Source organism: Pieris brassicae, chromosome 7 (assembly GCF_905147105.1).
Source record: "Pieris brassicae chromosome 7, ilPieBrab1.1, whole genome shotgun sequence".
Classification (NCBI taxonomy): Eukaryota; Metazoa; Arthropoda; class Insecta; order Lepidoptera; family Pieridae; genus Pieris; species Pieris brassicae.
This window is the reverse complement of record NC_059671.1, coordinates 11,734,959-11,879,137: the sequence shown is the minus strand read 5'-3', so window position 1 is coordinate 11,879,137 and position 144,179 is coordinate 11,734,959. Positions and strand designations below refer to the sequence as shown.

Below are 144,179 nucleotides of genomic sequence, written 5' to 3'. Positions count from 1 at the left end.
TGACAGGCAGGGCTGTCACACAATATATCTTTGGAGATTTGAGAACATCACAAAGCATATTTGTGAATGGCTCAAATTTTTAAGGGTTATTTGTTTTGTTTTACATGTTCTGGAGTCACAGCAGTGTTGGTGGTTAAGTGTGTGACTTAACGCAAATGTTGTGGGTCAGACCTCTCTGGGACGACTTGTTTGTACGGAACGTATGCTAATGAACAATATGTATGTGTTCTTATTTATGTACACGCGTTAGAAGTTATATTCTTATATATTCTTTGGCGTAATAAGATACAATTTTTTTTTAATTTTTTTATATTTCGCCTTATTCTACGTTTGTAGAAAAAACTAATCTAACAAAAGATAAAAGGTATTTAATACACTGACAGAGATTTATTATAACGCATTATCTAGTTAAATATAGTTTATTTAAATATCACAATAAATCTACATAATTAAAGAAATGTACATTTTTTTATTTTAGAATGTTGACTATGCTAACTTCAGGGTGTCGGCTTTTTGTTACGGTGTTCGGGAGTCGGTTTTTTGTGACGCGCGTATTGTAAAAAAATCCTATCGTATATGTATCGATTTTAATGACAGCTTAATTACAAAATTTATTATTTTCTTTGTAGGTATTACTTGCAGGATTACATATAATTAAAATCTATACATTGTCTATATCTAATAAATAATGTATGTTATAATACATACAATTCAATTCCGCTCTTATTTTTGAGAAAACAATGCCAAGCAAATTGAAGTATGCATAAAATATAAACGGGAGAAATAAGAGTAAACAAATTGCATATTTGCTTATTAAGGCTTTTATAACTATTTAATTTCTAAAATTGAAGTAAATATGTAAATATGTAGTAGACAAGTACTTCAGGGGGTAACTAGTTCCACATAGTGGTAGTGCTCGGCAAAAAATGCCTTAAAAAACGCTCAGATGTGGAACGACGTCGAGGTGATACGGATACTAATGACAGTCAACGAAAATCAAAAATCTTTGATTGTTCATCGTGTGTTTGGGACCCCAACATTACATCGATCTGGACCCAACTCCGCATACGGACTCGTCTACCATATGCCGAACGAATAGAAACCATGAGTAAGACTTGAACAACCAGTCACTAAATATGATACGATCGTAACTGAATAAGTCAAATAGCTTAACAATTACAAGTGCATAACTAGCGTTATAACTAACAAAACCTATTAACACAAAACGTAAACGCAATTTTACAGAATGAAACGAACGACTACGTACCTGGGTAAATTGTTAATATAACAGAACAAATTATTTTTTGTGATTGAAACGCATATTTTTATTTAGTGTGTGTGAAAATCTATTTTAAAAATTAAATTTACTGTTTTTATCCATTAAATATAAAGGCGTAAATGTGACCAGGGACACATGACACATACAGCCGTGAGATAAATAACCCAAGTAAATTTATCTCATTTATCCTTTTCTACGCAAAGGCATTACTCATCAGTACCAATCTAGTGAAAATTATGAAAAATATATAAGATATATATTTTTTCGAATTTTAATAAGAATAAGTAAAAAGAACAACTTTCTTATAAAACGCATAATGAATTATAACTCTACAGTGGTTGAGCTTGAGGTACTCCCCTAGAACAATTTTTTCCAGCTGATGACCTCATGTAACACCTAGTTGCGTTTGTTTTTGGCCACCCTGTATAATTGACAGCCCTGACTCGCTATCCTAAGAATCGCTTCTATTCTGAAACAGATTTTTCTGCGTGAATTTTGAAGACAAGCGATTTAGTAAATTGGCATTTGGAGCAAAGGACAGAAGTAATTTCAAAGAGTAAAGGCGTCATGATGTCACTGTTAAGAATAAGCGAGAGTTATATAGAAACCAATGTGACATTATTCATGTAGTAACTTAACAAATTACAAATAAAATATTATGTCAGAGAAACACGTTATGTTAAAATTTATTATTAAACGTATTACACTAATATCTATAGACTTCGATTTTCGGTTTTAATTACTTGAAAACTGTTAAAGTACCTGATGTCTCAGTGGTGGGATTTTATTTATTTTCTTAATTTGTCACTGTCATGGCCAGGCATTGGTCTTTCCCAATGATATTGATTTAAGTTTAAGCAAGAGTTACTTGCAAAATACTTTCGAGCCTTTGTGTTTAAAGAAGCGAAATAATATCTTCATGAATTAAAGATAAGTTAAATCAGTGCTACAACCTTTTTTAGACCTGAGCCTCAGATTGTTGATCTGTTTCATGATCTTATAATTAATCTAATAGGCAAGTAGGTGATCCTGTGCCCACACACCGTCTACTTTTTGTGTCTAAGGTAAGCTGGTTTCCTCACTATGTTTTCCTTCAAAGTCCCAGCCGGAGATCGAACTTACAACCTCAGGTATGTAAGTCGCTGTAAAAAGATATATTTTTTCATACCCTTCGGAATAGATAACTCGAGTATAACATCTTTGAACAGAATCTTTAGCTAAAATAATTTTCTCATCGATATTTTCTGTTCAGCTCTTTGACAGTTTTTCGGAGTTTTTAATTTGTTGCTTTTCTTGAGGCCGCAATTATATTATGATCAATTGCTTAATTTAAAATAATTTCTAAACTTCAGGTCGGGACAAAGAGCATTCTATTTCTGACTATGGGCAGTGGTGTCACAGCGGTGAAACTAAAAATCACTTACTTATAGCTAGAGTACAAACAGTGTTATACTAGAGCTATATTGTATTATATGTACACTAAGGCGTAGCATACAAAACTATAGATGAGAAAGAAAGATATAACGATGTATGATAAGGAAGAAAATAATATTAAAATAATGAATACATCAATAAAAATAAATAAATTTAAGTGTATAGGAGGGGCACATGGCAAGAGGAACTGGAGAAATGAGGTGGATAGACCAGATAAAGAAAACAGCACGTGGTACATGGCACAGCAGAGCAGCTTTAGACAGGAATTGCGGGACAATCACAGATATCTAGAATTGAATGAGATGATAGAAATATAGGATTTAAATGTAAAGTATCTGGATGAAAAGGCTTTTAATATTATGATTAAAGTATAATAATCCAAAACTAAAACAACTAGATCTTATAACAATTGTCCAGGCATAACGTGACTTTCCTTTCTATTCTATATAAAAATCTGCACATAAAAAAAAATTATAATATAATACTCATGTCCATAGTACACAATCTATATGACATTAAGTCCCCCAAAACACACATTTTTATCAATAAAGCAGTAATAAAAGACATCAAAGAGGCAAATATTCGGATATCCGGCCTCAGGGAGTGACTGATAGTTTGCCTTTGTGAATAGCATTTTCAAAGTTAAGTATGCTAATACGCTATGGGGTTGAGAGAAGTTTTAGGATCCTTGGAATGGTTTTGTTAAAACCTAAATTAGGACACAAAAAAGTATGTTCATAAAACTAAACTGTTATATCTGTATTGTAAATCTTTTTGACTTAAGATTTACCAACCTGATATATATTTCTGTCCTTCTTGGTCATAGCGTGTACTAAGTACCAGTAAAAATGTTGTAACACCAAATTTTTGTAAAAGGCATCTGCTTAGTGTACATGTGCTAAATTGTTATGTTAAAATTAAAGAAACCGCAGGATTGGCGGGATTAGGAGGACGCGTTTTCCTTAAAGGCACACAGATACTTATAAAGAATAAGATATAAATATAAATGTATTTAAGTGTTAATGTATATTAAAAAAATATATATAATTATTATATAATTAAATGTACCAAATAATTTGATCGCGACACTGCGTACATAAGTAATGAAATCGTTAGAACAAATAAGTACTTGAATTCGTTATTGGTGAGGAAGACATTGTTTTCTCATTAAATTTTGATATAATCGATAAGTCTATGCATGGCTATGCAAATGAAGGAATGTACTGTTACAAGTTTATTTGTTTATACCTACACGGCTTTTAATAAATAATTTGACTAGTAAGCGAGCTGTGGTGGATGCCTTTCATAAGAACATTTAAAATTATTTATTATCCCTCTAAAGCGGACAACGCACCCAATTACATATACTTCTATCGCCTGCGGATTGGATTTATGGCTAACAAACTTGTTTGCCCCTCGATTCTATTAAGAAAAAGGAAGTATCGCAGTAATTTAGATTAAATTCGGAATTTCAAAATAGTTAAGATTGCAGCCGTCAACCCGCCATATCATGTATCAAAGCATTGTACGCGTATGCATATTCACGCCCATGGCAATTCATTCACAGTATTTTCTTACAATTATCTATCGTGTGAACCATTTTTCTTGGAAATATTCAAAGAGTAAGCTAGCAATGTTTGAGTCTCTATAGACATCCATCAGGATATGGTGAGGAGGAAGAAAGATTGTACTAAGTAGTTACTAGTATAATAAACCAGTAGCGATAAAATCTTTTATGTCTGGATCTCAGAGTTAAGTAGGTGCAAGTAGGCAAATAGGTGATCAGCCTCGTGTGCCTGTCACACACCGTCGATGGTATCCTCACGATGCTTTCCTTAACCGTTCGAGCGATTGTTAAATGCGCCTAGACTTTCTAGTCCATTGGTGCACAGCTGGAAACGAACCTACGACCTCGGTTATGTTGGTCGCATACTGAGGCCACTAGGCGAACACGAGTCATTTATTATTATATACAATAATATCTAAGGGTTCTTACATCTATGTTAGTTCGTTCGTTCGAGGACTTTCTTTATGGACAAATAAGCCATAAGCCAACATTGCCACACTCCGTCAACATTTTGGTTCTAAGCCCGATTTCCTCACGATATTTTCCTTAACCGCAGTGAGTGTTAGTGCGCACATGGACAGATTAATGTGTCCGTTTTGGAATCATTTATATTTCCTAATTCTTCCACGCTGTCAACAATTTGGCAATTTGTTAGGAAACAAACAAACCTAACAAAGTTAACCGTCTGAGCATGAATTAGCTGATACATCGAAAAATCCCTTTGGTCCACGTGGACTAAACGAACACAGACTGTTTACTTGCATAATAATATCTCTTTAACTGATAACTTTTTAAAAACAAATTTCCGGTTTCGATTCGCATCGCATTATTGGCGATTTATCTGGTGGTTGTAAGCATTATTTATAGATCGTAAGACGCAATAGCATCGATCCTGTCTTTATTGGTTTATAAATAAAGTTTATATCGCCAATACGTACATGGGCGTGCTGGCTACAGCCTACGCACACTACAAAGTAATTCAAAATTGAATAAAGCATTTAAAATTCAGACCGGTTTAGCACGTTCTTTTTTTATAGAACAGAGGTCAAATAGCCAGGAGGCTCGCCTGATGTTAATAACCGGCCGTGGACACTCTCAATGCTAGATGACTCTCGCCTGCGTTCTCGGCCTTTTAACTTATGTTTCTTTACATGTAATACTAACCTAAACATAATTCCTTCAGAAAACAAAATCAGCGGCGCTACAACCTAGGTCTGGGCGTCAGACCCTATAATTTGTCAATCTAATAGGCAAGGTGATCAGCCTCCTGTGCCTGACACACGCCGTCGACATGGGTCTAAGGCAAGCCGGTTTCCTCACGATGTTTTCCTTCACCGTTCGAACGAATGCGCACATATAAAGAAACTCCTTTGGCGCACAGCCGGTGATCAAACCTAAGACCTCAGGTATGAGAGTCGCATGCTGAAGCCACTAGGCTGACACTGCTCAATTTAGTTCCTTATTTCTCTCAATTTAACAGGCATTATTGACATAGTATGTACTTGATAAATTATATGTACTGTGGGCTTTCAATGGCTGCTTTTAGTTGGACGTGAAGTTATGGAGCTACTACTCCATACGTTTACTGGATTTAGAGTACTACGATTGTAAAGTACATTTAAGACAAAAAATTGTTATTCAAGTACGGAACAGTGCAAGAAAATAAGACGATATTTTAGGGATATTAAGTGCGAAGTCTAAAAATTAATATAAGAAATGTAATTCATTTTTTTTACTTGGGCAGTGGGGTTCAGATTTAAGTTGGCACCTGGTACCTGGTACCCCAGAGCTGGTGCTTTGGTCGCTCAACGAATAAGTATCGCAATACAGCGAGGAAATGCTGCCAGCGTTTAAGGTACACTGCCACAGGAAACAAACTTTTTAAATTAATATTAATAGTAATAATCAAAAATACATTTCTAATTTTAAAATACCATGCATACCACGTCGACGTCCGTAGCCACCTGAGCGTTTCTTAATGGAGTTTTTGCCGCGAACCAGCTACCCCATGAAGTATTTTCGAACCAATTAAACTTAGGGTCTTTTAAGAAAAAAGAAGCAAATTCATAAATGGCCGGCAGCGGCACCGGCGCTACCACTTAACATTACGATACTTTAGATACGCCTTCAGCCCGTTTGTCTCCTATTACATTTAAAAAAAAAACTTTGTAAATTATTTACCTATACCTCCCTTCCGTGTGATACACGTTTATTTGTTTCAGTGCGACTTGTAATTTTTTTATGAATAAAGTTGGGTGAGCTTCATTCATGAGGTATCAACTTTTGCATGAGCTTTTTAAATGAATGTTTCGTTCGTTAATTAGGCAAAAAAAATCTAACCAACATTTTCTGGATAACACTATTCGTCTTCATAATATGTTATAATTTGGACCAATGTTTATCAATAGATTGGAGTACAATAGATCTAGGTGATAACTACAATTAGACCATATATTAGTAATATCAAGACCTCAAAGGACATTTACATACAAATGACATGCCCCAAGGAAATAAACAACAGAAAATTAATTTCAAACATGTCGTAACCGATAGCAATTTTACGTATTTACACAATAAATTACCATTCCATCTCCACGCTAAGTATATTTCATGAATCTCCATTAAGTAAATAGGATTATTAAATAAACAATAATAAATACGATGACTTAGGCATTTTATACATGATGCAGCAAAATCTTGTATTACACTGCGTCCACTGGTTTTGCGACCCAACATTGATCTTGGCGGCTAAAGATTCCAGTTGATTTATCAAGAGAGAATAATAAACTCTTTTCCAGTAAAACATAGCAGTCTTGGCCTAGTGGCTTCAGCACGCGAGCCTCTTTTCTGAGGTCGAATGTTCGATTGGCTGTGCACCAATGGACTTACAGTCTATGTGCGTAGTTAACATTCGCTCGAACGGTGAAGGAAAACATTGTGAGGAAACCGGCCTTAGACCTAAAAAGTCGGCGTGTGTCAGGCACAGAGGGCTGATCACCTACTTGCCTATTAGATTGACTAATTATCATGAAACAAATATAGAAATCTGAAGCCCACACCTAAATAGTTTGTAGTGCCAATGGTTTATTGGTTTATTTTTGCAGAAAAACGGGATGAAAGATTGCATATTATGGACGACAATGCTCGCCACCCGCCGTCGTTTAGATTGGCCAGCTCGAATACCTGACCTCCAACCAATTGAGCATGTCTGAGATGTTCTAAAGAGACTAGCAGAAGGAGTCAAGCTGTTTTGGGCATGAGGAATTCACGCTCGTTATGAGGTTCAACATATGAAACTTTATTTAATAATAAAAGTAAAAAATCTTCTTATACTGTCGACCACTTCTTATTATTTGGCCGTGTAAATCAGTTTCAAAGAATTCATCAAAAATTACCAGAAATTATCGAAATTCACTTCACGCGTATTAAATTGCATGATGAACAATGATTTTAAGTACACAGACACCATCAGATAATGAAATTAACTGAAATCGACAATAAATCGTAAATATCCTTTGCTGCCGTCGTCAAACTACTTAAAACATTGAAATCACACGTTGATGGGCGTTGTCCAAGCTATGTAACGTCTTTCTATATCTAACTATGTGTAAGGTTTATATATGTATACTGAGCCAGACAATACCAAGATAAATGGAGAGAAGAAGAAGAAAGGTATCAAGCAAAAAAAATATTAAGAAACACAGATATTTTAAAAAGTAGAACATAGATCACTAATGCACGAATCTTCTCACTTCAAAGAAAATGCTGGACTCATAGCCACAAGCACTACAGGTACAACAAGATCGAAAGGGCGCCCTTGTGTCAGATGGGCAGACGAAATTGTGATAACGGCGGGGGAAAGATGGCTGGTGATAGAAAATTGTGGAATGCCTTAGAGGAGGTGGTGTGTGTGTATTTTTATAGAACAAAATACAGCTATATTATGATTTCTACGAAAATACATTAAGCAAGTAGCACTAATTAACCTAAATTATGAGTCAAATTGACAAGAGTAAAAGTAACATTGATAAATGCTTGGTACTCCAAACGTAGTTTAGTATTCGAAACTCTCAGTATGATTATGGGCGGATCGTTAATTTGTGGGACTCTGGGCTATTGCGGGGAAGTACCCCGTAGACGCACACGAGAAAAATACACCAACCGAAAACAAGTGACGGGGAATTCCCCGTGTACAGTGTCAAAATATTCCAATCTATTTAGTATTTCAACAGGTCCAAGATCCGTGCCATTTCGGGTTAATAAAAAATCTATAGCCTTTAGACTTCCTTGTATCCCATGTATTACTTTAAGGTATTTATCATAATCATGATAAAAATATTTGAATTTCTGTTCTTTTGGTATATAGTACACAATTATATACTTTTATAAATAATTTTGCACTTCTTGCGCTCACCTTACCTATTTTTTTTCTTACAGATATTGCATGGGAGAGATTGCTCGATATTGCCAATTGCCCTCATTTTTATTTAATAATTACTTAATTGTACTACATTACTGTATACTTGCACCGAAGGGTTAATAAATAAAATAAATCAAACATCAAAATTCTATATCAAAAACTTATTTTTGTTAGCACATTTAACACTGTCATTCGACATTGCTAGGAACTAGATTCTTGTCATCTCGTTTTATCGCGTATCTTTCGGTATATCATTAAAGCGAAATTTTATATTCCTCTCTGGCGGTAGTTTTGATTTACGTTCCCGTGTCAATCTTATTTTTGAAACTCATAAATCTGAATTATATCAGTCCTCCTTTACTGCGCAAAGTATCCTTCTTTGGAACTTACCTTACCTTACCTCTTGAATCAGACGAGTCTTTAAATTTATTTAAAAATCTTCTTTTGATCATTTATCTTCTGCCTCGTAATTTTGCTTCTTATGTACTATATTAATTGTGTCAAATTAACCATTGGATTAACTTTTAAATTTTTTTGAAATGAAACTTCTTTATCGGCGTTGTAAAAAAAATTACCGCCAATTTTCAGTTACGCGTCACATTTTTCCGTTACGCGCGATCTTTTGTTTGTCCCTAGATTCGAAGCCATTAATAACGAAAATTTATAATAAAGATAACAATAAAAGTGATAATTCTATTACAATTAATGAAATTCTGTAATAATCTAAGTAGTAAAAAGGTAAAATGAAATAATTGTATTATTTGTATTCATGTCTATGATAATAAAAGCCTTTTGTTACACTTTATCTTATTTAACTTTATTTAACCAATTTCTAAAAGTTGCATATAGTATAGATCATTTTTCGAAAAATAACGACATGTGTACACTAGTACACGCACACATTTTATTGTTTAATTATTGATTTACTTCCTGTACTTTATTTACCCTCTGTATGTGTTTCATTTTATTGCATCATACTAGGTTTCCATGGAAGTAATCGTATTAGGAAACGAAGTGTAAATAAATAACATTCTGCTGAGAGCATTAAGAAATCTTTGTAGTATAATGGGATACTAATCTAATAAATATATTTCTATTTATGAAGTTTGAACGATGAAAATTGCCAAGTGTATAAACGCTTATTCGCTCTCAAGCAAATTAAATAACGTGACAATATTTGCTCAATTTCAATAAAACTGTATCCTCAGGGATTTTATATTTTAACCCATTTATAAAACGGATATTAGAATTACTGTATAATAGGATTTTTGTCATCTTTTATTATGATGATTTGTTAAATGGACACTTAAAGATTTATTTTTTGTCATACCTGGTTCTACTGAGCCGTATTCGGCATATTTGTTTACGCTGTGATTGAAAGAGAATTCAGAAAGAAAAATGAAAGTTAATGTAAAATTTATTTCAAACACACAAATCTGTATATTTGTATATTCATAGTAGGTAATAATTAAAAATTGATGAATGGAAAATTATAACAAATTTAAAAAGTTTGGTCCCTTTGGTCCAGCACATTTGACGCTGGCAGCATTTCCCAGTGAGGAAATTTTGCGATACTTATTCGTTGAGCGAGTATAGCACTTGCTCTGGAGTAACCGGTTCCACCTAGGTAAGTGGTAGATACCTAAGATAGGTAGGTACCTAATATTTAATTAGCCTGTGTACTTGAACTCCGCGGCACATTATTATTATTTATTTTTTATCACTATATGCATTAGCAAATTAAAATTTGTTTTATACAAAATTATAGTTTATTAATTGTGTTTTACATAACAAACACGTTTTGTACACTAACATCTTTTAACGTTACAGATAATTAAAGTTACGTCGAAATGTTTTAGACAAAATAAAATAGATTTTTGGACAGATGCGATTGAACTTTGTCAGAGTATTTTCATTTTAAAAACATTTTTTAAACGAAACATGGTTTTAGAGGATCATAAAACCTGTGACAGTAATCAATTCATGTCCTAAGTAAACAGACGTTAATACCAAGTTTCAACCTAAAATAATATTCGTGCGTGTTCCGCGTACAAATTGCATTAATTTTCTTGAAGATGCTTAGAGAGGAGAATTAGAAGAAAATTCAAGAACAAATGACACGTAAAGATTTATTTCGTGATTTCATTATTATTTTTAGTATTAGGATTTCATTTGTAAAAATTATCATCTATAGTAATAATATAAAGAGGAAAAAATTGTGTTTTTCTATGTTTGTTTGTAATATGTTCAAACAAAAACTACAGGACCTATTTCAAAAATTCTTTCACCATTAGAAAGCTGCATATATAACCCAAGTTGTGAAAAAGTTATCCATACAAAATCTAACATCGCGTGCGCTGTGGAATCTATTGATGATAGAACGTATCAATATCTACAAAAAGAATGTTTTACGCATAGGCAATTCTATGTTGGCCTATCTCGAGTCGGAACTCCTAGGCATGAAATTATTTTGCCACCACAAAACAAAGCTACGTCAAATGTTGTGTATAGGGAAGTTCTAAGACGCTGAAGTTCTACAAATAAATCACTCTAATATTATAGAACAAAATTTTGCATTTTGAATTCCAGTTTTTATTTTTAACAATTTATAATAATCAAGTTAAAAATTATTGGACTGATCAAAAAAGTTCTTTCAATATCCAATTTAAAATCAAAAGAATTTCAATACCTGTACAGTGTTTAAAATTGTATTAGATAATTAGATATGTTTGCGTTATAAATGCTATTTGTTTAGTGTAATTGTTTTTTGTTATGTATAAGTTAACTGTAGGAGTACAAAAATAATATATTTTATTATTTGTTTGTTAAGTGTCGTATTTACGAATAAAGTTGGATTTACATTAGTTTCACTTCAAGTCGCGACACGATCGCGCACTGTACTAGAAATCAAGAGTATTTTGTGTCCGTTTGAGTCAAATTCGATTGACTTCCAAGTTGATATTATGTATCGGAGATATTATTATTAGGGAAGACGATGTAATTTATTTTATTAGAATGGTAATGCCACGCAATATCACATACATCTAACAAGTTATAAGTTGTCACTGTCAATATACCATTCTGTCAGTTGTGCGTTAAATTGTAACAATTCTGTTAACATCGGCGCACATGAACATGACGGTCGACAGTGATAACCATGTGGCTAATAAAATATATTCGATTCTGCGACATATATAGAATTATATCAAGAAAATAATATGTTGATGTAAACTTAATCTTCTATCACACCGGAAAGAGATTTGTGAGTGTGTTGCTGGCTATTAAAATCGGGCTGGCTGGCTCTTTCTTGGAGTACTTGAAGTCAAATTGGTTCGGAATTGCTTTAATGGGCCGGTTTGACATATTGATAATATTATTATTTACCTAGGTACCAAGATAGTACATACCCCTTCTAGAAATGCTTGGACATCTTGGGACAGTTCATATTTGATGAAATTTGTTCTATCGCGTATTTATTCGTATCTATACATATTATATCATGAATCTTTTATTCCTTAATAAACATATTTTTTTAAATATTAATTAAAACCGTTTGTATAAATATTAATTTTAGTTAACTGAAATTTGTGAACACATTTACGAAATTAGGATAATTAGCACATCTGCTTGGAATCTTAAATAGATAATCATAATTATTTTATAAATAAAACAATATTACATTCTGATTAAAATAATAACCTTTTTTAAAGTCTGTTAATGTAGGTAATATAAAAACTAAATAATTCATAACACCAAGTAAAAATGTATATAATGTCTATAAAAATAAACACAGGCCCTTTCGGTTAGATATTTTCGATGACTCATAATAAAATAATCCGTGTCTTTATGTATTTAGTTTATGAGCTCATAAAACCGCTGGATTTTGCTTATATATAAGCCGACTACAACCTCAATATAGGGGAATGTGGCACTATCGCTTCGACGCGAGAAAATAAAATTTTATAATAACAGCACGCACTTACAAAACTTGTAAATACCTTCATTACTAATCTTTTTTACGTATAAAAAGTTGGCTTCGCAGTTTGTGCTTCCACCTATACTTTCGCGTCGGGGAATATAAATTCCTATATAACTTCTAATAGCTATAAAACCAATAATGAGCTGAATAATTGGCAGAACTCAACAATTATTGACGTGGGTGGGCTAATTATTTAACCTCATTCCGGAACCAGGAAATGTTTAAATTAAAAAAGCCTTAAAATTTCCTTAACAAAATACCGTATGTCCCAAAGCTTCAAGGGGCTAATATCTTGGGAAAACTGAATTAATAATCATATTAAATCACTCCATAAACTGGCCCAAATCTAATTTAAACTAGCCATATCTCGACATGGATCTGTTATCTGTTTTGGTAAATTATTGCTTCTAGTTTTGCCAAGTTTCGTCGCTTAGTCATAGGATCAAGTGATGGGTAGAAGCGTTTTATGTTTTACTTGTATTGTTTAAATATTTCCATCCTACGAATGCCCTTCGACTTAATTCTACCGGTAGTAAATTGAATATGTTTTAATTTAGCATTTGACAAGAAATGAATGTTAATTGGCGATTGTTTTATGATAACTTTGTTTTTTCGTCTTTGTTTAGTTCACTGATATTATGTCATATGAGTGTACTTCACGTTCTAAAAGATATCTACGGTCAATGGAAACTCACATAAATTTTCAAAAGAGCATCTGCCTTATTGATTTAAATATAGTTTTAGACGCCTCAAATGGTGACTAGATTTTCCTTTACAGTGACGTTATTAATTAAAGTTTTTGCATGCGAATGAAATAATATTTAGAAAATATTTTTTGATTCATCGGACTTACTAAGAATTATTTAATAAATTATCAGTACTCGCGTTTATTTCATAACACGTTCAAAACCGCTCAAGGGCAGTATTAAGGGTCGGATAATTATAGATATGAAGCCATTAGCAAGATTTAAGGGGTCTTAAAACTTTCTTTCTTCGAATAAGTTTTCCTTTAATCATTTTTCGATAATTATAAATATGATTATTAATTATTAAATCTTAATTAATGAATTATGAGTATTAATTATGTTAGTATAAGTTCAAAAAAAATATTTCTAATTCTTTTTTAGTGATCTAGTTTTTGTATGGCCCCTTTTAAGGTAAAAGCCTCCTGCATAATTTTCCATCTCTCTTAGTCTTGAGCAACATTAATCCAGTTTTTCCCTGCTATTTCTATAGCGTCATCTACCCGTCTTTTCTTTTGTCGTACTACACATCTCTTTCCAGTAGTTTGTCCAAGTTTTATATGATAATGTACATTAATTATTTCAACCGACTTCTCCTTGATATTGCAGTGGTTTTTTTTTCTTCATTTTAATATATTTACTTTAAGATGCCATAGGAATATCGGTTGTCTGTAAAGTCGGTTTACTAACGATAGTTGAACATGATAACGTCAGACGAAAATACTGATGGAATGGTTGCTTTTTCACAAGAAAATTTAATTTAATCTGTTTGATGGATATTTTGTATGGATATAGAGAAAGAGGTAAATGGAAATCACAATTGAATTGATCAAGTTACATTTATAGGTACGCAAAAACACAATTATGTCAATTTTTTATTATTAAGAAGTGGAATCTTGAACTGGAAGTGGGAACTTTGGAAAATGAATGATACAAAATGTAGAACGCTGCCGAACGCGGATGCCGATTGTGCCTCTTTGTCGCTCGTTCCGCGCTCTTGCTTGCACTTCAAGCCTTAAATGGAACGCCTAAGAGCCCGGTAACGCCGCATGAGTCATGTTTTTTCGTGCGTGCAGCCGGCTTCATCGAAATATAAGACGTTGTCACGTCAATATATTTTTTTATTTTGATTAACATGTTTATGGACATAGGAACTGTATCAAAAACTAGTTTCAGTTCTTTCGTAAAGTGTCATTATATTCGAAGCTAAACTTTGTCATAAGTAACACTCAACAAGACAATATCTACGTAAAATCAAATCAAAAATGCAGACTTATTAAAATAATACATTTTCATTAATTCGGACACAAAAGTGTTCTGTTGACTCATAATACCTTGTTAAGTAATAACAAAATATCATTGTTTTGTTAACCCCAATATACAGAGAATTGAACAAACCTACAGTGCTATGGAGACGGTTGAATCTCTTTAGAGCAAATTTCAATAATTTCCATTGATATAACCTTAACTCTTTTATTCGAACCATAATACATCGAAATACATGTAGTTAATAAAATGCAACAAAGCTAATACGTGGCTTTATTACATTCACATTCTATAAAAATTAATATATCAGTGGCGCTACAGTCTTTTTAGGTCTAGGCCTCAGTTTTCTGTTCTGTTTTATGTCAATCTAATATTCAAGTATGTGATCAGCCTTGAGTGCCTAACACATGCTGTCAACTTTTTCGCTTTAAGGCAAGTCGAGCGAGTTCAGCTCATATAGCAAGAAAGTCCTTTGATGTACCCGAGGATCGAACCTACGACCTCAGGGATAATAGTCGCACGCCGAAGCCACTAGGCCAACACTGCTCACATTACATCTGTACAAATGTTAAAGTACAGTAACCCTATACAAACCCCTTGTATTTTAGTATATGTCAACTAATTAAATATATTTGAAGATCCATTGCTATCAAAATTAAACGCCAGCAACGCCAAACCATACATTAAGCGATTGGTTTATTTCATATATATTATAAGTTATTAAACTCGCCTGTTTTTGTCATTTTAAAAAAGTGAATTACTCTCCATTTGTTTTATTCATTCGTTCATAATAAATTAATATAAATTTCTAACTATTAAAGATGATCTTAATTAGAATTAACCTAGACGAGCCACTTCAGTACATCATACTAATTAAATACTAAATAATATAAGCTTTTAACAAAAGCTGATAAAGCTTAAAATACATCCGATGTCATGAAAGTTCGACACGGTTTAACTAGGACAGTTTTTAATTAATTAAGAATAAACGAACATCTCCACAGCGTTTATTTACACCTATTTAATTTTAAATCTGCCAGTTTTAATATAAACGCCTATTTAAAATAAATGTTTCTAGGTAAAAGCATTTCACAACTCAGAGACTTATTATTTATTTTGCAGTATTTATAAGGTTTAAGTTTAAAGATATTTATTTCTCATTAAGAATATTGAAACATTCACTTACATGAGGAAATATACTTACTAGTAATAGAATATATCTACATTTGGCTAGCTTATAGTATACACAAGAAACAGAATAATTATTAGGTTGAGACTCATTTACAATTAATCAGCGATGTGACGGTAATTTTATGATGCGTAAACAGAATCGTATAGCCTAGAACGCGAGCATAATGTGCAAAAAAGTAATTTCTCAAAATCACATTCAGGGTCACTTAGACAACCTGGGGACAATTTTTTCAAATACGAGTAAAAATATTGAAAACGCTTTCTTCATAAAGTTTTTAAGCAATTTTTGATGGCTAACCGTGTCGAATGCTCGGCTATATAGATATTCTCCGCTCTTTGATACTTGTCCTAATTTTCGTTACCAAGTCAATCGTCGTTGATAAAGTGTTTGATGGTCTAGAATCGAATTAAGTTCGAGATGTTGAAATAAAACACATTAAAGCTGTAAACACACTAAAAAGTTTTCTATTGAATTTATTTATGACATCTGCTCGATTCGAAGTAAACTTTTAATGAAATATTTTTCCCAGAACAGTATTACCCAATCCTATGAAATTCGTAGATTTCTTCTTTCATTCTATAATACTGCCACAAATTTTTTGGAAGTACATTAAAAATGTGTTTTTTGTCCATACGCGTTTCAGTTGTAGATAGAAGATTTGGTATATCTCGTAATGCAACAAAAACTTAATCTTTCGCTCTATATCAATCGTTTATTCAATTGAATATAAATTTATTTTATATTGACGTCACTTCTTGTTTGATAGTTTTGTAATATTGTATCAAGAGAGATTTAAATGCAATCAACCTGTTTTTCTTGTATCTCGATTCTTAGATTTACATCATTGTTTCTTAGTTTAGCCTGCTTTAGTTTCAGTTTATTTGTTATTTAATACTTTCATTTTGATTCTCAGTAGTAATTGTAAACATAACAAAAGAACGAAATATTGAATATTTGCTTGCGTGCTTTTAGATAAAGAATTTGCATATAAGCAAAACGGTTAGTGGTATCTGGTTCGTGACTATAGTCTTTATGTCGTATTTATAAATAAATAATCATTATTATATACTTAATTATATTATCGACTGCTGGGAGAACGGCCTTTCTCTGTCAGTATTAGATATTCGATTCTATGTATAAAACTCTAGTTAAGAACACACCTTATGCACAGTTGGAGAAGCTGCTGAGACCTTACTTATAGTTGATTCATACACTCACATGCACCCACACACTCACGCATGATACGCACCGCGTATGCTGTTTAAAATTAGAAGAATTGGTAAACAGTTAAAAAAAAGAATCAAAACTGTAATTAAAACATATTTAACATTGTACGTAAGACGTTTTAACATCGTTATGTAAGAGCTGGGCACAGTCCGTTTTTAAAATACAGGATTTACAAATCGAACAGACTGAAAGGATTTTTTTTATTATATTAAGATATAAGAATATATTCTAATACAGTATATTTATTAATGACAGTATTTATATTATACCGGTAAAATTTAATCATAACTTGACTTGACTTCTGCAAATATTACTAATTATGCTTTAAATATAATATTGTATGATTGTAATCCAATTGAATGTTAGACCTATTAAGGTATAGTTCTCTAGATTCTTAATTATCAAAACTAACATCCTCCGGTATGGTAGCACCTCAAATGTTAAAGTTTGTTTTTCAAGTATTTTCTCAGTGTATGTACACTTTACAACATGCATATTATTTAGTTGCCAATGCTGTTGGGACTCTTATCCCTATATCCATATAATTGTTGTATTTGCCGATGGCAGTACTACGGTCGCCCAACACTTATAAACTTAACAAACAAAAATAACTAATAGCAGTGTTAGTTGGTGATTGGTTGCATTGGAGTGTCAACCGCCAAAGTCTTTGGTGTCAGGTATGGAAGTATTATATTGACAATATGATAAATGAAACTAACCCAACAATGTGTTTACTACAATAGGGACGTCTTGAGACGTCAATAACAGACACAGGGAATATTGTACATTGCTAGCCTATCATTATATATTATTATTATCTCGCCCAATAATGTCCTATAGCATTCAGAGAAAAGCTCGGTCAACACTCAACCTATATTATAAGTTTTATTCTAATTCTGAAATACAAAGCTTAAAATAAATAAAACACAAAAGCGTCTCAGATAAAGGCAGTCTTAGCTCTTCTTGACCGCAATCCGATGTGAAGTCGGATTATATATTGGTCCTCATCTAAAAGGCCTGAATATGACCTTGAAGGTGACCTACTTAAAAATATGGTTTCAGCGGAATTTAATGAGGCACCATCGATTGTGTTACAAAGGTGCGCTTTGCAAGATCTGTCTAGTGGGGCAAGAGATATTTTATTAGATAATGTAAAATTAGATGCATTTAATATGTATTTCTTTATTGACGTTCATAAGTGAACCTGTGTTACCTAAATGAATAAATGATTTTCAATCTGAATTTTAAGAAAGTTTTATTTGATCTACTATGTATACGGATTGTCGCTATCATGTGTTCACCTATGTTTATTATCAATGGTAGAAGTTTGTGCCAGGCCGTATTAAGTCCGCAAGCTCTAACATAGATATTAAAACTCTTAAGTATTATTGTATGTAATAATAAGGGATTAGTATTGGCATGGTGGACTCAGCGTAAGACCCTCATCCTTAAGTTGTAGTTTTGAACCTCAGTTTCAGAACATTTGCTCAAGCGGTGCAGGAAAACATCGTGAGGAAACTTGCTTCTTTAGACACAAAAAGTCGACTGCGTGTGTCAGGCACAATCTCCTGTGCCTACTGCCTATTGGATTGATAAATAATCATGAATCTGGGGACCAGACCTAAAAAGGTTGTTGCGCCACTGGTAAGTATGTAATAAGTGATATGTTATCTATATGAATAAATCAAATTTTGATTTACACATACTACTGTTATTCATGCCTTACATTCAGTCACGAATAAAGTGGTTCTTTAGACGGCATCTATTCTCTATAACAGGTCAAGTATAAGGGACATTATTGTCCATGGCTGTCAAAGCTGATACAGGTTTTATAACTACCAATAGTGCTAGCAATAGCGAACCCGTCTTCATAACCTGAAATTCCTTTTTGATTGTTTTAACGTGGAGAAAAATGCGGTAACGCAGGCCCGCGCCAACGATATTTTTTTTAAAGTATTTTGTATACATTGATATGATAATATTAAAATAACATAATACTCCTTAGATAAATTAATATAACAAAAAAACAATAACTAACCTTAAAATATAATAACTAAAATATATTATTAAAAGGACACAGACACAAAGGACTTTAGGCAAGGTTCCGAATATACTGGTAGCGTTCTCTCTCTATCCGCATCACAACTGCACCAGCTCTGTTGTTGGTTCTATGTAGAGCAGCAGCAGAACATGGAAAAGGGCCAGTATGTCTGAACAGATAATTATATTATGAACCAAGGCTATGTAACTTATTCCAAAAAGGCATTTTTTATAAACATTTACTAATAATTACTTAGTTTTGGCTCTGCAACGCGAATACAAAAGCATCATAAAGGAATTTGTTCATAAACACGAAATACCAGATCCAGCCACAGAATTGTAAGTCTTATGAAACTTGCAATAAAGTATACATTTATCTATATTCAATGTCAATTATTGTTGTAGAGGAGTTCTAAGAAGCAGGTATTAGACGCTAAGTGATTTGTACACGAGGAATTTTCAGGATATAACGGTTTAAAGTTTTCATCATTTTTATGAGAGACACATATTTAAATTAATTAAAAATGACAAGAGTTACTTTTATAATAATTATTTACTTGCAAGAATATTGAACAAATGTGTGTGTGTACTAGTAGTACATACGTAAGAAGTGAAACTTCTTTATGAACTTATTATCTATATGCAACTTTACAGAAATTGGTTAAATAAATTTTAATTAGATAAAATTTAACAAAAGGCTTTTATTATCATAGACATGAATACAAAGAATACAATTATTTCATTTTACCTAACTACTACTAAGATTATTGCAGAATTTCATTAATTGTAATAGAATTATTACTATCATTGTTATCGTTACTATATATTTTTCGAATCAACCAATCTAATCTCTTCGAATAAACCGTGGTAAGGACAAGAAAAATATGGCTGGCAACGGAAAAATGTGACGCGTAACCGAAAAATGTGACGGTAAATTTGTTTCAAACCAAGTTTCACTTTAAAAATATTACGGCGGTACAATCTAAATTTCGTATATTTTGCCCCACATAATGGCGGGCAAGAAAATCTTTGAATATTTTTAGTAAACTATTATAACTTGATTGCCATAAAAAAGATGTTTTTCCGATACAATTGATCGATCGGTAATTTCAAAAATATACATACAATGAAGAGATCAACTTTTGAGCTTCTATTAAAAAAGTTTGCTCCACAAATTGCTCTAACACGTTTTTTTGAGCTTACGGCTCAATAAAACCCTATTTACTTCGACTGAATTTCCCCAAACTATAATTCCATATCTAAGTATAGATAAAACACATGATAAGCAGCTAATACAGCTAATGATTAACAGTTTCCCTTAGTCGTTTTAACACATTTTTATAAAAAAGTTCGTTTCTTGCAGAGGCATTCTAGCATGAGCGTTATTTAAGTTCCACAACTGAGCGTTTTCTGCTGCCCACTGAAGTAGTTCCGAACCAATTCTACTTAGGGTCTTTCAAGAAAAGAGCCTACCAATTCTTTAAAGGCTGGCAACGCACTTGCAAGCCTTCTGGCATTGTGAGTGTCCATGATACCGCCATCACTTAACATCAGGTGATCCTCCTGCCCGTTTGCCTCCTAATACATAAAAATAATAAAGGACGAAGACGGAAAAAAATACATAATAACATAAACTTTTCGCGATAACTTGATTATTTATTTTTAATCTATGAAATCTCAGACGATTTACACAGAATTTTAATAGACTTATTATTTGATAATATTAATTGGGATGGGTGTTTAAAATGCAATAAGGGCGGTCCAGTGCACTATTAATCATCCGCGGGTGCACTTGACGCTGTCTGTCACACGCAGCTCGCTGCAGAATACCAAACATTGTATGAAATTTATTTTTGTAAATATTCTCGTTCCATTAAAAATATGAATATAAGAACTTCCAAGAAAACATTTTACTTTATAATAAGTTTTAACGTATACGAATTATTAGCGAACACACACACCTTGCCTTAAGAACTATTAACGTAACACTCCACTGGCTCTGTGACCCAAACAGTGTCTTGCGCTTCGAAACGAGCAACTTCGCGCTCCCTGTCCTATGCCACCTACCGCCAATTGCTGGTATTTTACGTAACAAATGCATAAATATGTCTGGTACAATGCAGTGGTCCTACAGGACAGGCTAAGATAGCATCTAGTTTTTTTAATATAGATAAAAACCAACATTAACAACTTAAATAGATTTTCACACATGATATTCCTCATCATACTTTCAACGTACGAACTTTGTGACAACGAAAAATCCGTTGATTGATAGCCGGGATAAAGTAACACGCTTACTAATTTAACACTGATTTTAAAAACACAATACATTCCCTAAATTAAGGTCTCCAAACACAGTAATTAAACCTTCGAGAGTTTAAAAAATCTTTTCCTTTGGCATTGTAGGAATGCGGTGCGGAGCACGCTCTGTTTGCGAAGCTCTTTGTTGTTTACATACTTAGGTTACTGTGAGGGTACTTTACTTGATTAGTAGATTTTTAGTAGTTTTACTTTTATCCTAATTAATAATTTATTTTATTGTTTTAAATATGACGAATATATAAATGACTTATTGATCATCGCATTAATCACTATGTAAACTATTATAAATATATAATAAACGGACGAAGTGAACACTTTTTATTTCTGTAAAGTATGGCAATATCAGAACTGTCAGCCAACAGATAATATTTTTTATAAGCAAAAACGCAACGATGTTTTTCGGCTCCAAATGAACTGAGACAGATCTAAACCTCTGACGTAGGAACATGTATCAGGGTAGCAAAATTCACGCAAATTTCACCCGCATGTCACTCTCCGCTCGCAATTCTTATTAGTGAAACAAACGTATTCCTGAAGTTTGCGTGAGATGAGACGGACGATTTTGTGTTTCTCGAAACAAAAATGAAGTTAACGCTAAATGCTTTTTATTTAAATAACTCGTAGACTACACAATATTAGAAAAATCTAGTAATAAAAAAACCCGAATTTCAATAGAGAAGACGGCCTAAAATTATCAAACACCTGAGATCCAATAATATCCAAATTAAAACCCCAAGACAATCAATTCGCGAAAATAGAGGACACCGTGAGTCATTTCTGCAAAAACCCGTCATCTAATATATAGATAACACAACTTTCTCTACAGCTGTGATACTTTTGACATTCAACACCTTTTGTCTTCAGTCACCGTGACCACGCACACTGTAAAGCACGCGAAACGTCGGAAAATTTAAAATTATGTAAAATAATTATAAGTTTATTATAATACAAATAGCTTTAATCCGGTTAAAATATTGTTTTCTTTAAATCTAGTAACAGTTCTCGTACAAACGAATGTTTTGAATTCAAATATTTTTGGCTCAATAATATTCGCCATAATTGAACGAAATTAGGCAAAAGTTAGAGGTGTTTTTTATGTATGGAGGAGTTTATATTGTATTATTTTTAATTAGAGTCAACCATTGAAATAATAGTGAATCAATAAAAAAAAAATTAATTCAATCATCACATACCTCCTCACACGAATTTAAGTTAAATTTTATTTTTATAGAACAAGGGGGCAAACGGGCAGGAGGCTCACCTGATGTTAAGTGATACCGACGCCCATGGACACTCTCATTGCCAGAGGGCTCGCGAGTGGGCTAAGGCTATTTTCATTATATAAATAATGCAACACTTATTAAACTTCTAAATATTTTTTTAAATAAATGCGTCATCTTTTCTCAATATTTTATAAATATCGAACGGTAAATTGTTTTCCAAAACTTATTTAAGTAAATATTTAACCTATACACTTAAATTACTACGTAAAGCTTCGAAGTATATATATTTAAATTAATAACACCTAAAAAGCTCATTTAAATTTATCAAAAGATAAAAAGTATAAAATGTTCCATCAGCTTTAAGCGGGTAGTCAACGAAAAGCCACAAGAAATCATAACGAAGGGTACATAATTAACGCCGCTCTCAGTGTTGCCATAAATCAAGCTGAACATTAATAACTGAGCGGGACAGAAATTAGGTGCATTTTTAAATAGTGTTAATATATCATTTCTGGTGAATAATTTTCGATATATTTTGTAAAATATACTTACTATACTACTTTTGAAAAAATGAGTAATAACTCAGTAACTGATTATTTGCGTAAAACATTATATTTCATATTAATTTGACAACGTATAATAATAAGGTATGATACAAATAATTTAAGAATTGACTTATTGATATGACTCATAATGTAAAATGTGAAATTCCTAATAAGACAAATTCGCACGCCATTATGTGTGGCAGAATATTCGAACTTTCGATTGTACCACCATATTATTCTTATACCATATTCTTGCAAATAAATAAATAAAATAATTAATTAAACTGAATGATACAGATATAAGCGATGATTGACAATTTTCTACACTACTGAGGTAAAAGTGATCTTAAAACTGATACCCAACCTAACCTATGACCTAATTCTAAGTCTATCAGTGACATCTATTAATATAATCGTAGGATAAGTAATTTATTCCAAAAGCAAAAAATATTTGTTCTACTGATCACGACATAAACGTTACAATAACATTTGTAAATGTAACTTTATTACATACTCATTTTTCTCGATAAAATAGTATTCATTGACAGCCTTGCGATTATGGGTTTCTTTACGATTTGGGGTTCTGATAAACAATAACCGTGGAACTTAAATTCGACAGATCAATAACGCCCAAAAATTGTAGGCATTTGGTATACTAACACTGACATCACACGTGATTAATAAAACAGTTTGCCATTTTTGAGCGAAGCTAAAGATGTTGTTTTAAAAATACTGTAATAGTCATTTAAATTTATTTCGGGGTAAGTTAGTACATACAGCAGTTTAAGAAAAAATAACATATCTATAAGTATTAGGGTAAGTCAAATAGAAACTTTGTTGTTATTATAGATAGGCATTTTATGAAATTAACCATGTTAAATCTTAAAAAATTAATAAGATGGCGAAGAAAATGTGAACATGAAACGGCCAATTAGTTGTACAACAGCTTTTTTCGAATACAGAAGAAATTAATTGGTATTGGCGAAACCTGGCAAATTTTGAGCCATATAAATGATTCTTATTGATAGGCGAACGTTTTGATTATTTGTAGTAATAAAATTATCATTTGTATCTCAGAACGTATTTTTCGATGCATTATTGATAATGCCTTGTCTCCTGCAGTCAGAACGAGAAAGGATTGTAGTTTCTATTTGTATTTTTATAAGTATGTACACTAGTATTATATATGTAATAATTTCAGACTACAAAACGTTCAATATTCCTGGTTGTATTGTCAATATCCCACATATATCAATAACAAAGCCCCTGGATAAAGAAAGACACAATATTACAGCCATAACTATCCTTCAATTGATAATAAATGATTTGTTATTAAAACCGATTTCCGGAATCTATAATTTGATAAATATTGATATAAAATTAGTGTTTCAGATTAAAACATCCTTCTGATTTACACAAGTACGTTTGTTTGATGTATACGCCTAGTTTAGGTAATTTTTATTTTATCAATCATAACTATTTCTTTTAATCTAATTAAATATATTTGTCTACAAATCAAAAGGAGTTTTTTTTGTTTATATAGAACAGGAGGCAAGCGGGCAGGAGGTTCACCTGATGTTAAGTGATACCGCTTCCCATGGACACACTCAATGCCAGAGGGTTCGCGAGTGCCTTTTACGAATTGGTACGCTGTTTTCTTGAAGTCGAATTGGTTCGGAAATACTTCAGTGGGCAGCTGGTTCCACATAGCAGTGGTGCGCGACAAAAATTGCCTTGAAAAACGCTCAGTCATGGAACGGCGGACGTCGAGGCGGTACGATTTTGTATTATGCCTCGATGTCCGATGATGAAACTCAGCAGGTATTAGAAAGAGTTGTAATTAATTAGCTATTTGTGACGTTGTATTTGAATTGATTTTGAATAAATTTTAGTTATACTACTTTGTTAGGTTAATGTTTTTGTTTGAGTTATTTTAATAGTGTGTAAAAGTTTAAATTTATCAAAGAATTCAATGTGAAATTGATCATATTGTTATCTTATTAAACTGTATAAAATAACTACGCTTATATATTTTTAATTTCTGCTTAGCGGTTGCTAATTTACTCCATAAATTGATATGACAGATAGGTAAGTTAATTAAACATAAAACATTATATGGTTTTTAACCTTGCTTGAAGTCGTTAAATAGATATTAATGTCTAATTAGCAATTTCATTATTGTTAACAATATTTTTAGATGTATAAATAATTTATACTTAATAAATGTAACTCGTTAAAATGGTAATGATATTTTTGATACAATAATGATTGTTGTCCAACTGTATACTAAATAGTAATGTGCTCTTATTAATATGACTTCTTAACAATGATTCTGTTACGCTGGTATAATTCACTGGACGATAAGCAGTGATACTGCCTATTCCTTTCTTTGTTCTTGATGACTACTGCTAATTTTTAAATTGTAGATGTATGAGGTTGCACCTGTGTTAGCACAAATATACTGGGTATAAATTTAACTATGGTAAAGTTCAGAAAAATAATAAATATTGAGGAAACCAAAATTCCTTCGACCCAAAAATCCAAAAACAATTAATGAAAGTCTGCTGCTGTCTGCTAAACTGAAGTTAGCATGCTATAACTACGTCTTAAATATTGATTGCTCCTGAATTTATAAAATAACTTATGACAATGTCACTAATAACATACAAAAGTTAATATTTAATGTATGAAAATTCAATTTCTATAATATACAACCTCCCTCCACTAACAAGAAGTAAAATGAAATTTCTTGATATGTTGCGATTCCAAAAATTATGTTAGTGGCACAAGGAGATTTGTTAGTGTAGTGAGTAGCGATATCAACGAAGAATTGAAATAGCGGATTATCAGTTATTAATTGTATAATGGACGTTGGAACGGGTGCGGCAATGCAAATATTTGGGGACTTGGGATACAAACGAGTGGAATCCTGATCAGGAAATTATCAGGTCTCGAATTGAAATTGCCCGAGGAACTTTAAAGAAAACGAAGAAAGTTTTGTGCTGTCGTCACTTGACCATTAAACTACGAGTTCTGCTTTGTTACAATTGGCCAATTGTTCTTATGGCTGTGAAGCTTGGACAATTAAAGAAGATACCCTCCGGCACTTAGAAGCTTTTAAGCTATCGTCGCATGCTTCGTATAAGCTGGATCTAAAAGGTCTCTAACGAGTAGGTTTAGAAACGGAATGTCGAAAATTTACGCAGAACATTAAACAACGGAAAGTTGCGTACCTGGGCCACGTGTTGCGCCATCACCGCTACCACCTCCTTCAATTAATTAGAAGGAAGAAATCATCGCTTCGCAACGTTAGGGATTTGACGGGCATTGCAACTGCGGAAGACTTGCTGCATCTGGCACAGGACAAGACACGCTTCAAGAGACTGACGGCCCACCTCCAGTAATGGAGAGGCACTAAAAGAATAAGAATTGCATAATGAAACATCATTGGACACACATCCATTCTGTCACAAGGCGATGCTTTGCTGGCCTTTTAAGTGGAAAGTATAATAAGTGTGTGAAACATTCAAGATTAATAATTATTCTTATTATACTAAAAATACACTTTTATGTATTCATTCATTATTATCCTCTAAATCAATGGCTTATAACCTACAGGCTTATAACAGTTTTGCGTTGCTATAGCATGCGTGTTGTTCCCACGAGAATGTAATTACGTCCTCCCATTTCACCATGCCTCCTGCTGAGGCATGATGATGATGAGAACAAATCTTTGTTTTTTTTAATTTATTTTATTATTATTAATTAACTATTCATTACTTAAGATGTCATGTGGAACATGGTGTAATGTTAAACATTGACACAATGTTTACACGCAACCTTGGCGATTATAAATAATGACGGAGAGTTTATTGCCAGTTCTTCTCTTCCGTTTTATGCCCTTAATTTGAGAACTGGCAGTAGTGGCAGGTTAGAAGCATTTAATATATATTTCTTTATTAACGTTCATAAATGTACATTGTTACCTATATGAATAAATGATTTTGACTTTTTTTTTAAATTTCCGGCAAACAGAGCTTAGGAAGAAACCTACATTCGTAACAAAATAATCAATATAACAATATATATACAAGTTACTTATTTTACTATTAAGTGTTGCCATTCATTTGTTTCTATTTGTTTAATCATAGGAGTTGACACAACATCTATGTCTGTTGTGTTACTGTGTGAGTCTCATCAGTAAATTATAATTATTAAAAGAATATAAAAATCTAAACCGATATCAAAAGTTGAAATCCTTAGTAACGAGCTCATCGCGGCCCGGAAATGAATAGCGATTCAACAAACGATCAGACATAAAATAAGTATTTGTGGCCCCTAAGTGCCTCCCAGATTTGCTCTAAGAGATATTGGAGTGTTTTCAAATGGAGTTGAGTAATCAACGCCAGCCGTTCTAGTTAAATGGTCTGTGACGAATGCTGAATATTAATTTTAGTTTTAATAGCGTAGAATCATTGTTAGTTACCGCGACTGTCGAAGGTAGAAGGTATCAATTTTGTCAAAATGTTAGCATTGTTGGAAATAGATAAATGATGGGTTGTTTATGCTTGCAAGGACGTGTATTAAATTTTGTAAATGTTTCAAAACTATTTTAGGAATGGTCGTGTTATTTCATATATTTTTTTCAACTACTATAAAATACCTTTTAAGTGTATCTTTATTAAACGAAATTTCTTACCCGTTAACTATAAATCGCCGTAGACGAGTTGGCCTAGTTTGTAAAAAACTAGCAAATAACCTATTTAGGTCTGGGCATCTGTTCTCATCGTTTGATCATAAAACAGATACTATACAAACTAAAGCAAGTAGGTGGTCAGGCCACTGTGCTTGACTCTCGCCGTCGACTTTTTGGGTCTAAAGCAAGCCGGTTTCCTCACGATGTTTTCCTTCATCCATTATTATTATAAAGACATATTTATAACTAAAGTATGTCTCAAATGATGCGGAAAATAAAAAAATTCAAACCGTAAATATTTTTCGTCAAATATTATCTCAGGCGAGCTGCGAACTGGAGCTGATGTCACGTTTCACAACATATAAAGTATATTATATCTCGTAAACATGGTACTTTATGGACAAACACGAATATGTTTTCGGGGCATAACATGGCACTTCTCATAAAGGATTCTTGTGAAATTACTGATTTCAATTACGGTACTCAACTAGTATTTTTAGCTTTTATTTACTTGCAATGTTTATTTTCAATTCTACTTGAGCTAGAGGCTTTGAAAAAAGAATGCTTATTAATTCTTAAAGTGCCGGCAGTTATCTTTTGGCTTGGGCGTCTGGCATCTCCGGAGGTCTTTGATTCCCCGTAAACTACTAAAATATTGTAATAGAAATAAAATAAATCTATGGCACTACAACCTTTTTACGTCTAGGCCTCAAATTTCTGTATCTGTTTGACCATGGTCATTCAGGATCATTTGTGTCTAAGACAAACCGGTTTCCTTACGATGTTGGATGATGAATTCCATTGAGCACAGCCGGGGATCGAACCTACGACCTCAGGGTTGGGAGCCATACGCTAAAGCCACTAGGCCAACACAATATTGTAATAACTCGAGAGATTTAAAAATAGTCACATAAATGTGCCTGTCTAACATCTATTTGAGGTTTACGCGACATTTCAGTATAATGAAACAAATATCTACACACTTCTATATGACTACTTCGAAAAAAATATGCAAAGATAGAATCTTGTGGCAACCGAAAGAAGCTCTACGCCGTAGCTTGACGTGACAAAACCCTTCAATAGCCGTAGTACCGTAGCGAGATAGCAAAATATACACTATGCTCTATAAAATCTAGTACGACATAGTACGATAATACAATAGTCTTTTATTAACATTTACACATTTAAAGAAAACACCTTTTTAACGGATTGAAGCTATGTATTATTATTATAAACTTATAATTACTACTAATTACCAATTAATCCGTTAAATGTGCGTTAGCAGGAAGGGATTGAAGAAAAAAAATAGCAATGGAGATTTCCGGAAAAGAAATTTAACCGTGAAAGGGCTTTACTACGGCTGTTAGAAGTTAGAAGGAAGTTACAAGAAATTTTTATTTATTGTTATAATTTGATATACTTGTTATATGTGCTATTTAACAATTTGTATAAGTCGCAAAAATACTTAATTAATAATTTCAAACCGGAAAACAGAACGAATTGTTGAATTGTAACAAAAATAAAACAATGTGGAACAAAGGCCAAAATAGGTCGTAATTAAAATATCGACATAGACACGAAAGGTCTTTGTTTAAAATTTTAATATCATCATAAACCTTATCTGGCCCTTAAACAGTTCATAGCTCTGACGAAATCGGAATTTATTACATCTCATCTTGTTCTCTCAACGTGTCAAACACGCTAACAAACCAAACGTCAACTTAATTAAAATATTACAAGGTAATACGATAACTTTAACAGTTTTTTTTAAAACTGTTAAAGTTATCGTATGTTTTTTTTAGTAAAAGACCTAATTTTAAAATGTTCCCATTGTCATCACCTCCGTTGTTTGTATTTTAGTCCCATTTAAGTACATTAAAGAGAATTTGTTTTGACGTTTATAAATGTATTTATTTATTCATAAAAGCTAAGTAATAAAAATTAAACAAAACAATAATATAATTTATATAAAAACTAAACGAATCGACTTTAAAGTGTGCGGAGAGAAAATATGGATATCCAGACGTAGCTCGTTTAACAGATGCTCGTCTATCTTAACATGATAATTATAACATTTTAAGTCTCCTTTGTTTTATCAACCAAAGTTATATTTATTTTCTCATTTAAAATTTGAGAAACGAATTTATCAATAAACAACAATTTTTATTAATAAACAAATGTTTTGTCTCAAGAAGTGAAATGTTATGAGATAACCTTACAAGAATACCAAAAGAAGAACGAATGAATGGGAACTTTTGAACGTCTGAAACCTGAAAGCATTACAAAAACAAAATAGTTTTCACATTAATACTAGTAATCAATAGTTGTTATTCATGGTACAAAAGCTGAGCTAGCTAGGCAAAATTTTACAAGTTTTGTCAAATACCTAGTGTTCACGCCATCCAGTACCTACAGTCCTCTCTGTTCTCATTTTCTGTCCTTAGCACACTCATTCCCTAAACACCATTAGGTTTCTCTTGCCATACCCAAGTAGACCGGTCTACAAGTCATTGCTTGTGGCGGCGTCCATGCGTCGGGTTGTGTCGCTCCCTAAAATATGGCGAGGGGCCGATGGCTGGCCATGCGTGATACTCGTGAATGGGTGCTACTTGTGGTGACTGGTCATACTTGAATTCGTGTATGCGGTGATATTACTTATTTTTGACTATGTATCTGCGTGTTGTTCCCTCGAGGATGTAAGTGCGTGCTCATATTTCACCATGTCTCCTGGTGATGTCATGTGGAACATGGTGTGATGGTTGCAGCTCCTTACAAACGTTGTGTAATACAAAAAAAACTTGGCATTTCTTCTCTTCCGTTCTACGCCCTTGATTTGAGAACTGACAGTAAATGTAAAATTAGAAGCATTTATAGTATGCTTTTTTTTATTGACGTTCATAAGTGTACATTGAGTTACCTGTATGAATAAATGATTTTTGACTATGACTTGACTTTGACTTTACTTTTCTTTGTCTTCGCCGCTACACATACTTTAGTAGATGATTTCTTTAAAATATTCAGAATTTATGTGATTTCATTATCAAGAAACATGAAGCTTCTTAACAAAGTTAATGCAATCCAATTTAACACGTTTGATGAAATATGTATTTACCAAATATTTTAAAATTCTGTCTGTCGAACTTCAGACTTCATCACTATAAAATTCATTCCAAATCTCATATTTGTTTGGACATTTGTTTTGTCCGAACATTGCACCCGTAATTGAAGGTGAGAAGATACGTCAGCGTATGAATAAGAATTTTGTGCTTAGAAATGTATTCTTAGTATATATGTATTTTAATTCAATAGCCTGTTAGCATTGAGTGGCGGATTTATCAGCACACTTAGTAGACTAAAGCCTGGGGCGGAAAATTTGGTAACCGATTCTTTTTAAGCACGTAGAAATCAAAAAGATTTCCGCATGACGGTTTTTTGATCCTTTACAGATCAGTCTGCAGAGAAGTCTGCAACAATTTTTTCCGATGACTTTCCCCTCTAACTTGTCATTGTATATTCTGTGTAGCAAACTTCAATATTACCAGTAGTAGACCTCTGCACCATGAGCTTTCACTTTGTACGAGTGAAAAGAACGAAATTTCAGCAATGGTTGGAGGCTGCGAACTGGATGGCTTGTGTATAATTTTGTGCTCAAAAATCAAATCCCAAAATTATTTTTCATGCAATTAAAACGAAATTGTGGGATTATAAAAATAATCTAGGACATGTCAATTGTAGAGGCAAAGGCGGCTTGTTTCGTTTGTTTAGTCATAATATATCATCTCGTTGTATATTTTCTGGCTAAGGCTGGTAAAGGCACCTAGAACAGATATAATTATAACAATAAATAAAAAATGTTGAATATACAGTTTAGAACTATTTTTTTTCTTTTTATCCTAACTTCCTTCCGTAGGTACAGCCGTAGTAAAGCCCTTTCACGGGTAAATTTCTATTCCGAATATCTCCATTGCTTTCTTTCTTACCTTTTTTGGATGGTCAATAATTTCAGTTTAGAAACCTGTAAAATGCGATGTTGTGTAGAGGCAAAAATGTTTATTCTTATTAGTGTATAACTAGCACCGCGGTTTTTATAATAAACTAAAGATCCGCCCCGGCTTCTCACGGGCAATTATTTACTCAACCCTCTCTCATGAATCATTTTAGATCTTGATGAATCCGCAATAAATTCCGTGCACTTTGCAAATTCACTACGACGTGAAAGCGGAAGTTTTTGGGTTATATTATATAATAAACTTATGATACTCACTAATGACGATTTTTATATGTAAATTAATTAATAATATTAGTTTAGGTTATTATTTTTATTATACCTGTTCACATATAATAATAACAATCCAGAAGGGCTACCACCTCATATGAACCTTTGTCATAATTAGTAAAAAATAGATCACCCTACCTAACACACATACGTAGTTTTACGATAGATGCTCCTAACAAGTGCTTCTTGTGCACATGAACTAAAACTATCGGAGCACAGTAATTCAAATTCACGACATCAGAGTTGACAGTCGCAGGCTGAATCCACTAGACCAACACTGCTCTTGAAAATAATGTAGCTTTTTAAGAATGGGCATAATTGTGGGTTCTACGTGCCCCGATGGAAAATAGTAAAGTATGAACTTAGAGAGGATTAATAGATAGCGAAACGTTGTCTGTGGATTTTGTTAATGTGGCTTCATTATATTATAATGTTTTTGGCCATGTATGGGCTGTAAAGAAAAAATGTGTGCGTGTACTGCACACGTAAGAAGTGAAACGTCTTTATGAGGTTATTTTTCGAAATTGGTTAAATTAGATAAAGTTCAACAAAAGGCTTTTACTATCATAGACATGAATACAAATAATACAATTATTTCATCTTACCTTACTACTACTGAGGTTAGTACAGAGTTTCATTAATTGTAATAGAATTACTACTATCATTGTTATTACATCGTCACATTTTTGTGGTTACGCGCCATCTTTTTCTTGTCCCCACCACGGTTGATTCGAAGCCCTTAATAACAAAAATATATAATAACGATAACAATGATAGTAATCATTCTATTACAATTAATAAAATTCTGTAATAATCTTAGTAGTAAAAAGGTAAAATGAAATAATTGTATTATTTGTATTCATGTCTATGATAATATTAGGTCCTTACATATGAAATTGGCATATTCGTACTGGCCACTTTAATTACCTCTTTGGTAAGGAATTCCAAATTCAAATTTGTACAGCTATTTACTCATGTATTTGTGCTTCAATGACCGTCATTCATTTGTTTTTTTCTTCTGTTTTTTTTCTGTTTGCGTCACTCATTTTACAAAATGGAAAACTTAAAGTATCGCACTATTTACGAGTACGAGTTCCGCCGTGGCACTAGTGCTGCGGAAACGACTCGAAGGGTGAATGGTGTGTATGGCGGTCATGTTGCAAAAGAAAACACAGTTCGTTTTTGGTTCCAACGTTTTCTTTCTGGAAATTTCGACCTGCAGAACAAGCCCCGTGGACGGCCTGAGACCCAAGTTGATAATGAAGTATGTTGCGGTGTTAGTCATAAAACTGTTTTAATTCACTTGAAGCAAATTGGGAAGATTAAAAAGCTTGAAAGGTGGGTACCTCACGAATTGACTGCAGCAAACCGGCAAACGCGCGTCGACTGCTGCGTTACATTACTGAACCGGCACAATAATGAAGGTATTTTAAACCGAATCATTACCTGGGATGAAAAATGGATTCTTTACGATAATCGGAAGCGCTCAGCGCAATGGTTGGATCCTGGCCAGCCAGCCAAATCCTGCCCCAAGCGAAAATTAACTCCAAAAAAGTTACTTGTAAGCGTTTGGTGGACTAGTGCCGGTATTGTTCATTGCAGTTTTCTCAAATCTGGCCAGACTATTACGGCTGATGTCTATTGTCAGCAATTGCAAACCATGATGGAAAAGCTAGCGGCTAAACAACCTAGGCTGGTCAATCGCTCCACGCCACTGCTACTTCACGACAACGCTAGACCACACACTGCACAACAGACTAGAATGGAATGATTGGACAGAACAGATTGGAATGTCTAAGACATCCTCCGTACTTGCTCCTTGCTCCAACAGATTACCATTTTTTTCGAAATTTGGACAACTTCTTGCAAGGGAAAAAATTTAACTCTGATGGAGCAGTCCAAATCGCCTTCACAGATTTTATTGATTCCCGTCCGACTGGTTTTTTTTAGTAAAGGGATCAATGAACTACGTATGAGATGGCACAAGTGCATAGAAAACAATGGTTCATACTTTGATTAATTAAATATATTTTATTTAAAAATATTCGACTTTTTGTTCCTCCCATACAAAACGCCAATTTCATATGTAAGGACCTAATAGAATCCATTTTTGTTAAACTTTACTTTCAGTTTTTACGTGTGTACGACACTAGTGTAGAATATAAAAAAATGGAAACATTTTTTTATTTTTTTTAAATAATCTAGTATATGACAATTGTAGAGGCGAGGGCGGCTTAAACTTCACAGCCTCATCCTTGAAAAATTGTAACTCCGCCACTGGTGTTTTAAGTCACAAGGAGGTCACTTTCTTTCCTTGATCAATTTCCTAGACACTGTACAATTTTGAATAAAGATATGTCAGATAATAATATTGATAGATATAGATGATGACGAACACTGATGTTTCTAATTTGTTAGTTTATGTCCCATTTACGCTATCATACCTCGTATACCCCAACTTGTGCTCGTCAATATTGACTGAGCCTGTCACTAGATAAGCTGTATCGTATAATTTCCGCTCCGAAGACGTTATAACGTGAACATACTGTAAACCCGGTTCCTATATCTAACTTAGTGATGAATTGACTTACGATTATTGTTCAATCTGTGTATTGACTGATTTATTTGATTGCAATGTGATAACATCTAATAAATTCTCCTTAAAAGGCCGGCAGCGCACCCACAAAAATGGGTGCCCATAGACTACCCTTTCCGGGCCTAACGTAGGCTCGTGCCCCTATGCTATAAAAAAATTAACTCCATTTCTTACTTAACTTTGGATATTCTTCGATGATAAAAACATTAATATATTTCTACTGTAAGTGTATAAGTAATGAGCTCCTTTTAAACGCCTGGACCGATTTGAATGAATTTTTTGTATGCGTTTAGGTGGCACCGAGGATGGTTCAGATTAACAAATCAGGTTATTTATCTATACAGCTGCTGCAAATAAACAGCTGGTATATGCATAAATCTTCTGCGAAAGTGTACGTAGTTAAACTCCTAAACGGCTGAACAGACAAAAAATCTATGTCAAATCAAATCAAAATATCTTTATTCATATAGGTAAACATGTACACTTATGAACGTCAAGAAATGATTTACATTATTAGATTTTTTTTTGTATGTTAGACGTGTGAACAGGACAACGTGTATCGGATCCGCTGGTATAATGATATTATTATATTTCTTTGGATAAGACAAATGAAAGCTTCATAAAGATGCATCATGGTTGGATTATGGAGTTTGTGGATTACGTTGGATGAAATTTATTTTAATTTCTATTTATTATTATTAAAAAATGGTAAATAATGTGTATTTAATTATCTTAAGGTTTCAATAACGAGGTATTAGGTAATATATCAATATAAATTTCAGCACTAAAGCTATATCCCGTATGGTCTAGTGGCTAGGATACCTGGCTTTCACCCAGGAGGCTCGGGTTCGATTCCCGGTACGGGAATTTGCTTTGTGCCTGATCGTTTGCTATTTTTATTGCAGTCAGTCGGCGTACTAAAATAAATATAAACACAAATAAACACTGAACAGATTTTACAAGGTACAACTCACCACTATAAACTTTTAATTAAATAAGATTTTATTTTAAGTTAATTTAGTATAAATATTTTAATACTTTAGATCTATTGGTGTGGTTAGTTCCCAATGATAAAAATATTATGCGTCCGGGTTTAAAATACTCTATAAAAGCATATTTGGTGATTATTATAAAATTAAAAGCGCCTGCATGAAAAATCATCGCAAATGATTCGTCGCATCGCATATTACATATTTTGCATGCATTAAAATCCTAACCTGGGATGGAAATCTCCAATTAATAATATAAGTATAAGACCAACTATTACATATTTTGGTCTAAGTCCTCTAACCCTCGCCAATACAACAGAAAGATGGTGGGCTGAACAATTAAAAAAAAGCGCCTATCGAGTATTTACTTTGCATTGTAAAGCCAATCAGTATATTTAAATAGTAAAAACTAAAATTGTAATGTAATATTTTGTTGTAAAAAGTATATTTACCGTACTGTAAATAAATATGTACTAGAATAGAGAGACTGGTGCCTGGAGTATTCTGTCCATAAGCAGTTGTTTTGGGGAGATAGCAGGGATTGAATACCGGAAGACCAGTGGTTACCACCATTTTCTCAATGTCATATTTTGAAACCTTGCTTGTGCAACAGTCCTTACGGTAAATGAAATATATATATCTATATATAAATTAATCCCTATTTCCCTTGGTCACGGCACCACGCGTGAACGGCTGGACCGATTTCGCTTATTTCTTATTTTATTGTGTTTTTAGGGTAGTTTTACTTTATGTTGATTGATCCTTATTTGCTTAAAATAAAACTTCCTAATAATTCGTTGAGAAGAGGTGAAGATGGAATGTGGAATGTGTTTAATTTTTAAAAACTGTAGCTTTATATACAAAAATTATCCTACCTGGCCACTAGTGGTAAACATGTGGTACCAAGATGCGAAGGGTGCGTAGACAATAAAATCGAGGCGCGGCAAAAAGTTGTCCTAACGGTAACGCAATTAACTGTTCTTTTCAGAACAAATTATTGTTTCATGACGACACGTACTAATCACCTACAGGATTCCCCCTCTAGCGAAGCGTACCGGCAGGCGTATAACGCGGCCTCGGCGAGTTGTTCTTGTAGGTATTGAGGTGTTCCCAGTGTCTTGTTGTTTCAGGTTGTTGTCATTTTGATGTTTCAGGCTATTTGATGGTTCATGTAGTTCGCTCGCACTTGATGTGTTTTGCTTGTTGCAGGTACTCGTTGTTGTATCAGTAGGCACATCTTGCTCGGTGATAGTGTAGGCAGGTTTGAGTCTGTCGATAGAGATATTCATTTCACGGTTAGGTAACTGCAGCGTGAATATCTTGCTGTCTCGTTTCAGCACGCGATAGGGTCCGTCGTAAGGTGCTTGTAATGGCTTCTTTACGGCGTCTATGCGTACGAATACGTATTCACATGATTGCAGGTCGCGGTGAACGAATATGGGTTTTGTGTTGCTGTGTGGTTGACTCGGCATTGGTTGCAGGTTACGTATTGCGTCGCGCAGCTGATCGATGTAGCCAGAGTCCATGATGACGTCATTGCGGGTCGTTGATAAGAAATCACCGGGTAAGCGTATGTTGCAACCGTAAGTAAGCTGAGCGGCGCTTACGCCGGTGTCACTTCGCATAGCGGCGCGTAATCCGAGTAGGACGGTTGGGAGCTCGTTGATCCAGCTTCTTGCGGTCTGTAGTCTTGCTTTTAATGCGGCTTTAAGGACACGGTGCCATCGTTCGATGATACCGTTACACTGTGCGTGGTATGAAGTTGTACGCGTTTTTTCGATTCCTAGTAAGCGAGAAAGAGATGCAAATACTCTGCTTTCAAATTGGCGTCCTTGGTCCGTTGTTATTGTTACAGGACAACCGAAACGGGAAATCCAACCTTCGTATACCGCTTTGGCGACGTCTTCAGCTGATATTTCGCATAATGGGTATGCTTCGGGCCATCTTGTTGCTCTGTCGATCATTGTCACGAGGTATCGATGACCGCTGGCCGCGGTAGGTAGCGGACCAACGATATCAATGTGAACGTGTTCGAATCGTTCGGATGGTGAAAAAATTGATAATTGACTTGATGTGTGGCGTTGTATTTTGGCGCGCTGACACTGTAGGCATACTTTTGCCCACTTGCCGACGTCTGCGTTCATTGAGGGCCAGAAGTAACGTTGCGTAATTAATTTTCTCGTAGTCTTGATTCCAGGGTGGCTAACGTTATGTACTGCGTTGAATGCGGTACGTCGGTATTCTTCTGGTAGGTACGGACGTAACTGTGAGGTTGAAGTTTCGCAGTGTAATTTGATATTTGAGACGGGCAGGTTGACTTGCTTGAAACATAAGTTGCTCTGTAGACTGAGTGCTTTAATGGTATCGCTATCGCGCTCTTGAGCTTCTGCAAGTAGATTGTAGTCGATCGGTGACGGACAGGTGATTGCTTCGACACGTGATAATGCATCTGCGGCTGCATTTTGAGATCCACTGACGTGTCGTATATCAGTGGTAAATTCGCTGATATAAAGTAGCTGTCGGGTGCGTCTCGGTGATTCGCTGTTTGTATTTGTTTTTGTGTAAGCGAAAGTTAGCGGCTTGTGGTCGGTGAATATTATTATTTCTCGTCCCTCGAACATTTTGCGGAAATGTTTGACAGCCATGTAGATGGCGAGTAGCTCTCGATCGTAGGTACTGTAGCGAGTCTGTGCGTCGGTGAATTTCTTCGAGAAATAGCCGAGTGGTTGCCATGAGTTGTTGATAAATTGGTTGAGTGCGGCACCAGCTGTTTTGTCGCTAGCGTCGCTGAATATAGCAAGTGTCGCCTGGTGAGACGGATGAGCAAGTAAAGCGGCGTTTTTTATGCTCTCTTTACATGCTTCATAAGCTTGCGTTGATTCAGTGGTCCAGTCGATCTTAGTTTTGTCACGCTTCTTGACGTTGTGCAGGTAGGTATTTAACGGCGCTTGTATGGTGGCGGCATCTTTGATATTTTCACGGTAAAAGTTTATCATACCGAGAAAACGTCGTAGTTCTTCTACGGTTTGTGGTTTTGGAAAGTCTGTAATAGCTTGTACCTTCTCTTGGGGTGGCTGTATTCCTTCCGCTGTGACTTGGTGACCGAGGAATTTCACAGTTGGCTGGCCGAAAACACATTTTGATGGGTTGATGGTGATGCCGTATTCTTCTAGTCGCTGTAATACGATGCGTAGATGTTTTCGGTGCTCTTCCTCGTCGATTGATGCTATGAGTAGATCATCAACGAAAGGGAATACGAAGTCGAGTTCGCGCAGTACTTCGTGAATAAAGCGTTGGAAAGTCTGTCCGGCGTTCTTTAGACCAGGACACATGCGCGGAAACTCGAAAAGACCAAAAGGTGTGATGATGGCGGTTTTCTCCACATCTTGCTCGCTGACTGGCAGTTGTTGGTACGCGCGATTGAGGTCGAGTGTGGAGAAAATTTTCTTCCCTGCGAGTTGGTATGTGAAGTCACGTATACGTGGTATGGGATACCGATCGGGCTTGGTTATGGCGTTGAGCCTTCGGTAATCGCCACACACGCGTAGGTCTCCATTCTTCTTTGGCACGACGTGAAGAGGTGATGCCCAAGGGCTTTTGCTTGGTCTGCATAACCCTTGATCGATCATGTTTTGGAATTCTTTCCTGACCATTTCGTAACGATGCGGTGCAATGGGGCGTGGCTTGCAGTGAAGGGGCGGTCCATTTGTTTCAATGAAGTGTTCAACGGAATGTTTGGGACTAAGCTTCATTGAAGTGATTCTGGTTGTGCCTGGGAAATCTGCTAGTATGCTGTGGTAATTTTGCTCAATGTCAATACTACGAACTGTAGGTATGTCTGCAGTACTGAGTTGAGCGTTTGTTACCAGTTTTGTTTTCCCGTCGATCAATCTTCGGTTTTTGACATCGACAATGAGGTGGTGGTGCTGCAAGAAATCTGCTCCCAGGATTGCCTTAGACACATCTGCTACGACGAATTTCCATGTGTATGGTCTTCGGAGGTTAAGATCGAGTTGGAGTGACTTCTCTCCGTATGTTGGAATGACCGTGTTGTTGGCGGCGTAGAGTTGAAATGGCAGTGGTTTTTCACGTGAGCCTTTTGTCTTTGGTAGCACGGAGATATTGGCTCCTGTGTCGACCAAAAAGGTAAGTTTCGTTACCCTGTCGGTAACGAAAAGGCGGTGTGATGATTCGGTAACGCCGGTTCCCGCCGCGGCCAGCGTTACTTTTAGTTTTCCGACTGGTTTATGGGCTTGAAACATGGGCATGGTGGTGCGCATTTCTTCGCGTCCATACCATAGCGATGATGGTAATAGCAGTACGGCATTGGAGATTTTTTCCGGCTTCGATCTTCCATCTGTGACTCTCGTCGGTTTTCGTTGCGCTTTGTTGATGCGTTCCGCGAGCGTGATTGTGAATGTGAATGGTAGCGAGAACGACTGTTGCGGTAGTTGTCGCGCGGTTGTACTCGTAGCTCGGCAACTTCCGAAGACAACCTTCTTATTTCACCGATGAGGGTGTCGATGGTTGGTTGTTGTTCTGGAGTTGGTGGCGATGCTACAGGTGTGAAAGGCGTCGCGACGGCAGCGATGTATTGCGACGGCGTGTGGACTTCCATCATTTTGTCCGCGAGCAAGGTCAGGTCGTCAAGCGTCGTTTTGATTTTAAACGCTTCGCTGACGGCTAGCACAGAACGAATGTGTGGCGGCAGATGCTCGAGCCACATCATTTTGATGGTGCTCTCGGGAAATTTGTCCTTGTTAAGCTGCTTCATTTGCCTCATCAGCTGGCTGGGTTTCTGGTCTCCAAGCTCAACTTGCGACAGTAGCTTCTTCGTTTGTGCGCTGTTAGATTCTTCGTATAGCGATATTAAACGGTCTTTAATGGCGTTGTAGTAATCTGCTTCCGGCGGCGAGCAAATGAGATCAGCGATGTTTTGGATATCTTGCTTTTCAAGCTGTGCGATGACCATCTGGGCGAGCTGGGCCTGGCTTCGTTTCAGATCGGCGGTTGCTGCTTCGAAACTGCAGAACCAGAGGAGCGGCTGGTCGCGCCAGAATGGTGGGACACGGAGCGACAGTGAGATACCGGAGACTTCTTGGCTCGACGGATGTGATGAAACTTGACGCTCTGCACCGGAATTTTCTGTGTTCGTCATCTTCAATTTTCTTGGTGTTCTTCTCGGGGTCACCACTTTAGGTTGTTTTGGTCCTTATTTGGTTAAAATAAAACTTCCTAATAATTCGTTGAGAAGAGGTGAAGATGGAATGTGGAATGTGTTTAATTCTTTGCTTTCTTCCGTGCTTGCACCCGCGGGTGGCGCCGGGAGCCCCGTTACGCCCAAGAGCTTGCGGGGGGTATCTGTTCGCGCCCCGCTCAACGACGGGGCGGTCTTTGTGTTGGGCCTGGAGCGGCACTAGGTCTCGTAGGTGCTGCGGAGCGTCCTCGCTCACGCAGCACTCGCTGGTGTAGATGTTTGTCAGTGGGGCTGGGAAGCCCCCGCGGCGGTGGTAATGGGGGGTGCGGCGCGCGCCGGACTCGCGGTCAGACCACACCGGGTGAGACCCCCGGTAAACCCGAGGGAAGCCCAGCGAGGGACCTGCGGACGAAGTCCATTGAGCGCGCCGATTTGCCGGCAGGAGGTTCCCAGCCCATTTGTTTTTAGATGTACTCGGGTCGAAAACTGGACCTTCAAGCGGTATCAATATCCTCCGCGCGCACTAACTCGCGCGGGAAGGCTCGGCGGTGGTCGGGTGGCCTGGTGTGATGCGGGGCGAGATGCTGGAGGTGCTGGAAGCCGGAGGCGTCCGCACGCTCAAACACTCGCCTCGCCAGCGCTTTGATGAAGCTGTCCAGGCTCTCCTGTTTTAGGTCTCGATGGATTGTGGAGTTCCTTACGTAGCGCGGCGCGTCGACGATACGCCGTAGTGTGGTGCTCTGCACGGCCCGCAACCGACGTCGATGCGTCTCGGCCGCAAGCGCATACCACGCGGGCGCCGCGTACGTAAGGTGAGGACGAACATAGAGTTTGTACAGCGCCAGTTTCCGCTTTATTGGTAGTGATGACTGAAGTACGGGGCGCAATCTGGCGGCAGCCGCCTTTGCGCGGCCCGTAGCTGCAGCGATATGATGCCGCATTGTGAGGCCTCTATCCAGTGTAACGCCTAGGTAGGTCGCTTTGGGGCGCCACTGGACCTCGACCCCTTGTAGATGGAGTGGCGGCGGGAGTTGTCGCCAGCCGAAGACTATGGCCTGTGTCTTGGCGGCATTGGCGGTTAAGCGCCGCTCTGCCAGCCACGCGGGAAGGGCGTCCAGCGACCTCTGCAGTTTGACGGCTGCGTGGCGCGCGTTGAGAGACGTTGCGACGTAGGCAGTGTCGTCCGCAAACAGTGACACCGCACACCCCGCTGCTACTGGAACATCATTAGTGTAAATTGAGTACAAGCTCGGCGACAAGCAACTGCCCTGGGGGACACCCGCGGCGATCGGACGACAACTCGATTTCGCCCCCTCGACTGAGACGTGGAAACGCCGGTTGAGGAGGAAGGAGCGAATAATTGCCACCACGCGCCGCGGTATGTCAGAGTCGAGGAGCCTGCACACTAGTCCCGCGTGCCAGACCCGGTCAAAGGCTTTCTCCATGTCGAGGAATACCGCAGCCGCCACCTCTTTTTTGTTAAGGGCGGCGGTGATATCGTGTAGTACTCTCGACAGCTGGAGGGTGGTGGAGTGTTCACTACGGAATCCAAACTGTTCGGGCCGGGGTGTAAAGTGCCGCCTGATTGTCGGCAGCAGCATGGCCTCGAACAGCTTGGACTGCGTGGCGAGTAGCGAAATTGGGCGATAGCTAGCCGGGTCGAAGACGCTCTTGCCCTTCTTGGGCAACATGATGACTTGAGCCTCTTTCCAGGGATCGGGAAAGTGTGCGGTCCGGAGGATCGCATTATAAAGACGCATAAGCGTCACCACCGCACGATGGGGCAGGTGACGCAGAGCTGCGTTGGTGATACCGTCCGGGCCGGGAGCCTTCCTGAGCTTGAGCCTCGCTGCGTGTTTCTTTACGGCGCTCGGCGAGAAGAACAGCACCTCTTCGTCTGCCGGAGGAGGGGCGCCAAGCTGCTCAGCGACGGCAGTCTCGACCTCTAATGCGCGTGCTGGGTCCTCCGCGGGATTAGGGGAGAACTGCCGTTGTAGGTGGTCCGCGAACAGCTCGGCGCGGCCCTCGGCGTCGTAGCGCAGTGTGCCGTCTGGGTGTCGTAACGGGCGAATGGGGTCGGCTGCACCATTGAGGCGCCTGCAAAGGCGGTGCAGGCGTACCCAATCTGTGGAGGCCTCGTCTAGGCCACGCTCCCATGACTCGGTGGCGTGATCGTTGAGCGCGGTTTTGACCCGTTCGGCTACGGCGCGCAATTCTGCGCGCATGCGCGGACAGCGGGTCAGTTGCCAGCGTCTTCGTAGTGCGCGTTTGCGGCGGATGAGCGCCAGCAAACGAGGCGGCAGCTGTGTGTACGTCGTCGGTAGAGGGCGCTCGGTGGTAGCAGCTGCGAGTGCGCTCTGTAACAATACAGTGAAAGAGGTAGCGGATTCGTTTATGGACGCTGGGGTGTCAGGTGGGCGCGGCTGTGGTGCTTCGTCGAGGGCCCGCTCGAAGACCCTCCAGTCGATGCACCTCCGACGAGGCGGCGTTCGTGGCGCCATTTTTGGCGCGGCGTCCAGTAGGGTGACCACCACGGGGAGGTGATCGGACAGGAACTCGTCAACGATCACGTCCTGTGTCATCTGGCACGTCAGTCCCTGGTGTACCACGATATCCAAGGTGTCCTCTCGGTGGTTGGCCTGGTCAGGGTAGTGCGTCGGCATGTCCGGGCCGGACACTGAAAAATCCAGCGTCTCGGCATCGTGTAGCAGGCGTCTACCCCGTGGGTTTTCTACGCGCGAATTCCATGCCGGGTGCTTCGCATTCCAGTCACCGGCCATGACGCAGGGATGGGCGGCGGTGAGGAGCGCGCGGATATCGGCGGAATTGTATCGGTTGTTTGGCGGGGCGTAGACCGCGAAGAAGCCCGTGGGCCGACCTGCGAGCTGCAGCTCCACACCCAGGGCCGCACATTCGGTGACAGCCACCTCAGGTAACAGCCGATGCGGGATGCGGCGCCTCACCATGACTGCTAGGTCACGGTAGGCTCGGCCGCTGGAGTCGACATGATGTTGGCGATATACTTCGTATCCCGGGAGGCGCAATCTTGTTGTTTCAGCGAGGAACGTCTCGCTCACGAGGGCGACGTCGATATCCTGGGAGTGGAGAAGGTGTTTTAGGTAGTTGGCCTTACCAGCGAGGCCACGCACGTTCCAATGTACGAGCCGTAGGCCCCCCATTATCTGCGACTGCGACCTCGGGTTGGGCCTTTGAAGGCCGATGCCGCTCTCCTGAAGAGCGGGGCTGGATTTTCCCCGGCTTGCATGGCCTGGAGAATGTTGGCGACCGCAGACAGCGCCTCCTCCATTTGAGGCCAACGCGCACGGGACCTGGTGCGTGAACGCGGAGGCGGTGCCGTGCGGGGTGGTGGTGGTGCGGTGGCGGCACATTCAGGCGCTGGTGTAGTCGGTTGTGCAGCATGAGTGGCCTGAGCGGCTTGACTGGGATGAGTGGCTCCGGCGGCGCGGGTGGCGACGTCGGTGGTGACAGCGTGAATTGCGGCAGCGCGGCTTGCTTCCTGAGCGGCCAGCGAGGGTGGAGCGCGACGTTTGCGGCCACCACGTCTCGTGCGACGTCGCACAGTGGTAAAAACGTCCTCGTCGCCTTTAGGAGCGACGCCGGACGTCGGGGGCGCGACCGCAGGCGTCGCGGCCATAGTCGCCTGCGGAACAGAGTCTTGTTGCTTGATGCGCCCGCGCAAAGGGCGAGACGGCGCGGTTCTGGCAAATGTGCCTGCACGCCTGTTTTGTTCCTCCTCCCTACGGACCGGGCAAGACGAGTGACAGGCGGGGTGGGAGCCCCCGCAGTTAGCGCAAGTCGCCGGCACGTCCCTAGGCCGCGTGCAGTCTGCCGCGCGATGCTCTCCCGCGCAGCGAACGCACGCCATCCGACGGTGGCAGTTAACAGACGAGTGCCTGAACGACTGGCAGCGGTGACACTGCGCGGGGACCTGCTTCCCGCGCCAGGCTTCGATCGTAACCCCCGTCATGTACAGCAGCTCGGTTATGCCGTAGATGGCAGGGGTGATGTCTGGTGTGCGCCGCAGTACGGCGAGGAAGATGCACCCGGGTCGGCCCTTCCTGGCACGAATGGGGCGTATGTAGTCGGGCTCATACCCGAGGGCTCGTAGTGCCTGGGCCAGTTCTTCGGGGTCAGTGGTGACCGGGATTCCCCGGATCGCCACCTTCAGGTCTTTCTCTGCTGGTATGGAGTACGAAAACCAGGAGACCCGGCGGTCCTCCTTCTCCAGGTCCGAGAGGTAACGCTGGATCACCCGGTACTCGTCAGCTGACTCGGGAGAAATACGGTAACCCTTACCGTATGCCCTGGTATTAGCGGGGCGTCCCAAAATTTGCCTAATCCTCCCCAGATGATGCACATAATTGGGGAGGCATTCAATGACAATGGGTGGGTATGCAGGTTTCTTCGGGGCCTCAGGGGCTCTGGGGGGCTGCGCGTGAACTGTAGGAGCGGCCACCATCACTGCGTATGATGGTGCCACCGGCATCCTAGGGGCGGCGCCGTCACCAACCGGAGCAACGGGGTCATCAGGTCCAAAAGATGTGGCGTCGGTAGCACCGGAGGGTGCGATGGCGCTCGCTGCCCTGCCAGCCAAGGGGGCGGCGGGTGGCGGAGCGGTTACAGACGGCGGAGAGGTGTCAGACGGCGGATCGGTTTCCGACGGCGGCAGGACTGAGGGCCCCATGTCGAGGCGGCGACCTGGCGCCAGTCGGGGTTCGCCAGGTAAGCCCGGTGCGTACGACGGTGCACATGGGCGCTTTGCTGCAGACTCACCCTCCGAGCCGGGGTCCACCGCTGAGAACGGCCGGCGCACAGGGGTAGCCGGGGTGCGCGCTGGGAAGCGACACTCGTCGCGGACCAGCGCCAACTCCCGCTGTTCAGCCTCGGTGAGCGGCGACTCCAGCATGCCGCTATTGCGCAGTGTCTCTTCCCGCGATTTAGCGTACCGGGCCATAGCGCGCAGCATCCCGCGCGACGCAAACGAGCATGCGGCCGACTGAGCGAGAAAGATCAGGTCGGACTCGAATGCCGTCCGCGGCGAGGACGCGGCACTGAAACCCGGATCGCGGTCGAGCATACGCAATATGTCGTCGATACCGGAGCACTCACTGGGTGGAGGCAGCGTAGAGTGTAGGTGTGTACCTGTGCACATGGCCCGCACGTCTGTGCCAAGTCGCGATGTCTCGGGCCTGAGAAGCGTAGTCGCGGGTGGTGCAGTTTCAGACGCGCGTTGCGGGGGGGGCAGGGGGATCTCGGGATTTAGTAATGAGGTCACGACAGGTGCGTATTGCGGGGTAGCGGGGGGGGGGGCGCCTCTAGATGAATGACGGCGCCAGTACGGCTACGCGATGACTCAGCGTTAATGAATGGGGTCTCGATCGGCGTAGTAGTAGACGCTCGTTGCGGGGCAGGGGGGAGAGAGGGGCACGTGGCTCAGGGTGATCGCCGGTGCCACGGCGCGATATCTCGGCGCTCAGGAATGCGGTTGCGCCCGGTGCAGTGATAGACGACGCACGTTGCGGGGGTAGCGGGGGCAAGCCAAGGTGAATGCCGGAGATGGGGCGCGATGTCGCGGCCGACATAGTAACAGACGCTTCTTGAGCGGGGTGGCGCGGGAGGGGTGCTGCTATGCGCACCGTTTTCTTGCTTCGAGCTGCTGGTGTAAGGTCACGTCGTTGATGGGACGGGTGACGGTCCCTGGGGACTTCCATAGAGCGGCTGCGGCTCTGCTGCTGCGAAGCTGGCTCCGCAAAGCTGTAACAGCTTGGCGCAGCTTGCTGCTTGGCTGCGGCTGAGCTGTGCGCTGTGACGCACTCTGGGGGTGATGGTCCGGTGGAGGCGGTGTCCTCAGTTCCCGCAGGTGGCTTCGCTCGACCTGAATGGGAGCGTGGGGGCTGCGGGCGGGGGGTCCGCTTTTCCTCACCGATCTGCGGAATGCGCTTCATGTTAAAAATGTTATAAACACTAAAAATACTTTTAACAGAAGCCGGGAGGCTGTCACGCACGACCCGAAACTACCGGTACATGGCGCGCTCCACCGCTTCTCCCGAATCCCGAAGGCTACAGGATAGGCGGTGAACGGCGTCACCTAGTAGTAACTTCAGCTGGTTTGCGACTGCACCTCTTGGCAACTATTACGTGCTTTTCAATAAAAGCCGGGATAGTTAGATAAAAATAATGAACTCGGGTCCGAGTGCGCGTAATCGATACTTGTATTACGCTAGACAGCCGGACAGTCCGGAATGTGTTTAATTTTTAAAAACTGTAGCTTTATATACAAAAATTATCCTACCTGGCCACTAGTGGTAAACATGTGGTACCAAGATGCGAAGGGTGCGTAGACAATAAAATCGAGGCGCGGCAAAAAGTTGTCCTAACGGTAACGCAATTAACTGTTCTTTTCAGAACAAATTATTGTTTCATGACGACACGTACTAATCACCTACATGTTTGATATTGTCAGGAGAAGGTTCTTATGAAAGAAAAAAATAAGAAAATTGCGCGGAATTTTAAGAATACTTTTGGTCTTATAGCAAATAAAAAATAATTACAGTAGCTAATTGTTTGTGGCATTAATCTTGAAAATCCATGTTTTTCACGTTACCATTTATTGGTTTTATTGATTTCATGGTTATTTATTAAGAAAACTATTTCTATAGGCGCCAAAAACAAACAAAGAATGTTGTTTATCATAAAGCATTAGAATAATAAACACTTTGTTTCTGAAATATTTTTACTATACCAATTCGAATTTAATATTCATGGGACAGAACAACTTCTGTCGGGTCCGCTAGTTGTATATATATGTGGATCATGGCCTAATTAATGCAGATGAAACTGCGAGAATATCTAGTCAATAGTCAACATCGTTATTAATAGCAATTCTATTTTATATATTCAGTAAAGCGTAAAGTGAATCGCAGTTAAAATGACATCAACAGTTCATAACTCAAACTATTCAGCGTGTAATTCCCATGATTTGGGACAAGTACGACTGCGCTGGGCAAACATCAAACACAGTTGGCTAGCGAAGATGTAATTAATTCTGCAAGGCCGTTGCATTGGCTATGCTGTGCTTAAATGAGTTTGATACTTTTAACTTTACAATAGTTAAATACAGCTTGGGTTATTCCAGTAAGGATTTCATGTTTATTTCGTTGCATTGACACGAGAGTGATAAGGACAAAACATGTACTTCTTTTTGGTTTATAGTATGAATACGATTGAGGAAACTAATGAAGCCATGACTCAATAAAATTATATTTTCTTGAAAAAACTGTGGGTTAAATTTAATATTCATTAGGTTCAGCAATATTGTAGTATGTTTCTCTGTTGGATCAATCACAAGCAGTCGAAATTGGCCAATGCAACGTTTTCGTTTTTCATTCTGACCTTACGGATTTGGTTTACCTGTTTTGATTTGCTATTTTTCATATACTTATATTTTATAGCCCATAAATAACACCGGAGCACAAAACAGAAACATAGTCTAGACGCCATTCAGTATTACTTTTTCTTATATTAAGCAATTTTTCAAACAAAGGTCGCTTCTGAAGTCAAAGTATCTTCTTGGCTTTTTAAATTTTTTGAATAGAATTTATTATTAGCAATCCGTTTAATTGCGTGTATTTTGTAAATAATATAATAATGAAGCCTTTTCCATATGTTTAATTTCCATTATAAATATTGTTTTTTATTATTATTAAACCTTTATTAATGAATCCATATTGGTTAGTTCATATTTCTGAATATAAGTATTAGTGGTTAGTACTAAAAAATCTAGTTAGATTGCCCCCGCTAGTTCTATAACTTCATCTGTCCATCTTTCCTTTTGTCGCCGTCGATCTCATTCCAATAGGTCCAATCCATTTTTTTTATTTCAAGCGTGTATCTTTTATCCCGCGCTCTAGTAATGTGACCTGCCCATGGCCATTTCCATTGAAGCCTTAGAGCGTGTACAAGTGCATCTGTTAGTTTTGTTACAAATGTGAACATTCATTGTTTTATTTATTCTCCTCAACTTTATGATTATTCTTTCCATTGCATACTGGTAAGATAGGATTTTTCTTGTTGTTTTGTTTTCGTCAAATACTGTTAGTAGTAATGTGTTAGTCGTCCAACCCTTTCCTAATGTCTCAATCTTTGCCAATAGTCTACCAGTATTTTCCTGCTATTTCTAACAAGTCAGCAGCCCACCTTCTTTTTGGTCGGCTCACTCTTATTTTCCGCGAGGTACCTTTCATTGTATGGTCTTTAATATCCATCTGTTGTCTTGTGATCGGTTACTTTGGTTTTATTATCTTATTCATTTTCAACTGTGTGTATCTCCTTTATATTTAGTATACTTATTTTCATAGCTCTTTCTATAGTGTTATTGAAACCTTTAACAGTTTCTGCGATTTTATAAATAGTTGATCAAATTTCAAATATTAAATGATTTTTGAATTTGTGTTTAATAAAAAAATTTTCGTGTTGCGCTTTTCCGTAGACGCCTTATTATTTTTCCTTATTACGCTTGTCACGAAGATCCTTTGTAAATAATCAGACGACTTTGTTGAAATAATGTTTGACAAGAGGGCGTTGTGAGCGCGGAAATAGATTAAATAGATAAAAAAAAGTTATGTTCATGATTAAATGCAATTCCTGTTATAAAAATACAGCTGATAGGTAGGACGCAGTAATACCTATCTAATATTGAGTATCATTTTAAATTTAGCATTATGATATAGCAAATATGTCATTTCAAGTTAGCTCTACCACTGATTAAATATCGCTCAACATTTTTTGGCTCTTCTTCCTCTTCTTCATTAGGACCTTGTTAAATTGGGGAAAATAATATGGCTATTTGTCTTTAAACCAATTACTCACACTATGTAGGTTGTCCTCATTTTGTGTAATCAATATTGACAGTGACAAAACTCCATGACCCGAACTAGTGGTGACAGCAAATATTTACTTTCCCATGCAGTATCCTTGGTTAATTATAACGTTATAACGCTTTTAGCAAGTTCAGCTAAATTAAAAACACTATAATTATAAAGAAATTAATGCTTATGTGCAATTCACATGTGGTCTACCACTTCTATGTGAAACCTTCATAAATTTTGAAGGTAAGATAATGAGACGAATGAAAATTAAATTTTTAAGTTTACTATCAATCTTTAATTTGGATAAAACTAAAAAAAATAATTTGAAAGTCGATGAAACGCGTAACTCCGATAGAAGCATTTATTTTAAACGAAATTAGGAAAAATTGAAAATTTAAGAATACGATACTTTTGTTACGATAGCAAAATGTTTTTCAGTGCATATAAAACCATTCACACCTTATGGCGTTTGACATAACATTGACAGAACGTGTTGCAAATATCGTCAAAGAGTATATCAGAGAAATCAATATCGTTTAAAATAAATGCTTCTATCGGAGTTAATATATTGATAAAATACATATAAAATAATTACAGTCGCTAATTGTTTGAGACATTAATCTTGAAAACCATGCTTTCACATGGCTAGTTATATGTCACCTGTTCCCATGTCGGAATACCAACAAAACTATTCATATACGCGACAGAAATATTTTATATTTGTTTCTGAAATATTTTATAGTTATTATACCAATTCGAAATTAATATTCATAGTAAATACAGGATAACGTCTGTCGAGTCCTCTAGTATTTAAATAAAATTGATAAATTCTATAATTGAATTAAAGTATTACATTTTTTTGCACACCTGTTTTTTTTATTTCAGAAAATGAATAAATACTTATTTAAAATAATAACACTTCCTATCTCATTTTCTCCCACGTTAAATCTTACGAATTTATGTGTCCGTCTCTTTTTACCGTCGCTTGTTCGTTTCATTGACTTTCAAATCACAACGACACTAAAGAAGTTTTCACGTCAAAATTTCCTAATTTGAGTAAAGTATCAAAACTATTAATTTAACTGCGAGCCAACACACTGTCCATAAGCATAATCGCTTCATTTGCCTGACATCTCATAAACCTTTCAAATCAATCTAGAAGTGACAAAATGAACCTAATAATTTAATATATGCCGACTGTGCCGATTAGATAACAGTGCAAATAATTCGTCATAGTTTTGATAAATACAGTGTAAATATAAAAGTAGTTAAATCAGAGAGTTAATTGAATCTCTAGACAATTAATTAAATGTCGATATTCAATCAAGTCGCTAGCATTTTGATTTAAATAAAGCAGCGCCGAAAACGTTATTATCTGTCTGACCGAAAGCCAGCGTGTTAATTAACAATGTAAAACAAGATGGTAAAACAACAAACAACAAAACTATACTCCGCCATGATTATTTCATTTATTATTGTTATTTAGGTGTTATCGGGATGAACTGTTTGAAATTCCGTGTTTTGCTTTATTGTAAATGGTTAGGTTAGGTTAGTCTTGTTTCCTAGGAACGTTTAGGAAACTCGTTAAACGTTTCGTTCACTCACTTGTCCGACGGAACTTTAGCGACTTGATTGAATATCGATCTTTAATTAACTCTCTGATTTAAGTACTTTACGGCGACGTAAACAGGAGCTACGAGAAAGGAACTCTTTTAATGTATATAACAGATTGATGATGTCATTATAAGCGACAAGCATTCTTTATATAAATATGTTGGTGTTCAAGATAAATATTAATATAACATAGTCCGTCGCTGACCATCATCGTGATAGCCCCCGTAACGTTGAATTGTCACGTATATCAAAGATAACATTGAATGAAACTCAAAAAATAATAGATGTCCATTTTTCTTGACGAGCTTACTTCTGAAATTATTAACAGATGCTCCATTCCTTAGTGGTTTGGGTGGCTCTTAAGCAAGGAGTGGAAGTGCCGATGTAAATATTATATAACAATCGAACGGAAAATGTTCTATTGGAATTTGGACCCAACTTAGATTCAAAAGCCTGTCCTAAAATACCCTGAAGGCTTACTTTAGTACGGTTACACCGTTGATGGATACCCAGTAGCTAGTAATGTCCGTAACTAATCTGCATGCAATCGGGAAATGTTTACGTTGTGAGTAAAAGCGTGTGTGATATATTTTAGTAAATTTATTGAGGTGTGTGTGTTTTCTGACATTATAATACTTGTACATTTAAAAAACTCTATAAATTTTACACGACCGTCGATATACAATTATTCTTATAATTTAATAAAATCTTAATACATTTTCCTGCGAGACACATGTATCATAAACTTTCCTGTGTAAGTACACACGTATGTAATTCCCGTGACATACATTTTACTGTCGTAATTGTATAAAAATCAGTGGCGCGCTACAGGTACTAGGTATGGGCCTCAGATTTCTGTATCGGTTTCATGATCATTTGTCAATCTAAGAGGCAAGTAGGTGTACATCCTCCTGTACCTGACACACACCACCGACTTTTCAAGCCGTTATTCTCAAAATATTGCGAATACTGAATGCGTACATAGACGGACACCAAGATGGAGAGTCGCACGCTGTAGTCACTGGGCCAACACTAGAACTAGTAATTGTAAAAATTTGATTATTTATTCTTACAAAAATCATTCATGTTAAAATAAGGATAATCAAACTCATGAAAATATTTTTATAAAATATATACACGTGTAAAAACTACATTAAGAGGGTGCAGCGGTACCTCATATACCAAACTACGTATTTATTTATTATAGAAATTTCTTGTAACTTGGACCAATGGATAAGCTAGACTCAGTATTCAAAGCTCACCCCGCGGGAGTGCGACTCAGAATGCGGAATGTTAACTCAGCGAAAATATTTACTTAAAAAGGAAATCATATTTTTGTTAACGTCTTGTCGATTTCAATATTTCCCGAGCGCACGATTTGTATTCGCGTTATTTAAACGCGAAACAGTTTCAAGCGTTACATATCTTTCCTTTTATATATTAGGTTTGGCAAGTCCCACGAGAACGTCAGTTTAGTTATATATAATATTGTAAATAAGGACACAATTAAGAGAAGTGGAGTCATTTGGAACGCTAATTCATTTGGAGAGTGCAGATGGATATCCTGGTAAGATCCTGCTATCACCAGGCCACGTCAATACTAAAGACATTCGTGATTGTCATCTGTTTTTTTCTTATCACAGACTAGCCAACTGAGAGCTGAAATCTCACCACTTTGCATTCGTAAATCGGACGAGACGATGGCGCGTTTCATTTCATTCTGTTTGGTTACAGTAAGGGGATATGTCTCGTGATATTATGGATTTTTGTCCAATCATGTGTTTTTGTTAGACCACAATCATTGATCACAAAACAAAATTCGTCTTCCCCTTCGTTTCCAACCCTGTCCTTTTAACTACACAACTCTTACCAAAATTAAATAAATTTTAATTACCTATTTTGTCGATTTCACAGTAGATAATATATTACTTTTAACGTAAATCAAAAACCCGATAAGCCTTAAAAATTATAGCACGTATGAAACGCGTAAACACACAGCTTAAAAATACAGTAAATTATAATTTTTATCCTTTTTGGCGTCATCTGTTTGGTGTTAAATCTTTATTAGGGAGAGTTTGTACATAACGTAGGATATGCCATTTATTATGCTAATCCGGTGTTGAGTTAGGACCTACACACGGCCAGAAGGAATCTTTTTACCTGCCATTTAACACTTATTTTTGGATAGGCTAGCAGCCTGCTGATTTATCTGTGTTAATTCGTTCATTGTATAGGATTCTCCGCGAAACTGTTGAAACAAAATTAGATCTTGTTTTTAAAAATTAAATGAAATATATAAAAGAGCGCTAGTACCTTTTTAGATCTGGACCTCAGATTTTTGAATCTGGTTCATGATCATTAGTCAATATAATAGGCATCAGGTGTTCAGGCTCCTGTGCCTGACACACGCCGTCGGCTTGGGTCTAAGGCAAGCCAGTTACCTCACCATGTTTTCCTTTACCGTTCGAGCAAGTGTTAAATGCGCACATTGAAAGAAAATCCGTTGGTGCACAGCCATCAGCCATTACAAGCTGAAGCCACCTGTCAACTACTTAAAATATTACACACATATTAATTCTTTTTCGTAAGAAATATTCTTGTTTTTCAGTAATATGTTCTGTAATGACGGAATTTTTTTTTAATTATCTGTATACGCTATTTAGTATTTCCCGAATGAGTTGGTATTTTATACTGATAATTATTTTTTTATGAGCCGTAACTGTCCAAAAAATTTTATGTTATCAAAACTTGTTATAATGGAAACGTGTAGCTGGAAAGGTTCAAGGTTAGCCCGATAAAGGCTGTGTTCATATCAAAACACCTTTTAACAACGGGAAACAATATCTGACTCATTAGATGCATACCTACTTGCTTGTTTATTTATTATTTAGTTGCAGAAACATAATACAATTGACATATATTGAATGAAAAGGAGGACAACTGGCGGTCTTATCGCTTAGGAGCGATCACTCCCAGTCATTCATTGTCACTGAACAGTTTATAACTTTTTTTAATTTTAAAAATATCCGCTAAAACTGTATGTACACAGGTAGTTGGTGCAGTTATCAGGAGTCGAACACACGTACCGTAAAACCTAAACCCGCATTACTGTGATCCGTAATGAGCAGTTAACTGATTTTGATGTGCTTTCAACTTGAACAGATTATTCTAGGGCTACACACATGTTTGCATATTTTAGTTAGGGAATTATGGTCGATTTTAGTTTGTGACAACTTGTTGCAAAAACATTATTTCAGTAAGCGCTCAGTACCCTTATTTTTAATAAATTCAACAATACAAGGACGTGTCATCTTAAATCTAATAGTACTATTACAGGTCTTAAAAACACTACATTAAATTATTAGATAAAGCTATTACAAGTACCAAAACTCTTAACGAAAAGAAAATATGATTTTTAAGAGAAAGTTTTGAAATCTTAGTAAGAAATTACATTTGAAACAGACTGGGAAATCTTTACGATTGATTGAATAATAGAAATCCATATTTCATGGTTATATTTTACACTAAAACACACATATATAAATTTGCTAAGTTTGAACTAGTCTAAATAAACATTTTGTTTAAATATTTAAAAAATTATTGTATTCATAATAATAATCAATAGTTACAACACTGATAACAACATCCGTGGTTTCCATGTTGTAACTCCCTGTTTGATTTATCCTGAACACAGGATCCATCTCGAGATTCATGCCTCGATCTTCCCCTGGAACTACCCCTTGATTTTCCTCTGGACCTGTCCCTAGATCTTCCTCTAGATTTTCCTCTGAACCTGCCTCGCGATCTTCCCCTGGGTCTGCCTTTTGATTTTCCTCTGGACCTGTCCCTAGATCTTCCTCTTGATTTTCCTCTGGACCTGCCCCTAGATCTTCCTCTTGATTTTCCTCTGGACCTGTCCCTAGATCTTCCCCTGGATCTTCCACTTGATTTTCCTCTGGATCTGTCTCTCGATCTTCCCCTGGATCTTCCTCTGGATCTTTTACGTGAGCATATCCGAGACCTGGACTGTTCCATCTTATTACATCTAGTCCTCATTCGGTTCTCTTCACAAGGTATGTACGTTTCTCCTAGACCTTGTCTGATCCACGGAAAGGGTCCAAAAGGGCCGCAGCGCGGGTGTGGTCCTTGATTCCCATAGGGTCCGGGTAGTCCAAAATATCCCGAGGACCCATGGCGTCCTAAAGCTCCATGACAGGAAGGTTCTGTAAAACGTAAATCACAATGCATGCTTTCATCAGTCGCAATTGATCCTCACGTCTAATGTTGGTGCATTATATATACAAAGAGTTACATAATGTCCTGCAATAATTATGAAATATTGCGAAATATTAAATGAAGAAATTGATTTTGCATTATTGTTTGGTCACACCAAATGCTGTGAAAACAAGTTAATTTTGTATAACAATTTGTTGTAAATACCATCTTTTTAACAGAATTTAGTATTTGGTTTTTGTTATTTTAAAGTTTAGTATTATAACTATTGCATAATATTGTGCAAGATCTATTTCACTTTTTTTCAGCAATAAAGAAATATTGTGCAACTATACTTTTTCCCAAATCTTATCGACATATTTTGGTTTGGACATCTTTGTAATATTATATTATCTGTATAATAATTTTCTGTACGTACAAACACGAGTGTGCTACCTATTCTGCTAGTGATAGATTGACTTACAATGTCCTAAAACCCCTAGATGGGGAAGATGTCGTCCACAATGAGTGTCCATCGCGTTCGGTCTAGAGCCTCGTATTTCACCTCGCTCTAAGTGTTTCCGTCTCTCGTTTCTTCTTCTGCAACAGTACCAGGTTTGCCTGGGACGGCCACGCGTCCGCTTTACTTGCAGGTTCCAATCAAGCACCTGGCTTAAGGTACACTGCCACAGGGATCAAACCTTTTGTAGTTGTCTTGATTTTCTTTTAATTATTTTACAGCTATAAAATTATATTTGAAAACGTTGCAGGAATTGGAGAGGTATAACCTTGCTCTCGGCCTCTTCCAAGGTCTTTTGCTGAATTATCTTGGACAGGTTGTCTGCAGCAGTCGAGCCTCTCCTTTGCATATAACAAGCTGGCTTCCGGCCTGATCGCTCGTGTACCGACCAAATTAACTCTTCGTATCATTCTCGAACAGGCATCAGAATGGCAGATGGAGATTTATCTTACCTTATTGACTTCGAAAAAGCTTTCGATACGCTGAGATAGGGGGTAGGGGATAGATATAGGGTAGCATATGGTCGCGACTATCTAACATTGGTGTACCGTGAAAGATTATTAACCTACTAAAGGCAAGCTATAAGAACTATTCTCGTAGAGTGTGTTACGATGGCCTCGTCTCAGATGATCAAGTGCACGCGGGCGGCCGACGAGGTTACTTACTCGGGCCATTACTTTTCCTGGTTGTTCTCGAAGGGATTATACATCGCACACATCAGAACAAGCGCCGCGGAATAGAGTGGGGATTAACCAACACCTTGGAAGATTTGAATTATGCCGATGCCCTATGTCTGCTAAGTCATACGCACCGCGACATGGAATCTCAGCTGGACGACCTGTAACGCGTCATTATTGTTATTTGTCGCATAGTTATTCGTTTATTTTATTGAAACACAAACAAATATATATATTATATACTTTATATTTTAATTTATTTATCTTGATATTATTGTATTGGTGTAGTCTGTAAGGATAATGTATATATATTTCTGAATAAATAATTATTCATAACATACTACTTCAATATTCATAACATTAGGTCACCTTGATATGGCAGTCTCTTGTTAACCACGGATAAAAAGCGCAACTAACGAGTTATGTAAATAATGTAATAAATTCGCATTTATATTCTTAATCATCAAAAACAATTTGCGTAAATAAATCCCCGTCATTTCTTCAACTGGGACTGCTCTAATTAACCAGAAGAGTGAAAAGTTTGCGTATACGTTTAGATTAAAATTAAATAGAAATTTCTTGTTTTGACTTTTCTATTTGGACTGCAGCTACAAGAATTAGATGCAAAGTAGAATAATTACTACAATCATCCTAGTGCTTAGAAGCGTGTAATAGGATATGACGTGATATCTGATGTCTTTGAACATATTATCTATTACTATATTATACATAAAACATGTGTTGCGACAGTCATTTGTTTTTGAGAGTCGTTTTTTTTTAATCCTGACATAAATTATAACAAATATATAAAATATAACAAAAAACAAGTATGTTAAAGGTATAGCCAAAGATAAAATACATCTATATAATTAATAATGAATCGCAAAATATATTGCTAAGCGCAAAACTCAAAGACGACTGGAGAAATTAAAGTCATTTTTATTTTATTTATTCCTTAATCTCTGTGGAAGGTTGTTATGAAGGAAAAAAATGGAAACACAAAAAAATGATTTGAGTTGAGGTCTCATAGCAAAATGTTCCATATTATGTTGGTTCGTAGCTACTGAAAGGTTAAGTACACATACCGGCAAACTTCTTGAGCATTAAACAAGGGAGTGGGGGAAAGTTTGCGCATCATACACAGCGCGGGACACAAACGTCAACTGATTTACCAATTACGCGATCGACGAAATCATATTAAGGCGAAACGAAATTCGCGAGCGCAGCGCAGTAATCAATACAAAAAGGTAAACATTTACGAAAGGAAAAAAAATCATTAATAATTATTATATCCATTTAACTAAGTAATACCTAATTTGGCTGTGTTGTGTGATGGTGTAAAAGTGAGGGTATGTATGTAGGGTGTGCTCATGATGTAGATAATTTAGCGCTAGGGATATTGATAATACTACTACGTCGTACGGTGAAATTAATATTCATATCATGAGAAAACCCAAAAGTCGAAATGTGTCAGAAACAGACTCCTCCACTCTCATTAAAAATAACTACTATAAAAACAGATGACAATAGACAGATTGATATACGGTTTTGATGCTACCTCATTTATTTAAACAATCGGGCAGCAAGCTAATGTGTTGTTAAGTGATACCGCCATGGACATTGCCAAAAGGCCCACAAGTGCGTTGCCGGCCTTTTAGTGCGGGAGACCTTTTTGCGTGTTGTTCCCGAGTACTATAAGTGCGTGATGTCTTTGAACTTACACCATGCCTATTGCTAATAGAGGACAATTCTTGGTTTTTTATTTTTATTAATAAGCTGTTAATTACTTAAATATGTCATGTGAAACATGGTGTAATGGTAGCAGCTTCTTACAAACAATTTGTAAAACAAAAAATTTCGTGATTAAAAAGAGTGGCGGTGAGTTTATTGCCAGTCTTCTCGTCCGTTCTACGCCCTTGATTTGAGAACAGGCCGTAAATGCATTATATATGCGTAATTAAAAGCATTATATATGTATTTCTTTATAGACGTTAACATAAGTTAAGTACATTAAATGTACATTGTGTTACCTAAATTAATAAATGATTTTGAATTTGCATTATTAATTGGTACGCTCTTATTATAATTCTTTCATAAATATAAGTTAGTGCAGGCAAAAAAATACAAATAATTTTTCAATACATTTATTGTTCAATATAAATATGCGGTTAGCTTCCGAAAATATATTTTCATAAATTTAAGCCTCGTTTTATACTCGGGGTTAATCCATCCTAATACGGGAATTATATTTTGTAAATGTTTTTCTTTCTTCATTATTTTTTTACGAAATAATTTATAAATATAACATTGTGAATATTTTTTGTCTTATACAGTTCTAGGACGTTCATCGGCATCGCTTATCAAAACTGTATCATTTCGATTCTTTTGGCAGCCAGAGCCAGCCTTTCCTGCGTATGGCTTATGACCAAAATGCTTGCCAAGGCATGGTGGTCCATGACGTGAGAATGGATGCCAATTGTGTGTATGGGGTCCATGACCCTGATGTCCAAGGCTATGTGAACCATGGCCATGAGACCCGTGTCCATTGCAGCCGTGACGATGTGGTCCGCGTCCATGAGGTCCATGCCCAAGTTGTCCATGACTAGGAGGTCCGTGTATACGAGGCCCGTGTCCATGGCAGCCGTGACGATGTGGTCCGCGCCCATGAGGTCCATGCCCACGAGGTCCATGCCCATGTGGTCCATGACCATGAGGCCCTTGCCCATGAGGCCCGTGCCCATGAGGACTGTGTCTATGCCACCCGTGTCCATGACTAAGACCACTAGGTCCATGAGAATACAAAAAATCACACCGCATATTGAGAATTGTCGTTCGACTGACGTAAGGCCATTGAATCGCCGGCTTATATACGTGTTATCTTTACGTCATGTTGTGAAATGGCTTCTAATCGGAATACTGGTTTTTTCGCAAGCGTTATGATTCACATATTATTTACCTTTAAAATTTTAAATGTATCGAGAATAACTACCATTACAGTTTATAGGTATAGGTACAATCAGTTTCTATTTGTATATTATTTCTAAACTATACTAAAGGGTATTTGACGGTTTAAGTAGGGCTGCGAGCCCCGCCCCGGCTCCGGCAGAGCCTGTGTGTGAAACCTATAAAGCGCCTCTTTTTTTACGAATCTTCACCATTTTGTTTCAACGTATATTTTTTATTGTTGATTTTGAACGAATGGAGTGTTCTCCAGTTAATATACAAAGATATATAATATATATAATAGGTATATAATACCGCCGAAGCTCGCTTCCGCTTGCTTACTTAGGGAGAGGAATGGACGTAGCTTCGACGGCATCATCTTCATCAGACAAACAAAGTAAAATTAAATCACAAACGTAAATATTATCATGGGAGACGTATACAATGAGCGAAACATATGATTTGTTATTTAAATTTGCGTCTATTGTACACAGTTACTTTTGCGTTTGCGCTTGAAGATATCTTTGCGAATTGTGTCAATCTGAAATTAATACTACTAATCCAATTAACGCATGAAAACAAGTGCTTCGTCGCGTCTGTTATTGTAGGAAGACGGGAGTTATGTAGCTTTATATATGGCGTATGTTTAGTAAATAATTTGAAGCGCAAACAAAATGTTAGCCATCGTCAAACACATTCCATGCACTACATGGAGCCGCACCAAATTTTCTATATTGCAATACAATATTCTCGTTTCCGATAATGTAGAAACTGTTCAACTTTCATTAATTGTCACTTAAATTTATTACCATGAGCCAAATTAGTTTTTATTAGAGTCGAAACCCCATTACCCTTAATTTTATGTTATATATAAGCTCATGCTTTAAAGCATTAACCAGTTTCTCAGCTTCAAACAAAGAGTTTTATCTAAACATCTCCATACAACAACCGCCACTGAACTTAACCCGGGCTTAAAATTCAAAAAACGGGAAGTTAATTAACTAATTTAATTTATTTAATTATTAATAATCTATTAATAACAGCTAACATACACATTATTAAACAAAACACAGAAAACCAAAACAAATTACATAGATAAACAATATATATATATATATATATATATATATATATATATATATACAGAAAACAAGTAAGTACATTTATAGACAATCACATTTTTTTTAAGCTAAAGAATATTTTAAATTACTGCTTAAACAAAATCAGAGTCATCAGTTCAGAGATCAGTTATTCGTTTCATAACGATTAACTAAATCATGGGAGTTACAATCCGAGAGCATAGCCAGACGCAGGCACTCTCTTCTACATACAGTTATTCGTTTCATAACGATTAACTAAATCATGGGAGTTACACTCCGAGAGCATAGCCAGACGCAGGCACTCTCTTCTACATACAGTTATTCGTTTCATAACGATTAACTAAATCATGGGAGTTACACTCCGAGAGCATAGCCAGACGCAGGCACTCTCTTCTACATACAGTTATTCCGCCTCTTCTAATACTTCCTAACATATTCTATGGTGAAATGGAAAATAACAATATCCTCATAGTTGGTATAATAATTAGATAAAACCCGAAACATTGGCGAATTATGCAAGTAATTCGATTTCGTTCGAGGCACATGGAACAATTTTGTGAATCTTGTCGCATAAGGAGGGATTTTAAGAGAAATTAACGACAGCAAATATCTATCCACCTATTAATTATAGCATCTTATTGAGTCATTCTAATAAGTCTAAATTAAAATAATTGCAAGAACCTGCATAACTATCGAAACATTGATATTTTTTAAAACTTTTTTTGTATATTTTATACAGCTTTTTATATTTTATATAATATGGAGACCAGATAATACTCGCATCCACCAGGACGCTTCTGATATATGCAAAATAAATACTTATGGGACGGGACTTATGGTCTATTATCTACTTAAAGTCTGGCGGGGCGTGTTCGCAGCAAGTGTTCTCAAAGAACAAGGGTTCTTTGCGATATCGAGGCCCAGAACACTGGTTCTGCAACAGACTGCTGTTGCACAGATACCCGTTAACAAAGTCGTTGCGCTTACTGAATGCTGCCTACGACATTATTGATGTATTTATATGTTCGCAGAGTGATTTAACAGCAGCGATTTTGCGTATCTTATGTTATTAATACATGTACAATGAATTTAAAAAAAACATAGGAGAACTCGAATTTTGCGACTTAATAAACAGGTCTGAAACAATGAAGCTCTAATCGAAAAGTTTTAGTGCATTCGATTTTCTTGGTGTAAGGGCCAAACGATAAGGCGATCACCGCCTATGCCTGCAATACGGAGTGGCAACCTTTAAGCTTTACAGCTTGCTTGCTAGTGGACTGTGAAACGTGTGTTTAATCTTTATATGTATTAGATGTCAAGACTATATGTATATTCTATGTATTGTATGTATGAGCAAGCTGCACTATATAACTAAATATAGGGCCATTAAAAAAAAATATATATATAAGAGGGTGAGATGTAAGAACCTAATAACCCTACGGGATCCCTAAGAGACGTACCCTAATATATAAACAGTGAATATAGATTTAAGTACGGGATGTCTGCACCAAAAGACCTAAGGTAACAGACGGAGTCAACGGGTAGGATCAAAGATTCGAGGTGGTGGGATTATCTCATAGCTATCGGGCAGGCTCACCACAATTAAGGGCTTCGCTACTTTAAGAGGAAGCGAGAAATGAATATGACAGAGCAATATTCACATCTGATTTTTTGTTCAAGACAATATCTTAAATACTACTTAGACCTATTGACACATACATGATATTATTTTATGAGCTGTTGGTGTATTGCGCTCCTTCAGCTATTAACATTTTGGGACACACGTGAGTCGTGTCAGCATTTGGTCGATTTTCAAATGAAATCTGAACAAAGTGGTATGCTCTTGTTACGTGTTAAGTTAATTACTTATCATGTAATTAAATGTTTATATCTATCTAACAAAACTATTATCCCTTTCGTAATCCACATGTGTAGAGAAGGGTTTAATCAAATCAGTCCTTTAACATGCAGGACCCTTGTGTAGTTATCAACGTAAGCATTGCAGACCGCGAATCTTACGAGCGAGATTACACTACATACAATAAACTACAGTGCACTGTTACTGAACATCATTTTATTATTCAATAGTTTTATGGATAGTAAATAGATAATCCAGTTGTGTTACAACTCTGTACGGGCTGATTGGATTTACTGATTCTCATTTTTCTGACTTATATGGCGTAGATGTTTGGTTTGAAATGCTGCTTCCTCGCTATGTTTACCTTCACCGTATAAAAGAAATAAAAACTTACTATAAACAATATACAGGATATTTAGGTAAAGTAAAGTGCACTGTGTGGGGGCTCCACACTAGGATAGGTCTCTACGTCTTAACATATAAACTGTATTTACCTTTATGATTTCTACATAACACAAATTTATATTTCACCTATTTTAGCACAATAAGAATATTGTCTGTATCAATCAGCATAGGACAGGTTGATAAGATATTCTTCGAGATTTTTAGTAGGTTAGTGATAATTTTGTTTTTTAAGGAAGTGGTTAAAGATGAGAGGTTCTCATCATCCAGGGGTGAAGGAGTAAAAGCGTTTGGCGAAGAAAGTGCTGTTTGGGTTGCTTATATTATATAGGTCTGCGTTATGTTTGATGTGGTGTCCCGTTTGTTTGTTTCCAAGAAAGTCGGCATGAGTAAGTTCTGATTGCGCATGTAAGCTAAAAATTGGTGACCAGCCGTGATTCAAAAACAGGACATCAATGTTAAGAGAGCCAATTAAGTTTTGAACGCAACACTTATAATATAGAAATATAAGAAGTTGTAATAGCTATCTATTTTTAATCGTTTAGATACACTTTAAAACTCAAATTTCACTTTCAATTATTTATTTATTTATTTATTGATCATTAAAATTACAGCATTCATGCTAATTTTACATATACATCAGTTACGAAATGAAAATGACATACGTATTAAAAATCATAATCACTAAGAAAAAAAGTAAGTCAAAAATAATATTTACGTTGCTATATATTTTTTTATAAATCATTGCAGCCATCTTAGTCGCAAGGGGTGTAGATAAACGAGTGTTCCCAGCGAGTTGATCCACCAGCTGTCTCTCAAGATTGTGAAACCGCCTCGAAATGCACTTTAACATAGGATTGAACCTATCACAGCCTTTCAGCCTCTCTGCTCCCGAATTAAGCGCCACCAGCAGACGAATAAAATTGTGGTTTTATAGAGTATTTATAAATATTGTATAACTATTTGAATAATTTAATTTGTATTATAACCTTCTTCATAATGTCTTCTTTTGTTCTTCAAGGAGTAAACTATACAGCAATAAGGCTGTGTTTTTATTTTAAATGAGATTTTAAGCCTCTGTTACTTTTGAACATCTAGAAGTTAGGTACAGTTGTGATTTTACTTTTAAATAAGCGCGCTTAGTCACGACTAAACTTTTTTACTGTGTATGTGTGTGTTTTATAAATATTTTTTAATTTTATGATTAATAACCATATTGGACGTTTGTCTGTTTTAATACATACAGTTTTATTATTTAAATCTTACCCTAAGTTTCGCGACGCTGCACTGGAGCTAATCATAGATAATTTTTAGAGGAGTCAACCCATGTCAAAACTTAATAAGGTTTTGTCACGAGCAGTCATCGTAGTTATAAAGTCTCAGTTCTGGATAAATGCTGTAAAGTGTAGGCGTTGAACTAAATAAAAACTACTCGGGTTTACAATTACACAATGTTGTGAAGTTAATATATTTATGAAAATGGAAAATCTAATCGTAATGTGAATATGATGTGGGCGTCATTGTGTAAAAATATAAATACGTATTTCTTAAAATAAGAAATATAAATTAAAATAAAAAAATATATATTATTAAATAATAAGCAATATATATTATTGAAATAATAATAATGTATTTCACTTGGACGACTCAAAATCATAAAATGTGAGGGTGCATGTGATGGTCCATGGTGTTGTTGACCAAGGTGGAACTGATGGTCCAAAACCGGACAGTATGCTCCATGAGGTTGTTGGGGCGCTACAGGGCCAGGCCCTGCAATGTTGGTTTTACAAAACATTACGATATCTTAGATATGACATTTATGTTTACAGGATGTTTGCTATTGTAATAACATTAATTTATTTGTCTTTAATATCATGTCAATTAATAAAAAACCATTATACATTTCTTAATACAGCATATTCGTAAAGTTCCTATCTAGTTTCGTTATTTGGTAATTGCGACAAAAATATTAATTTCTCAATTAAAATGGTCAATCAGTTATCAACTACAATTACTGTTTATAAACATAGATTTCATTGTTATTAGACATTATGCGTATTTAATCTTTTACTGTTACTAACGTGACATCTATAATAAAACACATAATGTTATCTAATAATATCGGTATTTCCCATACAGAAACATCAAACATAGTTTCGTTTATTATATATTAAATTGATGAATTACATATTAAAACAGCTCCAATTTTTTTCAATAGTTCTTTACGATTTGTAGGTACCTAGTAATATTAAAAATGCGCATGGCTATGGACACCTTAGCCAAAAGACTGATAATATTACACGCATGACGTTAATGATATTGTCTCTTCTAACGCCTGTTTTTTTTTAAATATATAGAAATTTACTTGCGCTCTGACCTGGTATTAAACACAGCTAGGATATGAGACCTTTACCTAACCTAACCTAACGTAATTTACGGGACCCTTAATATTACTTGGGGTACTACTTACAAGTCGTAAAGAACGATAAAGGAAAGGTTAGGTTAAAGCCGAACATTTGTACCTTCTTTAATTTTTTTCACAAATCATGATGTTATTATTCTATGGAGTGAAAGAGCATGCGCCACTACATTATTGCACCGCCATTGATGAAGATAAGCAGAAAAAAAATTGGAACAATTTTAAGGAGCTGAATTGTCGTATGTATATTTGAAAAAACAAACGCCTGAATGCAACATTTGACTGTAACTGTGACGCTGTTGAACTATCACAATTAGGCGATACGAGTGGTCGATTCGTTTTATTATAACTTTTCATGGTAAGGAAGCAGTTTCATATAAATATTTACTTAATAATAATAATAGCTTTCTATATCAAATACATTTACACTTAACCATGTTTATTTAATTACACCATTCCTGTCTGTACTGTGCCACTCTCTGCCATGTACCACCTGACATTTCCTTAATTTGGTCTATCCAGTTTCTAATTTGTCGTTCTCTGTTTTGTTCGTATATGGGAACCAGTTTAGTACTTTCTTGCTCCACTTTTCTGTACCTCTTGTCATGTACTCCGCCCATTTCCACTAAAGTTTTTTAATATAATTGTAAAATAAATACTGAAAATGTTCGTTCTCTTACTCTTCTCTAAGCGCCCAAAAACTCTACGTATATTTTACATAATATTTTATGTGATATGATTTTTTTTTTGCTTTGAATGGAGGTAAAATGTAATCGTTGAAATCTCTTAGTTTATCAACGTAAATAATATAAAAATCAGGGGCCCTCCAACTTTTTTTAGACCAGGGCCTCAGATTTCTGTAGCTGTTTCAGGATCATTTGTCAATCTAATAGGCAAGTAGGTGATCAGCTTCCTGTACCAGACACAAGTCGTTGACTTTTAGGTCTAGGGTAAGCCGGTTTCCTCACGATGTTTTACATCGCCGTTCGAGTGAATGTTGACTGCGCACATAAAAAGAAAGTCCATTGGTGTATAGCCGGGGATCGCACCAACTACCTCAGGATGAAAGATAATACCTGTTTTAGTATGTTAGGACGAGTAGACATTGTGTTGTATGCGAAAGTATTATATGTAATTTATGTATGACACGAGGGAAATTACCTAAAAGTCACGTAAGAAAATTTGTAGCTTAAATTCTGTAGAATATTTCCTTCCAGTGATTACTCGGTTGATGGCATAGCAAACCTATTTCTAAATCCACTCCAGGAAAGCATTCAAGTAAACATCTAGCGCTAAAAATGTTCTCATTATCATGATACACCTCAAGATGTCTCAAATACAGTTTTTGTAATATAAACCTTAGTTTACGGTTAAAAGGTACAATTTTCTAAAGCAAAAATGTAAGTAAGAATGTCATGATCGTGTCACGTAGTTTGTTCAAAAGTTCACTCAAAGCTGGCGGTGGTTGATGGTGACCAAACATTTTGAAAATATTTTAAATTATTAAAAAAACTAGCAATATGTATGTAATGTGTCAGAATTACGCCCCGATTAACCACTCGCGTACAACAATAGAATAATAGCGTAATAATGAAATGTTTATTGCTATGTATAGAATGAATGTTACAATTGCAGAGAGTACCAACGTCTGGCTATAGTCTCGGGGTATAACTCCTACGATTTAGGAAATCGCCACGCTTATAAAACTTAGAAAGACTGTGTGAGCAAAATGTACAGGCTTGACTCGTACATTATCCTTTAAAAGTCAAGGTAATTTCTCCTTAAATGTTTTTATTTGCTGTTAATGATTCAATACAATTAATAACGAAGTCCCAAAAGTTCAGACAGACATAATATGAATTCATTTAGTTTTTTTCTATATCTTTAATGAATCTTAAGATTATTTTTATTAATATTTAGTTCGTATACACAAAAAAGTATTACAGCGTCGGTATCACGTACCATAAGATGAGCCACCTGCCCGTATGGCCCCTGTTTGATAAAAAAAAATATTCATTTATTCTGGACTGTTGTCCAACAAACTAATAATTAGTTACATCGAGTTAAATAATAAAGATAAATGATCTAAAATAAATATAAGTAAGAACATAAATAATATAAGAAACATTCGTAATCTCTCATTACACGGAAAACGACAGTCATCCTATGCAGCATGCGTTTCTACTCGACATCTTTCCGCAGTTGAATCCGTAACGACATGAAAATTTTCCTTCATGTTTGTTAAACACAATATTATACTATTTTTTATTTTAGATTAGACATAAATCAATTTGTTCATAAAAATACGCTGCTAAATGCTCACGCCCACAGAGCAGCACAGATTTGATGTTGAAAATGAGTGTGAAAACTGGAAGGTCACTGACAACATCTCACACCGACTTCAAGTCTTCGTCTAACCCTGTCGTCGCCGTATTCTAGGTATCTACTGGTAAGAGGAGATCTCTCACCAGCAACTTTGGGAGCGCTGCCGAAAAACCGCGACTAGCCAGCAGATCAGGCGACGCAAGTGGAAATGGATAGGCCATACACTACGAAGAGATTCCAATCGTAACCCCAAGCAGGGACTTGATCGTGCGTGGCCGTTTCAAGCAAACCTGGCGTCGTACAGTTGCAGATGAGGCGAAGATAGCAGTAAAACTTCGAGCAAGGTGAAATACGAGGCTCAAAACCGAAGGCAATGTAGACTCACTGTGGATGCCCTCTGCTTCATCTAGATTGCATTGTGACACTAAATACTCAATTTAGCGTATGTTTATTAAAGAAAGAAAAAAAAGGAAAATCTAAATGCCTTCCAAACGGCTGACATCAGGTGCGCTGCCTGATGTCAATGGTCTCAAAACTATAACACATAAAAAAACTAAACTTTCTATATAATAATAGACTAAGTATTAATTGAATACCTAATCTGAACTCCTCTGAAACAGCTGGACGATTTGAATGTTTTTTTTTGTATGCGTTTGGGTGGCGTCCTGGATAGTTTAGATTCACAAATCAGCCCGCAAGATGGCGCTGCACTCGGTATCTAGGTTATTTATCTATACTGCAACTATACAGGTGGTTTTTCAGGTACGAATCTCGGATAACTTCTGATCGATGAACCGATGATCTGGGTTCGATTCGATTTTTCGTTTGCCGAAGAAGATTTCCACTGAGTAAAGTCCTCTTTCCCCTTTATCCTTAATCCTTAATTGATGAATTTGTTAAAAAATATGGCAATATATAAATGTTTATTTTTTTTACAAAGTTTATCTTAAATATTTATAATATTAGTATTTATCTGCTAAATCATGATCCAAATATATGAAGAAAGCTTAAATATTAATCGCGTCCAAGAGTCTGTACTTCTAACGGAATGATTGTAACATGTAACGGTTTCCATAATAGTACGCAGCGAATTTTATCCCTAGATAGCAGATTTTGCTTCCAGAAAATAAATTATATTCCCGGTTATGGCTATAGATTTTTTTATTAAATTTATTAACTTAAATACAAGTGACTGAGATCGGTATATCCGGGTAGCAATTTAATTTCCTATTGCGGGCAACACTGACAGATTTATAGCGCGAGAGATTTACACTTTGATCCATTATGGCAACTATTAACATCACGGGTTAGGTAAATGTTTTAAATTTTTGTTTTAATTTAATTGTTCGTGAATAAGAAGTTGTTTTATAATTGTATTTAAACCAACATAGATGAGCTTTAGCACTTTATTAGCTGATTTTACATGCAATGTTTTTTTTAAGATTTACTCATATAGCCAAGTGCAAAAATATGACAACTATATACATAAAAATGAATCCCTATTTCCCTTGGTCACGGCATCACGCGTGAACGGCTGGACCGGTTTCGTTAATTCTTTTTTTGTTGTGTTTTTTATTGTCAGGAGATGGTTCTTAAAATTAGAAAATTAAAGAATACATTACCACCATATTAATTAATCATTGATAGTACTGCTTCTATCGGAGTTATTACATTGATAAAATAATGACAGTCGCTAATTGTTTGTGGCATTAATGAGAAAAATCCATGTTTTTCACCTGGCCAGTTATATGTCGCCTGTTCCCTTGTCGGAATACCAACAAAACTATTTATATAGGTGCCAAAAAAACAAACAAAGAATTTTGTATATCATAAAGCATTTTTAGTTAGTAGTATAGTTCAGACATGACAACGCCTGTCGGGTCCGCTAGTAACCTAAATACTATTGACAAGCGCGTTTTTATGCCTTGCATTTCTAAAAGCTCCTTCACTTTTTCGCTTCAGGTCTTTCCAACATCCTTCGCCTACAATGAAGGCGTTGCGAGGTCCGTATGGTTTTCTTTCAGCTTTGGGTTGTGAGTCGAGAACTTGCTTTGAAATTCGATTGGGTCATGTCGACTATTTTCGAATTTAAGATATCCTGGTTTCGTCACGATCTTTTCTCTAGGGTCACGTTTAGATAGGTACCGAGCATATATAGATCTCTCTAGCTCTTAATTTTACTTAACTTTTGAAAAAAATATGTCTAACGAAATTTTCATTTATTCATTACGGAAATACAGTACATATTTTAACAAAATGAAGCGCAAATGGCGGCCTTAACGCTTCCAGGCAATCAATGTAAGAAAAAACTTAAATAAGACAAGGTGCGCAAGAAGTGCAAAACTACATAAGGCATATATGTAGTTACTTAGACAAAACTAATGGAACAAAGCAAAGTAATTTAATCATCTTAACAGTGAAATGGTCAACAGTGAAAACAGGAACATGAAAATGAAAACGGGCACATGAATCACTATAATTTCAGATACATGTAATTTTTTAATGTAAGCCTTAACCTAACCTTCTTTAAATGACTTTCGTTTCTCTCTTATTATTTCTTGAAAAAATGGAGTGGGAGTAAAAAACGATTTAAACAAATTTGATATCCAATAAAGTCTTTTTTCTTCTTAATTTTGATTAAACAATAATTTTGTGGAATCAAAGGTACAACAACCTCGCTTGCTTGACGTCTTGCCTGACAGTGACTGGCGAATATGGAGCGCAGAGTTCAAACAGTATCATGCTCGATGCGAATGTTACATTACACCCAGAGAGTCAGAACCCAGCTTAAGACAACTTAAATACTCGGTTGAAAACGTTAAAAGTAACCCGAGTTTTCCAATACAAGTGGAAAATTCCAGTTTCATAATATCCCAGCGAGACGAGAAAAACTTAATAACGTTTCAAGAAATCTTTTACTTTTAGCGCTTTCATATATTGCTACCGGATAATGTAAGTTAGATAAATAAAATTAAACTTGTCTTTATAATGTTAGGAGTAATGCACATTTGGACATACAAATCAATGTTATTATGGGTCCACCTTCATCTCAAAGCAAACTTGAGCGATGTTTATTGGAGGAAGGCAGAAGCGAGTGTGCCAACCATAATGGTAACTCATTTCTTGAAGCAAGGTGCCTCTGTGAATTGCTGGTGGCACCGTAGGGTTAGAGACGGTATGCACAGCAGAGATTCCAACTTACCCATATAAAAAACGGTAATGTTGGTCTTGTGGCCTCAGTGGGCGACTGCAACCCTGAGGTCATTCGGATCATAGCGACCAATGGACATTTCGATATATGTATTTGAAACTCGGACGTAGGGTAAAATAACACATTGTGAGGAAATCTACTCAAAAATACGACTCAAAAATAAGGTGAATGTAAAAAAATGATCAAGTAATAGAAACAAAACAAAAGGTCCTTTTTATAACTGTGATAACAAATGACCGACTGTGAGAGCGTATCGGGTTACATCGGAAATTTAAACAACGCTTACTTTCTAAAAACAATCAATGAAAAAGCTCACGACTTGGCAAAGGTACAAGGCGATTTAGTTTTGAAGTCTTTTAATTTAATGATTAAAATATAAATAAGCTTTATAGACATCAAACAACACGCTGTTTAACCTCAGTGTCCAAATATAATACGTATAATATACTATTAAGAACCCTTTTATGGTACTTTTTATATGTTTTAAATATAAAGAACTTCTAAAGTCACGTCATATTATAGGCTCGAGAAAAGACAAGTAGACTGAGGGGAAAATGGAATGCGGCGTAAAAGCAGAAGACGCCACTTACCGATAGTCCTCCGTCTCTTCACTCTTGTCCATGGGAAAACACCACAAATAAATGTGTAAGCACAAAAAGCGTGACCTCGCGTCGGTGTTTGCAGGTATTCTCTGCAGCTCGGGAGCTTCAAGAATAGTCCCCTCCTCCTACACTTGAATATAGCAAGAGGTACCGAGTTGTGTTTAGGCAGGCATCAGACGTCCAGGCAGAATACAAAATACCATCCATATCACCTTGACGTGCGTCGTTCCACAACAGTGCGTTTCTTAAAGCAGTTTATGTCGCGCGCCACCACTATGGGGATGCTCGCTTCAGTATTTCCACCAATTCGACTTAGGGTCCTTCAAGAAAAGAGCATGCCAATTCTTAAAAGGCTGGCAGCGCGCTTGCGAGCCTTTTGGCAGTGCGAATGTCCATGGGATTATGCACTTAACATCAGGTGAGCTTCCTGCCTGAGTGTAACATAAAAAAAAGGTGTCATAGATTTGTAGGAAAATTATAAAATATTTTATAAAGCCCAAATGTGGGGCAAAATACACCCCTGAAAGACAATTATTGATGTACAAATTCTTTAATACTTAACTCTTTGATAAGTTATATCGCAGTCATGGATACTTCAGAAACTTTAGTGGCGAAGTTTAATTGAAATTGATTCGATAATCAGAGTTCTTTTAGCGTTTTCTTACTTAATACTGTAAAAAAAATAAAAAATAAATGTTGACATTTCCTACAAGTAGTTATTTGTTAAGACATTTAGAATTCATATGTAAATTAGAGTTTAAACTCCGGATATGGTTTAGCTGTTATACCTCTAGATAAGCCTGTCATCAAAAGTTAAATAAGATCGATACTACTCTGTTTGGTAGCTGGCAATCTGCTTTGAGATCTTATCGAGAACGTTTGTTTTATTCAATCCTAATTACGATTATTTAAATCATGTAATTGTACCTTTCAAGTTATAAATATGATTAATTAATATAAGTTTTTATTTTATTAAATCCACGTACTTGTATAACAGAAAACACGGTAAAATGCTTCTATAAAATGTATCTCGAATTATAAGGTAGGTTACGTGGTAAGTCTAAAATTAGAATGTTTATAAAAGATGTTTTCATAACAAAAGCTCTAAAAGAGGCACTTCCATTATATTGAAAAGGGCTTGCAATAAATTCCTTCCATCTTCCCATTACGACAAATGAGGCAATATTCTCACCTTTCATTCAGGATTTGAGGGATTCCGCCCCAATTTGATTTGCTTCCCGGCGTCATTTCAATTCTTTAATAATTTTTCGTTTTTGGTACAAATTATAAGCGATTATAAAGTCCAACCTTTAACGTAGTTAAATGCCGTGTAATAACCTAATGGATTCAAAAGCCAGAAAACAATTTCAAATTGGTACGGTTTAAACATAATTAAGTCACTTGTCAGTGATATGTAAATGTAAGAAACGGAATATTAAAAAAAAGTATAGTTTTTGTGAGTTTTGAAAGAATGATACTCTGGAAATATTTTTGACAGATTTATTTATTTATTAGAGTTCACCACATCATATATAATGTTATATACAGTATATGTTACAAGATTTACTCCAAAATACATAATAGTAAACATAAACTGTTACAAAAAAATGTGTGCGTGTACTTACGTACTACACACGTAAGTAGTGAAAATTATTTATTTTTCGAAAAATGATCTACTATATAAAGTTAAATTAGATAAAGTTTCACAAAAGGCTTTTATTATCATGAATACAAATAATACAATTATTTAATTTTACCTTATTATAACTAAGATTATTACAGAATTTCATTAATTGTAATAGAATTATTACTATAATTGTAGTCGTTATTATATATTTTTGTTATTAATGGCTTCGAATCTCTTCGATTAAACCGTGGTAGGGACAAGAAAAAGGTGGCGCGTAAATGAAAAATGTGACGCGTAACTTAAAAACGTGATGGTACATATTTTTACAACGACGATAAAGAAGTTCCACTTTAATAATTAAAATACAATGGAAAAATCCAATTTTACATTTAATATATCGGATTATCTACTTTACTGCTTTACCACTCTGCCAGTTACTATGAGTTTTTCTAAACTTTCTGGATCTCTTCGTCTCACAAAAACTCATGATGTCCATCCATCTATGAACCCATCAAAGTTCAGCAATATCTTCATAAGTCTAAAGTCGAATAAATTGACGTAAAAATACCTCTATTCTTCTAGGCAAGAGTTAAAACAAGTGATCCCCTATGTATGCATAAGAAGGTAAGTGATGATTGGCACAGAGCTGTTAAGAGGATAATCACTTAAAGTTTCCTCGTCAAAAGAGCAGCGATCGAAACGTAAAAACCTAACAAATTATTCTTGCGCCAAGCTCAGGAGTTGAAAGTATTCCTTCATGAGAAAGATGATTGAACGCCTTATTGATTTGCTATCAAGCCCCGAATTGATTAAGGTTTTGTGATTTTAGCTTCATACGTTTGTGTAAAGAAAATTGTTATTCATATTTTAGTGTCGTATATGGGGTAGTAGGAACGGTTAAAGTCAACGCTTTTATAAGAAAAGAAAAAATATTACACAATAAAAAAGAATGTATGGTTCCCACTAGGAATCCCTGTGTCGTGGGCAGAGTCTCTTCTATTGGACGTATTAATGATTTTACGTCCTTGACATTGAATTCTTATGTTTAAAATGTTTAAAGAACTTTATTTCTCATTGCAATTTATTTTTTTATTTACATCAGTAACTTCATATATATATATGAACGACATACACGTCCTAAATTTAGTTTACAAGGCTCATTCTGATATGTATCAATGTAATGCCCTTTTGACTTGGTTAAATTCTACAAACCACTTACAATTTTGTATTTTAACTACTGTTACACAAGAAAGTTTCCATTTCAGCATAGGAGGAGGTGTTCCAGAAGAGTTGTTCGCACTAATATCTGCAGCTGAGTTTCATCATTGTCGACATCTAGGCAAAACACAAAATACCATCCGTATCACCGCGACGTCCGTCGTTTCACAACTAAGCGTTTCTTAAGGCCCAGCTGTAAGTACCAGCTGCCCACTGAACAATTTCTGGACTAATTTGACTTAGGGTCCTACAAGAAAAGAGCGTACCATTTTTTAAAAGGTCGGTAACGCACTTGCGAGTACGCTGGCAATGTAGGTGTCTACGAGTAAATCTATCTATCATTTAACATCCCACCCGTTCGCTTCCTGTTATATAAAAAATAGGACAGGTTGAGATGTTGCTTATTATTCTTAGAGAATGTATAAAGTATTGAATCCATTGTGAAAATTTAGTTTTTACGAAACAATATTATAATTAAAGTACCCCCTAGATGTAAACTTACTTAAAAGAATTATTACTTCTTTGTTAAAATTACGAATTATGCTAATGTTTTAAAATATAAATTTGATATTTATTAATTAAAATAACTTTAAATTTGATTGCAAATCGTAATTTTAGTGCAGTAGATAGAACTATATTAAAAATATTTATTAATTTCTGTCGTTGTTATAAATATGTGAGGATATATATATAAGTCAGTAATTATCTTATACCTTATAAATATAATAATTACTATTATTTACTACACCATGTTAAATGCTGCTTTGGGATTGTACAAGTTAGAAACATTATTATTTTGGCGGATTTGGAGAAATTGTCCAAAGTGTTTTTAAAACAGTATCATTAGTGCATAATTCCAATCAGCCACTACTCGGTTTTGGGAAAAGTTCTTAAGGGAATTTGTATTATATTCAGTTTAAAAGAACTACAAAACTGTGTTTTCACTTAAAATTAAGAGCTTTTATCCTGGAACATTATAGAGGCCAGTAGGGATTTAATAAGGTTCAAATTAATTTTAACTTCTTAATGTTGTTAATAACACACATCAAAAGAGAGAATAATCTTAAAGGCATCAGGCGCTTATAATCTAAAAATATCGGCTGAAATGAAAGCACCATTTACAAAGAAATATCAAAATGGCGTCGTCTTCATGGAACGGAAATTAAGGTGATTTCTGTATTTTCGATACACGTATCGGGACAAAATGTGGCCAATTTCGAGATAAAGGCTTGAGTTACGCTATTTTAGGGAAAGGTTGAACGAGTTCACTTCGAATATTTTTGAAATCTTATTTAATGATATTTTCTTTGGTCAGGTATAAATTGTTTATGAAAGCTTCCAATACACTGAGAACATACATTGCCTTTATAAAGTCAGGGCTTTTTAACAGTGTATTGGAATATTAAAACGACTCTTGGCTGGTTCTCGAACATAGGGAAAATTATACAATTTCATATGTTTTTAAAAATACGGAAAACTGAGCTGATGTTAAGTGATTCTTATAAACACATACACGTTCATTGGTAAGCTCTTAAAGGACCCAACACTGGCTGTATAGCATATGAAACCTTTTTTTTGATTCACAGGTTTCTCCTTTTAAAGTAGCTCCTATTTGTTTTTATCATTCCAACTATATGTTTTAGCCAACACATAGAATGTGATTGTTTGACTCAATAAATTTATAATAGTTATAATATTAGTTATAAATTAGTTTTTTTGGTTTTTATGTTTTCATTTCATTTTTTGTATTAGATGTATTTTTTTAAATTTGTAGGCCTTCAGGCACCATGGTTAAACCTCTTAATGTATTTTTGGTTTTAATAAAAGCAATTACACGACAAGAGCAACCGTTGCACCAGATCTATTCCAGGCAACCAAAGGCTTTATTTAATTCAAAGTGGCGTTTGTGTTTTGGATGAGCTAATACGCTAAATAATGTTACTCAAAAGGATAAAGACGCAAGGAAGAAGTGGATATTTGATACCTTCTTCGTTCCTTAAATCATTGTAGCAACATAGGCCAACTCTAGGTTAAGATAAGTAGCAATAATGAACTTTTTATAAAAATTGATAGAACAAGCAAAGATGTCAAACAATGGCGAACCTTATCGGGGCAAACATTAGCGCACCAATAATAATTTTCATTAAAATCTTCCTCTCTGTTAATTACCTGTACCTAGAATGAACTACGATGATTTGGAAAAACTAGATGTGTTGTTGAAACAATTAAATTGTCCTTTCGTATGGCCTTCGATTTGATTAGTAATACAATGTTTTTATGACTTATTAATACGTGTATGTATTGTAAGAAGATTTTTGAATGAATTTTTGTTGTGTTTTTATTATGTTTGCTTGCTGTATAAAAAGAACTATAAGTATCAGGAATTATTAGTAATAAATAAATTTAAATTAAGAGCTTTTTACATATACACCGCAATATCAATATGGAACGAGCGACATATCGTTGCTTAAACACACATATTTTATAATGAGCACGAACTGAAAACCGCGATAAACGGCCAGTTGTTAGTAGTAGAATGTTTATGTTTAACTGCCAGTGATGGAGGTGAAGTCACCCAAATAAAAATGACTGTTTAATTTATGTGATTTTTTGCCAAAAGCAAAGATATATTCCCCAATATTTCCCAACGACTGCCAAAATCTTTACATACATGAATCTAATTATTAATCTACCACTACATTATTGACTGTTATACTTTGTAAGAAAACATATTAAATGAAACGTATCCTGGACTTTTAGTTCAATGACAAACCGAAGATGGCAAGAATTCATTAAAATTTCTCATTTAAAGACGTCGTCTAAATGGCACAGATGTACTTTACCATTTCACTTCACTTCTATAACCCGAAATGTCTTCCAATTTCATTTTGCAGCTCATCTTAGAGACTAATCTAGGCTAAATATCGTTAAGGAAAATGCTTATTAAATACTAATTGGAGACGAGAACTTATGTGTAGAATATTATAAAATAATTGATAGGCCAGAATTTATATTTAATTTGTAGTAATATCATTTTTAGTTCTACTCATTTAACTTGCGGCCTTATAGTATAGTCCTACTAAACAAAATGGCTAGACTGTGCAATCGGCCGCAGGGACCGAACTATCTTGATACTTTTAGGATCACCAATCCGACAGCAAGGGCATTCTGTTATAACTTACTTAGAGATTTCCTCTTTGATTAATAATTTAACGTTCTTTGTTTTGTAATTCTTTATTAATATTTTTCTTTGTCAAGTTATTAATTGCAAGCATTATTATATTAAGAGCAGTGTTGGCCTAGTGGCTTCAGCGTGGGACTCTCATCTCTGAGGTCGTAGGTTCGATCCCCGGTTGTGCACCAATGGATTTTCTTTCTATGTGTGCATTTAACATTCACTCGAACGGTGAAGTAAAACATCGTGAGTGATCCGGCTTGACCTAGAACAAAAATGTCGACAGCGTGTGTCAGTCATAGGAGGCTGATCACCTACTTGCCTATTAGATTAACAAATAATCATGAAACAGATACAGAAATCTGAGTCCTAGACCTAAAGAGGTTGTAGCTCCACTGGTTTTTTTGTCATTATTATATTAAAGTTCACATTGGTTCTAAGTTATACTCGTTTCTTGCTTCTATACGCCTATAAATAAATAAAACAGTGGTCTGTCATATACGATGTCTAGAATAAGTGATCATAATCACTGCAGTTATTCAACCACGTACTTTAAATGTGAATTTATGAATGTTGTTTTGCAACGCAATATACGAGATAGGTTTGAAATTGTCTTGCTTGAAAAATATTATAATTTATACTGCGAGTTTAAAATTCAAATGCAATAAACAAGTTAGATACGACGAGAAGACGTCGATACGATTAGGGTCAAATCAATCTATTCATATGCAATATTCTGAATGAATGAAATAGTCTTATCCTACAAATAGATACCACTCAATGTATAGCATTGGTGACAGGAATTTTATGACAAGACAACGTATTACTTAAGAATATTTAACAACATTAACTTTGTACTGCGTTCTTCCCCTAGCATCAATTTGCATATTATTTACGGGCGGATTCATCATTCAAGTCAAAAGGCCTGCCTTATCGCTTTATCAAAAATTTTAATTTATTTTTGCTTATTGTCAAGTTTATAGCATTTTTTTTATATATGTAACATTTATATTATACCAAAATCGTCATATTCAAATGCCAGTCACTTTCATTTTAGAGAGTGTTCAGAGGAGTTGTTCGGACTAATACCTGCAGCTGTTTTCATCATCGGATCAAGGCAGAATACTAAATACCATCCGTATCACCTACACGTCGGTCGTTTCACAATTGAGCGATTTTTAAGGTAGGTTTTGCTGAGTATCACCACTATGTGGAACAGCCCACTAAAGAATTTCCGAACTGATTCGACTTAGGGTCCTTCATGAAAAGAGCGTACCAATCGTTTAAAGACCGTCAACGAGCCTTCAGGAAATGTGAGTGTCCATGGGCGGCGGTGTCACTTAACTTCAATTGTATAAAAAAAAGAAATAATAGCGTTTAATATAGAAATTTGGTTAAATCAGGGCAATTAATTTTAGTTCTACTGTGGTATTTAACTGCACGACTTTCATATAATTTCTATAACAATTATGGTAATGGTGAAAATTATAAACTCGATTCTACAATATGACGAGGTGTGAATTAATTAAGAACAACAGGATAACTTCGTGAATAGGTAAGATTCGCATTTCCATAATAATACTATGCATGTGGATCTCGGTAATTGAAATTTTCCTTTCGGAAAGTTGAAGAGAACTTGGCCTGATTTTCTATTAACGTAATAAAGGTATTTCTGTATTGACTTTGCGTTAGGCTATGATAATATTCTGAAGGCAGCTCGATATTTCCAATACTTGGATTGGAATAACTTAAGATTATACAATTAAAATGAATATAGTAATTTTATCATCATAACTCTAATTCTATGTATACAAATTATCTTATTGGTTACATAAATATAATAATATTTATTAATAATAAGCTTGGATCTGCGAGACAGCCGATGTGACTTCGCTTAAGTAAAGACATTTTTTATTAAAACCTACTTTTTTTATAGAACAGAAACATTTAATGCCTGCTCATGCTTTTCTTGAAAGACCCTTCGCGGAAGAAAAATACTTCGGAGAGATTCAAAATAGTGGTGGTGCGCGGAAAAGCTGCCTAAAATAACGCTTAGTTATGGAACGACAGACGAGTCGATACGGTAGGAATGTCGTATTCTGCCTCGAGCTGCTGGTATTCATTCGAAAAAGTCCTCTGAACACTCGGCATGGTTAATGTAATAGAAGATGCCGAGAGACCCCACATCTCTACGCAATGAATATAATTAATTGTGTTGAAAAACTCACCGAGTCATTCCTTTTACTTTTTAATTTGTTCCCGCCCAGAAGTAAGAACAGCCCTCCACGTGGGGGCGAAATTGCGCTTTACGAAGTCGAAAGTGATGGCCCGGAATGAAATTGCGTTTGCCGACCACATCAAGACCCTTGGAGGCTAATTTAGACTTTCCTTCCTAATAACTAGTGTCTTCAAAGAGACTTCGACAATGAGTGTTTTTAGCGTAAATTATGCAAGGAAGAGTAGTAGAGTTAACAAAACTCAATAAATCTTTATAAACATTATTTAATTTTTGTATTATCTGCAATGCGAGAAGTAAATGGACCCTGCTCACTTGTAATTAATAAATTTTACTAGTTCTGGTATGACTGTTAACATTTCTATTAATACTTAAACGGATTGGGTCCATACAGCTGTCTTGCGCGTCTTGCACCAACTACAATGCCATCCCAAGTTTCGTCCACTACATGACTAATGTACCTTGCACTGAGAGAGAAACCCAAAAGTCCTCTACCGAGACCAGGCAATTCATATGTAAATGCCAGTGGAATACCTATATAGTGCGCGTAATCTTGAGAGGACCCAGAAATAGCATATCCAACCACTAACTTAGAATTTCCAGCTGTGTAATTTGGAAACTCCGGTAATTTTTTAACCTGAATGGCCGTAATCATATTAACAGCTGTTGTCTGCTGAGCAAAAGCGTAGTTTGATAGACTTCCATCGTGGCCCCACGAGTACAAAACCATGCTGCCGTAACTATGCATGCTAAGGTACATGACCATTCTATTCAGATTCTCATGAAGGATGTCCCGGATGACCCTTGTTTCTACCTCTGAGAAAACTTTGCGGCCAGGATAGGTGTTCGCACAAGGATCGGAACTGACACCAACAGTATTCCATAAGAAATCAAAATTGCGGTTTCCATCAACGCCAGGGCAGCGTTCACCTTCCTCATGGTCAGTTGAGCGGGTTTTGCGCCAGAAACGAGTCTGTTAATTGAAAATTTAGTGAAATAATGATACCGGATTGAACAATATAAAAATTATTACAATTTAATTTAAAGAATGCCTCTGTATCTTTTTTTTGCTACAATTTGCAAATGAAGTAAGATTTGTTTTCTTATTTGTTTCATAAAATGCAAACTTACACCATTATGAGTAATAGCATATCCATCCGGATTGGCAACAGGCAAAATGATCCAATCAAATTCTTCAATCATATCAGCATTTGTCACGTTCTCTACAAGTTTGTGGATAGCATATGTCGCCACTGGCGGAGTTATCCATTCCCTCGCATGAATTGCTGCCTCAATGAAAACTATTGACTTAGATTCGTCCTCGAAGTTAGTGGAAGATATTTTCAGGTATTTAATGGGACGACCCTCAAATGAATGCGCGGGCGTCTCTAGCTTAACTAGATTGGGATACTGCTCCGCAATTCGGTCCAGGTAAGCGTATATCTGAAACGTGTCAAACAATACTAAATATAGGTGTATTACAAGTCAATCAACGAAGAGGTGCTTTAATGTCGGTATGCTAGAAGTATCCAAAGGATATTCGAACACACCAATCAAGATCCACATTTCTGCCGGCACATAACATAACAGTTTTAAACTGTCTCTGTGACCCAGTCTGATGCCATTGTCAAATCCGCTCATGTTCATAACTGTGAGCTATTATTCTGATAATATTTTAGATTTAACACTAACCACTTCCAAGCGCTGGTATCTATCATACGCCATTTCTCCCTTGGGAGGAGTGTTTTTGCTGTTGGTTTCCATGTCCTCATCATCCAAATCTAGTTGACTATAGAAATAAAATTAATAATTATTTATCAATGTGTATGATATTTATCTTTTTAGAAATATTTTATTTAAAACATGTGAGACGTGTTCGAATAATAAGACGCGCCTTTAGTACTTACGAGAAAATTGGGTGAGTCTTGGTTGTTTTATTTTTCACACCTATTAAATTTGGTGGAAGCATTAAAAAATATATACTCATTAATCAATTAATGCGATTATTATAGATAATTTAAACTTTCTATTATCTCTGTGCATATTATAAAAATTGTCCTAACCTAAAAAAGCGGACTTTGACCATTTATGTCAATAAATGTTATCTTATAAAAATCGGCTTAGTATATAATACACTACCTTATGCTGTTAATCTAAGTAAAATAAATGTCTTAATTTATCATTTGTCGTCAGATTGCCATTATCGACAATTTAAAAAAAATATGTTGGTTTTATCTGTGTTTTAAATTGTACATAAATAATATTAAAACAAAAGGTTTTTAATGTCGTATAAGGTCACGACAAAATTGTAATTGTAATAGCCGGTCCCAGCGTCTGATATATTTACAATATATATTTTTTTTAATTGTTAGAAATAAATTCACACTGAAACATTTATTTAAACAGTCAAACAAATGTATCTCCCTTAATTAAGTGGTAACTATCGGTACAAGAATTATGATATTTATATCAATATATACTTACGCCTTTACATCATCCTTATGTAACCAGTACTGTATACCTTCACTTTCCAATGCATTTATAAAGTGAACTTGGTGTTCAGGTTTCACAAGAACTAGGCCTTCACGGTCTGTGGTAGCTTGGCTCAGAAAGTCCAGATCAAAGCTGGGAATCATTGACCCGAGGGACTCCAGCTGGTCCATGGTTGACGGAGCTACGTAGTAGGACTTCCATCTATAATATCATACGTATAATTGAAACGTAAGCCATAAATATTGATAGTTATAATGCCCGCAATCCACTAAACTAAATTGGTTAAGTAAAGATTGAAAATTTGCTATTTGAAGCAGAATAAGGTTGTACAGCTAAGTTCATCTGTAATTAATAAAAAATATTATCCTTCTTGTCAGTCATTAACAAATAATTAGAAAATTTTATAGAATTTTCGATAGTATGAAGTAGTAAAAAATTGGAATTTCATTGTATAATAAAATTGTGTATGGAACTTCGTCGGACATAAAAGAAATCTACGAGCAAATATATTTTTTTGCACATTATATTCATTAATCCATATAATTGTCTGCAGTTGAATCCAGATTAACTTCATACAATTTACCAACAAATCTAAATTAACTATATTTTTCCACAGACGATAAATTAAATACATACCCTATATATTCTTCGTGCTTGGCAAAGATACTCGACACTAAACATAAAAGTACTAAAGTCTTCATTGTTCACAATATACAACAATTTTTTATTCGTAAATTTGTAATTATATTCAAGAGATGATAAGAACCGATCAATTTTTTTTAATCTATAACATTTTTAAATACGTTTAAATTACCAATCACTTTTATTTATGATTAACACCTCAATCATCAATATTATCAATTGCGATAAGTTTGAGATTCCATCCAACTTTTGAATATAAATGTGCTGCGTGAAAAAGTACAGTTAAAATTATGATTACATGTCATATAAACTGACTTAGAAAAGCCTGAGCCATTCCTTAGCCTTAGGTTAAAATAATTGAAGCTGTCACAAACCTCGGAATAGCGGAGCAAATTTAAATCTCCGATTTCTGTTCCTCAAATAAAAGGGGAGTGCGGAAAGACTGCACATTATCCCCATAATGTTTATTATATATGGGGAACATATAACGTAAGCAGCCGTAGATGGATGAGACAATTGATGGAATAAAAATCAGCAGTATACCGACGACACCACGCTATTGGCATCAATTGAATACGACATAGTCGAAGTAATTCAGAGAGTGTAAACAGTATATGAAAAGTTTGTTCTAATCAAAAATAAACCTAAAGTGATGATAATCGAAAACTAAGAAGGACTGGTAAACTGAAAGATATAAAGATCTAAATAATGGACAAGTTTAAATACCTTTATACATTAGTTTTCTGATAAGCAGTCAAGGAGGAAGCGAAAATTGGTAATTGTTTTGTCTTATGATTGTTTTGTTTAATATTTGTATGATCTCTATATATATATGTATGTAATATGATATATATGTATGTAATTTTCCCTTCAAGTGCTTGTCACATTAAAAATTATATTTTTTAGTTACATACAACCAATGTATCAGTGTGCAGAGCGTTGGCAAACTTTTCAGTAAAATAAAATAAAAATAAAAACAAAATCCGAAGAAGAACCCAGATGACCAAAGATGCAACTGTTGTGTTTATTGGAAGTACCGAAATATTTCTTTAAAAGAAAAAGAAGAAGTTGGTTGAAACTCTGGTTCCCATTTTCCTTTATAGCGCTGAATTCTGGACAACGCGGACATCTTAAAGGAGAATCAATACTCTGGAAATGTGGTGTTGGAGGCGGTTACTAAGGACTCTCTGGACTCGGAAGGTTATTTAATGTCTTTAGGTTTAATGAACCGTACTGTATTTTTTTTTTAATATCTATGTGTGTGATAAACTCAAAATCAAAATAACTTTATTCATATAGTAACTACGTACACTTATGAACGTCAACAGAAAAGATTAAATCTAAAAGGTTAAATTAATTCTAAATTAACATTTACTACCAGTTCGTAAGTCAAGGGCGTATAGCGGATGAGAAGAAGTGGCAAGAAACTCGCCGCTACTCTTCTTAATCGCCAAGTTTGAAGTCAATACTTTCCTAAAAGCTTGATCACTAGAAATAAGTTTGGTGGTGGTTTTTTGTATGGACATCAAATAAAACACTTTGTTTGAAGTAATAACTGGCTTTAGTAGTTTAAAACATGATGAGTTACGATGGTAACAACAAGTAATTTGGCTCATCGCAGGGTAATAACTCTAAGTCTCAATTCAATACAATTGAAGTCGACAATTTTTCGGATCGGAATCAAGAATGTTGTATTACAATTTATGAGGCTCCATGTTGTGTATGGTTTTTAGTGACATATGTGCGCCGATAGCTTACATGTGGTTGGTGCTTCTAATTATTTACTAAAACATATATATGTAACTTAACTTTTTTTTATTTTTTTTTTATGAAGGAGGTAAAAATGCACAACTGCAGGCCCGCGAGCGCATGCAGTCGCTATCGCGGGGACTGTGGGGATGGTTAACTCTTATCCCTCTGCTAATCAGAGGGGAGAAACCCGACCCACTAAAATTTCCTCCTGAGCCCTCCATATCGCCTGCTATGCCGGACACATTCATTCTGAAAGAATGACGTCTGGCACCGCATTGAGTCCCCCGGGGGTCGCACTAGGCATTCAACCCAGGGAACTCAGGCGAATATGACTGCATACGGGCTCAGCGACGGCGCAGGGGGATACTGTTGGGCAAACGCTCCTAGCGTCTTGCCCCCGCACCCCCGCCATCGCCACGCTCCTCCCGCTGACGTTTGGCAGCCTCCTTCTGCAGCAGGACATGCTCACAGAAGAAGGCCACCGCACGCCATGCCTCTTGGCTACCAAGCATTGCTGCAACAACGCTCGGTAGCGAGAGGTCCGTCCCGACGACCGACACTAGGTCATGGCGTTGCCCCGACCAAGTGGCACAATCGGCCAGGGTGTGCTCCGCCGTGTCCTCTGGGGCACCACAATGGTGGCAGATGGGAAGGGTTTCCCGCCTCGCCACCTTGTACAGATACCGCCCAAAGCACCCATGCCCAGACAGTATCTGCGCCATCCGAAAGGACACGGCTTCACTCGGGCGATTCACCCATTCCCGTAGGCATGGGTGAATCGCCTCCATGGTGCAGACTCCCGCCCTAGGCATAGCCAGATCATGGGCCCATCTATTAAAGGTGGCCTCCCTGGCTTGCCTCCGGTGCCGGTGCGACCAGTTCAGCCCATCGGCCACCTGCCCTAGTCTCACACTTGAGACGATACAGGTCGCCTAGGGCCAACGCCTCTAACTCCCAGGGGGGAGTCCCCGCCAACAGGCACGCCGCCTCGAACGAGACGGTCCGGTAGCATCGAGCCGCCCGAACTGCCATCACTCGCTGTGGCCTCCTGAGTAGGGTGCGGTTCCTCGCCCTCAGCCTATCATCCCATACAGGGGCCCCATACAATGCCATACTGCGTATGATTCCGCAGTACAGCCTCCGCACACTCTGCTTAGGGCCCCCAATATTCGGCGATAGCCTTGCAAGCGCCCCCGCCGCCCCCAACAACCTTCCCCCCGAGAGCTTCAAAGTGGGCCTCGAAGTTCCAGCGGCCATCCAAGACGAGACCAAGATACTTCATCTTGGACGCCACTGGAACCCCCACTCCTTCCACCATCAAGACCGCCCCAGGAGGTGGACCATTCCTAGGGCCATGGAACAATAGGGCGTCCGTTTTTTCAAGAGACACCCTAAGGCCCAGGGCCCTTATCCGTCTCACAACAAGGGAGGTGCCGACCGTTGCGAGTCGAGCCACCTCCCCATAACTTGCCCCGTTGGGTGGGCCGAGGGTGTCGTCTGCATAGCAGAAGACGCGCAATCCCGGAAGAAGCGCGCCCCTCAACACCCAATCGTAGGCCATGTCCCACAGAAGCGGCCCAAGGACTGAGTTTTGAGGAACCCCACACCGCACAGGGTGGTAGGAGATCGTGCCCTCCATGTAGGAGTACACGATCCATCTTTCCGCAAAATAGTCCCCCACTATTTGGCGCAGATACAGTGGGACCTCGAAAAACTCAAGTGCCTCTCTGATCACACCAAAAGGGAGACTATTGAAGGTATTCGCAATATCTAACGATACTGCCAATTCCCTCCCCCCCCCCGTCCACTACCCCACTTGTGTGGGACCTCAGGTCCCAAACAGCATCAAGCGTCGACCGTCCCGCTCGGAAGCCGTACTGCGCCTCGATCAGATCTGGCCCCTCAACAGAGAGGTGCCGGCACAATCGAGACGCCACAACCCACTCCAGCGCCTTGCCCGCCTCATCCAAGAGGACGATAGGGCGGTAAGCCGCCGAACTGTCTGCCGAGCGCCCCTCCTTGCGCACGAGACACAGTCGTCCCGTCTTCCAAGTCACCGGGGACCGTCCACTGCGTAAACATGCAGTGTACAGCTCCCGGACGGAGACCTCCATATGAGGGAAGACTACTGCCAGGACACGCGCATGTACACCATCCGGGCCAGGAGCTTTCATGCGGGCCTTGAGACGGGTCAAGATAGCCTCCATCTCTATGTCAGAAACTTCCGGAGCCATCTCACCCTCTCCTCCAGTACAGCTTCCACTACAGTCGCCGCCATACACGGAGGGACAATGTCGGGAGGCAAAGGAAACAGGTCCGCCACCACTCTGTCCAGAAAGGCCGGCTCCAGACTCTCAACAAGAGGCATTCCCGCACCTTTCAGCCTTTTACGAGCTGATCGGTAGGGGTGCCCCCACGGATCATCATCCAGTCCCCGGAGCACCTCCTGATGGGCCCTTTCCTTTGCCTCACAAATAGCGCCCCGGAGAGCCCTCTTGCGATCATTATAGATAGAGCGAAGGCCCTCCGTGACATCGGGACCATCTCTCCTCCTCCTCTGACTCCTGTAGTAGGCCCTTCTGGCCTCGCTACATACGCCACGGAGATTGCCAATCTCCGACGTCCACCAGTAGACCGCTCTCCTCCCCTTCGGCGGCTTCCATTTGGGCATTGCCGCATTCGACACCCTTCGGAGACTCAGACCCAGTTCGCCAGCTCCTTCATCCACATCCACAACACTAGTGGGCGCACACCACCCCTCTATAATGGCCATCTCCTCCGCAATCTGGCGGTCCAGTCGACGTACCGACCAGCGGGGGAAGCTCTTCCGACTCTGGGGAGTCTGGCCCCGCACTCCCCACAAGTAGAGACCCACAACCGGAATATCGGTGATCCGATAGGGTCTCCACTTCGTCCAGAACGCTCCACGCCGTCATAACTCGGGCCGCCGCCGCAGAAGCAAGGGTCACATCGACCCTTGAACTGCGGGCGGACGCAGGCGGGCTCCGTTCCCTCATTTAGGAAAACGAGGCCCAACTCCGCCGCCCACTCCTCCAGAACCGGGCCCCTCCGACACGACACCCTGTCACCCCAAGTGGGAGACCTCGCATTTAGGTCTCCCATGAGGATAAGGGGGCGCGAAAGTGCCCTCTGTACGGCCAAGCCCATGGCGTCAAGGAAATCCTCGAAATGGCTTTGACGCTGATTGGGGGAAAACGCTCCAACAAGCGTCCAGTCCCCCCAATCAGCAAGAACAAACCCGGAACCTCTCTCTCTTAGAGAGAGAGGAGGTCCATGCGGCACTCCGCCATCGACTGCAGGAACAAGTCCTGAGCCGCAGCGGAGCGTCTTAAATTCCCTTGTAAGAGGCTAGTGTCGCTGTGAACCATTTTATTTGTTTGACAGCTCCAGACCAACCTCCATGGGAGTGTTCCTTACCACCGTGCTGGACGCTTTAAGGGCATACGGGGCCCTTCTGAGCCTTGGAGGGTTGCAGGCCCTACCTGCCATTTTGTGGTCCGCCGGCTTCCCGGCCTCTGAACAAACCACACAATGTAACTCTTTTGAGCTGCATTCATTGGCCTTATGGCCCGCAGCCCCACATCGGTGGCAAACCTCCACCAGGTCCACCACTGAGTCACATGTCGCCCGTACGTGACCCAGCTTTTGGCACTTATATCACCTCAATGGACGGTTCTCCCGGATTTCCACCCGGCAGGAACTCCACCCAATGAGGAGCCTCCCGTTCTTTACCTTATTGGCGAAAGCAACAAGCTCCCAGGTTTAATGGCGGTCACTGGGCACCCCCCCATGGCAGCCACCGCCTCTATCACGTCCCTCTCAGTGACACTGTCATCAAGGTCTCTGATGCGGAGATCCGTACACTTGACGGTCCTCCCCACCAAGGCCTTCTCCGACAGCACCACTCTCAATCTTTCCGCTAGGCGGTTGGCTTTCTCCTCCCTGCCTTCTCCAGGCACCTCCAGCATCCGAGCTCCGGTCGCTGTCACCCGGATACCAACACGCTCTATGCCCAAGTCAGACTGATAGCCTTCCTGGCCTTGGATAAAGCAGCAGCGTAGGTGACTCCCCGCTCCACCGCCCCCTGCAGCAGTGTGATAACCACTGCAGCAGTTGTGCGGAAGACCGCACCCCAACAGACTTCTGCGCAACCACCGACTGCCCCGCCAGAGGACCTATACCACCCTGAGCAGTAAGAGCGGGTACAGCGGGAAGACTTTCCGGCTTCTTCCCCTTACTCTTCTTTTTCTTTTTCCCGGCCACTGTCGCCCAGCTTCCACCCACTGGAGGCTTCTCTAAAGAGACCCCTCCAGCCGATTTCTCCATAGCCGGAATATTTCTTCCGGGGCCCTTGGGCCCCGAGACGTTTGAGACCCCGTGGGCCTCGACCCCTGCGAGACCCTCAGGGGCTCTCTTGCCCCGGGGCCCCGACTGATCTGAAGCCACCTGAGCCCCCTGGGGGCCGCGGGCTGATGCCGCCAGCGGGGGACGCATCACAGGCTCAGGGAGGAGCCTGTCCCCGATCCCCGCTATCTTGGCATCGAGCATGCCACCCACAGCCCTCATCAGCTCCCCCATCAGGCTCTCCCTCACCCCGTCTAAAAGGCCCTCCGTCAATGGACGGAGGGCATCCGGTGTGAAGGAGCTCTCCACCGGGTTGGGAACAGGGTTTTCCTTCGACTGCGCAAAGTGCGCAGTGCGCTCATTGAATTCTCTTCTGAGAGCCGCCAGCTCAAGGCCTAGGTCTTTAACTTGGGCCCTCAGGAGATTATTGTCCCTCTGGAGGCTCCTACCCTCTTCCCCTTTCAGGCATCTATCGGCGAGATCCTCCACCATCTCGCCGATTTCCCTAGCCGCAACCTTCAGGTCGCGGATGAAGGTGCCCTTGAGGTTACCCGACTTCGTCGCAATCTCTATGATGCGGCGAACCCGAGCAACCGATCTCTCCTTGATTTGCGGCACCCCCAGGAGGATCACATCATCCTCATAGTCTTCCCACGAAGACGGGGCCCCATTCGGGGCCACAGCTGCACTTGAGGAGGCCCCACCTTGCGGATGGCCCCCACCAACACTTTTTTTCTCACCAGGGAGAGAGCTCGCCTCAAGAGCACGCAACTCTCCCTCTGCCTCCTCTAGTCCTTCCTTGTGGGAAGCCGCTTTCTTCGGCGGCTTACCCTTAGGAGGAGGAGACACGTCCTCGTCTCCACCTCTAACTGGGTTTTTTAAAAAGGCCCGCTTCCTTAAATTCTAGCGGACCCTGACCTCATCTTCGCCCTCGCTGTCCGAGGACAGCAAAGGCTTTTCCCTCCTTTTTTTCATGACAGCCAGTCTCTACTAACTGACTCTACCTCCAACTCTACGGTAGATTCGATGACTCTAGCACCATTTCTACATCCAACTCTACCTCCGACTCTACCAAAAACTCTACGGTAGAGTCGAAAAACTACCGTAGACTCTACCCCCAACTCTGCCTGAACATATAAATAAATATATATATATGAATGACTAGACAAATACACAAAACACAATCTTAATTCTAACTTAAATTCAAATTATCAAATAAATTAAAACTAAGACTATTGTCCCAATCCACTTCACACCAGATGTCGACCGACGCTTCACGGCGATATCCCGCATTTGGCACCAAACTTGTCAACAACAAGATGACGTAAATATTGTATATTATACACTGATCATAAAAGATGCTAACATCAATATCTCCTCTCTTCTTGATCCGATCACAGATATCTTCCCACCACTCAAACCGCCTAATGCAGACGAAGACAGTGGTTCTATTCTCCAGGTTCTCAGACCTCCCTCCGAAACAAATTGGTTGATATGTAACTTAACTATTGTAAGGTTACATAACTCTCGCGTAAATAAAACAACTGTTTAAATATATTCAATTTAATAAAAATGACACAATTTTCATTATTTACTTCTCACAATTTCTCTTGCTCTCTTCGCGCCTACAGAAATGCCCTCCCAAGTCTCCTCGGCAACTGGTCTGACGTATTTAGGGTCAAGATGGAACCCTTGCAGACCTCTTCTAAGACCGGGTAACTCATAAGTATAAGTCAGAGGAACTCCGATAGAATGGGCATAGTCTTCAGCAGCCCCAGACGCGCCATAACCAATTACGAGCAAGGAATTCCCGACCCTGTATCTTGAAAAGACTGGGAGGGTCTTTCCGTAAATTGCATCAGCCATTGCAACTCCTACCGTGTGTAAACCTAAAGCATTGTTTGAGAGACTTCCGTCATGACCCCAAGGGTACAGAATCATGCTTCCGTAACTATGAATCGTGATATACAGAATCATTCTGCTCAAGTTCTCCTCAAGAACGTCCCGTACGAGTCTGGTCTCGATTTCTGAGAATGGTTTAGAACCTCCGTAGGTATCTGAGCAGGCGTTATTGCTAGTCCCTACGGTAGCCCAGTGGATATCAAAGTTCCGGTTTCCATCGACTCCGGGACACATAATGCTTAGTGGAGATTGATCAGTGGAACGTGTTTTGCGCCAGAATCGTTCCTGAAATTGATGATTTCATTATTCGTCCATAACCAAATGTGTAATGAACACATTTTTACCCCGTTATCTACATTATTGGAGCCAGTAATACTTATTGTACTGGCTCCAATAACTCTGATTTATGAATTTTTACGGCCAATTTTTTTTTATTTAAATTCCGTGGCTTCCGAATTATCAATAGGGCAAAGTCAATTAGGGCTCGTTTATAGTAAGGATATGTTTATGGATCTTAAATTAATTAACATAACTCGCATATTTAAGTAAATATAGGAAAGCCAGAGTTTATAAATAGTGGTGATTTTGGTGAACATATTACTAGTAGATATTGGATAACTACAAAAATGTAAAACATTAGTGTAACAAATTTGTTATCATCAATTAATAATGTAGCATACGTATTAATCCGATAAGATTAATTTAAACTAGCATCAATCATTTCCTAAATAATCATAGTAGTCAATTACATATATTTTATCAATATTTTAACATTGTTATCGTTCCATTTAATTAATGTTGGATTAATTTATTACTATACAAAATAGTATAGACAGGTAGCAAACTGGCACGACGCTCGCCTGATTTTAAGCGATACCGCCGCGCATGGATTCTCAATGCTAGGGCTCGTGAGTGCTTTAGTGGCCTTCTTAGAATTGGTAAGCTCTTTTCTCGAAGAAACCTAAGTCGAATTGGTCTGGAAATACTTCAGTGTGCAGGTGGTTCACACAAAGTGAAACACAGTGTTTCTAAAACGCTTAGTTGTGGAACGAAGAGTTTTTTTCTTGTACATAATAATCGTATGAAAACAAACAGTTTAAAAATCTAAAATAAAAATCAATAAAATAAGTACTGTTAGGTTTATCTGTCTTTTATAAAGTTACAACTTACATTTGTATGAGAATATTCGTATCCATCTGGGTTAGCCACGGGCATGATTATCCAGTCAAAGTTCTCCAAAAGTTCTGGATCAGTTCTGTCTTCAACCAGCTTGTGGATTGCATAAACAGCAGCTGGTGTGGTTATCCATTCCCTGGCGTGCAAAGTTGCATCGACAAATATGACGGATTTTGACCTATCTTCGAAGTTGGTGGAAGAAATTTTCATGTACTTGATAGGACGGCCCTCGAAGGATCTTCCAGCTGTTACTTGCTTGACAATGTTGGGGTAGTATGCGGCTACCTCGTCCATGTAATTGTATATCTGTAAAGTTATTATCAGGACTGCAGCCCTCGTGGTTATGTGATATTAAAAATAAGTGTACCTGCCGCTAGCTTACATTAGCCTTAGACTTCGACCTTTTAAATATAAGACTTATGTTTATATGAGGTACGCACGCACACTTACGTGTTTTGATTGCATTTTACTAATAAAATTCCTATCATTTTCTCAAGACATTTTTTTTTTAAATTTGTCTATCTATAGATATTGTGCTGATATGGCACGGTTCATCGGGGTGCTTTAAATAATTAAATGTTAATTTCTATGAAACGAATGAATACATTGTAACTGTTGAAGAGAGTGCCTACGACTGGCTATACTATCGGGGCGTAAATCCAACGATTTAGGATACCACGCTTATAAAACTAAGAATGAGTAAGCTAAATGTACAATTTTGGCTCGTATAGATATTTTTTATCTATATATAGGTAGACAACTCGAAAAAAGAATGGTGGTTTACTCTAGAACTCTTCCGTTTCAATGAGTTGCTATAGAAATAACAATAATAACAAATTTATTTGGAAATAAATCAGTACATTTAGATTTGTTAATTATGAAAATCCGCACAAATCAGCCATATAAAAAAAGGCAAGCCAATGTCATATAATGATTCAAATTATTTAAGAATTGTTGTCAAACTTATGGACTCTAAATACTATCTGCTACAAAGGCAGCTTGCAATTAAAAATTTAATCAACTTTCCATTGAAAGCGTTGCACGACAAATATCTATAACTTCTAGGATGATTAAATAGTTTGATAGGCATTACAATTTGTTGAATACATCGGGGTGCAACATGCAGGTACCCACAACCGTGTTGGATACATATGCCATTCACCATTAAATTATTTCTAATGTTAATACTATGCTAATACGGCTCTATTAGCTTAAGACAATAAGGTGCTTTAAAAATTAAGAACTATTACTCAAATGGATCGAAAGAGATTTGAATCTTTCCTAAGTCCATTAAGTAACCGTCAAATAAAAGTTTGGCTTGATTTTGAGCTCGTTGTTGAAAAAGTAATCAAATCGTGGTAATAATTAACTACAACCTGACTGTATATAATGTGTAATAGGTCATCTTTGTCCTATTTAAATGTATTTTCAAAATACAGAGCTTAAATTATATCTTACTGCGTCCAATCGGAGATAATTATCGTAAGGTTTCTCCTGTGTGCTTCTAGCGCGGAACTCTGCATGCCTCGCTTCAATAAGCTCATCTTCAATATCGAGCTGGCTGTGTCAAAAAACAATAATATATAACTTTAATGCTCCTGTGGGCTTATCACTACATTTGTATTAGCACTATTGATAAACACCGGGATTGGTTTTTTCGTCATATGGCGATCCCAATAATTTCGCCATATGACGAGAAATTCCATTCGTTTTGGAAAAAAATATACTAATCTAATTAAAAAATCTTACGATTTGATATCTTCACTGTGAACTCTATGAGATATGTTTTTATTCGCCAGAACATTAAGGAATTCTTCTTGGTATCGAGGTTTCACCAACGCTACACCTTCACGGTCTACTCTTGGTTGGACGAAGTAGTCTACGTCTAATTTGCTCTCCAGAGACCCCAAGATTGACAGCTGTTCTTGAGAAGCTGGAGCCACGTAGTATGACTTCCACCTATAATGTGATATTAAAAAAAACTTGTTTATAATCAAGGAAATAGACGCGGACTGTAATGCCCCATAATGGAAATGTAGCGTTGTAAATTATATTTATTAAACACCAGGCAGTCCTGTGCTAGTAAAGCTTGGGGAAAAACCATTTGTGTGTAATTATACTATTTTTTGACAAATGAGTGATGACAAAAATCACCACTTAAAAAACACAAAGTTACGTACCCAGAGTATATCTCATGTTTGGCAAATGCCACTGCGCACAAAGACACAAGTATCCATACCTTCATTTTTTCAAGAACTGAGTACTTCGTTTAATAAGTATTAATTACGAAGGATTAGCTTAATCCATAATTACGATTTAATCTTTTTATCTAAATTAAATAGAACTACTTCATATATTTTATATTTACTGTATACCTCGTGATGAGCCTTTACATTTGGCTCGCTTATGCTTTCTCAGTTTTATAAGCGTGACGATTTCCTAAATCGTCGTAGTTACGTTCCGAGACTTTAGCCAGACGTATCTTCAACTGTTACATTACATTCATTAATTTCATAGCAATTTACTAAAGGATGGGAGTTACGCCCCGAGCGAGCTTTGTCTCTCTTTCTGAGAAGGGTTTAGATCCTCCGTAGTTGTCTGCGCAATTGTGTTCGCTGGTTCCTACGATACCCCGTATAAAATATAAATGTTTTATTTATTTAGTTCAATGGCGAAAAGGATTAAAGGCAGTGAATTTTTAAAATCTTCTCTGCCATGTCGGCAGGGGTAATGTGGACATATGAAGAAAATATTTTGTATTTAAGTAGGTCTAGGTAGTTTAAAAATAATTAAAGGGTATGCACCCTAATATTATGTATGCCCCGCGAACTTCGTTTCTCCTTACTATGATTTTACTTAGCCTACCTCTTAGTATATACCAAAATGTAATATTTTACTATGCTACCCCAGAGACTGTTCTGTGTCTGTGACTCATTGTGATAGTATAATGTCTTCGATAATTTATTTTGTATAATTTGTATTTTATGACGATTGGTAGGCGCTGAAGTGCCCTATAGTTCGTTTAAGTAGTCTATATGTGGCTATACCATAATAATATATATGATGAGTCGGACTGATTTTGGGAAGCAACGCACTCTACCACGCAGCACTCCAAGTATAGAAGATAGTTTAGACTTAGTAATGTCAATGTGCAGCTTCTACGTTAAACGACTATCCCATATAACACCAAGATTTAAAGAAAACACTTTTGAAGCTATGTATTATAAACTTATAATTATTTTACATAATTTTTAATTTTTTCGACGTTTCGCGTGCTTTACAGCGTGCGTGGTCATGGTGACTGAAGACAAAACGTGTTGAATGTGAAAAAGTATCACATCTGTAGAGAAAGTTGCATTATTTATATTTATTTCCCCGGAGTTGGTATCGACTAAATGACGGGTTTTTGCAGAAATTACGGTGTCCTCTATTTTTGCGGATTGTTTGTACATAGCTTCAATCCGGTAAAAAAGTGTTTTCTTTAAATGTGTAAAAGCTATGTTAACAAAAGACAATACTACAACACCAAGATATTTGTTATAATGATATTGCATCCATAATACTACTGCTTATTAAATTAAATATACTTTCTTATTTTTTGCTGCATAAATTATATATTAGGTCCTTACATATGAAATTGGCGTTTTGTATGGGAGGAACAAAAAGTCGAATATTTTTAAATATAATATATTTAATTAATCAAAGTATGAGCCATTGTTTTCTATGCACTTTTGCCATCTCATAGGTAGTTCATTGATCCCTTTACTAAAAAAATAGTCGGATGGGTATCAATAAAATCTGTGAAGGTGATTTGGACTGCCCCATCAGATTTAATATTTTTCCCTTGCAAGAAGTTGTCCAAATTTCGAAAAAAATGGTAATCTGTTGGAGCAAGGTCCGGGGAGTACGGAGGATGTCTTAGACATTCCAATTGAAGCTCTTCTATTTTGGTAGCCGTCTGTTGTGCAGTGTGTGGTCTAGCGTTTTTCGTGAAGTAGCAGTGGCGTGGAGCGATTGACCAGCCTAGGTTGTTTAGCCGCTAGCTTTTCCATCATGGTTTGCAATTGCTGACAATAGACATCAGCCGTAATAGTCTGGCCAGATTTGAGAAAACTGCAATGAACAATACCGGCACTAGTCCACCAAAACGCTTACAAGTAACTTTTTTGGGGTTAATTTTCGCTTGGGGCAGGATTTGGCTGGCTGGCCAGGACCCAACCATTGCGCTGAGCGCTTCTGATTATCGTAAAGAATCCATTTTTCATCACAGGTTTCATCGGTTTCAAATACCTTCATTATTGTGCCGGTTCAGTACTGTAACGCAGCAGTCGACGCGGGTTTGCCGGTTTGCTTCAGTCAATTCGTGAGGTAGCCACCTTTGAAGCTTTATAATCTTCCCAATTTGCTTCAAGTGAATTAAAACAGTTTTATCACTAACACCGCAGCCTGCAGCTAACTCGGACGTGGTTTGCGATGGATCCGCTTCCACAATAGCCTTCAATACTTCATTATCAACTTGGGTCTCAGGCCGTCCACGGGGCTTGTTCTGCAGGTCGAAATTTCCAGAACGAAAACGTTGGAACCAAAAACGAACTATGTTTTCTTTTGCAACATGACCGCCATACACATCATTCACCCTTCGAGTCGTTTCCGCAGCACTAGTGCCACGGTGGAACTCGTACTCGTAAATAATGCGATACTTTAAGTTTTCCATTTTGTAAAATGAGTGACGCAAACAGAAAAAAACAGAAGAAAAAAACAAATGAATGACGGTCATCGAAGCACAAATACATGAGTAAATAGCTGTACAAATTTGAATTTGGAATTCCTTACCAAAGAGGAGAACATCGTGATTAAAGTGGCCAGTACGAAATACGCCAATTTCATATATAAGGACCTAATAATAAGTTTTTTCTGTATTAATGGTGAGTAAATTAATTTTTAACCGGTTACTTAAGCAGTTTAAATCAATGTGTGCATCATTCACGATGGTATCTAAATTACTACTATAGTAAAACAAACTTCTGTCATCTGCATACAGCGTAACATCACCGTTTAGCCCTGAGTTGCTAATATCATTGATGTAAATCAAAAACCAAAGTATTTTAATATAAGTAAGACATTTGAATTGGTATTTAAAGTTATTAATTGTATTTTGGTACAGATTTAAAGAACCATATTTCTAATTAGGACTCCAATTTATCTCTATACTATTTTAACATTTTGATGTTTGTATATGATGAAATTGTTATTTTGTTTTGCCAATGAACAGTCTGATGCAACAGCAGGAGGCAGGAGCCGGGCGAGCGTGTGATGTGCTAATGTCTCGTCCATTCGCCTGAGGTCACTGATACTGCTGTCACTGCTTCCGTAGCTACACACTTTTACGAAACATTATTTTATTTCTTCGCTTCGTCACCAACAATGTTAGAAAAAACTATACTTTGATTTATTACTCACGTAAATAAAAAGCTGTTGAAATATCATTTATTTAATAAAAATTACACAATTCTCATTTTGTACTTCTCACAATTGCTCTTGCTCTCTTCGCGCCTACAGAAATGCCCTCCCAAGTCTCCTCAGCAACTGGCCTGACGTATTTAGGGTCAAGATGGAACCCTTTCAGATGATCATTATCAGCATAATCGTCATCATCAGCATCATCATCATCATAATCATGTTCGATACCGGGTAACTCATAAGTATAAGTCAGAGGCACTCCAATAGAATGAGCATAGTCTTCAGCAGCTCCAGATGTACCATAACCAACTACGAGCAGGGAATTGCCGACTGTGTATCTTGAAAAGACTGGGAGGGTCTTTGCGTAAATTGCGTCAGCCATTGCAACTCCTACTGTATGTAAGCCTATAGCTATTGTTTGAGAGACTTCCATCATGACCCCAAGGGTACAGAATCATGCTTCCGTAACTATGAATTGTGATATACAAAATCATCCTGCTCAAGTTCTCGTTAAGCACATCCCGAACGATCCTTGTCTCGTTTTCTGAGAAGGGTTTAGATCCTCCGTAGATGTCTGCGCAGTTGTGGTCGCTGGTTCCTACGATACCCCAGTGGATATCAAAGTTCCGGTTTCCATCGACTCCACGACATAGAAAGCTTATTAGGTTTTGATCAATGGAACGTGTTTTGCGCCAGAATCGTTCCTAAAAAATTTAATTTCATTATTGAACGGGGTGGAAATGTGTTCACCTCGTTTCCTATCTCTGACTATAGATAGTAAAGGGGCAGGAGGCTCATCTAATGTTAAGCGATATCGCCGACTCTCTCACTCTTATTTCAAGAGCTTGCTGTTGCCGACCTCGTGCTGTATTTCGAATACGCACCCTAAATTGGTAGGACCCTAAGCCGAATTAGTTCGCCGAGATGGTACTTCAAGTGGCAGCGGGTTCAAAGTGGTGGTGCGTGGCAAAACCGCTTTAAGCAAACTCAGTAGTAGAACGAATTAATGTTTCATAATATTTATTATTAGTGGGAAGGTAATTCACCTTCTGTACCTTACACGTACTATCTGCAAGGAACTTAGCTAGATTTATAAAATCATTAGTGCAAAGTAAAATTATAACTTACATTTGTATGAGAATATTCGTATCCATCTGGGTTAGACACAGGCATGATAATCCAGTCAAAGTTGTCCAAAAGTTCTGTATCAGTTCTGTTTTCGACCAGCTTGTGGATTGCATAAACAGCAGCTGCTGTGGTGATCCATTCCCTGGCGTGCATAGTCGCATCGACAAATATGACGGATTTTGACCTATCTTCGAAGTTGGAGGAAGAAATTTTCAAGTACTTGATAGGACGGCCCTCGAAGGATCTTCCAGCTGTTACTTGCTTGACAATATTGGAGAAGTTCGCGGCTACCTCGTCCATGTAATTGTAAATCTGTAAAAGAATTATCAGGACTACAGCACTTGCTCGTACCTTTGTGATATTTGAAATAAGTGTAGCACTATCGTTTCTTAGCTTTCATTAGTTCCCCTTCCGATACCCTTTAGGCTCGCAGCCTTATGTTTGCGTGATATTTGGTTTTAAAACGCTTCATTTTTTAAGTAATTCAGCCTAGCCTTTATCTTTATATCGCCTACAATAATTTCTTGTAATAAACATTCCACAATATATAGATACCTCTTAAAATTCAATCAAAACATGTAACTACCTATATTAAAGAAGAAGGGCATCTCCGTTTCAATTAGTTGTTATAAAAATATGAAATACTTCCGGCCGTTTACCGTGATTCCATAAGATTACCTCTAGAGTTAAGAATGTGCTAAAGCGATATAGGTTACTAACAACAGGAAGAAAACGTTGAGAATTAAACCTTACTCGGAAGAGATTCGAATCTTTACTGAGCCCATTGAGTAAGTAACCTTTGAATTAAAAATTTGGCTTGATTTTGAGCTCGTTGTTGATAAATATGATCAAATAGTGGTAACAATTAACTAGAACAATTAACTGCATAAAATATGTAATAGATAATATCTGTCCTGTTTAAATTTCTATTTAAAATACCGAAGTTAATTTAAAAGTGTTAGATAACTTACGGCGTCCAATCGGAGATAATTGTCGTAAGGTTTTTCCGGTGTGCTTCTGGCGCGGAACTCTGCATGCCTAGATTCTATAAGCTCATCTTCAATATCGAGCTGGCTGTTTACAAAAAACCATTAATTCTAATAAAATCACATATTCATACTTGTATCATCACTATTGATAAAACATCGGGATTGGTTTTCCTAGCGTTATGGCGTTATTATTGAAAACGCCACCTTTTTAATGCCAAAATGGCTTTGGGAAAAAAATATAAAAATATACATTAAAAAATCTTACTATTTTATATCTTTACTGTGAACTCTATGAGATATTTCTTCTTTCGCCAGAACATTAAGGAATTCTTCTTGGTAACGAGGTTTCACCAACGCTACGCCTTCACGGTCTACTCTTGGACGGACGAAGTAGTCTACGTCTAATTTGCTCTCCAGAGACCCCAAGATCGACAGCTGTACTTGAGAAACCGGAGCCACATAGTATGACTTCCATCTATAATGTGATATTAATTAAAACTTAAAATTTTGTATATGATTGCAATATTCCGATTAAGAAGCATACGTGGCGAACACCTGGTGGGGTGTCAAAAAGATTACATTAAAAAATATCAATGAAATAGACGTGGACGGGAATGACGCATAATGACAATGTAGCGATGTAAATACAATTATATTTATTAAATATTAGGCAGTCCTGTCCTCGTAAGGCATGGGACTGATCCATTTATGTGAAATTATACTACTTCTTGAACAAGTAGTTACAACTCATAAATTACAAAAATCACCTCTTAACCTCCAAAAACACATAAGTCGAACTGTTTCTTTTAATAGTTACGTACCCAGAGTATATCTCATGTTTGGCAAATGCCACTGCGCACAAAGACACTAGTATCCAAACCTTCATTTTGGAAAGAACTGCTAAATCGATTAATAAGTATTACTTAGGAAGGATAGGACTTAATCGATAATCACTATAATTAAATTAATCTTCTTATCTAAATTAAACAGAACTGCTTCAATTTTATATTTACTGTATATCTAAAATAGCTCTTCGAAGAATTTGATGATTTTATCTGTATTTCCAAGTATATCAGAGATTTTTATTGCACTTTAGTATAGATTATATAGATTGATTTATATATAATAATAGTTCACTTTACTACATATATATTAATTATATATATTTCGATTTTGTTTGCTTAATTAAAAATATGGTGAAAAGGTATAATCAACATATAAAATACTGAAATGGCAATAGGCAGGACACATTTATTTATTTATTTACACTTCGTTACCATAATATACAAATTTATACATGACGGCGCCACTATCAATGTTTTGTAAAACAACGTGCAACGGGCAATTAGTCGAACGATCGTACGATGTGTCACTCGATTCCCACTACAGAACCAATATAAAGCAGCGCGCGCGCACAACTCGGGCAGTCGTTCATCGACCATTGCCCGGTGCACACGTAACGTAATTACCGAGTAGCCTTCGAAATATTTACCTATTGAATTTGTTTATTGAAATCGTATTGAATTAAGAGACTGAAATTAGAATTGGAATAAATCAAATGATTGGGAGAAAACTTTGTGTTTGTTATCTTAACAATGTCGGGGCCTGACGCTACATACACATAAAAAAGCAGATTACATAGGTCATTAGGCAACAGGCGGCTTATCGCTAACAAGCGATTTCTTCCAGGCAACCCTATTATGGAACAATAAAGAAAAAGTAACACCTACAGAGGGTAAAGTACAAGTGTATTATTAATTGACAAAAAAACGAACTATAAATAATAATATGTATAAAAAAATGTATAAGCTAATCCAGAGGTTAATTGAATAACAATTAATATATTTAAGTAGTAGCTAATTACGAGCAGATTTTTAAATAAATTTAAAGATATCATTGGTATTGAATTCCAAAGCAGGAGAACTTTGCACAGTAATGGAGGAGTAAAAGAAATCAGTTTTATGAGTAGGTTTCAAGAATAATATTGTCTAAGGAACGCAAGTCAAAACTACTGCCAGAGAGGAACATAAAATTTTGCTTTAAGTAATCATATTCTGAAGAGGAGTAAAACAAGGAGATCTATTATCACCCAAGATATTCATAGCCGTCCTTCAAAATATTATGAAAGAACTGCGATGGGAAATTTGAGCAACCTACGTTTTGCAGACGATATAGTTTTGTTTTCAGGAACGCCAAATCAATTACAAGAAATGATAGAAGACCTAAATACTGCCAGCAAAAAAATAGGAATACAAATAAATACTTCGAAAACAAAAGTTGCAACAAATAACAACATTTATCCGATTATGCTTAACGGAACAGACATCGAGTATGTAGACAGCTATACTTATCTTGGTAAACAAGTTTCATTTAAGAAACAAAGACATGACAAAGAACTGGAGCGCCGCGTCACCACAACTTGGAAGAAGTTTTGGAGCTTAAAAGAAATCCTCAAAGGTAAGCTCCCAATTAAGTTAAAGAAAAAGGTAGTGCATTCTTGCCTGCTGCCTTGCCTTACATATGGAGCACGAACTTGGATTTTCAAAAACAAAACAAAAGCCAAAATACGTTCGTGCCAACGTGCGATAGAAAGGAGTATTCTCGGAATTAAATTACGCGACAAACATAGAAGTGAAAATATTCGCAGAAAAACCAATATTATTGATGCTGAGCAATATGCCCTTAAACTTAAATGGAGATGGGCAGGCCACGTAGCCCGTTGTACAGATGACAGATGGTCTAGAGCAGTAACAGAATGGACGGGTCCGAAAGGAAACAGGAAGAAAGGAAGACCAATAGAGCGATGGGCCGACGGGATAGAGAGGGTAGCTGGCAGAAATTGGATGACGATGGCAAAAAATAAGTAGGGTGGAAAAAGTTGGAGGAGGCCTTCTCAGGGGACAGGGGCCGCATCTTAGTAAAACTATAAATTTATCTTTTTATTTTAATCAAATGTATGTCAAAGATGTGGAATAAAGGCTTATTATTATTTATCATTATAAACATATTGTCACATTGTAAGAGAAGAAAGGAAGAATATTACAATAAAGGTAAAGAGTGGTTCCTGGGATGGAATGAGAAGCAAGGAAAGGCAGGCGAGGCTCTGGAAAGACGACAGAAGAAGGGGTAGAAAATGGTGCAGAATAGCGAATGGCCGTTGAATAAAGGGAAATTAAGATAAAGTGGTATGTGCATGTCGAAGTCTATTAATTTTTATTAATTAATTAATTTACTTTATGTTGACTAATTCCTTGGCTTTATTAACACCAGCAACAATACCTGCTCTGATATTGACATATTTAGGAGCAAGATCGAACCGATGGAAGGGTCCAGGTAAAAGATATGTAAAAGCTATCAAAAACCCCGATTAGATAGGCGTCTTCAGCACCTCCAGATGCACCATACCACAGAACCATTCTAGATTATTGGACCATTATATCTCGGAAAATGAGGTTACTCCTTTTCGGCTTTCAGATCAAGATGAGTGGATCTCTGTATTAACGGTGTTCACACAGGTAAGGAGCATAAAACATAAGCACTAACAATTTATGGTGATTACATTAGTGATTACATGATTAGATTCAATCTATCTAAGATTGAATCTTAATCACTTTGATGATGATCATTTGATGCAGAAATGATAGAAGGTTGTTATCACCTTCTGGAAATAATCGAGGATCTTATATATTTTTATTGGCCAGGATATAGGGATCTAGTTGCATCATTAATGAAATTAGGTGGGGTATTGTACGGGCCTATTAAGGGTTCTGGGAAAATTAGTGTTTAATACACTGGTAAATCACAATAAAGAAGATGGAAATAATGAAAATAAATTAGAAGATTTATTGAAGCCGTTTTTAAGTATATCGGTATCTAGAAATCGAACGAAAACGTCCAAAAAATTATCCAGAGGAACGCGTGTTGTCATTAATAAAGAGCTACAGCCACCGTCTATCTGATGGTCGTTTTGAATCAAGGCAAAGAAAGAAGAAGAGCTGTGGTTGATCCATCAAAACCGAAACCGCGAATAGTTTTGGACACTGCTCCTAAAACGAAAGGGATATTTTTGACATGTTATCTACTGGACTAGATCTGTTACAATAACTACCTGGAGTTTTGATGCACTTTCGATTGAAATGTTTCTTCGAAACAAAATACGACTGCGAATGATTACACGAAGTATTGTGAATAGTTGTGTCCAGTGCAGAATATTGCGAACAAAACTGGCACTGGTGGTGGTACCCCGGCACGAGGTATCCCTATCATCTACCGCCATTTAGTGGGGTAGACTATTTTGGCCCTTATAGCGTAGCGTAGGCCGCCATGTAAGGCTGGAGGAACCATTCGGAGGCTGGTCGGTTAAGCGCGGACGGTGCAGTCGGGGAAGAGCGCTAGCAAGCAGCGATGCTTAAAGAACGACATTCGCCGGAGGAGATGTTGCTCACTTGGCTATTAGAAGCTGGTCAACAATCGACTATTTGCTCCAGTATGGCCTTCACAAGAGGACACCGAAGCTAACCCTAATACTTTATTCTTGGAGGTCCAGCAAAAGTTCTCCAACCTGAAAGTTTTGCAAGCGCTGATTTAGATCAAGGGTGAAGGTGGTACGCCGATACAACGACCTTGCAGATATATTTTGGTCTCGCTGGACTAAATAATATTTATTTAACGTTTTTCAGTCTCGACGGGATCCAACAGGTCGAAGTGCAGACTAAGTAGCTATACTTTGTTTTATTACTCGCTTAAATAAAAGGCTGTTAAAATATCATTTATTTAATAAAAATACACAATTTTCATTATTTACTTCACACAATTGCTCTTGCTCTCTTCGCGCCTGTAGAAATTGCCTCCCAAGTTTCCTCAGCAACTGGCCTAATGTATATAGGGTCAAGATGGAACCCTTTCAGATGATCATCATTAGCAAAATCATCATCATCGTCATCATTATCATCATTATCATCATGTTCAATACCAGGTAACTCAAAAGTATAAGTCAGAGGAACTCCGATAGAATGGGCATAGTCTGCAGCAGCTCCAGATGCGCCATAACCAACTACGTGCAGGGAATTGCCGACCTTGTATCTTGGAAAGACTGGGAGGGTCTTTGCGTAAATCGCATCAGCCATTGCGATTCCTACCATATGTAAACCTAAAGCATTGTTTGAAAGACTTCCATCATGACCCCAAGGGTACATAATCATGCTTCCGTAACTATGTAGTGTGATATATAAAATCAGTCTGCTCAAGTTCTCGTTAAGCACATCCCGAACGATCCTTGTCTCGTTTTCTGAGAAGGGTTTAGATCCTCCGTAGATGTCTGCGCAGTTGTGGTCGCTGGTTCCTACGATACCCCAGTGGATATCAAAGTTCCGGTTTCCATCGACTCCGCGACATAGAAAGCTTATTAGGTTTTGATCAATGGAACGTGTTTTGCGCCAGAATCGCTCCTAAAAATGTTAATTTAATTTTTCGTCTATAACCAATGTTTAATAAACACATTTTTACCGCGTTATCTACATAGTACTGAAGTATATTGCTGACTGCATAATTAACATAATTTATAGATTTTTGTGACAGAAATATGTTTTTTATTAATATAGACCAGGTAGTAAACAGGCAGGAGCCTCACCTGATGTTAAGCGATACCACCGACCCTCTTAATGCCGGGGCTCACGATTGCGTTGACGGTATTGTGCTTAATTAAGAATTGGTACACACTTTTCTTGAAATAACTACGAATTGGTTCGGAAATCGTTCAGTCGGCAGCTGGTTGCACATAATGGCATTATTAATGAGAAGGTCATTCACCTTCTGTACCTAGATTTAAAAGTTATTGGCGCTCTGTTAGGTTCACCTGTCTTACTTATGTTTTATCTTACATTTGTATGAGAATATTCATATCCATCTGGGTTAGACACAGGCATGATAATCCAGTCAAAGTTGTCCAAAAGATCTGTATCAGTTCTGTTTTCGACCAGCTTGTGGATTGCATAAACAGCAGCTGGTGGGGTGATCCATTCCCTGGCGTGAATAGTCGCATCGACAAAAATGACGGATTTTGACCTATCTTCGAAGTTGGTGGAAGAAATTTTCAAGTACTTGATAGGACGGCCCTCGAAGGATCTTCCAGCTGTTACTAGCTTGACAATATTGGGGTAGTTTGCGGCTACCTCATCCATGTAATTGTAGATCTGAAAACGAATTTTCAGGATTGCAGTCCTTGCTCCTGTCTATGTCATATTTAAAATAAGTGTGCCATTAGCTTTCGTTAACCTTTGACTACCGTTTGGATGCAAGACTGTTTGCGTAATACTTAGTTTTAAAACGCTTCCTTTTTTAAGTAATTCAGCCAAGTCTTTGCTTTTGTATCGCCTATAATATTTTTTGGTTATAAACATCACACATACAGATACGTGATTTTGATTAAATTTTAGTTAATAGGTATCTTTAAATAGGCATCTCCGTTTCAATGAGTTGCTATAGAAATATCAAAAACCTACGGCATTTCACCATTATTCCATAAGATTACTTCAAAAGTTAATACTGTGCTAATGCGATACAATTTTAGAATGTGTCTACAACGTTAGAATGAAGAAAAAGTTGAGAATTCATTTCTTACTCAAATGGATCGGAATAGATTTCAATAGATAATCACTGTCCTATTTAAACGTCTGTTCAAAATGCCTAGGTTAACTTAAAACTAATATATAACTTACGGCGTCCAATCGTAGATAATTTTCGTAAGGTTTTTCTGGTGTGCTTCTAGCTCGGACCTCTGCATGCCTTGCTTCAATAAGCTCATCTTCAATATCGAGCTGGCTGTGTACAAAAAATAATAAAGTCTAATAATATATAACTTAAATACTCCTGTGGGTGTATCCCTTCATTTGTATCAGCACTATTGATAAAACATCGGTATTGGTTTTCCTCGTCATGTGGTGTGATTAAAAAAATATTAAAATTTTTAATAATATTACTAATTTAAAAATCTTACGATTTGATATCTTCACTATGAACTCTATGAGATATTTCTTCATTCGCCAGAACATTAAGGAATTCTTCTTGGTATCGAGGTTTCACCAACGCTACACCTTCACGGTCTACTCTTGGTCTGACGAAGTAATCTACGTCTAACTTGCTCTCCAGAGAACCCAAGATCGACAGCTGTTCTTGCGAAGCTGGAGCCACGTAGTATGACTTCCATCTATAATGTGATATTAGTAAAATACTTAAAAACTTGGATATGATTGCAATTTTCCGTTTGAGAAGCGTACATGGCGGACACCATGTGGATTCCCGGCAAAACGATATTGCTTAAGATACTATCAACGAAATAAACTCGAACGGAAATGCCCCATAATGGAAATGTAGAGATGTTAATACACTTATATTTATTAAACATCAGGCAGTCCTGTCCTAGTAAGACATGGGGCAAAACCATTTGTATGAAATTATACTATTTCTTGATAAAATTAACCGACTCCAAAAACACAAAAGTCCAACTGTTTATTTTAATAGTTACGTACCCAGAGTATATTTCATGTTTGGCAAATGCCACTGCGCACAAAGAGACTACTATCCATTCCCTCATTTTGGAAAGAACTGCTAAATCGATTATTAAGTATTACTTACGAAGGATAGGCCTTAATCTATAATTACTTTAATTAAATTAATCTTCTTATCTAAATTAAAGAGAACTGCTTCAGTTTTATATTTATTGTATACCTAGAATAACACTTCCAAGAATTTAAGGATTTTATCTTTATTTCCAAGGATATCAGAGACTTGATTGCACTTTATTATATATATATATATATATATATATATATATTAGAAACCATTGATTCATTTTGTTTGCGTAATTTAAAAATGTGGTGAAATGGAACAAACAGGCAGAACACATTGTAAGGAAAAAATGGACAATGAAAGAACAGAGTGGTTCCAGGGATGGAATGAAAAGCAAGGAAAGGCAGATGAAGCGCAGGGAAGACGACATAAGAATGGTAGTGACGGACAGATCAACATGGCTACATCTGGAGGAGGCCTTTGTCGAGTGACAAGCTCGACGGCTATAATAGTAATGCATACAAAATACCCTAGACTAAATACAACATTAGGCTTATTTTATTTTATAACCCTCACAAATAAGTCTGCCTATAAATGAAAAACGCATTAAAGGTCTAAAACATATTAGGGTAAGATTTAAAGTCGACACTTAATTGTAGATATGACTCGCATTTACAAATCGTATCTAGAAATAATTAAATAATCGTTTTTTTAAGTTAAGTATGTTTTAAATACGTACTTGCACGTGCATGTCAGTCTATTAAATACTTACCTAATAAATTGTATAAGCTTTCTTTAATTAAACAATTTTATTTAGTGGTGACTATTTTCCCTGGTTTTCTTAGCATCAGCAAATTTTGAATCGAGATCGACCCCTTGGTAGAGTCCAGGTAAATCATATGTAAAAGTTAAAGAAACTCCGATTGAATGAGCGTAGTCTTCAGCACCTGCAGATGCACCATACCACAGGACCATTCTAGATTGGTGCCTACGACATATCTCGGAAAATGAGGCAACTTATTTTGGTATATTATGACATCAACCATGGACTCCCTTCAGTAGAAGTTGTCATGCATTTTTTGATAAGCTGCCATCATGACCCCAATAATATAAGATCATACTGCCGAAAGATACATTGTAATTCTATCCAGGTACGCATATAGGATGTCTTTCATAATTCTGGTTCCAATTGCAGAATATACTTTCGAGCCTCCATAATTAATGGCGCAGGGATTGGTACTTGGCGCGTATATGATCACTCTTTGTATTTGTATATTCACACTTTTTACACACTATATACGTGCTAATGATGATATAAATAAATAAAAAATCTGCGTTTACTTCACAAGATGTTAACGACATGATCGATGATGACAGAATTGCCATCTAAAGTTCTAATATGTTAATACTAAACGAATACATCGACCAATAGCGTGTATATTTTCTCGGTCTCTCTTTATCGGTCTCAATCGCTCTCTCCCTTTTCTTCGATAAAAGCGCACATCGTGACGTTTCCGTCAAAATTTTACCCTCATGCTCCTAAAGAAGTTTCACTTCAATAAATCTTAATATATATAAATCTCCTGTCACGATGTTCTTCTGACAAACATCGTGACATCTACTTAACCGATTTTAAATTAAATTGGCACACCGTGAGCAGTCTGGTCCAACTTAAGAGATAGGATAGCTTAGATCTTCAATTATAATCGCAATTTTATTTTATTGCAAATTATTTGTCTATAATTAATTGACAGTCACAATTATCTGTTAAGTCCAAAAGATTCTAACAGATGTCGATACTTTTTGACTGGATTGAGTAAGTAATCAATAGATGGCACTACTATGGTAAACCGACAAACGTGCCATATAAGCTACAATTCAATATCATGATTACCACGTGTTATCGAGGCTAAAGTATAAATTAAATGTATTTTGTAGTAAACGAAATACCGTGAAATTCAATTATTTCTACTTTTTCAATTTTTGGTGTTAGCATAGCCAACCACGTGTTACTTAGACCGAAGTGTAAATAAAATTTAAATTATAGTGACGATAATACAGTTAAATTATTCTTTCATGTCGCGGTATTAATGGTAACTAAAACCACATTAAGGAGAAACGAAGTTTAATAAAGTTTAAAGAAGTTTAATGAGCAAATGATGATTTATTTTTGGGCAAGTACATACTTCCTACACCTACACCTACACGCTACCTCACGATGGTTCCTTCATCGCAAATTTTATGTAGGTATAACCCCTAGATGGGCAGAGGGTGTCCACACGGAGTCTCTATCGCGTTCTGTCTTAAGCCTCGTGTTTCAACTCGTTCCCAGTCTTTCCGGCTCTCTTTGCCTCGTCTGCAACTGTACAGTTTATACTGTAGGGATAAGTGAAGTAAGTTACATATTTCAAGTATTTATACAATCAGCACAGAACAACACAGAACTTGTGAACGGTTATATGAACCTAGTCCAGCCATAACCCACACAAATTCTTTCCGAAATGGCCACCTTTGGTTTTTATACAGGCCTTTAATCTGTTTGGCCACGAATCTACGGATTTACAGACTGTCTCCAAGTGTAATTTCGCCACTGCTTGTTCGAAAGATTTTTAAGAGACTCAATGTTGCCGTTTCATTTAAAGCAGGCAACGTTCTCTAAAACTACGTCTTGTATATCGACGATAAGCACCGAGTTTCAGGCCTTGTTTCATACGACGCGTCCTAGCGGGAATTTTCATTACTTGCGATAAGATTGTAAGATGACCGACCGCTCCATACCCACTTTGTGCAAGGCACTGCAATCCTATTTCTTTAACACCCCATGCAATATTGTAATTTGATAAGGAACACAAAAAACGAAATGGCGCAAAATCGAAGAAGTTTTTAAAATATTATACGTAGTCGGTCCCAAAGTTCTGTCATAAATCGAAATAATGAGAAAAACCAAAGTACAGATCAGTTTTGAATTGAGTGATATATCAATTTATAGCACATTAATTAAGGAATAGAAATAGCATGAAATGTCCTCCCCTATTTTTAATACAGGGCCTTAAGCGCCTTGGCCAGTCGTCTATCGCAGCACGCACCACATTCATATCGATTTCAGTGACTGCTTTTTTTAAAGATGACCTACCAAATTTTATAGTCCAAAGGATTAAGGTCCGGTCTGGAGGAAGGCCAATCCTCATGTCTAATTAAGTGTGCAGGCGCAGAGTCCTGCTGGAACACGAAGTGATGTCCCGCAAATTGCGTGCTGGGCAGGTCTTTGACAAGCCGATCCAAAACCGTCCTTGGTACACTTTTGCACCGGTTTTGACCCCCTTTTCGCAAATGAGGTTCATTTGTCCAGTTGGTCCGTAATAGGACACTCCCAACCAGACCATTACTAATGGTGGATGATGTCTATGTTGCACCCACGTAATTTTTTTTTTCGATAATGAGAATTTTTTTTCACGTACCGCTTTCACAACACCCGCGATCTCTTAAGCCTGATTGCTTTTAGATGAGCATTAAGTAAGTGCCCACTCTTTATTTTGTATGCTCGTAGACCAAGATCTACATTTAAAACCTTTTTTACTATTTTCCTACTGACACCCATCTACAATGCCATCAACTTCTATTTTCTTCTATATTCGAAATTCAAAATAATTAAAGTTTTTTTGTAACAGTTTTTAGTCCTGGACCAGTTATATATTAGATATATATTAGTAGGTTATTTAAAATTACTTTCCCAGCAAGTTCATCATTAAAAACTTACCTTACTAATCAGTAATAATGTACTGTCCATTAATTTATTTAGATTATGAGATCGAATGAAATTAAACATGAATATATAGTGATGAACACTTTTATTTAATTGGTTTATCATAAGTGTTCGAATAGCAGTAGTGACTGTTATTCCTCTCTTTACCTTCAACTTCTTGTATAGTAAAGAGGGGACAAACGAGCCAAAAAATGGAATCATCGTTATAGGGTTGTGATTTATGTGAACACAAGTTATACCTAGAACTAATTTAATATTGTATATTTGGAAATGTATTTGTATGTAGTTATTTCTATCCGGTACTATAGAACTATTGTGTGTTGAACTACAATTTTATTTGCGCTGCGGCTAACTTCACAGACACAGCGTTACCGGCCTTTTAAAAATTGGTACATTCAGTTCTTGAAATCGAATTGGTTTGAAAATATTTTATAGCTCTACATAGGTGTGGAGCGCAGTAAAAATTGCTATAAGATAGCCATTGTGGTGTCAAAATCTAACTATTCGATACCCCACACTAAGCGTAGAAGAAATAGTTGTTTAAACTTTTAGGTTCCAAAAATATACACTGCATATACGCCCTTACGTATAAAAATATGTTATAATCAGCATTAATTTATACACCTTCTATTAATTGTCAATTTTGTCTTCAAACACACTGAGTTGTCTGATAATATAAACGACTCTCTAACACTCGTTGCTTACGTACAAAAACACTATAGTTAATTTACTCATTCCTTAAAAAATCACCTTTATTCCAAGCATTTAAATAGTACTGATTTATACAAATTTAAATATAAATTTAAATTGATATGATAGTTTATTTATATAAATACCTACAGTATTTTTGCCTTTTAAGGGATCAATCGCCCACTTACGAATTTTGTTAAAAATGTGATTAAATTAATGGTAAATTGTATGGACATTGGAGAATTATTTATTTTATTTTTTTCTTCTTTTACAATCGATCGCTATGTCAAACACAAGTTGTAAAGGAATAAACAAATAAACAGAATTAAATTATCGAGCCATAGCTGCGTAACGCCTTTCGATCAGATAACGGGCTCCAGCTTTAATACCTTCCCAAGTCTCCATACCAGCTTGGTGAATGAAGGCAGGGTCTACCAGGAAACCGTTCAATGTATTTTGGTTCCTATAAGCAGGCATTTCATAGGTGTATGAAAGCAGGTTTCCTAGAGACTGGACGTAGTCGCTGGAACCACCTGATGCACCATAGTTGAGTAGGTCAACTATATTTCCTACTCTGTAGTTTCTATTATCTCTCCATTTAACAGCGTCAATTTGCTGAGCCATTCTGACTCCAACCATGTTAAGGGTGAGAGCGTTTGGAGGGAGCTGTCTGTTTCCAAATCCATAGAGGATCATGCTGCCGAAACTGTGTAGGTCAATAAAAAGCTCTAAGCGGTTTCTGACTTCATTTAGGACGTTCCTAACAGCCGCTGTTTCTGGTTCGGAGAAGGGTCCAGTACCGTGGAATGTGTCACTGCAGGGAGAAGAGCTGGAAGATGTTCCCCACTGGTGGTCGAAGTTCCTGTTCAAGTCGACACCAGGACAGAAGGACCATCCGGAATTTTGGCGACGGTTCTTACGCCACATGCGGGTCTGAAAGAATACAAAATTAACATACAAATAAAATAAATTGTGGTAAATACACAAATCACGTTTCTTAAACTAAGGAAAGTTTATTTTAATAGTTACAGATAATTTGGTAAATAAAAAGGAACCATAACTTGAGAGTTCCATAACTTATGTCGTCTAAAGGTTCGATTTCTAGAAAATGAAGTGGCTTTCAATTAACCTAGATGACCTAGTAATAATGTATAGTTAACCTATGAATAATCTTTAATTAAATACGACTGCTTGTGTTACTTACATTTGTGTGAGTGAATTCATAGCCATCAGGATTGGCAATAGGCATGATAATCCAGTCAATGTTGTTCACCAGGCTTCGGTCTTGCACGTCTATGACAAGTTTCTCAATGGCGTACAGAGTACCGGGAAGGGTGACCCACTCACGAGCATGCAGCAAAGACATCAAGAACACGACGGGCTTGTTTCTGGACTGAATTAAAAAAAAAACTTGTGTTTACACTATCCAATGGATAAATGTCATGATATTGTTATTATAATATTCAACATGGTATTAAAATAGTTTGTATTGTTTAGTTCTGTCTTAATTAAAGAATACATTTTACGTTTTGTTTATGAGTATTAAAATCATTAATTGTTTTACACTGTAGTCATTAAATGTTATCAATGTCTATTTTTCCACAATACAGGGTTGTGTCTAGTTAAGTGTCCCACTACTAGCGTCTGTATGATTGGTTTCCCATATAATTGCGTCGTTTTTTAATAAATAAAACTATGTCAAAACCTGTTTTCATACTCTGTTCTACCTACAAAATGTTCTTACGTAATTTAGTATGAAATGTATTTATAAGATATTGTAACGATTGGCTCAGTGTATTGTTTTTCAAAACTATTAACAATCTAGACTATTGAATAAAGGAGTGATGATATTGTCATTAGTTACATATTAGACATTTACCGATATATAATTTAAAATTTTATTTTATTTATGATTTAACGATTTACTGCACAATAGTACGCGGTAGCTTTACAAAATATGTATTCAAAATGTAGTGCCAGAACTTTACATTTATAAAGTAACGATTATAACGCATATAATTTATTTATCCAAGCTTAATCATTAGCGATTTAAATTAATCCCATCGCATGTTATCGTATTAAAATTATCACCTGTAACATAGAAACGTTTTCTTTGATAGCGAAGTCGTAATTACTTTTTTTGTATGTATTATATGTAGGTATTCTAAATGTGTTTATCAAAAGAAATAAAATGTATTATATTGAATTTCAAAAAGTTTTGTGGACTTCTGTATTGAAATATGTTACGATTTTTTTAAACATTTAATTATATGCAAATTGTAAAAAGCATAGTTGTTTATTGACACACCTGAGTTGACTATCAATATAATTGATAGCGTCTAACCACGGGATAGATTCAGGTAAAACGGATAATCGTTCCTGTATAGAAGGCATATAATGGTAATATAAGTTGGTTTGCTTGGTTTCTATAACCATAACAATTATCCAAAGTTATATGGTACAAGGTTTACAATGATTTACACGGACTTTACTTGACTTCTGTATTTCCAACATTATTATTATACGTTTATATAAACTTGGTAATACCACCAACTTACCTCTTAACTTCGCTTTGAGTTTCTAAATACATATTTATTTTTTTATATGGAACATATTCGATTGTTTAAAATTAACATAGCATTGTTTTAACTTGTCTGTGGGATATTATTTTTAATTACCTGGAAGTTGTCTGACGATATTCTCAAGTAGGTGATGTCACGGCCCTCCACAGTTTTTCCTGCGCTAGCGATTTGGACATTTGGGTAGGAGTTTGCAACTGTTTGTAGGTAGTTGTTTACCTGTAAATTATATACATTTATGATTAATCGCAATCGAGATCTAGAAAACCCCGATTTTGTGAATTACACAGACATCAGAAATATGTTATGCAATAAAAGGAAAATGCATTTAAAGACGTAGTTACTCGTAAATAGTGTTTAAAACAATTATTAGAGGGCAGATATACGAAATTCCCTTTTTTGTCGTCATCAACACTGTTACATCATTATAGTTCCATCCTGATACTTAACATAATAAATGAAATAATAACTAATAAGTTTTAGTTCACATAACCGCCACGCCGCCGGTTCTTCTTTCCGCACAGACTAGCTCTGTCTTAGTGTCCGATGTCATGTGTTTGTATTAATTACGTTAATATACATTACATTCCAAAGGTTTCAATGATGTTCATGCCCTTTCATTCATTGAATAAACTTGTGTTGTATTATGTTATTGGCTATCGGGCAATCAATTGACCGTCACAGCAGGTTGTCTTCATAATATGACTTATAAGTAATTATTTAATTATTCAAACTCTGAAGTTGACTTTAAAAACTCTTTAATTCGGATACCTACAACATCGTATCTGTGAATAACATCATACGGTAGAGCTGGACTTGATCTGTTGCTTCTCGCAGCTGCTGCGGACAGCAGTTGATCTTCAAGGTCTAATTGTCTGGGAGAAAATTGTTTTAGCTTTAGTGTGACATTTAGTTTATTACTCAAATAATTATAATTAAAAATATACGTATGAGCAACAAATTTTAGTTGATTATAATTTGGGACCATTATTTTATCAAGGATTAGTTTAATACATCATTTAAAATAAAACTTATTGAAAGCCTCTTCGGGCCATTTATTTTGATTTCTTTTGTAAGTCTAATGACAAATACTTCAATTTAAAATCTATATACTGTTGTATATTATATAATAAAATATAAATAAATCCTAAATTCTTCCCACACTTAGATTGCATCCGTTTCTGCAATCTTTTTATTTTATAGACAAGTAGGTTATAAACCTACTGTGTATTAATTACAAGTTTTGCGTTTGAGACATGGTGGTTTCTTACGATGTTTGCCTTCCCCGTACAAGCAAGTGCTTTTAGAAGGTACACAATAACGCACGACCGTGGAAAAGGGTTGCACGCCCAAGGCACTTGAAAAACACTGTTTTTTTTTGTTTTTCCATCGTAAGTGAATTTTATTCTTAACAAAAAATATAACGGAATCCATAAGTTGACTTACTCCTTAATGTTGTCACACTTGACTTCATAAGCGATGTTCGCTCTGATCATCTCCTTCTGGAAATCCTCTTTCAGGTCTCCTGGGACTAGAATCAAGCTATCCTGTCCAGTAATTGTGGGGTGCCACTTGTCCAAGAAGAAACGCTGTACCACTTCATTTAAGAATGATCCTTGGTTTTCGTTTGAAACTCTAACTTCATACAGAGCGTGCCTGTAACACAATATTGTTAGTAAAAAATAACTCAAATTCCAATTCAAAATCATTTATTCAATCAGGTAACACAGTATACGCTTATGAACGTCATAAAGAAATACATATTCTAATGCTTTTAATTTTACATTTACTACCAGTTTTCAAATCAAGGGCGTAGAACAGACGAGACGAACTGGCAATAATCTCTCTGCCACTCTTTTTAAACGCAAAGTTTTTTGTTTTACAAAATGTTACAAAAAGCTGCATCATTACATGATCTTCCACATGACATCTTTAAGTAATTCATAATAAGAAATAAAAATCAAAGATTTGTCCTCTATCAGCGGTCGGCATGGTGAAATAGGAGCACGCATTTATATTATCGTGGAAACAACAAGCATATACTAATAACTAACATCACTGCATGCACAAATTCAAGTCCGACCAGTCACTACAAATATAACCCGTTGACGAGTATTCTCTGATTATTTTTAGTATTTATTGGTAATATTAATTTTCAACAGATACATGGCTTACCATTATTTAAATTATTAACTGGATAAAGGTACTCACCCCAAGTATTCCTCATGTTTAGAAAGAACTAAACAAGGGGACAGTAGGAAAAGAAGAAATATCTTATACATTTTGACCAATTTGATTTTGGTCTGTGAACTGTGATACTATCACTAAACCTGCAAATATATCAACATTATTATCTATATTCCCTTACGATTAAATTATTTAATCTGCACCGAATTAATGAAATGATAACGGGTTTTTAGATAGCTTTAGTAGAAGATTAGTTAATGAAGTAATTAAACTAAATTACTAAGTACAGACTTCAGCAATACTCAACTTATTGGATATCCAGATATCATTTCTTCACTCCTGATACCAAAAAAAAAATCAACTTTATTGCAACTGAATTCTGTCATTGAATTTTTTGCCACATATTATATTATAAAACACTGACTGCTGTGTACTTGTTTGTCGTATATCTTATAGGAGTTATAGTAATAAAATAAATCAATAGCGCTACAACCTTTTCAGGCCTGGGCCTCAGATTTTTGTATCTGTTTCATGATCATTTGTAAATCTAATAGGCAAGCAGGTGATCAGCCTTGTGTGCCTGATGCACGCTGTTGACTTTTTGGGTCTAAGGCAAGCCGGTTTAATCACGATATTTTCCTTCACCGTTCATGCTAATGTTAAAGGCACACATAGAAAGAAAATCCATTGGTGCACAGCCGGGGATCGAACGTACGACCTCAGGGATGAGAGTCGCAAGCTGAAGCCACTAGGGCAACAGTGCTTCGCTAGGAATTATAGTAGTACCGAATAATCTAATAGATGAAGAGATGAGAAATGTGCTCGACTCATATAAAAGAAAAAAAGATAAATTTTTAAACACTGCAAATATCAGAAAAATTAAATAAACGTCTTCTAGTCGAGCGCTTTTTTCAAGATGACATAAAAAAACGAGTTGAGCATGACTTACACACCCGAGCGGTAATGTAAGTTAGGCTCTGTACATGGAGAGTAACAATGAGATTACGTTAAGGAATTTGCTACCACGGCTAATAAATGGACTGTTATTAGTTCAGTTATTAGATAGCCTAACGTTAACCAATATAAAAAGTAAGTTGAAAAACTACTTTTATATGTATTTGAATGTCTTGAACAAGACACCGAGATGAAATTTTGGGCCTCATTATCAGCGCCCCGGATATAGAAAAGATATATACAAGAATCTTGGGTTCGTTATTGGAAATTACAGTATCGCAGGAACGCATTGTAAAATAAAAAATTCTGACAGCATTGTGGTATCTAGTTTATATCGATTAAGACGCTATAAAAATCCTTATTCGTTATGTAATTTCATTTGTGATTGCATATTATTAACGGTCGACCTGTAACATCGTTTATCATCCATTTTAGGGAAGCCAGAGGCCATTTGGTGAAGTCGTTTTAGGTTTAAAATGCCGGTTACATGGTTTTGCGATCACGAAAAACGGATCGGCGCTGTCACCACAAAGACAAAATGGTTGCGAGAATGTATACAATATTTAAATATCAAATAAAAGTAATCAGTATTATTATCATATCTTTCGATCCATGTTATAATTCCAACACATCAGCTCATCTACCATATCGTATTATCTAATCACACGATCACCATATATATACATAAAATAAATTGTGTGCGTGTACTAGTGTACACACGTAAGAAGTGAAACTTCTTTATGACCTTATTTTTCGAAAAATTATCTACTATGCAACTTTACAGAAATTGGTTAAATAAAGTTAAATGAGATAAAGTTTAACAAAAGGCTTTTATTATCATAGACATGAATACAAATAACACAATTATTTCATTTTAGCTTATTACTACTAAGATTATTACAGAATTTCATTAATTGTAATATAATTATTACTATCACTGTTATCGTTATTATGTTTTTGTTCTTAATGGCTCCGAAACTCTTCGAATCAACCGTGGTAGGGACAAGAAAAAGATGGCGCGTGACCGAAAAATGTGACGGTAATTTTTTTAGACATAGATAAAGAAGTTTCACTTCAATTATTTGGTGTCAATTGATTAAAGTCGTACATAATTTAATATTGAATATTACTTGGAAAGAAATATATTTTTAAAGAGAAACTACTTTAGGCGCATGAGTGTAAAATTCTTACGTATGTGCAGCGTTTTTATTGTAAGAAAAGGGAGAGAGCGATTGAGACCAGTTGAGAGAGAGTGAGAAAGGGAGAACGAGAAAAAATACAGACTATTGGTTGATGTATCCGTTTAGTAGTTATATATTAGAACTTTAGATGGCAATTCTGTTGAATAATGTCTTGTGCAGTAAACACAGAATTTTATTGATTTATATTAGCATAAACAGGAATACAGTGTGAATATAGATAGATATACAAATACAGTAGAACCCGTTTAAGACGATCACGCTTAATAAGATTTCTCGCATAATACGATTTCTCCCATACTACGCCACTGTACGCCAGTTTCTGCAAATTGAGACATATTTTCATACATTTCTTAACGCTTAATACGATTCGTCATCCCGTTTAATACGCCCTGAATCTTTGGTAGTTGATTGTTGCCTAGCAGTAATAATGAAGCTGTCAATGTCATCTATGACCAGGGTTAGCCTAGTGGTTTAAGCGTGCGCCTTTCGACCCATTCTTGGGTTTTAATGGCAGCTGTGCATCAATATGTGTGTAGGAGAACATCGTAAGAAAACCGGCATGATATAGACACTTGCCTGTTAAGCAATATCAATGATTACGAAATCTAAAGCCCAGACCTAAAAGGTTTTAGCAACGCTATATTATTATTTTAAATAAAGTATAGTGTGTCAAATCCAATGTAATGTAGAAGCAGAATTTTATCAATATTTATAGTTACAACATGATAGCGTTAAAACTATAAAAGGCTTAAATTTATTGTCTTATATTTGCATTTGTCTGCAGTTTAACTTTAAATGTATAATCATGAGGGCGGTAATAGTTTTGTGTCTCTTTAGTGTGATCTTTGCGAAAGAAGAAGAAATTGGGTATGTGTTATCCAGATTCATTCGTAAATTATATGTTATCATTATAATAACGAAAAAGTACAGACACGAATAAAGTATTAGAATGATTAAATACATTTCAATCATTCAATTATGTTTTATAAATTACTTGCAATATGGGGCTTGTAACTTACAAGCTAGAAGTAAGTTTTTCTAGCGTAATTCCAGAGCCTAATGTCGCTCCAGTAAATGCATTTATATAATTAGTGACATCGCGGATTAATCAATATGGAACCTAACAATATATATGAATACCTTTAATCAAAGACAAAAGCCACCAAATAGAGGCAAAAGGGACTCGTAAAAGGCCGGCAACGCACTCGTGAGCCCTCTGGCATTGAGAGTGTCCATGGGCGGCGGTATCAATTAACATCAGGTGAGCCTCCTGCCTGTTTGCTCCCTGTTCTTTAAAAAAAAATACTGGGTTCGATTCCCAAAAGAAAAATATTTAAAGCCACGTTAATTTTACAAAATTTTAATCATGTTTAATCAATATAATTTATTCCAGACTATGGACTAATTCAAATAAAATTAACAGCCGTTTATCCTATGATGTATATCACACAACGGAAGAGGTAAATATATGCTGCAATAACTACGCCAGGATTCTGTAACTCGCAATACCTAGGTAACACTGAAAATGTTTAGAAAATAAAAAAACAGCTAAATGTACAAAGTTGCCAATACTTTTATTGTTTTTCGTAGTAATCTCCGTTCCTCTCTACACATTGTCGCATTCGATGAACCACTGATGATGATGGAACCACTGAGAAAAGCAGTGGGCTTATTCTTCCTTAGGGGTCTCTTCTATGGCATTTTCGTACGCTTTCACCGCATCTCCAGGGCTCGTAAAGCGAATACCTCGAATTTTATCTTTAGTTCTTGGGAATAAATGAAGGTTGCAGGGCCCCACGTCAAGACTGTATGGTGGATGCCTCATTATCTGGACACCTGCGATAGTCAAATATTCACCAGTCCATGCGAAGGTGTTCCTGGTGGTCGGTTTAAGTATCATCCATCCGGTACAGAGCTTCCTGACGCCTAAATGTTCGTGTAATATTTTTTGAACTTGACTCATACCAATGCTTAGGCTTGCCCGTATCTGCTGATAGGTCATATCATGCGGATGATCATTGAGATCTACGTCGACTTAAACTCGTTAAACAAATTGTAAATAATGGCACGAGATGGGTCTTCATTACGAAATGCTAATCGCAGCCTATCATAGCTTTGTTGTTGAGTAAGCCCACGACGAAAGTCCTAATAAATCATTGACCGACAATTTTCTCGCGTTATATTTTGACGTATAACAAGAGTTTTAGATTTGCCGCCAATTCTCAAAAATCAAAAATCTTCTAAAAAATATATTTTAATATAATAAAGTTTACAAGAGCGATTCTACTGTGAAATAAACTTCCTTGAAAATAAAATATTGTTTCCATTATTGTAAAAATAAACGATTCGTACGGTAAATACATCTTGAGTACCAAATGGACATGGTTGGAACTAAAAATCGACGTTGTTTGATAGGTAAAGTTGAACACTGACTTGCCTACATATACAATCAAGTCAGCGCTGGACCCAAGATCTATAGAATTGTAATATAATGTTTCATAGAACAGCCTCTACACAAGTCATTGAATTTCAGATTGACAACTATTTGAAAGAAATAGCTGAAACTTACCCAAATGTCGCGAAACTGGAAACTCCCTCAAACTCATTCAACGGTCGTCCGATTAATTTACTCAAAGTATCCACAACAAATTTTGAAGACAAATCAAAACCTATAATTTTGATTGACGGAGGTATGCATGGAAGGGAATGGCTGACTATACCTCCAGTAACATACGCAATTCACAAACTCGTCGAAAATGTTACGGAGCCTGATTTGCTTGATAAGTTTGACTGGATCTTTTTGCCAATTGCAAATCCTGACAGTTATAACTTTTCTATTGTTTCGGTGAGTAATTTTTCTAATTACATTAAATAAAATTTGGTAGTTCTGACTACTCTCACTAGGTTCAAGCAAAGAAGACATCTATCTAAGACACATTATTTCTGTTATAAGTTTTTAGATAGAAACTGAATTATTGACTTCCAATTTTGTTCCCTTTGGAGTAGAGACTCTTGGGCCGTAGGGTTCAAGTGCACACACACTATAAATTCTCTAAAAAATATTAACATGGCCAAACAATGTTTGCCGGGTCAGCTAGTATTATATATACATTGGATTTCAGTACAGACACAAATAGTTATACTGTGTATTGCGTCACAACACGCATGAAAGATTTTGTTATTATTTAGGGGTCAAATCTGATCACACCTGAAGAAGAAACAGTTTCCCAGAATCCCCCTTCACTATTCCCTATAAGAGACGAGGTTCCTATCAGACTCTGATGATTCTAATGTAATTTTTCATCTGCAACGTGTTCAGCCATTACGCACAGGCAGCGATGAAGACGTCTTGATTATACAACCTTAGCTGGTTAAATAACATTTTTCAATCACTGCGACAGCGAAGATGATGAACTTCTCATCAACGATCTAGCGGACTTACTACAAGCATACGTTTTTAACACGCTAGAGTATAGTTTCGTCATCTATTGTTCTTATGATCTCTTATTTTATTCATTAATTAAGAGCTGAGGTTACTTTGAACTACTTACGCTAGTAATAATTAATTAAGAGTCCACCGAAAAGAAATCTCTTCTGTGGACATAAAATAATATATTTTTTTTAAACAAGAGGGTTTATTTTTTAAGTCGTTTTAATGTGAAGAATAATACAACCAGATTGATTGATTCTAATACATACATCATTTTTTAGTTTATTTTTATTTAGCCAAAATACACATTTTCTATGGACAGTTAATAATTAAAATATCTAGTTATCAGTACAAATTAAGGCTTTGATCTCTGATACTATTTTTGCCATGATTATTTTATCTTTTTTCTTAATAAATGCTGATTTTTTTTCATACTGGATTTGTTTATGACCCATATACCTTTACAACCAAATAACAATCCACAAATCCTGTCATATACTTGTTATATATACATAGAACTCAAAGCTGTTTGGATGTATATAAGTTATCACGAGGCAAGTATGATTAACGGTATTATCACACAATTTTATATTACAATTTTTTATATTTTTTTTCTATAAAGGACGTAAAACCCATAATAATATTTCTTGGAATGATTCCTTTATATCTCCTTCGCTTTTCAGAGTGTCGTGTGGCGGAAGACACGTTCGACTGATAATCATCCTTTGAGTGTAGTATGTCTTGGTGCAGATATGGACCGAAATTTCGAGTTCGCTTGGAGGCCCATTGGCCCCGAGGGTACACCTTGCACTCCGCTTTACCCAGGCAACAGACCATTCTCAGAAATTGAAACGAGAAACCTCAGAGACATCATCCAAGAAAACCTTAACAGACTGCGGATGTATATCTCGTTTGACAGCTTTGGTTCCAAAGTCCTCTATCCTTGGGGACATGAACCAACCTTGTCAACCCAAGCTCTTGGTCTACATACTGTTGGGGTCGCTATGGCAGAAGCAATGAATAAATATGCTGAAGACAATGACCATCCATTTCCTCTTGGTTACTCAGTTGGAAGTGAAGCTATCATGAGAGGGTATTCTGTAGGAGGAATGTCCACTGACTATGCCCATTCTGTAGGAGTGTTTCTAACATTTAAGATTGAAGTACACGGCTTCTTCGGTGGATACTTTCAAGCGCCCAGGTATATCATCCCAACAGTTCTTGAGAACTGGGAGGGTATAGTTGCAGGAGCTCGCCGGGCATTCACATTGTTTTAGTTCCTTGAAAATAAAATTAATATTGACGTTATTATCTTTATCGTAATCATTTAAAAAATACCTATTAAAACTAACGGGTGGTAATCATCATGGTCAACCGGAATGTAATCAACGATTGTTATTGAAGTTCATTTATGAATACATATAATACAGTTGTGGTAAAAATTAAAATTAAACAAACTGTGCAAAAATTATTTACAAATTTTTATTCAATGAGTAGCTAATGTTACTCATTGACTGAAGTGTAATGTTGCCTGCACTTATGATACACTTTTGGTATCATTTTTAACTATTCGAACTTATAAATATACGATACGCTTCGACAGTTTTTGGCACAAATAACAAGACTCAGAAATGGATACCCTTTTAAAACCAAACTTTCACTTGACAACGCGCTTTGCGAGTAGTCATTAATTACGGTATAAATGGCTACGGTAGAACTTATCCAACGTATCTCAACCTTATATATTCCAATTGCGAGTCCTCAAACACATTATCTCGAGAAATGTCCTCGACTCATATAATAATGAAGAAAGAGGAATTTTTAAACACTGCAAAACACTCCCCTAAATAATAACAGAAAAGGTTAATAAATGCCTTCTAGTCGAGCACTTTTTTCGAGATGACATAAAAAAAGGAGTGGAGTATGACGTATAGACTCGTGCGGTAACAAGTTCGGCTCTGTTCATCGAGAGCAAACAACGTATATGGCGAGAGAACGTTCAGGTATTTGCTACCGCGGCTAATAAATGATCTTCCCAGGCAAATATTAGATAGCCTAACGCTAACCAATGTAAGCAGTAAATTTAAAAAACTACTTTTATATGCATTTGTTGCGCTCCAAGACAAGACTGCTATGGTTACATTAATACAAACTACAGCAGTTTTCTAATGTAACATATTGTCATTATATATACATATATTATTTTGGAAAATAAAGAAGAGAAATATATATATATATATACGCTTACTGCAAATCGATAATTGAAGTTTACTGGTAATTTGTCTTGTAACGAAGTCTCAACAAGGGGTTCTTTTTAACATTAGATGGTTAGCTTATAATCAACTCTATATTAGACGTCAAGGTAAACATGTTATATATCTCGTCTAGCCTTAAAATTTATATAATTATAAACCTTTTGCGTAGGTAAGGCAGTTCTTGACGCGCACCACCACTATGTGGCACCAGCTGCTAGAGTATTTCCGAACCAATTTGACTTAGGGTCCTTCAAGAAAAGAGCGTACCAATTCTTTAAAGGCCGGCAACTTGCGAGCCTTCTGGCAATGTGAGTGTTCATGGGAGTTTGTATCACTTAACATCAGGTGATCCTCCTGCCCGTTTCCCTCCTATTACATTGGATACTAACCATTTGTTTATCATAGAGAATGATAAAAACTATATAATAGATTTTGAAGTCACAAATATGTGTTATAGGTTGTATATAATTTATTTCAAATCTTTTAAACCTGCTCAACATATACCAAATAATAAAATATTGCTTTTCATACGTAAGAAAAATACTTGATTCTCAAAAGCACGAAACCAAACGTAACGCACCTTTCGTTGTCTCATCCTGTTGAAACATAAACCACGTATTATCATATACCATATAGTAGAGCTATAGGTTCTGTTACAAATGAAAATGCATGTTTTTTAAACGAAGAATGCCTGTTTGACATTTAATATAATTCATTTTATACCTTCATATTAATTATAGTCAGAGAAAAGATAAAAAAAATATTCAATTCAAAATGGCCACCTTTCGCTTTTATACGGGCTAGATACAAGACAACTAGTACTCTAAGTCGGCAGCTGTGTTGATCAGTAGAGCGTAATTTGCTATTGGCTTATGCGGCGCAGGCTTCCAACTTGCCTGATTTATCCGACGTCTTCAATCGTCGTTTGTTGAGTGCACTAAGAAGATTGTTAATTTATTTATTGAGTTTATTGTACATATTTTAAAATAAAGGAATGTTTATAGAAGTGTGGTGGAAACACATACTGGACACAGTTTTTCGGTACACCAGGACATCGAACAAATTTAAATAATTATCTTATATACTAAGGCCAATAACATAAACATCAAAAATATATATTTCATGAGAATTAATAAGAATATGACCCTAATGATAACTAATGTTGATGAAAGCGCAAATACTTTTGAACGTAAATTCATTTAAATCCAGTAGAAATACTTTAAAAATAATATTGTTTTATGAACTATGCTCTGTGGTTTCTTGTGCGTTCAATAACGTCATGTTACAAGTTTTCTGAAACCTTTAGATGTTAGTGCGTAATATCAAACATACCTCTTCAATCGTTCTTAATAAATGTTTCTTAACAAAAGTACATCCACTGTCCTTATAGTACGCCAATGCGATAACGTCGAAATATAATAAAATATATAATATTAAACACATCATATACACAATATCGCTACTGAAAACTCACTCTGCGAACGTATAAAGATGTCGATAGTGTCGGAGACAGCATTCAGTAAGCGCAACTTCTTTGTTAACGGGGATCTGCACCAGACTGGTTCTAGCCCTTGGTATCGCAAACAACCTTGGCCTTCGCCGTCGCACATACGCTAGGCACTAAGAAGCCGAGTTCTTGGAGAACATTAGGGTTAGTCACCACCCTCTATATTTATCACTCAGTAAACTAATAGATAATTCCAAACAGCCGCAGTTGTATTCACATCGAAAGTTAAAAACAGTAACATTATTGATTCGCTGCGAGAATACTAATCGAGGAAAGAATTTTCAATGAATTTGGAATTACCACTGCACACAGAAACAATAGCTAATGTTTTTCTTTGCGTCCCATCTCCTAATTGAATTTCGTGCTGTGCTTCGAGAAAATTTAAATACGATAATGTACTTCAAAAATTTCTAAAACTTAATACCAAATACGTAATCGCCAACAACAAATTATTAAAATATATGCATTTTGAATTGGGCTGTCATTGAACAACAATTTTAGTTTTTAAGAGTAGATAAACACTGAGGTCCAATATATCATAAAAGGCACAGGACTGTTTCCAGGTCTTAATTCATTATTATCGTAATATACCTTGTAAAAAATTCAATTTATACTGCTCCCAGTAAGCTTTCAGAAAATATAACTAACATAGATATTTCAACCACAAATCTGATAGCAAGAGTTCTGAAATATTGTGTACGCTCGTTGTAATTTAATACATTTGAATTAATGACATTACCTTAGAAAATTTAAGTTTTTCTTATAAATCTTTAGTCTAAATATGACCTGACAAGACCCTAAGATGTGATATTATTTAAATATAACATTAACGGATATAAACGGAAAATTACATTATTTACATAAGGTTGTAGTGATCAGCGAATATATAGAATAAGAATAAAAACGATTGTTATATGTAGGTTGAATCCAGTTTTAATATACTACACTGCTTATATAAATAATAATAATAAAAGCCCATTTATTTACCAATCATGGCAAAAAAATAAGCAGCTAAGATTTTTTTTACATTTGAAACATAGTTATCTACAAAGTATAATTAAAAAGAAAATCAAAACAAATTTAAAAAGTTTGTTCCCTATGGCAGTGTACTTTTATTTTTTAGGTTATAAAGATAATACAAAAAAATATATTAAATACCGTAAAATCTCATAACAATCCCATTAGGTTCACCGAACAAAGGTGATATTATAAGCGATTTTACAATACCTGATTCTTTCAATAACCACAGAAGCTTACAAGATTGATAGTCCAATATTGAATTTTATTCTGACCTTTGTCGGTGAATCTCATTTTGATGCGATCTCTTTAAACCAATGTTTGGATTATTTGAATTCACGGTTTGATACATTTCTTTTCTTAATTTATTTTATTGAAGCATGATTTGTGATGAATATTTAGAAAAGTATTAAAACCATATTAGACAGTCTTCGAATGACTGATAACAGATAAACAGGTCAATGTTCATTTTTGTGAGGAGTACTGCAGTCATCTCTGGTCGGTGCTACGAAAATCAACTTGGATGCTATTGAGGTCTAAACGAATTTTAGAGTTTTACCTCCTCGTTCTATACAATTTGTATCTTCGTTTCTAGTAAAAATAGCAAAGCAGTGGAACTCCTTGATTCAATCTTTATTCTTATTCTTATTATTATTATGACTCATAATATGTTCATATAGCGGCGGCTAAATAGGCATCTTATTCATTCATAGGCTGCATTTCACTTAATATCTGGAGGGATCGTGGCTAAACGTCTGTCAGTACTGTATAAAAAAGTTATCTCCAGAAATCTAAAGATAATTCCTGTCTTTCATTTCAATTGGATGAACTTGAAACTTGGACTGCTGCCTAAGTTGGAATTTTCTATCTTGTAATGACTTTTAGTTTCCGAGTAAATATGTGGACCAACATATGAACATACAAAATATCTATTGAATCTCACGTGGGAGTCTAAATAGTTCATAATACCCAAACATTCACTTTCACATCAAAGTAAGGTAATTTGTTTATTGCACTTGATATTAAAGACCACCCAAGAGGATTTTTAATATTAAATAAATAATTAATGAAACAGTTTAATAATCATGGTTCTTACATGCGAAGCTGAAGTATTACGTTCGAATCCCGTCCGGGCATCAATAGATTTTTATTTCTATCTGCACCGTTAATATTCATTCTACAACAGCACGTCTTGGAACCTAAAAATCTACAAAATTACGTCAGGCATAGAAGACCGATTGCATTCTTAAAAGACAGCGAATTAATTACATAATTTATTATTTGAAATGTGATACGCTTTACAATGACATATTATCACGGAATCGTTATGATTAATAAATATTTTAAATGAAATAGATTTTTTACTAGGGTTTTGCAGAAGTCTGCCCTAAGGCTTAATTAAACTTGGGATTTCTGTGGTTTGACCCTTCTATATAAAAGTAACCACTTCAACTTTGACAGTTTAGTTCAGAAAGTTTAAAGCTGAATATCACAGCTAAAGTCTTTAAAAGTCAGTTTAATTTCTTTGAATTCTCTAATCGCCCCGATACTTGACTTACTTATCTGGGAGCCTTATCTTTACACATAATTAATTATGATGAATATTTATTGGGGAAATCATTATAATGATTATAATAAAAGCAACTACAAATTTGACATATTAATAGTAATGATAAAAATAATTAAGAATAAATAACAAGAAAATTAAAACAGATTTAAAAAGTTTGGGCCCTGTAGCAGCGTACGTTTAATGCTGGCAGCATTTACTCGATGTATTGCGATACTTATTCGTTAAGTAAGAAAAGCACGATATCTGCGGTCACTGGTGCTATCTACCAGGCGCCAACTTAAATCTTTAATTAGCGCGGGTGCACTTGAACTACAAAGGAAACAAAATCAAAGTTTGAGAAATATACACATTTATTAGTTCAAGCATAGTTCAAAATATAGAAAGTCGTAAAATACACATTTTTTCATAACAATAATATCATCGTAAAGGTGGGCATATGACAAACACAATCAATCAAGTACATTAAATTCAACACATATAACATACACATCGCATACAGAAGTGTACATTGATATCTCATTCACAGATATTACGTCCATGGTTCATAAGTTCGTTCACGAATAATTTTTCACGTTAGTATGGACCACAGTTTAGTCGTGGTACAAATATACATAACGAATACCAGGAAATAGAGAAACGTCATAATTTTTTATTCTAAAAAGCTTTCAGCTGCAACTGCTATACCTCTCCACACCTTATCTACAACGGTTTTTACATCATCTACGTGTACATCTTGATCTTGTACATCTATATTAAACGCATATAACACACCATTTAACGTTAGATAATCTGTACTAGTTCCAGATGCACGATCACCAAACGCCAAAGAGCCAATGTCTAGATTGTAGTCACCACCCATGGCATCCACCATTTTTGTACCCAGAAGATAGTGCTGGCGAAACATGCCACTTGCCGCGCGTTCATACTGCCATGGGTAGGCAATGAAACCGCCTGTATTTTGCAAGGAAATATATAGTTGTAAACGTCCACTGTACTCCATGTGTAGTGATCTGATAAATCTGGTTTCCGGTTCCGAAAATGCCTCAGTACCAGCGTATAAATGGCTGCACGGGCTTGTGCTTGAGTCGGATATTTGCCAGTCAATGTCGAAATTCCGATTGATGTTCACGCCGGGACAGATGGTGCCAAGATTGCTGCGCACGCTTCGATTTTTCGCCCAAAGACGTAGCTGTAATTTTAGTTGATCAATAAACTAATCATGAAAGAAAATAAAATAATTCATTCCCTAAAAATATTTTCTTATTACTATCAAATTATTATATTAACTATTATTTTATTATTTAAGAGCAGTGATGGCCTCATCCCTGAGATTGTGATCAGTGTGACAGATCCCCGGCTGTGCACCAATGGACATTCTGTCTATGGACACATGTAATAATCGCTGAAACGGCGAAGGTATGCCTTTGACCCAAGGTTGTAACGCCACTTTATATTAATTAGTTTAAAACTAGTTTTAGTGGCGATAGTGATCGTAATGCCTCAAATTTCATTATGTTCATTAATATTTTTTCTTAGAAGGTGAGTTGCCTATGGCTGATATTCATACTCCATGTTGTTTTGTAGTAAGAAAGTTTTATGGCACACCAAAATCCGTATTCAATGTTGAGAATATATATTATTATATAAGAAAACTTTAAACCCCGAAAGAGAGAAAATAATTCAAAATCTATTTAAACATAAAAATATAAATCTCTTAGGCCGATTCCTGGAAGAATCCTTCATTGAGCAAACGTGTAATTTATTTTCTTTTACGTAGAATTAATCTGAAAATGCCTTTGTTGAAGAGCCTGCCGTTGAGAGGAAACTTTGCATAATCTTCACTAGTTCAAGAGAGATCTGTTCATGAAATTTTAATCTAAAGTTTAGCGTCTTTATAAATATTTCAGCTAAGTGATATGAAATGTATTCAAATAAATATTATGTATAAATGTTCTAACTTAAATACATATTTATTAACACTGCATGCAAATGGAAATTCTTAGAGATTAAATTCTTGATCTCTCTGCTCTACGTCTAAACTTATTGGGTTTGACATTCGAGTCAAGTTCGCGCGTATTCTTTGTGATTTCACTAGATTGAAACTTATTACTGTTTTTATCAAATATCCGATTTTTAAACGATTAGCATCCTATTTAAAAATTAAATAAAATAAATCAATGGCATTACAACCTTTTTTAGGTCTGAGCCTCACATTTCTGTATCTGTTTCATGATCATTGTTTAATCGAATAGGCAAGTAGATGATCAGCCTTCTGTGCCTGACGCACGCCGTCAACTTTTTGGGTCTAATGCAAGCCGGTTTCCTCACGATGTTTTCCTTCACCGTTCGAGCTAATGTTAAATGCGCACATAGAAAGAAAATCCATTGGTGCACAGCCGGGAATTGAAGCTACGACCTCAGTGATGTGAGTCACTAGGCCACGCTGAAGCCACTAGGCCAACACTGCTCAATTTAAAAATTACTTATATCTGTTACGTGGCCCGTCGTTGTATACTACAGTACAATAAAAATTATTTATTTTCTGGCGTATTTTAATTTAAATTTTAATGACGGAAACATTCATAACGTATGCATCAAACAGAAATAAAAAATTGTTAGGATCATTTTATTAGCTAGGTAATTCTTAATTTTAATACCTTGAATTAACTATTATGTATTTTGATTTAATTGTTTGTACTAAAATTAAATAGTAGTTTTTATTATCTAATGTATATTTTTTGTATTTTCAAAATTTATTTGAATAAAACACCATATGGTACCTACATTAGTGTGTGTATATTCGTAACCATCTGGATTCACCACTGGAATAATGATCCAGTCAAAACCATCCAGGAACCGTCTTTGTTGAATCACTTTGTCTACAACATTTAGCGCAGCAGGCACAGTTATCCACTCACGTGGATTTATTCCAGCTTCTATGATAACCACTGGATTGTTTCGAGTTGGATTGCCTATTTTGAAATAGACGAGAGGTCTACCTTCGTCAGTTGTCCCATTTTCTACTAGTTTAACATCTATATCAGTCGAGTTTTCGTATGAGCGTTCAATTGCTTTCATGTAGTCTATGATCTGGAAATAACAGAAATTAATTAAATTAATAATTTTAGCCTGGTGGTTAAGCTAGCCAATTTTTAGATATATTTGTAGATGACGTTTCATGCTCAGAAGACTGAAATCATCATAAAGAAAATGCATATGATAGATGCAGGAATCCGTCAGACTAGCTTGCATACTCTAGGTTATTAAACAAATATCGGGTAGAAGTATTCGAAACTTATAAGTTACTGCTTCAATTTCGTTCCATGAAATTATACTGATGTAGCATGTAGCAATGTATTACATAACTAATAGATCAATATAAACAGTACTTATCCGGAGATATATTTGGCAGTAGGTTGATGAATTTAAAAAAAAAGCATTGAAAGTGTCTATCTATAGCTAATGTTGATGTACTCTTTAGTTTTTTGCAAAATGTATGTTTATCATAATTGTTATATATTTTAGATAAGCTTGTAACATATACTCTAGATATAGCGTTATGTGGGGAACTTAAATAATTAATACGTGTGCAGTTTTTACTTTCTGTTTTTCATGTATCCCAGTATCAGTTTAATTTATTTTTTGTTCCTGTTAAGTTTCTTCTTTATAACTATATAAAGGAAGATATCGCTCGAAAGCGACAAGGCCGCCAGTTGCCCTCCTTTTCATTTAATTGTGTTCAAATTTTATATTGTAATGTAATGAAGTGTTAATAATAAAATAAATAAGACGGAATATAAGAATTTGTCGTTTTCGTATTTTACATTTTTTTTATAGAACAGAGGGCAAACGACCAGGAGGCTCACTTAATGCTAAGAGATAATATAGACACACTCTCAATGCCATAGGGCGCGCTTGCGTTGCCGGCCCTTTAATTTTTAAAAATTTTATTGATATTTCCTCTTTGCTTTTTCAACTAGAAAACCCTATATTAATAAAGTGAATTGTTTTTTGTTTTTATCTTATAAAACATAAAATATTATATTTCGCCTTTATTAAATTAAATATTAACCTTATCATATCTATAGTATCCGTCAAAGTCGAACGATGTATTGGCATTTCTGAACTCTTCTTCTGTTTCCGATAAGTACCTGTAATTGTCAATGTACCATTTAAAATTATATATTTAGAAACTAATGTATTTTTATTGATAAACATAAATTAGTTTAGATATGGTTTGCAATGCTCTTTAACTACGTTGCTAAAGAACTTTCCGAACCTTTTTCGACATCGAACATTTTTTGAACTTCATAGTCCGGCCACAATCCCACCTGATTTATCTTAAGTAAAACGTCTGTCCAGGAGATGCCTATTTAGCAGCCACTTGAATAAACGTATGTAGAGAAGATTAAAGGGTGCAAGGCGTTTCTTTCCTTCACTGTTTTCAAAAGGATCCATATCGTCTGGTGCAACACTTGAGAACGACAATAACGTGTAGTTTGAAAGGGAATAAGGGAGTGTGAACTACCTGACTCCTAACTGACAAGGAGCAATCTCCGCAGAGCTATAGAAGACTGAAAGGCAGAAGACTAATAGAAAGGTAATAGTCAAGACTTAAGTGTTGAGATTCAATCTTCCATTATAACTAACTTTGCTCGCCTCTCCACCCAAGATGACACTAGCAGCACCGGACCAGAGGTGACTGCAGTACTCCACACACCAACAGGCTTATATTAGTTAATTTATTTTTATATAATAGGTTAAGAATTCGTACGCTCTTTTGTTGAAGGACCATAAGTCAAATTGGCACGGAAATTTCTGTAGGCTGGTTTCACATAGTGGTGGTGCGTTCCAAAAACTGCACTAATTAACGCTCAGTTGTGGAACATTTTTTAAATAGGATGGATTATGTAAAAAATACACTATACCTTCTGATCTCGAAATGATAGATATAAACAATACAAAGTGTTACTTAAGTAATAATTCTACTTACTACTTACTATTGTGAAATATATAATAAACATAATTTTATTAACGATATAGATACTCACTCAAAAACGTCGTTAATGGCAATCTGCTTCTCTACTCCTAGTTCCTTTAATTTGTCTTCAAACCACGTTCTATGTGACGACGGGACCATAGCCTTGCCCACAACTCCATATTTCTGAGATGGCTTCTTCCAAAAGTCTATTCCATCACTCTTTAGTAGGTGAAGGTTTTTCTGCTGTTCTGCTGTCTTTAAGTGTATGTTATATACTTGATATCTAAAATAAATAACAACAGAAGTTAAAATCATGTATTTACGAGCTATTCAATAGAAGTATATTTAGGCAAAAAATAGTCTTCCCATACTCCCGTAAATCAGTCGTTAACTAATCATAATTTGTAGACATCTCAATCAGGTCATAGATAACGGAGTGTTAATATACCATTCGAGATAATTTAAATCACTAATCTGTGTATTTTTTACAGACCAGATGCAAACAGGCAGGAGGCTCACCTGATGTTAAGTGATATCGCCACACATGGACACTGACAATGCCGGAGGGCTCGTGAGTGCGTTGCCGGCCTTTTAAGAATTGCTTCCCTCTATTATTTTCTAATCTTGATAAAATTCTTTAGATAACTCAATAGTTATTTATTCTAAATTAAGTATAGAGGACGATCAGGGAACTTCCGACCACCACAGATGAATGCCTGCAAGTGGAAGGCGTAGAGCTACATTGCCGTCCTGCCAGATGTAGGTTTCTTTTAAGAAAATTAATTCTCACTCACCCCTTATACTCTTCATGTTTTCCAGAAACACATAACACAATACACAATACTAAAATAATATACAACATTTTTGTTTCTTGTCTACTGATACATAGTATATATTATTGTTCTTTCACTGTTAAACATTTATCATATAATCATAATCCCGTGATAATATATTTTAATAATCTTTAAATTGTCAAAATTATAAGTTTTTCAGGTGCTAGTCATAAATTTCACGATCGAAGCATTATCAATAATATTTATCAGTATATACTAGCAAAGTGGTTTATGTTTCAACAATAAATATTTTCTTGTAATTTAAAATGTATATTTTGTCCGTTTGTTTGCAACAAGTACAATTTAGTTACAAAGTTAAGATTATTATTTAAAAATTACAAAAGACTCCTCCAACGTCATTTTGTTCCCTTAGACACTCTTGGGCCGTGGGGTTTAAGTGCATAGCTAATTAAATATTTAAGTTGGTGCCTAGTAGATAGTACCGTTTGCTTTCCTCGCTTAACGAAAATGTACCAGCATACACCGTTGGCGTTATTTAAAGTTAAGCAATATAAGTTGAGTGTCATGAAGCTATAAAGAATTTATAAAATCTGATCTATTTGTTATATAATAAAATCAGCATTTTAACACATGATATAGATACAGGCAAACATCTTGAACAAATGTCCTTGCCTGCGCAGAAGCAATTTTTACGTATTACTGAGAGGGGGTGGGGGGAGACTAACGTGTCGATCGCGTGATTGGTAATTAATATTTTGGTCTAAGATCCGGTTGCAGGATTAGTAATATGCAGGATAGGAAACCAAATTGTTTATTCATAATTAGGAGAACGTATATCTACCAAATTGCAATTTTTTTAGAGTACCTATTTATTTACTCTGTTACTCCCCGGTTCTTGAGAACACTAACATTCAACGCATGCGAAATGGCTTAATAGCATCGCACAGACGGCATTCGCTATCCTCGTCTGACAAATGATATTATGCGGTAACTCTCTTTCACTCTACCTTAAATACTTATCATCTTTAACAGCAGGTAACCCTTATTTGGGGCCAGATTTAACTAGGCACTCAAATACGATAATTAATAGAAAAAAATAGCTTTCCTGTTTACACGGCATCCGTGATTTTATAAAATCTTCATGTAAATTGGCGTGATGTAGACGATATTCTATATAACAAGTGAACGAAATGTTTTCCCAAAAATCAATTAAAAATATTAGCGGCCAAATTTTGATAGGCAACTTGGTAGATATACATTCTCCGAATTATAAATATACATAAAAAAATGTTTTTTAGCAAATAAGTGCACTAATCCTGCAGACGGATCTCGTAATATTTGTGTCCCGCGCTGTGACGATGCGCAAACTGTCCCCCACTACCTTGTTTAATACTCAAGAAGTTCGCCGGTATCTGTACCGGAGAAATAAAAGTCATCAAAATCATCATATTTCATTGATATAATTTAATAAATTTGATAAGGAAATCCCTAATTACAATACGATTAGTTTCTGAGCACGAATCTAGCTCCAGTTTTAATACCCTCCCAAGTTTCGATTCCAGCTTGTTCAATAAACTCAGGGTCCACGAGGAAGCCTAGAACGTGAAAGCCTATTCTGGAAGCTGGAAGCTCAAAGGTGTAAGATAGAGGAATGCCAATAGACTGGGCGTAGTCGTTGGTGGTACCCGAACTCTTGTACATAATCATAGCTGAATTTCCCACTCTATATTCTCTGTTATGGGCAACTTTAACCGCATCAATAGCTTGCGCCATATTCACACCGGCAAGATGAAGAGTCAAGGCATTTGGTGGTAATTCTTCTGAGCCGTAACCGTAGAGGATCATGCTGCCATAACTGTGAAGGTCTATGAACAGCTGGGTTCGGTTGCTGTATTGGTCAAAGACGGTTTTGACAGCTTGGGTTTCTGGTTCGGAGAATGCGCTTCTACCGTGGAAGACTTCGGTGCAGACGAGGTCGCTGGACCACCGACCCCAATTGTAGTCAAAGTTCCTATTTAGATCTACGCCGGTACAAATGTCGAGGGGAATGTAGCCGGTGGCTCGGTTCTTACGCCAGAACCTTTCCTAAAAGTAAATCAAAGAATATATAATTTTTCTTATTGCTTTTTAACTCTATGGAACGGAATGGATGGAAAATACAAATCCAGTAATAATTTATTATTATTGCTTTTATTATATTATAAATTCCAACTTTTGATTTTGGTATAACACTAAATCCACTTCTGGCAAATTACACACCACAATACAAGACAAAACGTAAATATATCAATTGGAATATGTTGTTGTGGTCTTATTTATTTAATCACAGATACCATGGCCTATTAATCCTAAACCCCACTCGAATGTTATTATTTATTACGAGATAATGTATACCTTAAATGAGCGTTCTCTTTTTAAATTTGATTTAGAGTTACTTGTTTTTAGTAATATTTACAGATGACTACAACTATTTCAGATCATACTCAAGAAGGAGCTGCGAACCAAAATCAAAACCAATTTAATAATAACTAAATAATCTGTAACATACTTCTCCATGAGAAGCAACATATCCATCAGGATTGGCAACTGGCAGTATTATCCAATCAATTTGGTTCACCAGATCGCCATCAGTTATATCAGTAACAAGTTTCTGGATGGCGTAAAGACTGGCTGGCAGAGTCACCCATTCACGGGCGTGTAGTAACGATTGGATGAATACTACTGGCTTCTTGATATCCTGGAATTATAAAACTATTTAATAATCGATTTTAAAAGAAATCTTCAACTAAAAAACATTAGTTACATTAGCTTTATAAAGATAATAATTTGAAAGAAAACACTTTTTTACCGGATTGAAGCTATGTATTATTATAAACTTATAATTATTTTACATAATTTTACAATTTTTTCCGACGTTTCGCTTGCTTTAAAGCGTTCGTGATCACTGTGACCGAGCTTTAATCCGGTAAATAAGTGTTTTCTTTCAATGTGTTCAAGCTATGTTAACAAAAGACGATAATAATTTATTTGGCAAAATTATTTTTATTTATTATTTTCTTTTTATGTGCATAATTACTAATAACTGTTACTAATATGTTTGCATATGCACGAACTGTGAAGGAAAACATCGTGAGGAAACCGGCTTGCCTTAGACACAAAAATCTGTCGACGGCGTGTATCAGTTACAGAAGACTGGTCACCTGCTTGCCTATTAGCTTGACAAATAATCATGAAAGATACAGAAATCTCACTCCTAAAACGGTTGCGGAGCCGCTGATAAGTACGATAATTATGAAAATCATTGTTGTCAGACATCGAAGATTAAACGATGATATTATTATGTCTCTAAGAAAGTACGTGGTTTGCCTCACCTGGAAGTTGGTAGTCGAGATCTTAAGGTACCGGATGGGTCGATTTTCGAAGCTTTGCCCCGCTGTTACTAAAGTGACGAGTGTTGGAAATCTCACTGTCAATGCTTGAAGGTACTCTTCGACCTATAAGGAGAATATAGTTTTGGAACAAAATTTAGTTTTAATTGACGGAAATAATATATCTTTAAATCAATAGTATTCATTGCTTTACAGCACTCATCAGCAACTACCGATAATTTACCGGTAATTCGAATAAGTATGATTTTAATTTATATTTATTTTTAGTAAAAATGTAAAAGATGAAAAATAGTCCCTGGACACAATAGCAAGGGAAAATAAAATAAAAATCTACTATACCAAGTTTATTGTCAATAAGAAAAAAATACAGACACATCACAAATACAAGATATTTAAAAAATATATAAAAGTTAGTGTCTTTAAATTTTATAAAGAAAATATTTTTTTCTAAAACTATGACTAACACAACTTAAAATACAAATAAAACAATAATAGGCACGATAATGTGAACAGCAATTTATAGTACATACATAAAAAGACAAAACAATTACTATGACGATTTTGAAAGGCTCTTAGATAGGCACAAGTAGGGGAGCACGTCTATGTAAACACGTAAACACGTTTGTATTCTCAAATTTATTCTCATTCAGTGTAAAAATAGACATGAATCATTATTCATCACAATTTTATGCACAATCTGCAACAAAGCTTCCATTCCAGACATATTAATGAACGTCCGGAAATTGGACTCAACATTTATATAAATAAGTACAATGTGATTCAATTGATATTGGGCTCGACTAATTGTAACATCAAAGCTACTATAATGGGCTTTAGACTTTTTAATATTTAATTATAAATTTGATATTGGCCCCTGGTAGATGATACTGGTGATCCCAGAGCTGGTGCTGTACTTGAACGAATTAGTATCGAACGAATTGATTTGTTTTTAATTAAACATATATTTTAAAACTGGCTCCATATTTTTGTTTGTGTTACTGCCACAGACTGCTGCAAACTACAATTCCAGTGAGGTAAGACCAGCAACCATTCATGTGCGTATTTTTATCCAAATCGCAGAGTAAATAATGCAGGGTAACTGTATAATATTCAATAAACATAATTATTAAAAATAACGAAATTCTTCTATTTCACTTTTCACCTTACCTCTTCTAAAGTATGAATCTTATCAAAGGTCAAGCTTCCACTGTCTGGTGCAGACCTGCTGTTCACAGCGAATTTGCTAAGCTTTTCGTGTTCAGCGTCCAAATACCTTAAAAACATCAAAATAATATATTGTTTATTACTGAAAATGTTTTTTTTATTTAGACAAGACACAATTTGTCACTATTTTAAAATATCTATAACCGACACTTAAAAGGCCGGCAACGCACTCGCCAGCCCTCTGGCATTGAGAGTGTCCATGGGCGGCGCTATCACTTAACATCAGGTGAACCTCCTGCGCGTTTGCCCCCTGTTCTATAAAAAACTATAAAATTAACTTAAAAGAAACATAAACCCAACGCTTGGCACGATTTGTAGTAAATACGTGTCAGTTAATATGGTGAAAGCTGTCAATCTGATTACCAAACTCCTCCTATGAGATCTACTTGCTACAAATCCAGGGCAGCTCGATCACTCAGATATTTCGCTAGACGGATGATCTAGGTATCTTTGAATATACAAAAAACCAAATTCGAACTCCTCATCAGTTTTTGTAAGTCGGTAAAAATCATAGTCTGTGGGAGACTATTTATCTGTTTGTGATTATAACCAAAAAATACTGTTTGAATTTCACCAGTTTTCACTATTGAAGTACGAAATTTGGCCAACAAACGAGACACATGCAAAAAACTATTAAAAAACAAAACAAATCTGTATGAATCGCAAGGTCGAACCAAGATAAATTAATCGCTTCACTTCTTTGTACAAATTAAACGAACCTTTCGCTTAATTCACTTAAGACGGAGCAGTCTTGAATTTAAACTGTCCACAGATTGTTACAATCCGTTGGTGCGAACTAAAACTCCAATTTCAAAATATTAAATCTCAAGACTAAAGTATTTACATAATCCGTGTTAACACCTAAAAAAGGAAGAAACATATTTTTTGGACATCATTGACATTACAAGCAAAACCTCAAAGCAGTAATGAAGATCTCGAGGCGGAAATGGACATTAAAATAGTAGGTTTAGGTAAACCATAAAAGGTTTGTTTTATTATAATTATTAAAATTTACGTCTATTTCATATTAAAAAGGTTACACCATAAACGTTTAAATTAGTACATTGTTAGTATTCTGAACTTTTTAAAGTGATAAATACGCTTTATTTATTTTAAAAAGTATTGCAATAATAAGAATACACAAAAATAACAATAAAAACTACTTATAAACCCAACCAGTATGCTTTATACTTAATAAGTATTAGTATCTTAAAGTTATTATAATCAATAAATATGAGATTATAAAACCAGTGAGTCAGAAAGGTGGAATTGATACATATCTGGGGTAAATTTATTAGCTAACTGACACATTCTAGGCATAGCACGGTAAGAACCCAGGCCGGTTCTGCGAAAGAGATTGAAAAATATTTAATAGGAAAACGAAGAAGAAAATATGCTTATATATTTATTTTTACAAAACGTAAAAAATAAAGTTCAAGAAATCAAATCACGTTGTTGAATATTCCAACTGTTGTTATTAATCTGTGTGTTGATGTTAACTGAAGTATCATGAATAAAGTGAATTTCGTAACGAATTCAGGAGATAAAATGTACTCTCCTTCTTTACTTTTATGTCGCTTTGATGCTAGTTTTTGATCTACAATGACAATCATAAACGAGAAAAATTCAGTAAAAAAACACTTTATTAAGGCGACTGTCTGTTGTCAGGTATGGGTCTTAGAGTAAGATTTAGAAAGGGGCCTTAGAGAAAAACATGACTCCCTTAAAAATCCAATAAGATTTTGATATAGGGGTATATATTAGCGCTAGATCATGACTCTGAATACAATAATAATTAAGCCCGTTTATTTCCAGTCAGATTTCTAAATATATACATATCAGTATATATACAGTTAAGATTTGTTGACTTTTCTGTTTAGTGTGTTTTCTGGGGCATAAGAATTTTGGAAAGGCTAAGGAACACAGTAAAAAAAGTTGGGAACTATTGTAGACCCTATCCGCTACCCGAAATACTTTCCATGGTACCAATTTTTTTTTGAAAATACTAACCAAAGGAACAGACCATGTCAACCTAACGCCTTATTGAAAAAAAATCCACAAGCTTTTTAGGTCTGGGCCTCAGATTTCTGTATCTGTTTCATGATCATTTGTTAATCGAATAGGCAAGTAGGTGATCAGCATTCTGTGCCAGACACATGCCGTCGACTTTTTGGGTCTAAGGCAAGCCGGTTTCCTCACGATGTTTTTCCATCACCGTTCGAGCCAATGTTAAATGCGCACACGGGAATCGAACCTACGACCGATGAGAGTCGCAGGCTGATGCGAATAGGCCAACACTGCTCCTTATGCTTGAAAATTGCTACATCTTGTACCTACATATAGTGTCAAAATCTACCCGTGGATATTATAGAAATATGGGAATAGTATACTTACGGCTTAACATCCTCCACTTCTATAGAATACTTCAATCCATGGAACAGGAGTGTGGCTTCGACTAAGGCGCGTTGTTGTTTCGGGACAAGGACTATAGCTTCATAGCCCGGCGCTGCCCGCTGCCAGAAGTCCAAACTGTTTACAACCTCCAAATTGTGCAGTATCTGTGCTTGTTTATCAGTTTTCACTGATATACGATATACAGCATGTCTACAATAAAGAAATATGACTGTTAAACATCGAATTGTATCAACATATTAATGAGCGGTGCTGGAGGCGAATGCTAATACCCTGGTCTGCGAAGTGCACCAACACATCGATCCTGACACAACTCAGTATACGGACTCACCTGTCTGACATATGCTGTCAGCGAATTATATTTTAATATGCCCATGCAATGCCCAGAGGCGATGGGAACTAAGAGAAACTGATCGTATACGAATTTGGTAACACAGAAGGCAAAAGACCACGTGGCCGTTTACCAATTCGATGAACCGATCAAGTGAAGGCTCACCGTCATACACTGAGATACATATAAGAGAGGCGCTGGACGGAAAGCGGTGAAAACAGATAGTCCGCTGATGTTTCCTTGCTAACGACTGAAGAGAGAGAGAGATTAATGAGCAGCGGCAGTCACCTTTGGCACCTCAAACATCGTGAAGCCCTTACCTTACCTTCTACGGCATGTGTCAGGCCCATTAAGAAAATAAAATTATGAAAACAGAGAAACCAAGAGATATCTGCGGCCACCTATTGTTGTAGTACCACTGCTTTAATAAAGGAATTATTAGAATAATCAGCTTAGAGAGTGTGATGAATATTTTGTATTTTTAATAGTAGTTTCTTTCATGTACATAATGCCATGACGAATTCAACCGTATACTATATTAAAAAGTTAAGAAATACTTTCAGCTGTACTGATCTTTGAAAAGTAAATATTATATTTTATATTTAACGCTGGCAGCATTTTCTCGTTGAGCGAGAAAAGCACCAGCTTTCACGGGTATCTACCAGGCCATAGCATTAAATCTTTAATTAGCACCTGTGTACTACTAATAGAAGACTAAACTTACCCTTCATACAACTCATATTTAGCGAGAACAACACCAAAAACAATTAAGCAGATCGCGTAACGCAACATATTTGTTTTCTATCTGTTATTATATTAAATTAAATTTATATTTTTGTAAAATTTCTGATTATCTTAATCCGTTATAATTCACAGATAAATAAAACGTGATTGATATAAATATTATTCTAAAAAAATAGGGTTATCTGGGAAATCTTTGGATTAATTAGTTATTAGATACATGTGTACATGTGATTAGATAGTCTAAACCAGAATTCAATTGTTCATTTGCCTCTATAGTATTAACAGTGTGCATAAATGCGATTCAGTCATGTGCTTAATAGAAACATTGCAGGGCATGGTTGCCGTTAATTCTAAAACTATCAGGTACAAAATGTAAACACCTACACACTACTAACAATGAAACAGATGTCAACGTGTCGCTTTTTTGGGTAATTCCGGCGGTTAAAATCGAACTCAAAATAACTGATAAACGTCAACAGAAAAGATATTAAATTGATGCTAAATTTACATTGACTACCAGTTCGCAAGTCAAGGGCGTAGGGCGGGCAAAAAGAACTGGCAAAAAACTCCGGACGAGTGACGAATCACTCTCTTTAATCGCCAAGTTTTGAGTCAAACAAATTGTTTGAACTGGAACAAACCAATCCCAATGACTAGGGTCATTTACATAATCGTCAAATATTTATAAAGCTTTATTTATTAATATACGTTTAACAAGAGTCTTGAATTTATTCAGTGATAATTCTCTAATTTCGTTTTGGGGTTTGTTATAAAAACTAATACAATAATTTCCATATAAGAATTGGTTTATCTTTTGGAGCCTGGTTGGTCGTTATACCTAAGTTGTATAAGAAATGTACTGCCTTAATTCATGCAGAATTAGAGAAGAAAGATTACTGTGCAGCATTTTTTTTAATTATGCGAAGGAAAATACCTCGAAGAAACCTCCGTGCTGTACCTTCGACTCAAAAGTCAACGAGCCGGATATTTGCCAATTAAGAAAAATATAATCATGAGAAATACGGAAATCCAAGGCCGAGCGCCTTTGTATTGTTTTTAAAAAATGCGGCAAATAAGCCTTCAGGACGCCCATAAAGGGCAGTCATCTCACAGGAACATGTACCTATAATTAATCTCTTTGCATCGACTTTTGAAAAAGTCAATGGCGCTACAACCTTTTTTAGGTCTGGGCCTTTGATTTCTGTATCTGATTCATGATCATTTGTCAATCTAATAAGCAAGTAGGTGATCAGCGTCCTGTGCCTGACACACACCATCGACTTTTTGGGTCAAAGGCAATTTCTTCTCGATTCTTCTTCTACCTTCAACTGTCGATCGAATAATATATGCGCACACAGACAGAAAGCCCATTAATCCAGGAATGAGAGTCGCACGCTGAAGCCACTAACCCAACACTACTCTTAAGACTTTTAACACTTACACAAATTAAGTATTAACTTTCAATACTATGAAGTTTAAGATTTATATTTTATTTAGTGGAGGAACCCCTCCACTAAATAACTCCACTAACTGGAATAATTTTTCTATTGATATTCCTTCATGCTACATACTATGTTGTTGCGTACTACCATTATGTTTCACGTTATATTTGCAATTTTTAGGGGCTTTATCCATTGAGAAAATAATACAAAGAAACAA

The 144,179-nt window shown here is 36.7% G+C and overlaps 7 protein-coding genes, 1 non-coding gene and 1 pseudogene across 8 annotated transcripts; 2 read left to right on the top strand and 7 right to left on the bottom strand.

The window, feature by feature from the left end:
• The first annotated feature begins 35,600 nt into the window (after window positions 1-35,600).
• Window positions 35,601-35,672, top strand: Trnae-uuc. The gene has a single exon. It is a non-coding gene; the product is annotated as a tRNA-Glu (tRNA).
• Window positions 35,673-80,268: 44,596 nt separating this feature from the next.
• On the bottom strand, window positions 80,269-83,256 carry LOC123711820 (carboxypeptidase B-like). Its single transcript, XM_045664643.1, has 5 exons — window positions 83,148-83,256; window positions 82,503-82,712; window positions 81,711-81,807; window positions 81,150-81,461; window positions 80,269-80,991 (listed from the first exon to the last, which is right to left on the bottom strand). Exons 1-5 carry the CDS (start codon window positions 83,210-83,212, stop codon window positions 80,383-80,385), a joined length of 1,293 nt encoding a protein of 430 aa, XP_045520599.1. The 5' UTR covers window positions 83,213-83,256; the 3' UTR covers window positions 80,269-80,382.
• A 7,561-nt stretch (window positions 83,257-90,817) lies between these two features.
• Window positions 90,818-94,599, bottom strand: LOC123712356 (carboxypeptidase B-like). The gene is made up of 5 exons (XM_045665392.1): window positions 94,529-94,599; window positions 94,098-94,307; window positions 93,807-93,909; window positions 92,343-92,654; window positions 90,818-91,457 (listed from the first exon to the last, which is right to left on the bottom strand). The coding sequence occupies exons 1-5, from the start codon at window positions 94,591-94,593 to the stop codon at window positions 90,858-90,860; spliced, it is 1,290 nt and encodes a 429-aa protein (XP_045521348.1). The 5' UTR covers window positions 94,594-94,599; the 3' UTR covers window positions 90,818-90,857.
• Window positions 94,600-97,827: 3,228 nt separating this feature from the next.
• Window positions 97,828-100,825, bottom strand: LOC123712355 (annotated as a pseudogene).
• Window positions 100,826-104,672: 3,847 nt separating this feature from the next.
• LOC123712357 (carboxypeptidase B-like) lies at window positions 104,673-107,516 on the bottom strand. Its single transcript, XM_045665393.1, has 5 exons — window positions 107,452-107,516; window positions 106,920-107,129; window positions 106,642-106,744; window positions 105,805-106,116; window positions 104,673-105,372 (listed from the first exon to the last, which is right to left on the bottom strand). Exons 1-5 carry the CDS (start codon window positions 107,514-107,516, stop codon window positions 104,731-104,733), a joined length of 1,332 nt encoding a protein of 443 aa, XP_045521349.1. The 3' UTR covers window positions 104,673-104,730.
• A 4,659-nt stretch (window positions 107,517-112,175) lies between these two features.
• Window positions 112,176-116,850, bottom strand: LOC123712552 (carboxypeptidase B-like). Its single transcript, XM_045665711.1, has 6 exons — window positions 116,735-116,850; window positions 115,970-116,179; window positions 115,299-115,398; window positions 114,623-114,742; window positions 113,149-113,337; window positions 112,176-112,877 (listed from the first exon to the last, which is right to left on the bottom strand). The coding sequence occupies exons 1-6, from the start codon at window positions 116,803-116,805 to the stop codon at window positions 112,275-112,277; spliced, it is 1,293 nt and encodes a 430-aa protein (XP_045521667.1). The 5' UTR covers window positions 116,806-116,850; the 3' UTR covers window positions 112,176-112,274.
• A 2,753-nt stretch (window positions 116,851-119,603) lies between these two features.
• LOC123711856 (carboxypeptidase B-like) lies at window positions 119,604-122,567 on the top strand. Its single transcript, XM_045664697.1, has 4 exons — window positions 119,604-119,733; window positions 120,260-120,326; window positions 121,400-121,711; window positions 122,056-122,567. Exons 1-4 carry the CDS (start codon window positions 119,672-119,674, stop codon window positions 122,146-122,148), a joined length of 534 nt encoding a protein of 177 aa, XP_045520653.1. The 5' UTR covers window positions 119,604-119,671; the 3' UTR covers window positions 122,149-122,567.
• Window positions 122,568-129,000: 6,433 nt separating this feature from the next.
• Window positions 129,001-134,562, bottom strand: LOC123711944 (carboxypeptidase B-like). The gene is made up of 5 exons (XM_045664817.1): window positions 134,421-134,562; window positions 133,697-133,909; window positions 132,718-132,796; window positions 131,430-131,735; window positions 129,001-129,834 (listed from the first exon to the last, which is right to left on the bottom strand). Exons 1-5 carry the CDS (start codon window positions 134,486-134,488, stop codon window positions 129,295-129,297), a joined length of 1,206 nt encoding a protein of 401 aa, XP_045520773.1. The 5' UTR covers window positions 134,489-134,562; the 3' UTR covers window positions 129,001-129,294.
• A 1,298-nt stretch (window positions 134,563-135,860) lies between these two features.
• LOC123711831 (carboxypeptidase B-like) lies at window positions 135,861-142,603 on the bottom strand. Its single transcript, XM_045664658.1, has 6 exons — window positions 142,501-142,603; window positions 141,428-141,637; window positions 138,977-139,082; window positions 137,792-137,914; window positions 136,969-137,157; window positions 135,861-136,505 (listed from the first exon to the last, which is right to left on the bottom strand). The coding sequence occupies exons 1-6, from the start codon at window positions 142,566-142,568 to the stop codon at window positions 135,924-135,926; spliced, it is 1,278 nt and encodes a 425-aa protein (XP_045520614.1). The 5' UTR covers window positions 142,569-142,603; the 3' UTR covers window positions 135,861-135,923.
• Window positions 142,604-144,179: the final 1,576 nt, after the last annotated feature.

Bases quoted from the DNA above. Each gene is read 5' to 3' on its own strand.
- LOC123711856 (XM_045664697.1), top strand. From the start codon at position 119,672: ATGAGGGCGGTAATAGTTTTGTGTCTCTTTAGTGTGATCTTTGCGAAA. The intron at 120,327-121,399 runs GTAAATATATGC...ATTGAATTTCAG, and splicing joins TATATCACACAACGGAAGAG to ATTGACAACTATTTGAAAGA. The intron at 121,712-122,055 runs GTGAGTAATTTT...GTTATTATTTAG, and splicing joins ATAACTTTTCTATTGTTTCG to GGGTCAAATCTGATCACACC.
- LOC123712357 (XM_045665393.1), bottom strand. From the start codon at position 107,516: ATGAGGGAATGGATAGTAGTCTCTTTGTGCGCAGTGGCATTTGCCAAA. The intron at 106,745-106,919 runs GTAAGATTTTTA...TTTTGTACACAG, and splicing joins CATAGTGAAGATATCAAATC to CCAGCTCGATATTGAAGATG. The intron at 105,373-105,804 runs GTAAGATAAAAC...TAACATTTTTAG, and splicing joins ATGAATATTCTCATACAAAT to GAGCGATTCTGGCGCAAAAC.
- LOC123711820 (XM_045664643.1), bottom strand. From the start codon at position 83,212: ATGAAGACTTTAGTACTTTTATGTTTAGTGTCGAGTATCTTTGCCAAG. The intron at 81,808-82,502 runs GTAAGTATATAT...TTATTTCTATAG, and splicing joins CATAAGGATGATGTAAAGGC to TCAACTAGATTTGGATGATG. The intron at 81,462-81,710 runs GTTAGTGTTAAA...GACACGTTTCAG, and splicing joins GATACCAGCGCTTGGAAGTG to ATATACGCTTACCTGGACCG.
- LOC123711944 (XM_045664817.1), bottom strand. From the start codon at position 134,488: ATGTTGTATATTATTTTAGTATTGTGTATTGTGTTATGTGTTTCTGGA. The intron at 133,910-134,420 runs GTGAGTGAGAAT...TATTTATTTTAG, and splicing joins AAACATGAAGAGTATAAGGG to ATATCAAGTATATAACATAC. The intron at 132,797-133,696 runs GTGAGTATCTAT...TGACAATTACAG, and splicing joins GCCATTAACGACGTTTTTGA to GTACTTATCGGAAACAGAAG.
- LOC123712356 (XM_045665392.1), bottom strand. From the start codon at position 94,593: ATGAAGGTATGGATACTTGTGTCTTTGTGCGCAGTGGCATTTGCCAAA. The intron at 93,910-94,097 runs GTAAGATTTTTT...TTTTTGACACAG, and splicing joins CACAGTGAAGATATCAAATC to CCAGCTCGATATTGAAGATG. The intron at 92,655-93,806 runs GTAAGATATAAT...ATAACTTTACAG, and splicing joins ATTATCTCCGATTGGACGCA to ATATACAATTACATGGACGA.
- LOC123711831 (XM_045664658.1), bottom strand. From the start codon at position 142,568: ATGTTGCGTTACGCGATCTGCTTAATTGTTTTTGGTGTTGTTCTCGCT. The intron at 137,915-138,976 runs GTAAGGTGAAAA...TTCTCCTTATAG, and splicing joins AGATTCATACTTTAGAAGAG to GTCGAAGAGTACCTTCAAGC. The intron at 137,158-137,791 runs GTGAGGCAAACC...TTATAATTCCAG, and splicing joins TCTCGACTACCAACTTCCAG to GATATCAAGAAGCCAGTAGT.
- LOC123712552 (XM_045665711.1), bottom strand. From the start codon at position 116,805: ATGTATAAGATATTTCTTCTTTTCCTACTGTCCCCTTGTTTAGTTCTT. The intron at 114,743-115,298 runs GTAGGTATCCGA...TATAATTTACAG, and splicing joins TTATTCACAGATACGATGTT to GTAAACAACTACCTACAAAC. The intron at 112,878-113,148 runs GTAAGTAACACA...GTATTCTTTCAG, and splicing joins ATGAATTCACTCACACAAAT to ACCCGCATGTGGCGTAAGAA.